General features: G+C 32.1%; 5 protein-coding genes across 28 annotated transcripts; 4 read left to right on the top strand and 1 right to left on the bottom strand.

Moving 5' to 3' along the window:
* Positions 1-436: 436 nt before the first annotated feature.
* On the top strand, positions 437-16,939 carry LOC143240738 (neuropilin and tolloid-like protein 2). Of its 13 annotated transcripts, none has more exons than XM_076483675.1 (7): positions 437-540; positions 686-872; positions 4,330-4,553; positions 8,605-8,749; positions 9,729-9,848; positions 10,457-10,657; positions 12,557-16,939. In XM_076483675.1, exons 2-7 carry the CDS (start codon positions 767-769, stop codon positions 12,772-12,774), a joined length of 1,014 nt encoding a protein of 337 aa, XP_076339790.1. In that variant the 5' UTR covers positions 437-540; positions 686-766; the 3' UTR covers positions 12,775-16,939. The 13 variants fall into 13 exon arrangements, 10 of the variants coding, with proteins under 10 accessions (XP_076339790.1, XP_076339796.1, XP_076339792.1 ...); XM_076483681.1 differs by having other exon boundaries at positions 12,622-16,939; XR_013021913.1 differs by lacking the exon at positions 437-540 and having other exon boundaries at positions 549-872; positions 12,622-12,822; positions 13,500-16,939.
* Positions 16,940-23,064: 6,125 nt separating this feature from the next.
* On the bottom strand, positions 23,065-33,284 carry LOC143240739 (protein FAM210A). The gene is made up of 4 exons (XM_076483685.1): positions 32,975-33,284; positions 31,894-32,233; positions 30,238-30,544; positions 23,065-23,522 (listed from the first exon to the last, which is right to left on the bottom strand). Exons 1-3 carry the CDS (start codon positions 33,216-33,218, stop codon positions 30,256-30,258), a joined length of 873 nt encoding a protein of 290 aa, XP_076339800.1. The 5' UTR covers positions 33,219-33,284; the 3' UTR covers positions 23,065-23,522; positions 30,238-30,255.
* Positions 33,285-46,500: 13,216 nt separating this feature from the next.
* LOC143236641 (casein kinase II subunit alpha) lies at positions 46,501-80,992 on the top strand. Of its 5 annotated transcripts, none has more exons than XM_076475015.1 (13): positions 46,501-46,616; positions 50,764-50,978; positions 52,255-52,366; positions 57,227-57,328; positions 61,424-61,474; positions 68,999-69,058; positions 70,725-70,808; positions 73,964-74,074; positions 74,360-74,461; positions 75,177-75,277; positions 75,540-75,688; positions 78,525-78,608; positions 80,313-80,992. In XM_076475015.1, the coding sequence occupies exons 2-13, from the start codon at positions 50,884-50,886 to the stop codon at positions 80,411-80,413; spliced, it is 1,152 nt and encodes a 383-aa protein (XP_076331130.1). In that variant the 5' UTR covers positions 46,501-46,616; positions 50,764-50,883; the 3' UTR covers positions 80,414-80,992. The 5 variants fall into 5 exon arrangements, with proteins under 5 accessions (XP_076331130.1, XP_076331132.1, XP_076331128.1 ...); XM_076475017.1 differs by having other exon boundaries at positions 46,508-46,616; positions 80,316-80,992; XM_076475013.1 differs by lacking the exon at positions 46,501-46,616 and adding an exon at positions 46,813-46,869.
* Positions 80,993-87,719: 6,727 nt separating this feature from the next.
* Positions 87,720-90,596, top strand: LOC143240452 (gamma-aminobutyric acid receptor-associated protein-like 2). Of its 3 annotated transcripts, none has more exons than XM_076482888.1 (4): positions 87,720-88,114; positions 88,578-88,750; positions 89,560-89,760; positions 90,176-90,596. In XM_076482888.1, the coding sequence occupies exons 1-3, from the start codon at positions 88,078-88,080 to the stop codon at positions 89,734-89,736; spliced, it is 387 nt and encodes a 128-aa protein (XP_076339003.1). In that variant the 5' UTR covers positions 87,720-88,077; the 3' UTR covers positions 89,737-89,760; positions 90,176-90,596. The 3 variants fall into 3 exon arrangements, with proteins under 3 accessions (XP_076339003.1, XP_076339002.1, XP_076339004.1); XM_076482887.1 differs by having other exon boundaries at positions 89,560-89,732; XM_076482889.1 differs by having other exon boundaries at positions 87,757-88,114; positions 88,578-88,633; positions 89,560-89,732.
* Positions 90,597-94,863: 4,267 nt separating this feature from the next.
* On the top strand, positions 94,864-111,802 carry tamo (PUB and ZnF_RBZ domain-containing protein tamozhennic). 6 transcript variants are annotated; one of them, XR_013021766.1, is made up of 7 exons: positions 94,864-94,962; positions 100,036-100,084; positions 100,727-101,071; positions 102,257-102,436; positions 103,757-105,490; positions 106,553-106,716; positions 110,677-111,802. XR_013021766.1 is itself a non-coding variant. In XM_076482893.1 (7 exons), the coding sequence occupies exons 4-6, from the start codon at positions 100,739-100,741 to the stop codon at positions 105,461-105,463; spliced, it is 2,220 nt and encodes a 739-aa protein (XP_076339008.1). In that variant the 5' UTR covers positions 94,927-94,962; positions 98,553-98,661; positions 100,036-100,084; positions 100,727-100,738; the 3' UTR covers positions 105,464-105,490; positions 110,677-111,802. The 6 variants fall into 6 exon arrangements, 5 of the variants coding, with proteins under 5 accessions (XP_076339005.1, XP_076339009.1, XP_076339006.1 ...); XM_076482893.1 differs by lacking the exon at positions 106,553-106,716 and adding an exon at positions 98,553-98,661 and having other exon boundaries at positions 94,927-94,962; XM_076482890.1 differs by lacking the exon at positions 106,553-106,716.
* The last annotated feature ends 32,377 nt before the right edge of the window (positions 111,803-144,179 follow it).

Consider the following 144,179-nt stretch of genomic DNA (forward strand, 5'->3'; position numbering starts at 1 on the left):
GTCTATGAATTAGCAGATAATCAGACAGTAGAGTTAAGAAGCCTGGGTAAAACCAGAATACATGAAACATACTACGTTTTATTATCTTCTATTCTACTTTAGTTGTGTTTTTTTTTCAAATAACACTTCAGTTGCAAATAATGAGACTATGGCATCCTACCCTGTATTGTTAACTGGACCTCTGATGAAACACTTTTTCACTCACTTCCTAACTTATAAAAATTAAAAGCTATCCTGTTCTTGTGATGTGTAGCATTTTTCAATTAAATACGTAATTGTGACATACAAAAATTCGACATTTATAGTACTAATAAAACAAATTTCACTTATTTTGCCGTATAAATTATTTATTACCAACTGATTTTTCTTTTATCGAAAGCCAATGGATAAAACATCCGGTAAATTTCACCGTTAAAAACTAACCGAAAGCGCATGTTCGGCAAGTAAATAGTGAGCCTTTCGACGAGCTATCGACTAGAATGACATCATTTCTATTACGTTATTTACTAGTAGCGCCCCTTCAGTTGTTTTCTCAGCTTTGTAAGTAAGAAGGCGTTGGTGTCTTGAACGTAGGCCGAAATGTTGGCGTTAGTCGACCTTAAATTTCGTGTTTCATGGACTTTTTAATAGTGATCGTAGATTGAAGAGACTGATTAACGTAGATAATTCTCTTTATTTTATTCAGATAAAATGGATAGCTGGCAGATGTACTTGGCGTGTACCAGAGAGTGAAGTAACTTGAGGAAACCAAGCGATCAATGTGAAGATGGTGAACGTACAGCGCGCCCATTGGTCTTACGTTGTACTTCAGTGTTTGTTACTTAGTTTGCTTCTCTGTAGAAACGGTGATTTTGCTGAGAGAAATAAGTACTGTGAGTCTTGTATTGTTCTTGTTAAGTTTAAGTAAAATAAAATTAAAAACTTATTCAGGAAATTATTTTAATGTATGATAACATTGTAACTGAAAAGCTATACTTAAACTGTATAGAGTTAGAAGTCATTTGCACACTAATAGTTGTATATATTTGTAATAATTAACGTTCGGTAATTAATATAATTTTATAATCATAAAAGAAATTCAGAAAAGTAAAATGAGATTGAATTTACATACTTGTAGCTTAAATTTAAAAACGTAAAAAATCACATAAATAAACATAATGTCCAGGAAGAATAAATTAGGACTGAGGATAAAGGTTATGTAGGAGGCTTTCAGTTATACGTTTCTGGAGACAGCTGTGAATTATATTATGTAGCAGGCTTTCAGTTATACATTTCTGGAAACAGCTGTTAATTATATTACACTGCACGACAATTTTTTTGAAATGTTTTGCTTCCTGAAAAGTTTTTGCTGATTGTGACAAGTACCTGGTGGGTATGCACAAATATAGTTTTGGTTTTGCTTCATCACATAGGAACTCTGAGAAATAGACAGTTAACTGTTTACTGGCAATAACGTATATAATTGTGTTTATGTTTTTAATACGCTATTAAGTTCAACATAATTAAAAGTGTTTTGCTTCTGATTTTCATTTGTATTCAATGTCTGGTGCATCACGGTGCAGTGTCCAACAGTAGTCAGCAAGCATTGACAGATTCCAGTTGCCCTGATATAGTTTTTCCATTGTAGCAATGTCCTGGTGAAACCAAGATTTCAATGAAACAGTACGTGATGGGCAAATTTGGATGTAATTTTTGTGATCAGCAGCCAAAAATCTATAAGGAACTCCCAACAGTGTTCAAGAAGCAAAAACTTTGTTGTGCAGTGTTATGTAGCAAGGTTTTCATTGTAAAGTTTTCATATATATTTTGCATATCCTACAGAACTTCCAAAATTAATATCAAAAGTATTTTCTTTAGAGAAATTGTTGATCAATTGTGAAATAAAGAGTTAAGAAATATGAAATGAAATCAGTAATGTCTTGCTTTATTCTTCAGTGACAACAATAATAAAATAAAAGGTTCCAAATTACTTAACTTACAAAGGTGGGTAAAGTGGCTCCCCTGAAAATGTTGTTAATTTATTACATCTTTTGTTAGATAACAGAAAAGTGTGTAAAAACTGTATGTTTTTACAATGCACTCAATGAGATTTGTTCAGATATGATCTTGATTCCTAATTTTAACGCTGGCTTTTGTAGATATCTGAACTTTTCATAATTTTAGTTACATTTCCTCATAAAAACTGTTGTGCATCTGCCATTGTTTCTTTCATCTTTTTCCAATTAGTCTTCAAGGATTTTGAAGGAAGTTAAGGATTAGATAAGTAAGTTACTTACTACTATTTTTTGTCAGTCCTTAAATAATGGGCAGATGTTAAAGGATTGGAAGTTAACTAATGTAACTCCTCTTTTCAATGGAAGTAATAAAAATTGTCCAGTAATTACAAACCCATTAATTTTATATTATTTGTAGGAAGAGTTTTGAAAAGTCTGTAAAAAAAATACCTTGCAAAGTCATTTAACAAACTTTAGAATTTTATTGGTTGGTCAACACCATTTTACTAAGGAAAAATCTTGCCTTACAAATCTTTAGACATTCTTTAAAAAGTTTGCTGAACAGTTAGGTTAGGGTGAGGGTGTAGATTTGGTGTATTTGGATTTTCTGAAAGCATTTCACAAGATGCCACATAAAATAGCTGTTAAAATTTATCACTGTAGGTTAGCAGATAGGATAGATAATTGTTGGATGGAAGAAAGCTGACGGTTATTACAAATGGAGTTCAGTAAAACTGGATTGATTTCACACATAGGTATCTCACGATTTAGTCTTAGAACCTTTGGTCTTTGATTTACGTCATTGGCATAGATGGAGGAATGGTCAATAAATTACTCATATTTGTATATGATATCAAGGCCTTTGGTGTTGCTGTCTGTGAAGAGGATGCCACTACTTTACAAAAGGATTTAGATCATTTATTGAGTTGGGCAAATAAATGGCAGATGAATTTTAATTGTAATAAATGTAAGATAATGCATGTGGATTATCATGATTTGAATTATAAGTTTTATTTGGATTGGAATAACCTTAACAGTGTTATGAAGGAAAGGGATCTTGGTGTAATAGTGTGCTGTTGTTAGTGGTAGGGCAAATAGGAATTTAGGTTGTATATACATAAATACTGAATACAAGTCTAAGATGTTATAATTTCACTGTATAGATCACTGCTTACACCATATTTGGAATACTGTGTTCTAAGTCATGGGCTCCTTATCTTGGGAAAGACATTAAATTGTTAGTTACTAGAATGAAGAGGTTCTCATATGAGGTGAAAGTGAATGTAATTTTATTTTGTTATTTTTGTCCTTGAAGTTTAAGAAAAAGTTTATGTATATGAGGGATAAGGACTATCATTAAGTTATATTTATTTTTACAATTTACTTCTGACAGTTTTAGTTTAGTTTAAAAGATAGAACAGCTGAAATATACCAGCAGGTCCTCTGTTGTTCCTAAAAATTATGTAATATTAAATAGGTTAAGAAACTTCCGTTAGACTCCCAGAGCAGGAATACATGTTTTCACCCATAGAAACTGTCAAACTGATATTCTGTAGGTTATTAAACCAAATATCTCTAATAATCCCTAACTAAAAGATATTCTAAATTTCCTATTGGTTATAAACATGTTTATCTGCTATTTAAAATTGATCAATAAGACAGTACTTAAAGTGAAGGTTGTTGGGGGCTTGTCAGGTGGGTTTGAAACATTTATTGATATCTTAGAAAAAAAAATTGTTTATTGTAATTATGTGTAGTTTGTGTTTCTTGTTGGTTTAAAACTGTAGTAACCAATTTTTAATTTTTTGATAATCATGAACGGCTGAAATTATAGTTCTAAAGCATTACGTGATAGAAAAATGGAAATTTAGAACTGGTAATGTTTTTTATTTAATAAATTAGATCTTGGTTAATATAAAGTTTTAAATAATAAAGCACATATTCATGTCATGTTTATTGATACACATTTATTGTAGAATGTTTTATATAATTTTGGATTGTAACAATAGAAGATCATAATATGTACTTTGATCCACCTGAAGTGAAGGTCATACCAAAAGAGCTAATATTTTGGAAATTTGTTTGGTAAGTTATCTTTATGTAGGTAATTATTATATATTTTAAACAAGACTCAACTGTGTATTTTGTATGTGTTTTTTTTAATATTTATCTGAACCAAATAAGGTTTATCCATATATCTGGTAATGAATGAAACCACTAACCAGTTGAGTCTGTCAAAAATTTCACATTCAACTAATTTAAAATATACTATTAACATTCTTCAAGAGACCTCTACCTTTAATATAATTATTTACATAACATTTGTTGTTTGCAGATCACATGTCCACATTATGTGTCCAGGATCGCTTTGTTCCACTGTACAAGATGATTGATGGGGCTGTTTTAACATCTGAGAGTGAGAATGAACTGAAATGTGTTGTAACATTCCAAACAGACTCAATATTACAAAGGTTTATGTTGCGTTTTGAGCGACTTGCACTGGACTGTAATGACCACCTGTATGTTTTTGATGGAGACCATGCTTATGCTAATTATAAGGTGAAAGCATGTAGAGAGAGATTTTGTTATTTGTGACATAGGATAGGTACCATAAAAGTTAAGATTCTATTTATAAGTAAGATTATATTAAATGTTTAAGAGTAGTTCAAGGTTTTATGGTTGCTTTTCTTTATTGCCAGTTAAGATTTTTAGAAAAGTCATGTTGCTTGTTAGATTTACAGTTGAAATAGATAAGAACATCAGAATTCAAATTGTGTGTATTAATGTCTTAACGTCAATATGTTTTCTTTAATATCTTTCATTGGATAGGTTCTACTTGTATTGCATCATTTATTGTTATAATCACATTTCTGTTTAAAGATGTGACATTAAACATTCAGTACCACAATACATATTACACAGTTACTATCAGGATTCTGTTTTAAAGATGTGACATTAAACATTCAGTACCACAATACATATTACACAGTTACTATCAGGATTCTGTTTTAAAGATGTCGCAGTAAACATTCAGTACCACAATACATATTACACAGTTACTATCAGGATTCTGTTTTAAAGATGTCGCAGTAAACATTCAGTACCACAATACATATTACACAGTTACTATCGGGATTCTGTTTTAAAGATGTCGCAGTAAACATTCAGTACCACAATACATATTACACAGTTACTATCGGGATTCTGTTTTAAAGATGTCGCAGTAAACATTCAGTACCACAATACATATTACACAGTTATTATCGGGATTCTGTTTTAAAGATGTCGCAGTAAACGTTCAGTACCACAATACATATTACAGTTACTATCAGGATTCTGTTTTAAAGATGTCGCAGTAGACGTTCAGTACCACAATACATATTACAGTTACTATCGGGATTGTGTTTTAAAGATGTCGCAGTAAACGTTCAGTACCACAATACATATTACACAGTTATTATCGGGATTCTGTTTTAAAGATGTCGCAGTAAACATTCAGTACCACAATACATATTACACAGTTATTAGCGGGATTCTGTTTTAAAGATGTCGCAGTAAACATTCAGTACCACAATACATATTACACAGTTACTATCAGGATTCTGTTTTAAAGATGTCGCAGTAAACATTTAGTACCACAATACATATTACACAGTTACTATCAGGATTCTGTTTTAAAGATGTCGCAGTAAACATTTAGTACCACAATACATATTACACAGTTACTATCAGGATTCTCTTTCAAGTTGTAACAAACATTGAGTTACCACTACATACAGTTACAATCACATTTCTGTTTATTTAAAGTTGCTGCAGTAAATGTTTTAGAACCATTGTTTACATTATGTGTTTAAAGTTATTCCAGTTTTTCTACTTTTCATGTCATTTATTACACTCATAATAAGAATTCTGTTTGCAGTTGTCTCAGTAAATATTTTAGTACAAACACATGGTTACAGTTACAAGTATTTTCTTGAGAATGTAATTCTTCAACTTTCATATTGTGTGGGTATTATAATACTGTCAGTTGTTATTTATTTCATCTCAAACGTTATGTTGTAACTAATGTTTTTATAATACTGAAATTTGGAAAGTATATTTTTATGTAAATTGTTTTCTAGAGTATTGCACTTAAATTTTTGTTGAGTGTTACTTTAATTTTGTAATTATGATATTCATTAGATGTGAAAATTAACCTGTTGTATTTTGTTTATGAAAAACAAATATTATAATACAAAATATTTTCCTTGATTACTGATGATGATGGTACTCTTGCTTCAGATTGGTTACCATTGAAAGTATTGGTTAGATATAGTGTTTTATCTAGTTAATTCTAGATTAATGTTCATGCTAAAGGTCAAATACCTGTTCTCCTGTTTGTATAACAAATATCCTAATTTTTCATTTTAATTCTTCAGCAAATGAGAGAAACCTACAAACAGAAGAAACTGAAACTGCTTAGTAAATAATCTTATTTCTAATTATTGGATACTATGACCTGATGGGCTAAAAAAAACTACTTTTTTGTTCTATACACTAAGTTTGTCAGGTATATATGTAACAATGATGCTGCCAACAGGCAGTTTGAAATGTATCCAGTGATCAGATACTTATTTCCTTTCTCTGAGTCTATCATAACTGATTTTCAAAATCAGTCTGTCTGAGAAGGTTATCAGTGCTATATTTCAATGTTTTTCATTCATTTATAAACCTGCTCCGTTCTTGTTGTAATAACAGAGTGAAAAGAAGATAAAAAACTAAACGTTGGTTTTGTATATATCTAACAATTTATTAGACAATGCATGTTCCATATTATTTATCACAAATGTGTGTGTTTTCTTATATCAAAGCCACATTGGGCTATCTGCTGAGCCCACTGAGGGGAATCGAACCCCTGATTTTAGCATTTTAAATCCATAGACTTACCGCTGTACTAGCAGGGGGAGGGGCATTTATTACAAATAATCAATTACAGTTGTTAGTGATATTAGGATAACTTGCATTTATTAAAATAAGGTAGTACAAGATCAGATAATAAAACATAAATAATAGCTAAATAATAAGTTGTTATTATTTGTAATTAAGTACAAAGCTACACAAAGGGCTATCTGTGCTTTGCCCACCATGGGTATTGAAACCTGGGTTTTAGTGTTGTGAGTCTGTAGACACACTGCTGTACCACTGGGGTGCTAAATAGTAGGTAATCAGTTTCAGTAACTGATACAAGAGTGGCTTGCTTTTATCAGAGTAAGGTAGTACAAGATAAGATTACAAAACATATATAATCAGCTAGATTGTAAGTAGTCAGTATACAGTCACCACTTATCTGGGTAAGACTCACATAAGATAATTGCAATAAAATCAATAATCAAATGTTATCACCCAAAGTGTAAATACAGTACTGTGTAAAAAGTGTAAGGACAAAAAAATATTTTGTTATTCTTCCATACCATTACAGAATGTAAATTTCAACACTAAGGTAACGCTTCACTAATTCCTGTTGACAGTCGAATGAACCAAGGTGAGAATACTTATCTTCTTTAGTATTCCCATATACTTGTCATGAGGGTTCTGTTTGAAGGAACATAGTGATCAAATTTAGTGTTTGAAATAACTGTCATGATACCCCATGCAGTGTCTTAACTAGATAGAAAGAAGCTAGTAAGGAGCTAGCCTATGGTATCAGTATATATCAGTTGAATACCACTCCAGAAATAAACTTTGGATAAAAACAGTATTTAACACTATATATTGCATTTTGTTGTCATACCACACCCCTAAACGTGAAGAATTGTCAGTAGAGCAGAGATACATAAAAGCTCTTTGCGATGGTGGTTGGACAACTCAGAGTAAAGTCCAAATAAACTTTTTAGGAGTGTATTAGAGACAGATGGTGTAAAATCTCACATGACACTTTGATTAAATATGTTGCAACAATGACTGAAAGACTGTCTGCAGTTTTGAAGCAAAAGTGAGACACACAAAATATTAACAGTTTGAAGTCAGGCACTCCCACTGAGTTTCTATTGTACTAAATATGAAAATTAATGACATTTTAATGTTTCACCTGTGATTTACCTTCAATTGTGCTTTGAAAGTAGCCTGAAATCTAATTTGTGACTTTGTAATAACACTTTTTGCATAGTACTGTATATAGAAAACAGTCACTACTAATCTTGGGATTATTTTGTATTTGTGATATTTATGATACATTTTTTAGCTGTTAAACATCACACGGACAGAGTTTCTCAGTGATCAGTGAATACCACCAGTAGAAAACTGCATACATCAGAAAACTCTTTATAATTACTCTTCAGTTCTTATTTTAGTTGTCAGTTGCATTATCCACTTTTTGTGTTAAACGTACAGCACGTCATATATTAGTCTAATAGTGTTATTTTTAGGTAGGTGTACTTTTTATCCAGCAAATCAATATTCCTTAATCTTATATGAATTTATAAACCCAATAAAAGATAAAATTTGTAAAGTCATTCCTTCAAAAAAACACACTTGGGACAAATATCTTTAACTCATCATAAAACCAAATTGTAGCCATTTATTTTGTTGTTCCAATATATTGTATAATTTAGTAAACAACCTAACAATGTAGGCTGACCTGTCATGCCGCAGTACAAGAGCAGATGTAGGAACCATCTTCACCCAGAGTAATTTTGTTACACTGAAATATGTCACTGATGAATGGAGCCAGAGTGGAAATGGTTTCAAGTTGATTATTACTGCTTTTAAGGATTCAGGTATGGAATGTAACCCTAGAAATTATTTTCAATGGCTCAGTGTTAAATTCCTTACCATTGACATAAAATTCTTAGTGAGAAAATATATGCAGTCACCACTAATTTACATTTTAATTTCATCAAACATAAAATCTAATTTACTGTATTCAAGTTATCATCCATTTTTAATGTTACATTTTATTAACAATATTGGCTAAAGTGTTGAATATGGCAATATTCTATTATTTTTACTATATTGATCATGTGACATATTATGGACATTGTAGACACAAGTGTTGCTAAAGGTGAGGGTACCCAACAGATGAACTACTGCATTCTAATCATCAGAAGAAAGTAAACTATGTTTAGTTAGTTATATGCATTACTGAGTTCATTTTTAGTTATGACTCAAGTTAACTTGCTTTATTCAGAATATGTATTAACTGATTATAATTAAGATACTTTGATTAACCTCTTGAGGTTCAGCTATGAAATTTTAGTTTCATCATAATTAAAATTAAGCCTTTCATGGTGTAATAGATCTTTTATATTTATGGTCTGAAGTGCGTGAGTTTAGATTGGTCATGTATATTAGTTTAAATAACAAAGATCAAAATTTAAAAATTTTTTTCAAGAGTTTGTAGAATAATTTCACATGGAAACACCAGTTGTCATCTAAAATATTTTGAATTGTATTGCTAAATCAGTGACACATAGCATATGTTTTCATAACTAATTAAATACAGATCTTTAAAATTCAAAATTAATGTGTGGTAAATGTGTGAAATAAACATGGTAACTACTGTTTCAAAACTTTTAAAAAATCCATGGTAAATATTTCTAAAGGTCTCTGTGAACCACATTAAAGAACAGGTGAAAAGAGTGGGCTCATATAACAATTAGTGAAAATAGGCAAAGAAACATAAAAATTATATTTGTGATATGTATTCAGATAAATTATGTGGAGTGTATAAAAATGAAAATAAAACATTTATTTCAGCTATTGGATGTCGAGATTTCCGTTGTCTAAACAACTTCTGTATATCACAGGAGTTAATGTGTGATGGTGTGAACCACTGTGGTGACAACAGTGATGAAACAAGCCATGCTGATTGTGTAGGTATGTGTGAAACAAAACTTGGTTCTGATCATGTTTGTTTGCTGTTCAAGTTGGAACAGAAGAAACTTGTTATTTCACTTGGTAAGATCAGTGATTACAGTAATATTACCATTAATGTCCCCATATAATAACATTCTTGTATTTATTTTACTAATGTATAAAATGTCTGCAGTAACAGTATCAAAAATACATTTGTCAGTAACTTAACACTGGAAAATTTTTAAAGTAATAATTTTAAAACATGTTGCTTTTGTCATTAACTGTCATCTGGTAGTGTTACTGTTAAGATGTTTTGTAGTAGAAATCTTCTTTTGTGTGATAATACACCAAGCACTAAGAACATCTTACATACATTAGTTAATTACTTGTGTTGGTGGTGCAACTTACCACTGTGACATTGTATATAGCAGTAAGATGTTCCTTTGTTTGTCAGGTAACCATGTAAAGTATTTCTTACCTTATGATATTCCATCTCATTTTGTAACTCTGCAACACACAGTACTCTCCCAAGTCTCATTTCAATCATTAGAAAATGCTCTGAATATAAAGAATTCACTTCTGCACTTTCCCAACCAGTATGAGTAATGGGAAAATTTTTTTCTTTTCAGATAAAACTACAAGTGGTCAGATCATGGGATTAGGTGTGAGCATCTTTGTTGCCATTATAGTTAGCATAATAATCGTCTGTTTCATCTGCGTAGTAGGCATTGCAATTTGCTTGTGTCGCCGACAAGGGCAGCACCAACAGGGTGCTCTTCAACGCCAACATGCTCCACTTCATCCACTTGGAAGTCACCCTCATTACCCTAGTAAGTACAATGATTAAATTATTGTGTCATTAGAGAAGTACTTAAAAACTTGTTTGGACCAATTCATATTAAGGTTTCTTAGCTTATTCACACTGAATGTTATTTTTAGTAATTATACCCTCAAACTTGTGAACAAAAACAGGATGAGGGAAAGAATTAATTTTAAGTCTGGTGCTACCCCTAAACTAATTTAACTTTTATAACTAGAACCACAAGTAGGTGATCATACCAACCTTTGTTTCTGACACAGCTAAAGACACATCCTCGAAGCTGGTCATGAGGTAGAAATATACAGTATGACACTATTTATTAATACGCTTGATAAATTAAGCAAGATGTACAATTCAAATACATTCACATCTTTCAGCTACAAAACTAATACTATATTAGATTCCATCTATATCTTTATTATTTTCATTATGCATTCCATACATTTATTAGGTTTGTAAATGGACATCAATATGACTGTTTTTACTAATTATATTCTGGATTTTATAGGTTTATTAACTGTTTTTAACACTTACACAAAGACATCAACACTGCTGTTTTTACTAATTATATTCTGGATTCTGTAGATTTATTAACTGTTTTTAACACTTACGCAAAGACATCAACACCACTGTTTTTACTAATTACATACTGAATTTTATAGGTTTATTAACTGTTTTTAACACTTACAAAAAGACATCAACATCACTGTTTTTACTAATGATATAGTGGAATATGTAAATTTATTAACAGTTTTAACACTTACAACATCGACACCGCTGTTTTTACTAATTATATTCTGGATTATGTAGATTTATTAACTGTTTTTAACACTTGCACAAAGACATCAACACTGCTGTTTTTACTAATTATATTCTGGATTTTGTAGGTTAATTAACTGTTTTTAACACTTATGCAAAGACATCAACACTGCTGTTTTTACTAATTATATTCTGGATTTTGTAGGTTAATTAACTGTTTTTAACACTTACAAAAAGACATCAACACCACTGTTTTTACTAATGATATACTGGAATATGTAAATTTATTAACAGTTTTAATACTTACCACATCAACACCACTGTTTTCACTAATTATATTCTGGAGTATGTAGATTTATTAACTGTTTTTAACACTTACACAAAGACATCAACACTGCTGTTTTTACTAATTATATACTGGAATATGTAAATTTATTAACAGTTTTAATACTTACCACATCAACACCACTGTTTTCACTAATTATATTCTGGAGTATGTAGATTTATTAACTGTTTTTAACACTTACACAAAGACATCAACACTGCTGTTTTTACTAATTATATTCTGGATTTTGTAGGTTTATTAACTGTTTTTAACACTTATGCAAAGACATCAACACCACTGTTTTTACTAATTATATTCTGGATTCTGTAGGTTTACCTGCCTGTTTTTATAACTTATAGAAATACATCAAACTATTGTTTTTATTCATAATCTACTAAGCTTTATGTCTATACATTAATATAATAATAATAATATCAATATCATGAAGTTAAATTTCTTCAATAATTAGTTTTTAATAACCTTCGCATCTGTTTTGGATATATTAGAAAAAAAATATCCATTATCTAGATACTTTAGGAATTTTTTGAGCATGGGAACAAGTAACTATAATATTTACTGACCAAGATGGAAGTATTTCAGAATAGATACTGGTAATTTACCGTCGTATAGATACTTGAAAACTGTAAACATCGTGATTCTGCTTGCCCTGTAAACTGTGTAGAAATGTCACAGATTATGTGTGAAGACAAGTTTAATATTTTATAGTAGTTAGTGTCATACTACTACTCAGCTAGTGGAGTACTTGCGATAAGGTATTTGTTAGTGATTACTGTTATTTTGTGGTTAAAAATGCCCCTCTCATAGTGGGGAGAAGTTTCAGTCTGACACCAGTAGATGGCTCTATTGTCTCTCCCGTGCCTGCCCCTCAGCAGCCCAGACCCGCTACAGTACCCCGCCCGAGAGACTTGGAGAGAAACCACCACCATACCCAGGAAACGTGTATTCCCCTGCCACAGGGATCGGCTATGACGTGCCCCATGAAAGCCTCTACTATCCCACAAAGTGAGAACTGGCTTGTATAGGAAATGGGAACAACTGCAGCACCATCAAGCTTATCAGGAATGGTTTGTGTAAGTGTATTTTCATTGTGTGAGATGTTACAGAAAGAACAACATTGAAGTTCAGCCAACAATGTTCAGTTGATGTTTTATAAGCCCACTAAATTATTAAGACAAACTAAGAATTCAAGAAAGAACTACACCACCATCTATATATCCCAATAACTGTTTCTTTTGTTTTCCAAATAACACAAACATTAACCTGTTATGATTGTGTGTAAAAAGAAATTGCTATATTTTGAGCCAGATAAGAACAATTACAAAACATGCATTCCTCTTAACTACAGTTACCAGCAACATTAAAGTAAAGTGTGTTGTATGTTCATTAAATTACCTTATTTACTTACCATTCCAAAATATATTTCAATTTTTGTTTTTATTACACTAATATGTGATGAGAAAATTACCAAATAAATTGTGTGTACTCACAATGGGTTTGTGGTAAAAACATCACAAGTTGTTTCATAAAATTGTTTTTTTAGTAAAAAGATGTTTCAAAGATATATTTTTAAAAAGACTTAGAAACTCTTTTATAGGTTATCTTATACAGAAAATTATTAAAATGTTTTCATTAGCTTTTATTTTTCTTCAAAGCAGGTTTATTAAAAAATCAAATCTCAGGTTTTACCAAACATTCTTCAAACTGTCATAAGTTTAAGCACTCTCTTTCATGGTGGTGATTTTTAAAGATTATTTTCAGAATTTTCTCATGTTCCAGCTGACTAAAGGATGTTTTTAATACTGGCTCATGTAGTTTCACATGAGTAGAATTCAGTAAAGAGACAACGTTGAATATATTAGTAGATGACTATTTGTTAGGAAGTCACTTCAAACAATGATAAGTCATACTTTGTTGACCTGACCATCTAAAGAAGACTCAAGGATGTTAAGAAAATAACAGAATGAACATTTCTGTGGAATAAACTAGATAATTAACCAGTAGCTGTCTCTCTGATAAGTTGTAGAAATTACAGTATTTTGTTTTCAACCATTTGCTTAGACAGTTAAGAATAACATTAAACTTGCTTTTTATCTAACTTAAAGTATATATTATCCAGTTGCTTTGATCCACATTGTTATAATCTTATGTTCTTTCTAAACATTAAAATGTAAATTGTGAAGAAGACAAATGTTAGTGTGAAATAGAGACTGCAATTATGACATATACCAAAATTTCATACAAGTTCAAACTATATAATACATTGTCAAACTTACTGATACTTAAGACTAGCATTTATAGTTTTGAAACATAAGGTAAATGTTTATTTTTTCCTTTAAAACTAAGAAAGGTAAAAACTGTTAAAACATATGATTGACAGTCTGGAATCATTCATGCAACACATAATTTGACAGTTAGAGGAATAACTTTGACATTTCAAGTAAGAAAGAAATTCTTACCAACAATTTCCATTTAAACTTTTTCTGGCTATCAAAATAATATAATGAAAACTTGCTTAAACATAAAACAAAAGAAAGAATCTTAATTATCTTTTAATTCTATGACAAGGATAGAGAGCAAGAATTAGATCAAAATAGTAAATACATTAGTTACCTTACTGAACTGTATGACATTAAAACTGTTTCAATACATATATATATATATATATACTACTTCTCTTTATGAAACATGTTTTTATATCAATAACAATCCTATAAATGTTTAAATATACACCAGTTCTTTTTTATAAGAAGAAAGCAATAACTGCTCTTAAAAAGCAATACATTAAATAATTTGCTTGGAATAGTAGAGAGTAAATATTATACTATAGCTGATCAACTGCTTACAATTTAACCATGTTATATGATAGTGTATTTTTAAAGTGGAATATGGAAATGCTTGAATTTGTGTATGATTCATAAAGCAGCATACTGGAGCTTAAACACCAACAAAATATTTTCTCAGTTTGTTGTATTAGCTTAGAAGTTTAAGTTGAAAATACTGTTAGTCATTAGTTTGCATTTTATTATTAATTAGTTGTTTCATGTGTTCTTCAAATATTTAAAAAGATGTTATCAATGCTCAGTTTAAAAATGTGTTCATAAAATTAATTTCAGCTCTCTCTCATGATAGGTTTAATAAGAATTGTGTAAAACAGTGTTTTGCCCTGATTTTAAAGGTGCTTAAAATTAATTTCGTAGATGTTGATAAATTTATAGCTTTATATTTTTTAGTTTATTTATTATGCCCTTGAATGATATTTTACAAATACTTAATTTTAAAACGTGTGTAATGAAAGATTTCATTATATTTGTGTTTAAGTGTGGAAAATCTAACAGTGACTGTGAAGTCAGTAAATCAATAAAACCTAGATAAAAATAAATTTAAAAGCTAAAGTTCCTAAGTGTTCTTTATAGTTCTAATCAATAAAACTGTAATCTGTTTCAATTTATAAACCTTGATTAAAACAATATTTTCACTTGACTTTCTCCTTAAAAATAGAAAACAACACACCCAGTTTTTAATTAGATTGTTAGTTACAAGTTTATCAGATAGGTCAGGCAATCAGATCTAAGTGTCAATTTCCATAAGATAAGTGTCTCTACAAAATTAATAATCTCAAATATATCAATAATAGAGTAACAATATCTAATTACTGATTTCTGGTTCCATGAAAGATTCATATCTATGTAAGATCTGAACCTGGTGTCAAAACTATCCAGACCAGTTCTTTACTCAGTGACCATTCTTTGATTATTGACTTCTTGTTCCCTGGGATAGTATTATATCTAGGTAAGATCTGAAATTGGCCTCCAAGATGTCCAAACCAGTTTTTTACTAACTGACCATTGTTTAATTGCTGTTTCCTGGTTCCATGATAGTATTATATCAAATGTCGTATCTGAACTCATCCTCCAAACTGTCCAGCCCAGTCTCATTGAACCTGGAGACAGTAATATATCAATGTAAGGTCTGAAATTATCCAAACCAGTTCTTTACTGACTTACCATTGTTTAAGTACTAACTACTGATTGTATGAGAGTATTATATCTGTCTATGATCTTAGCCTCCAAGCTGCCCAAACAAATTCTTTACTCAGTGACTGCTGTTTAATTATCAACTTCTGGTTCCATGAGATGATAGTATTAATATCTGTGTAAGATCTGACTTGCTTTTCAAACTGTACTAACTACAGTCTACTGACTGGCCACTGTTTTATTATCAAGTCTTTGTTCCATGAAGGATTTAAACATAGTCTCCAAGCTGTTCAGACCAACTAAAATTCATGTGTTGTTGTTGCAGATTTGTTTTTATTTTCACATATTTTATATATGTAAAAAACGGCTGGTATGGATAGAAAAAGCACAATGTAGAGGAGCAAACAATGTTTCGATGTACCTGACGATGACCGAAGAAGGTCGAAACGTTGTTCACTCCTCTACATAGTGCTTTCTCTATCCATACCAGCCGTTTTTTACATATAATTTTCTCTACAAGTGGGTTTTCTCATCATCACGGATTGTTATTTCACATATTTTATTTACTGGATAATGTTAATATTAGAATCATTTTCTTAACTCCTGATTTGATTAGCATTTTTTTTAGTAACTGTACTCAGGTATTTTGTGGTGTTATAAATTTAATAAAATGGTTGTCCTAGGAATTACAAGTAACACTTTTAGTGCTGGAGTAGTTTGTTTAATCTCTCACCAGAATATAAGTTAACATGACATCTTTCATAACCTTGTGAAAAATAACATATTGAAGAAATGTGAAAGTTCTCTTTGAAATATCAGTGACATTTATTGGCAATGTATAGAGTAAAAGTTGCATTTGAATTATCAAAATCACTTAGTGGGCACATAATAGAATACAGTTTGTTTTAGAATGTTAATAGAATAGTTTCATTTGTGCAGTGGATTTACAATAAGAGTTCCCTCCACCAAGCAGTATATACATGTCAAACTACATTTGCAGATGTTTTTGTGCATTTAGATCTAGTACATATCAGTTCTTTAGATGTAAATTCTGTTTAATAATGTTTTATGTAGGCTTATTCAGACACTTTCTTTCTAGACTGGAATGTGATGTGAAAATGAAAATACAATAATATACCTATGTAAGAGCACCACTTTTGTAAGTGCACCTAAACCAGTACTCTAATTAATAAAACAAACTCTTTTATATAAATTTTTTGTGCTTTCCGTAATATTGAGTTTCAGTTCCACAGATCATTTTTCATGTATTCAGTGACCAGTTCCAGTAATATTTTATACTACAACCATAACACATATCCAGGAAACAAACCACTACACTATGTCTTATTTGAAGATTAAACATCTTAGTACAGGTACAATATAAAGATGCTATTATTAGGTGCTAGAAAAAAACAACTTAATACTTTCTTTGAATTCTCAATAATAGTTCACATTTGAATTTACCAGACACTTCTACTTTAATGTAAATATTGCTAAAATGTATTTATTGTTGTTGTTGTTGATTTGTACTAATTTATAACACATTTTCATTCAGAGTTCCTTAATCACAATGACGTACCATTACCAGCAAGGAATTTAGTTATCAAATTCCTTTTGTTACCTTAATGGATTAAAATTCTTAACTAAACATCAGCAGGTGTACACAATGGTTCAAATTGTATATTAAACATCAACAGATGTACACAGTGAATTAAAGTTTACCAAACACCAGCAGGTGTACATGTGTTTGCTAACCATTGACAGATGTAACAGAATGGTTCAAGGTATTTCTAAACTAAATTTTGGCAGATGTAACAGTGGTTCAAGGTGTTTGCTAAATATCGACAGGTGTAATGGAGTGGTTCAAGGTGTTTACCAAATTTAACAGAGGCTTAATGAAAATGTCCTAATAACATACTTAACACTGTAGAAACAAAAAAAATCCAAAATTATATCTTTGACTTGTTCTCACATAAATCTGTAATAATTCTAGTTTTTTCTTTTATTTAACTGTACTTTTAATGCCAAACTAATATACTAAGGAATAATGTCTTTCCTGAGGAATCAAAGCTTTTGTATTACCACAACAGAACTCTTAATTTGTATAAACATTTGTGATTCTCTGATTTATTATAATATTAAACAGTCTTCACTGTTGGTACTTTCTCACAGTTAAATATGCACTCAGTTTTCTAAGATTAGTGATATAATGTATTAACATATCATATAATAGGACAAAAAAGAAATGAATAGTAAGTCTTCAGTATTTTTGTTAAACCTGTCCTAGAAAAGTGGTAAAAAAATAAGTACATTTTGTATTCACATCACAGAGAAACAATATCACCTGAATTAAAGAAAAACATCAATATTGTAAGAGTATTGTGGCTTCACAATGGATATGGATGGTTTAATGGTAAATCTTAAAGTGACTTTATCTAGCACTAATTAATAGTAATAATAAAAATGATACTTTTATTATCAAAATAGACCCATTATTCTTCCAGTGGTACTTTTTTTCTCTTAATTTATCTTCTATGAGCAGGAATGGCTTTTGTAGCTCCAGAGGTGGCCTTGTTTTTGGTGGATGTAGTTGAGTATGTCCATTTGATTGATGTAATTCCAAGGCATGTGGCTGGAACATTCCATGACAAACTAATTTCTGTGGCTCCACAAGTAAATGTCACAATAATAGGTGTCATTTGATAAATACAGTAATAAATAGTTACAGTTTTGTGGCTGTACATGTAAATGTAACAATAACATTTTTGAACAGCACAGGACCTGTTGGTCTTTCTCAGTTGTTCCATCCTCTGAACTAAATCAAATTTTTAAAAAATCATAAAGCCAACCCTTATCATTCATACATTTATAAAGCTTTTTCTGAAACTCAAATTTACTATCTTTAAACTGTCAAAAGGCAAACCACCCTGTTAAAAAAAAATGAAACTGTCTTAACTGAAGGCAACTACTAATTCCCTTTACAATCAGATCACCTCTAACTCTTCTGTTTTCAAGAGAAAACAATGCAAGAGATTTCAGCCTCTCCTCAAAGGACAACCCCTCCATCCAAGTCACCATTCTAGTAACCCTTCCCTGAACCTTTTCCAACAATTTCATGTCTCCAAAACTTAACACTATATTCCAGATGTGGCATAAACAGTGACCTGTGGAATGAAATTATAACCTCTATACTTGTGGTGAATATTTCTGTATATACAACCTTAAATCCTATTTGGCCTACCACTAGCAACAGCACACTACTTGTATGGTTTAATTAACTATTACACCAAGATCCTTTTCTATCATTATACAGTTAAGATTATTCCCACCCAAATTATTATAACCAAGATGCATTACCTTACAGTCATTATGTTGAAAAACCCATCTGCCATTTATTTGTCCAACTCATAAGTCATATAAATCCTTTTGTAAAGCAGCAGTATTCTCTTCACTGGGAGCAACACCCAAGACCTTGAAATTGTCTGTAAATTTAAGTAATTGATTGACTATTCCTTCAACTATGTCATTGATGTAAATCAAAGAGCAAAAGATCTTTAGACTGAGCCCTGAGGTAGTCTACTTGCAACATTAATCCTCTTTGACTGAACTCCATTTGTAACAAGTCTTTGCTTATAGAAGCCTTTTATGTGGCACCTTATAAATGTTTTCTGAAAATCTAGATTTTGTTTATCTAGTCATTTATTTTTAATAGACCTTTTAAAACTGTTCTCACAACTGATGTACGATTAATAGGTCTATAATTACTAGGACAATTTTTATAACCTTCCTTGAAAAAAGTTCTGTACCTTCCAATCATCCGATACTTGTTGACAATAAATAGTAATAAGTGGCTCACATATTCAATCTTTAACCTAATTCAAAACCTTTGGGAAAATATTATCTGGCCCAGAAGCCCTGTTTCCTAAACTTTTCAATTTTTCTTAACCAACTCAGCATTAATGCAATCATCTTGGTTCCATTTATCAACTGTTCAAGATGTGGAATACTGCTTAAAGCTTTAGTGAAAACCAAAGAATAGGCAAAATTTAATAGCCCAACCATTTAATAATAATCAGATACTAGCCTTCCTTTATCACCCCTCAAGGGTCCTACCTCCATTCTGACATTTTGTTTTGTCTTAATATATTTAAAAAAAGTTCTTACTGCTAATTCTGACATTTTCAGCAACCTTTTCTCAAACATCCTTTTTGAAGTCCTAATCTCCTGTTTAACAAATTTTCTTTATTTTCTAAAACTCCTGTCATACCAGTCAATTTAATTTCTTAAATTCATGATAGGTACAATTACAATTTTGTGACTCTGGAAGTGAATGCAACAATAATGGGTGTAACTTTGCGATAAGTACAGTTTCAGGACATGTAGCTGGAGTATTCCATAAGAAGATTTTTTTCTGGTTGTATTTAATTATCTATTTTCATACTTTTACAGAGTAAAGAATGTTTAATTTTTAACTTCACTGATCAGTGAAGACATCATATAACCATCACTTAAATTATTTTACTCTATAAAATAGTAGAAGTTATTGTAATTCTTTTATTTAATAATTATGAAATTAACTTAATGGTTTGAGTAAGTACTTCCTGTAAAATGAGCATGAATTTTTAACAATTAGTGTTTGTGTGTTCTGGAATCTTACTCATGGAAAAGTTCACGTTTATGAACCCTGCTTAAGGATTACTTTGAACTTGGTTATGGAGAATAAATTTTCATCAAACTTGTAAAATTATTGATTTAACTTTTATGTTAACTTAACTGTAAAAGTTGGGTTAATTTTTTAATGGCAGAACTTATTTCTAGAACTTGCTTACATGCATTTTTACAAGTGTGATGTTTAGATCTCCTTGAAATCATTTTAACTTACTGGACCCAGTTAGCCAAAAAGCAACAATGGGATATAGTATTTGTTAATGTCATGTTTGGTAAAAACTACAGTTACGACATAAAGTGTTCGTACCCCTGCATCGTGGGTAATTTTTTCCTCATAACTTAAGTATCATGATTAGGATAATGAAAGTATTATAAATATTATATTAACACACATCTACATAAATTTTTATATAAATCGAATGACAAATAAACTATTTAAATAAATAAACAAACATAGGAGGGGCAGAAAGTGTTCATGCATCTACTTTAATGGTCAGTTGTGTAGCCTTTCAGGTGAATTACTTGGCACAGTCTCTCCTCGTAGCTCTCCATGATCGTTTGACAGTACTCGACTGGTATTTGCTTCCATTCTTCTTTACAGAAAGCCTCCAACTCTTGCAAGTTTTTCAGATGATGCTGATGAACCCTGGTCTTCAACTCATGCCAAATGTTTTCAATTGGGTTGAGATCCAGAACGCTTATATGGTTCCTCTGCAACCAGGATTGCACATATGGAGGTTATGTGTGCTTAGGGTCATTGTCGTGCTGTAAGATCCAACGACGCTCAAGCTCCAAGCATCATTCTTGATATAAGTGCCTAATATATCAATATACTCTTCTTTTTTCATGATTCCGTTGATGCGGTGAAGGCTGCCTACACCAGAAGAGCTGAAGGAACCCCAGAGCATGATCGAGCCACCTCCGTGTTTAACTGTAGGGACGGTGTTCTTTGGAAGATTTCCTTCCCCCTTCTTACGGAAAATATTGCAAACATCATTGTGGCCGGAAAGCTCGATTTTAGTCTCGATTATACTCTTCCAATAGGTAAAGGGTTTATCTACATGCTTTCTTGCATACCTCAATTGGGCTCCTAAATGAACAGGCTTTAAATATGGAGTTCTACAAGGACAGCATGCTTTGAACCCAGAAGAGCATAACATGTTCGTAACTGTAGAGGTGCTTACTTCAACCCCAGTTTCCTATACCAGTTTTTGTATGTCATTATAGGTTAAACAAGGGTTCCTACTATCTTCTCTGAGAACCTTCCCCTTGGTTCTCTCTGGAATTTTGGTGGGGTGTCCAGAACAAGGGAGGTTAGCAGTTGATCCTGTTACTTGAACTTGGCAATTATGCTTTGAACAGTAGAGTTTGGCACATTAAGTTGTGTAGCAATACTGGAAAGAAACACACAAGACTTGTATTTTACAATAATTTGGTTTTTTAAATCACTGGATAGTTGTTTCCTGTTTGCCATGATGACCAAGCACATAATGACGGAGACAGCACTAAATTGACGGAAGTACATTTTTTGCTGGCTAAATTTCAATAATTATGAACCCAGTGTCTAGTTCTGAAATGGCATAATGTAGTTTATTCGCCAAACTAAGCAAAATTTTTCCGGGAATATCCGTTTTTTCACACATTCCGAAATGTACAAACTTTCTGCTCCTCCTATATTTGGTTATTTGTTTATAAACAGTTTATTTGTCGTTTAATTCACATAAAAAGATATGTGGATGTGTGTTAGTATAATATTTATATTACATGTCTATTAGCCTAATCATGATACATTTTAAGTTATGAGCAAAAGATTACTTGGGATGCAGGGGTACAAACACTTTGTCATAACTGTACAAGCAGTTCTGTAACTTAACCTTAACTGGATCACACCTTTCAGAAAGCAAGTGCATATCAAATTTCAGGCATTAAATAAAAGTAATACTTCTAACTCTGTTTCAATAAGTTTTAAAGCAAAAATATTTTGGAAGTGATATTTTGTCAACATTTACTTAATGTAATTCACAAATACTCCAGCTTTGAAAAATCTTTTTGTAAACACTATAATTTCTGTTCATCCCAAAGCACAAATTTATAAAAAAACACCAGTTCTTGAGAACATTGTGTCTTGTTTGTCATGTAATTCTCTTTCTTTTAATGATTTTATTATTACAACCTTTTATTCCATGCTTGTGAACAATTACTAATGAATAACAGCTTTAAAAATAGCCACAGTTGGATAGAGCAGATGTAATTTAAGTCACTGTAAAATAAATGAAGTGTATTTTACGATTTTGTGACTACCTCAATCTTCTGTAGATATAAACCTTGTGGGAAGTTCTAGACTTTGGAACAAACCAGAGGTGTGAGAATTTTTAGTTTAGATATTTTCATTTTTAGAAATTGTTAAATTGTATGTGTTTGGAGCTGAGAAATTGTACTGTTATGACATCAGATAAAATACATTAGGTTTAGAAAGTACAGCAGAAATCAAAATGTTGAGATGGTTCATATTCTTATTTCTTGAATATTGCACGCGCGCGTGTTCAAACAATACAAATAAATAACTTATTGTTTATTGAAAAACTACTAAATTTGATCTCAACCAAGAATATTTTCACTGAGCTTAACATGAGTAATGATGTTACCATTTTCAGAGGTCAAGTCCTAGGTCATTAACAAATCTTTCAGTTTTTTTTATTTATAGTTAAAAAGAAGGTAACCACGCCAGTTGACGAATTAGTGTATAAAAAGAAAATGTTAATAAATATCAATTAGCTTGAGACTTACTGGATGAAAGAAATTGAAATTCCTGATCAATAAAATATAAATACATGACAAAAGGAGCATTTCAATGTCCTTCAAAACAAGTTAGGAAATCAACCTAAAAAATTATAGGAAAACTAAATTACATGAACTTCAGGTACTAATTAGTAAGTTTATACTGTTTCATGAAAATTGACTTGTGAGAAGGAATTAAGGGACATCTGTGCCAACCCTCCAGTCCAGCAAGAATTCAGCAGCATTGGAATATACTCACTTCCTAGTATGTACTGCAAGCAGAGCTGTCTTCCCAAAGCTGCTGCTACATCTAAGTGGAGAAGATGAGCTTTCCTGTAGATTTGATGAAGCTAAGGTGTTTGCAAGCAAAAAAAAAAAGAAAAAAGTATGAAACGTAAGAAAGATAAAGTGTTAAATCTTCATAAACAAGTTCTGCTAACATTTACCCTGATGAAAGTCTCACACCTATGAGGATCAGAACTGCTTTAAAATAAATAGTTGTTTGTGGGTGAAAACAAAATCAATGTAACAGTACCATCTGCATATAAAAAGGTTTTTATATTTTTTACTTTCAAAACTTCTATATTATTTACTCTGAGAAATGTTCAAGCTTAAAAACACACTGAACATGTTAGTGTTTTATCATAATTTCATTATTTTGGAGAACTTCTTACATCAATTTATTTAATTTTGTTGTTGCTCAATATTCAATTTTTTTTCCTGATATTGAAATAAATACAAATGTCACATTCACTACACTGCAGCTTATTTGTATTATCAAAAACTTTTATACACAGAAGTTGAAACAGACTAGCTTGCCAAATTTTGTTAACTTCAATATGAACGTCTAGTCTTCACCACACAAAACCATTTATTTCCTTTCTTTTCATTACAATATTCACAAAGAATTCTCTTTCTCTCCTAAAATTTTGCATCATGAAAGAAAACTTCTACCTTCTTAAGTAGTTCAAGTTAAAAATATACTTAACAAAAGATGTCAAAATGATAAATGTATAACTATAAAGTATCTTGGTATCCTATTACAAATACTAATAAATAATGAAACAAAGATATTGCAGAAAATTAATTAAATAATAATTCTATGAAATCTGACAAATGAAAAAAAAAATGTGGTCATCACAGTCTTCCAAGTTTCTGTGATAACAAGTAAAATGTATATTAAATTATGAGAGGTATTTTAAGGCTTATTATAAACAAATATTTTGATTAAATTTTATTCATCACATTTACAAGCAAAAAGATAATTTACCAAATTTTTTTTTCAGTTGACAGCACAGAAATATAATGTACTTAAACACAAGTTTCTATCACTGAAGGATGATGTTTAGAAATATAATGTACTTAAACACAAGTTTCTATCACTGAAGGATGATGTTTAGAAATATAATGTACTTAAACACAAGTTTCTATCACTGAAGGATGATGTTTCGCAAACTCTCATTCAAACTAGTTAGTTTCAACCTTTTACTGGACCATTTATCCCTCCAAGTAGTAAAGTCGAACATTATTATGCCTCTGGTATTATAAATAAAAATATACAAAAAAAGTTTCAAATGCACATGCCACTACAATGAAGTTGTAAGTCAAGTAAAATGGCTTTGTTAGCTCTGTCCTGCCCACCTAACTCCAGGATTGACCTTACACAGGAATCTCAAGCAGAATCAATGTGCCAGGCTTCTAAAATGGCACAAAAATATTATTTTATCAGAGTTAACATTAAGAAAATTTCAACACAAATCATGCTGTGGTCATGGATGATTCATCATATATTCTCAAATTAACATCCACACTGTCAAGCTTAGACACTACTGATATCCATTCATATAATGTACCAGATACTGAATACCAAATTTGCTGGGTTCCCAAATTTAATCAACTGCCACCTATCTAGCAGGTTTGTGAAGTTTTCTCTACTTGGCTTAGGCTTAGTATTAAAGAAGAACAGTACAGTAAGTGTAAGTGGCCTATATACTGGGCTTTATTACTTTTTTCATTCAGATTATTGTTTGGAAGAGTAAAACCTAAAGGTCAAACAATACTGATTTGTTCATACTGTAATATCAAAGAGCCAACATAATATAACCAACACAAACTTCTAAACTTTTGTCTAAAGAAATTTCAGTAACAATTCTATAAAGTACACACACACACACACACATATATATATATATATCAACATTTAAATTATAATCCCATTATTTTAAATGATACTGATAAATTCAACAATTTAACTAAAAGTTAACTTTGTTACCTGAAAATTTATTTCTGATAACAAAAAGCTATCTGCCTTACAGAGTTGTATGTCACTGGACTTAAGGCAACTACCATCTAAACTCACAAGATTTCTCTTGATTTGCAAAACAGCATAATGTTACCATGGAGGAAAATGCCCTCCACCAAAGGGGCAACACAACCTCCCTGCACATCTTAGCTCCCTCTATGCTCTTGGAATTGTGAGTTTTATACTACAACAAGACAAAGAATACTAAGTTGTGCCAGACATGAGAAGTGAATTACAAGATATCTATTGCAAATACATATTCAGGTAAGAAAAATATTAAATTCAAAAGACAGTACAGATCTCTACACAAAGAGCTAAAACCTCATGTTAATATGGTGGAGTAACTGGTGCAAAAATTACCAAAACAAGCTTCCTTCAAAATATACTCGAAAAAAATTCATGGAGTGTTACACACCCACTGATAAGGGCACACTCATGTGATATAGCATCTTATCTCTTCCAGCTACACTCTACATTCTTTGTTCAGATTTCAAAGGAAAAAAGACACAAACTCCATGTTTTGTGGACAGAATAAGAACATGGTTGTCCAAATACTTGCACAAAAGAAGTCACAGAGCCAATATGTGTATCATGGTTGGAGCATATTCAAACCATACTGAATACTCACCTCAACTCTACCGTCAGCATTTATTAGAAAGCTCACTTCAGATCAACTGAACAGGAAGTGATTGATGGCAGGTATTCAGTGGTTTAACTCCAGTCCAAAACCAGGTGGCACCAGGCATGTGTCTGCAATAGGAGGCCCCAACTGCATCCACCTCATGACCAAGAAGCAGAATGGAAAAGCAACTTCTGTTCCAACAAACCCAGAAAGGAAACGTGTTCATACCCAGTACACATCCAATACCAGGCTACCTGGGAATATGACATCTGAGCAATAGCAGGAAGGAAGGAATACAAATGTGTCGTGTGAACTCTGGTAAAAAGTGAGACTGAGGCAAGAATTTTTCTGTCTGGTCCAACCATGGGTGAGGGACTATTTTGACTGCTCCTATGCTAATCCAACACCAGACCACTCAGGAACAGACATCTGGGCTGTAGTATGATGAAGGACACTGGCATGTTACAAGCATAATTAAAAAAGGGATTATCTGTGCTACACTGACAGTGTCAAGACTGCCCCTCTTCCCACATACTGGCACTATTTCTTCAGCCCCTACCAATTAGGTCCAAATCTGTAAGAGTTCTCCATGGTCCATCAACCCAGTGACTAGGAAATGGTATGTAGGTGAGGGTCTCCCTTGATCCACTCAGTGAAAAATGGGGAAGGAATTTACAAAAGAACAACCCATAAAAAAAAAAAGCCCAAATCCCTATTAGACTTCTACAAGAAAGGTTTTTCTTTCACTGGGGACACTGCAACAGGTATCTACATAAATGTATTTTGAAAAACCACTATGTGATAGCCAGGAAAGCAAGAAGAGCACCTCCTGGTGCTGATTTTTTCCATGATAGTCCACAGCATAGGTACAATGAATTATACAGTAGACAGATATCAGAATATAACATGAGGTTATCTCAACTGGTCTTGTAGATAACACCCCTATGTCAACAGTAGGCATTTATGTAACCACAGCAGATTGAAGGAGTGCTTTTTTGTTATCCTGGCCTGATGCAAAACTTTGCAAAATAAGAGTATCCTAGGAAGCACCACCTGGCAGGATTCTGGAAACAGACATTATAAACCAAAGAGGAATGTATACGCATGTCTAAGAACAGTGGCAAATGGAGGCAGGCAGTAATCTCTGGGAGACAAAACAGCCAAATGATAAAGCATGTTGGTCATTAAGTTATTTAGGTAGTCCAAACACCAGCAATGTTCTTGTCCAGTGGCCATAGGAAATAAGCACAGAAAGAATGAGAAAAGTGAGTTGAATCTGATAGAATGAAATGCAGACCAGCTGTAAGCTTACACCTATAAAGAGAGAAGGAAACCAAACAACAAACTTAGCAGACAATACTAAAAGGCAGAAGGAGATCTATCTCTGGAGGAAGAGGACTCTCAAGCAATGAAAAGTGGAAGATGGAAACCTTGAAAGTGAGAGGTACAATATTAGGAGCAACAAATAGAATAAATGGGGCAGTAAAGTATGTCAGGTCCTTACGAGCATAGAAAGAAGAGTGAATTAGAAGGACAGAAGAGAGGAAAAAAACAGCGTTTTCCTTCCCAAGCAGCTGAAGACAAAAGGAGAGAAAACTGGACAGGAGATAAACGAATAAGAGGATGATGGAAAGGATATGGGACGAGTAAGTAGCATAAAGAGAAAAACAACTGCAACCACAAGCAAGAAGGCAGTAGAAGTTGTAGGTTGTCAACAGTATCAATGGAGGTGGCATCAAGGTCCCAGTCAACCAAAGAAAAAAGGCAAGTGTATGTATGGAGAAGAACAGATCTAAACATGGTGTAAAAAAAACAGGGAGAAAACACCTTGCAATACTGAGCAGACAAAATAGTGAAAGAAAAAAATCACCAAACAACAGGCAAAGGTAGAAACAGCTGAACCTCCTATTAGTGGAAGGCTTCTGCTGCATAACATTCTTACACAGTAGCTCAAATCATGATAAATCTTGTGAGTTTAGTTGGGAGTTGCAACTCTAAAACAGATATATTTGAGTAAACAGGCGTGTATTGCCTCAAAAAAAGTACATTCCAAGTTTTCTACAGACCAGCTCACATACTGTAGCATACTGGTATAGTTTCTGTCTATATTTCATTGCTATAAAAACTATTATTCTTACAGGTTGGCTATGACTCGTTGTGAAATAAAATGAATTCTACTCTACAAGTAATATTTCTATTGTGTGGACAGAAACAATGTAGTCTACAATTTACTGACAAGAATACATACAAACAGTAAAATAGTAGATCATGTTAAACAATTCCAAGTGGTTTGTCTTTTCTTGTGAAATTCACATCATAAAATATAAACAACATTAAACTAACTTCCATAAAAAAATTCATCATATTCCCAATCTTTAGAAGATTGCAAACTAAAATTCCTATCTTAATATACTGGGAATAAAAGTTTATAACTTTCTTTATGTTCAAAATAAAAACAGTCTTACGTGGTTTTCTTTCTCAATCTGAGAACTGAAGTACTTGAGCTTACCACTTACACTAAGAATATCTTGGCAGTACAACTAATTTACTTTTACAGCACTTCATTTTAGCCTGGAAACACAGCATGATTTCAGCTTCAATGTAAGCAAGCTTATTATTTCCATTAGTTTTAAATGTAATAGGAAAATTACTATTGTGGGGCAAGTTGCCTATAGAGCTGGGTGATCAGTGGAGCTTTCAACTGCTTAATTTACAGGTTATCATTCAATTACATTTGAATAATTTATTACTACATCACTGATGAAGAAAAACTAATACCAACAATGAGGCTTTGATAACCTGTAGTACACAGAACATAGCCAATTGTGCAGTTTTGTCATTATCAAACGAACATAATGACAATTTTTAATTACTTAGATAAAGTATTTATAATAATCAAAATTTTAGTTGATTATTATAATTTAAACTGAAGAGACTCCTGAAATAATCAAACAATCATGAGAAGTCTAAGTTAGCAGTAGTTTTATTTCTCAGAATACTGAAAATTAGTGAAAATCAACCCATCTACTTCAATTAATCGATTTGTAGAAAAATCATAAACAGTAATAATTAAAAACACTAATTCATATCAGTTGATTATTTTCATGGCATTAATCCATTTAATTGTAATTTTTAGTAACTAACTGTTTAAATAAAAACAATGTAATTGTATTACTTATGTGACACCAATTGATGTAATTGCTGATCCTGGGAAATTTATTACAATTTCTTTAAATCGCTTAGACCTCATAACATGGTATTAACATTAACATAAAAACATCAGTGAACATCAGTGGATTTCTTAGAATCCACATATTTAAACCCAGCAAATGTATAAATTTTTTAGTCTTGTGCTCCTAACATTTCCAAATTTCATTTTGCCAGTGTTAATATCTACCATTTTTCCACTAATTTTATGTACCATAAAAAAAAAAGGCCAACAGAAAATACTTAAGGAAATTTAACAAACTATAACTCCGTAATACATGTAGCCTTACCTCTAAATGTTAACAAACTATAACTCCATAATACATGTAGCCTTACCTCTGAATGTTAACAAACTATTACTCCATGATATGTAATATTACTTCAGCACAAGAGGAAGCATTAACCATAACAGATTTAACACAAGTAAGAGCAGTCATTAACTAAGACCCATATGAATATGTCTAAAAAGGTTGATTCAAATTTTCTCACTTTTTATGAAGGTAAGTTACTTTATGCAAGAGTTTTCTGTAGCTATCATAATAAACTATAGAGTTATTAAAAATTACCTTAAAGCAAGGTAATAAATAAATATATATATTTATTAGATTACCACCATAGATATACTTTTTAGTATTCAAGATATTTTGGTATTTGTAATTTTAAACAAGCTTTAAAAAGCATTTAACATAATCAAATTTACAAAGTGTTTTTTTTTTTGTTTTTTTACATTTTTGGCACACAAAGTACAAATGTATTGAAAACAGAAATCCATTTTACAACCACAACCTCCACTAGAACATTTAGCTAAATAATTCTGACATCAATACAACTTAGATTGATGCTCACCATCTATTGATGAAGATAGATATTACTCAAACATTGTTCTGTAGTGATGAGTCACACAAATTAACATTCTATTTTTCTTAACACTTACCATATACTAATACTAATGTCACTTTTTATCTTGTTTACTTGTATGTTTGTCTCTGTAATTATCTCGCTTTGTTTTGATCATTGCCTTGATTTGCTGACTGGATGGCATAGGTCTTAGGTATCCTTTCATAGAAAGGTACTTAATGGACAAGGTTGTTCCTGCAAGAGTTACTGTGTACCTTGCAGGGGTAGCAATTTTGTACATCACAGAAGCAACAGCTAGATGACCAAGACCTTTGTCTCGAACTGGCTCCAGAATAGATTCTGGAACATTCCAAGCTTCCATATATGGAACAATGTCAAAACCACTAGGAGAGTAATAAAAAATAAATATGTAAATAAAGTTTCACTAGGTTTCATAAAAACAGTTTAGTTTACATATCTCTCCATTCATCAAATATAACAAAATTGCACATAATTATTAGAAGCTTTGGATTTATCACTTGAAGCTTATTACACAACTTTTTCAACTTTAAAAGGATGATTCAAAAGGTTACTGTAGAGTTGATGTGCAAAATTACTATATACAAGAAACTGTCACTACAGCTGTGACGGATTTACTACCATGTGCCCGTTTTAACGTCACTACAGCTGTGACGGATTTACTACCATGTGCCCGTTTTAACGTCACTACAGCTGTGACGGATTTACTACCATGTGCCCGTTTTAACGTCACTACAGCTGTGACGGATTTACTACCATGTGCCCGTTTTAAAGTCACTACAGCTGTGACAGATTTACTACCATGTGCCCATTTTAACGTCACTACAGCTGTGACGGATTTACTACCATGTGCCCGTTTTAACGTCACTACAGCTGTGACAGATTTACTGCCATATTCATATACCTATTTGAATATCATTACAGCATATTCATTCTAACATAAAACAGAATATGTCATAACAAACTGTGCAACTGAGACTTATAAAGGCCACATCAAACAAGTGTAGTGGTTTAATAAAAACCAACAGAAAAACCCTACTGACCATTAACCAATGGGAAATATTCATCTTAATTATGTTTAATTTACAACCTAAAAATTTAGATGTCTTATATACAGCAACAAGTATATAACAAATATATATGTATAAAATAGCAACACAAAAATTAACACCCAACCTCAAATTACTCTGATTAATCTTCAAATCACCATCCATTTTTGTCACTTATACTAAATAAAATACAAAACTAGTTGTAGCTTTACCAAACTAGCCAGCTACTGTTATTACAATTCACCTAAACTAGAAGATTATCAAAAGTTTATTAAACTGTTACTGAATGACTACTGTGATGTGTAACCATTACCTACACTAGAGAATTATCACAAGCTTATTAACTGTTACTGAATGACTACTGTGGTATATTTTGTCGTATCTAGAGGACTATCAAAATTAACTCTTACATAAAGGTACCTGTGGTATGTAAAAGTGTGCCAGAATTACTCCTTTAGTTACCTGAATCCTGAAATTAAATCACATTCCATAGTTATATATAATTAAAGATCAACAGAGTACAGATGATAACAATTGGTATTTAGACTTTACAGAACCTCCTTCAACAAGTGGTTCATATAAAGTACCTGTAATTCTAAAGAATGTAAATCAACCTCTTGGTGATAACACAATGTACTTATAAAGAATATTTAAATATAACTTACCATTTGGCAGCATAGTAAAAGCTAGTAATCCAAACCAAGGACGTTACACAGTGGACAGGTATCAGAACATACCAATATTCCTTCAGCATTTTCTTATATCTCTGAATAAGAGATAGCTTCTTCATGTTATCTTCCATTACTTTTTGTTCATCTCCAGGTTCTTTTGAGATACATTCATCAGCTGCCACCGATTCATTTGTTTTTTTGGTGCCATATGAACATACATGAATTAGCTCTAGGAAAGCTGTTTCTTTCATAGGAACAAACGTAGATCGTGTAATGAAATTTAACAGGCAAGATTTCTGGGTTGTTCCATGTCTTTTTTGTGAAACTGACAATCCTATTAAAAACCTACTATTACAAATTATTTATGTGCAAAATAATCATAATTCTGAATTACAATGTATATTTTTAACAGTTCTAGTGTATCATACATTCCATAAAGAAAATTATTTCATATATGCGCAGTTATTTCTGAAATTCAATTTCCACATTCAACCACTGCAAGGCGCTCATACATTGGTTGCATTACTTCTCTAACAAAGTCCTTTTGTGTATAGCTGAACATGCCCAGTACAAGTACTATTTAGTTTTACAATCCCAACTGAAATTTGATAACTGATATGAAAAAGACAATATTCAGAGTGATACTTATCACCTCCAAGTAACTATAATAACAAGTTTTATCTATGCTAATTTCTTTCTACATATACAGACATTTGGTACCGCTTAAATGATTTTTTTTTGTTTCAAATGGGAGTAAATGACAAGAAGAGTATCTTGGAGTAGGAAACTGTCGTGATAGATAGACATTTTTACAAATGGGAGCATACACGACTGGATGATAATCTTGGAGTACGAAATTGTGGCGATTAGACATTTTTACAAATGGGAGTATACATAACCAGAGGAATACCTAAGTCCTAAGAGAAGGAAACTATTTTTTTTTTCCTTTTAATTATAACTAGGCAACTTCCTATAACCCATTATTAATTACTTATGAAAAAAAGAATATTAGTCATAACTAAATACAGTTGTAACATTAGTCAGCATAATAAAAAAAATAATTCCGATGACTTACCCATTCTGATTTTTTTGTTAAATTTCGCTCGTAAATCTCGTAATGTAACTCTATCACGTTCACTTTTATATGTATCACGTGTAGCCGGTAAATTAGTCCTAACTGTAATATACGGTTTTAAGTGGCATTCGTAATATTTATCGGTTTCTACTCCTATTCTTAAAACTGGCCTAATTCGACGTACATAAGGTCCACACAATTCCTTTTGAATGTTCCAAAAAATAGGAAAACAAATAACTGACATTTTAATAACAAAATTTATGTTATATCTACATACAAACGATTTAAGAACCCTAGTGAGAAAACACGAAATTCATATATACATATACACCCATATGATTACCAAAAAATAAAATATAAAATTTAACAATTAATTGCATTTCAAAAAATATTAAACAATGTATTCGTCTTGATTATGGAATATTTCTTTTACCCATTTATTGTAATTTTTTAAATCAATTAATATTTAATTTGCATTTAAATGGTTTCTCTTCGTGAGATCATGGGCTTAAAATTTAATAATTTATGCAAAACTAATATTACATCAAAGCCTTTTCGATCGTTGTTCTTCATATCAGTGATACTAACGTCAAACATTGTTGTCTTTATCAAGTGAGGCTACAATATTGGTTGTCTGCGCTCCAGCCATCTCAGGCAATCGACGCCCGGATTTCGACTTCTGACGAACGTAAATTTACCGGGAAACTGTTGAATATGAAAGAATTGTTTGTTTTGTTTTTTAATTTCGCGTAAAGCCACTCGAGGGCTATCTGTGCTAGCCGTCCCTAATTTTGCAGTGTAAGACTAGAGGGAAGGCAGCTAGTCATCACCATTTACCGCCAACTCTTGGGCTACTCTGTTACCAAAAAATAGTGGGATTGACCGTCACATTATAACGCCCCACTGCTGAAAAGGCAAGCATGTTTGGCGAGATGGGGATGCGAGCCCGCGACCCTCAGATTACGAATCACACGCCTTAACCCACCTGGCCATGCCGGGCCACGAATATGAAAGAAGCCGTTTAAAACTTCACGAAAGTTTTTATCAGTTGTACCTAACAAAGCTTTAACCTGGCATCATTAGATGAGATACAAGAACTGAGGCTAACCTGATAATACTAGGTAAGTCTAATGAAACGATGTCAATAAAATAAATGAAAGTTTGACTACGAACAACCGATTAAAATTTGTGTGAATTTGAAAAACATAGTCCTTTCTAACATTTAAAATTTATTGTGTTAAACTCTTAACTTCAGAATTAGCTATTAGCTTTTAAATAATATTTTCTCGGCTATTTGTGCTTGTGCACAAATTGTTTGTGGATCTATACATCACTATTTTAATTAGAGTCATATAAGTCGTACAAAAAAACTTAAACAAAAATGCCATCCATAGTGCAATAACACCTAATAATTAATGTTGATGTCCTCTGTGAATTTTCCATATAAAATGAGCGCTTTCATCCAGTGTTGGTTTTTATTTGTTTTTAACATTGAGCATTACCACAGGTAACAAACATAAAATGACTTAACATGATGGACCTTACGGTAGTGAATGATATGGAAAGAAGTCGGTAACTTGATTGGTAAACAGTTCTCTGATCAGTTTCACACTGTATTATGAAATTTCAAATTAGCATGTACATATTTATATCATAATAATAATACGAAAAACACATAAACTCACACTTTGACCAGTGAAGAACTGTTGTACCAAGCAGTTTTGGCTAGGCCGTAAAAACCCAAACTGAAATTGTCAGAACCCTATATTTCCAGCTCTGTTGGTTTTAAAATAACAAGATTAAACTCCCCTGAATCATGGCTGACAATTGGTTTTTTAAACAAAAAGAAAAGAAAATACTTCCGGGGTCGTAGCCTTATAATAAATACATACCTAGCAATTAGTACTGTCTCCCGGTGGGATAACGATAAAGAATTACAACGCTAAAATCGGGGTTTGGTACCTGGTGATGGGCATAACAGAGAGCCAAATGTGACTTTTCACTATAGAAAAAAAGGCCACTTAATACTCTGTAATAATTAAATGTTACATGTAAAGTTGTGAAAACAGTCATATATTACGATAAACACAAAAAGTGTTTAGAATTATGCATTCGTAATTTGGTGTATGAAGACCATTATGAAGGATGGTGTGTTGAACCGGTTGTAAACATTTTCTAAAATATTAAATTTTAAATGAAGAAAAGTAAACGTGCAGAAAAGTACACGTTTGTCTAAAAATCTTCAAAATTTATTTCGTAATAGTTGTTTGACTTCAATCTCAAGATGTTGTTGTTGGTTTTTTTCACCAAATAATATTAAAATTGTGGCCATTCAGCTAAAAGCTTAGACCATACTGTAGTATGTTACATTTAATTCTGCTGTTTTCAAGCATTGATAATTCTGGCAAGTGTATTATACACAGATATCACCAAAATGTGAAAACAAAAAGTAAAATATAAGTAAAGTATATATGGTTTTTAAAAGAACACTAAACAATATAGCGAAAAATGTTGTCTCAGTAACTAAGTCTAAGTCTAAATACAATAGAAAGTTCTTTTTCCTCCCGTAGAGTCTGTGTGTTTTTCTTATAACAAAGCCACATCTGGCTACCTGCTGAGCCCACATAGGGGAATCTTACTCCTGAGTTTAGCGTTGTAAATTCGTAGACTTATCGCTGTACTAGCGGGGAGTCTCCCACAGATATGAGATTACAATATCATTTACAAGCGTTTCTTCTAGCATGGCAGACAATATTAAAATTCAGATCTCCTGCACAAAAATACAGGAACATTAACCTGAAAATGTATAAATAAGGATGTATTCTTTACCAGTTGTAACTTGTGAGAGAGAATGTATTCTTTACCAGTTGTAACTTGTGAGAGAGGATGTATTCTTTACCAGTTGTAACTTGTGAGAGTATAAAATTTGATGATATTTCCAATCATCACGCATTTGCAGAAATAAAGAAACAGAAGCTTAGCAACACAAATGCATATTCTTAGCAAAAAATGTGATAAATATTTCATGCATTACCGTAAGAAGCAATTTAGGAGCACTCAGTCCATTGCCGTTTATAGGAAAGTCTGGACATGCTCACCAAAAAATTTGAAACTTTAATATTATATGATTAAATCTTGAGTTATCTTTACTACAAATACAGTATACATACAATGTATTGTATCGAATTAAAAGAAGTAAGCTTTAATACATAAGTTGTAGCTGCTAACGCCATGAAAAAGTGGTCAAGCTATGGCCTGATTAACCCTATCTCTTCCTACGGCCCTGCGTCACGTTAAAACAATTTTAAAACCTCCTCATATTGTTACAGTCCGTTTCACCACGTCTGTTCATGCTCTGTTTTACGACAGTGCATTTCGTAAATAGTTCTGTGAGGTAGCTTCCATCGCAAATGTCTCATCACATGTTGAAATCATATTATTTCAACCTACTGGCTTTTATTATCCATCTAACGTAGAAAGATTATGATAGCCCATTGCCAATTTTAACAGTTTCCTTTAAGCCAGTGGTTCTCAACCTTTTCTGACTTGCGGCACACTACAACAATCTGAAAATTTTCTGGACACACCTGGAAAGCTTTAACGATTTTTTTAGGTACACGTTATACAGCAAGCGTTAAAAGCCTAAGAATGAAAATCACGACCAAAACAAGCGATAGTATTATCAATGTGCAGATGATATTAATCATCTGCACAGGGCTATCTGTGCTAGCCGTCCCTAATTTAGCAGTGTAAGACTAGAGGGAAGGCAGCTAGTCTTCACCCCCACCGCCAACTCTTGGGTTACTCTTTTACCAATTAATAGTGAGATTGACCGTAACATTATAACACCCCCACGGCTGAAAAGGCGAGCATGTTTGGCGCGACGGGAATGCGAACCCGCGACCCTCAGATTATGAGTCGCATGCCGGGCCATTGTGGTATAGCAGAAAAATCAAAACTTTTTATTTTTACATATGTTTTCAATGTGACGCTTGTGCCTGCTTCTGAGAGCAAATCAAATTGAAGCGAGACTCTAACGTAGACAAACAAGCTCACATTTCATCATCGACTGCAAGAAGTCTCTCTCTTTCTGGCTTTAATTTCAGTCAATGCTGAAAATCCAATTTTGTAAAACCACGAAGATGCTTGTTTGTTTTGGAATTTCGCACAAAGCTACTCAAGGACTATCTGTGCTAGCCGTCCCTAATTTAGCAGTATAAGACTAGAGGGAAGGCAGCTAGTCATCACCACCCACCGCCAACTCTTGGGCTACCTCTTTTACCAAAGAATAGTGGGATTGACCGTCACATTATAACGCCCCCACGGCTGGGAGGGCGAGCATGTTTGGCGCGACCGGGATTCGATCCCGCGACCCTCGGATTACGAGTCGAACGCCTTAACACGCTTGGCCATGCCGGGCCCCACGAAGATGCAAATGAAAGCAGAACTTCAACTGCTTTTGAACTGATTGCAGGATATGAATTTTTAATGGAGATCCAAAACTCATCCAAGCTATTTTCGGGAAAAAATGACTGATAAAATTTGTTGTTTCGTAAATCAATGAGCTGTTCTTCCTCCTTAGTTGTAAGATTTGTTGTCTCGTTGATTCCGAATGGATAGGCCACCCAGTTATATTCGTCGACAGCAAGTGACGCGAAGTAATGTTTTAGTGCGGACTGTAGGTCGCTTAATGTGTTCAAAATTTGAGGGACAAATTTCTTCATTGACGGACATTCGTTAACAGAAGGAAAACAATCAAGGACTCCTTTTGAGATCTTGTTCTTCCACAGCGTCACCTTTTCATCGAAGGCCTTCAGTTTGGACATAGAAATAGAACCTTCAGCCACCAGATCTCATCATGAAAAGAAAATTCAAAACCTGCTTCTTCAACCTCCAAGAAAGAAATTACTTCAGTTTTTTAGTTGGACATGACACTTTAAAACACCTTTCCTTTCGAAAGCCATCGAACTTCAGTGTGATACAGTAGCTTTTTGTAGTTTGAATCCTTCGCCTCACAGAGAAGAGAGAAAATTCGAAGTTGAAGTGGCCGAGACTTGATGAAATTCACCACTTTAATAACTTGATTCATAACAAATTGCAAATCTTTAGGCAAAGATTTGGAGGCGAGCATCTCTCTGTGCAATGAACAATTCTAATGTTTGGATTTTGTTGACGCACCAGAGTGACGAATATCTTCTTTTTTCCTTGCATTAAAGAACAGCCATAGGTGCAAACGCCGACGCAGTTATTCCAATGTAATTTGAAGACTAAAATATTTTCATTCACCAACTTGAAAATATCTTGGCCTTTCGCTGTACGTTTTAAATCTTTGCAAAATAAGTATTCGTTTACAATTTTTCCATCTTTTATGAATCGAACAAAAGCCAGAACTTGAGCTTTTCCACTAACGTCAGTAGATTCATCAACTTGAAGAGACCATAACAGAGACAATTCATCTTCAGGAGCTTCGAAGTGTTCGCAAACTTGATCCTTCAAATCCGACGACAAGTCTACAGTTCTGCGCGAAATTGTGTTATTGGACAGTGGAACTTACTTAACCTTTTTAGCGTCATCCGTTCCAAGCATAGTTTCAACGATGATTGCTAACGCTGCCGCAATGACGGATTCGGCCTCCGTATGCGCTTTCTTGCGTTTTGCCAACAATTGAGCAACCTTGTAACTTGCAATCAATCCTTTTTTGGGCAGCTTCATGTAGTTCACAAGCTTCCTTGATTGTTCATGTTGTTGAGCCACGAGATTCTCGAAGTATCCTTTTGGTTTATCCTTCACAACTAAATGTTTTGTTTCCAAGTGTCTCTTCAGTTTGCCAGGAACAAGCGCCTCGTTCGATAAAGCTGGATTGCAGAGTAAGCAGAATGGTAATTGAGAATGTTCCTATTCCAAAACGATAAAACCGTATTCGATGTATTCGTTTTTGTACTTTCGTTTGATTCCTTGCTTTTGATTCAACACATTCTCCTTTGCAGCACCAGATTTACTTAAATATTTTTCCGTGGATAAATGATAAAGCTAATTCATACACGATAAGCACGGACTTCTGCAGTTGATATAAAATTCCTACCTACAACGTAGTAGCTGTAGCTTACCGCAAAATGAGAACGTGTTCCAGAAAGCAGTTTGATTGTTTGATGCATCATTTATGACGTACGAAGCGCTTGTTGCGCCACAATTAAACCAACAGTCAAACCATGGCAGTCGAGAACGAAATTTAAGTGTGAACTTCTCAGTGTTCGAGTTCAATGAAAACCATCGAATATTTTGGAAGGTTTTAGAGTGTCTTTATAGTAGCTTTTATTAACTGAAGTGTTCAACTTGCTTGTAAAATCCCAAGAAAGTTGAATGTGTTTCAAAAACACCGCGCCACACCTGCCAATCTCTCGCAGCACACCAGTATTCCGCGGCACGCAGGTTAAGAATCATTGCTTTAAGCAGAGAAATCCATAGACACTGTATCCGACAACTTCTCTTTATTAGTAATAGTTTGAATACCTGTTTTCATTATACAACTATTTGAGGCATGAGATCATTAAACTGATACTTTGTGAAGCAACTTGTGTGCACGTGACTTTTCGCTTTTCCAGGTGACTATCCTACTGATTACGTCTTGACATATCCCTGTGACGTGTGGAATGCTTTAGTCATTCAATTCTGTGGTCGTGGATTTTCATTTTTATAAGATGCCGCACATTTGTTAACCTATTGAAATACAACTTGTTACATATTTCTTTCTGGATGGTTCTGGTTCAATGGAGATATAAATCCCAAGCTGAACACATCTTAAAAATCTAAGTATTTACGTATTTTTGTTGTTTTTGTTTATCATTAAGCACAAAGCTACACAAAGAGTTATTTTTGCTCTGCCCATCTCAAGTATTGAAACCCAGTTTCTAGTAGTATAAATCTGCAAACATACCACTGTGCCACTGGGGTTACTTTTTTGTCAAAAAGAGCTTGTTTGTTTTGTTTGTTTTTGAATTTCGCACAAAGCTACTCGAGGGCCATCTGTGCTAGCCGTTCCTAATTTAGCAGTGTAAGACTAGAGGGAAGACAGCTAGTCATCACCACCCACCGCCAACTCTTGGGCTACTATTTTACCAACGAATAGTGGGATTGACCGTCACGTTATAACGCCCCCACGGCTGAAAAGGAGAGCATGTTTGGTAGACCGGTGTTCAAACCCGAGATCTTCAGATTACCAGTCGAACGACTTAACCCACCTGGCCATGCCGGGCCCCGCAAAGAGCTATTACTTACCTATATCCAAACGCCATTAGTTTTCAGTAGCATCAAATTATCCATATAACTCAAAACAATGTAAAACAAAAATATTTCTGATATATGCTAACCAACCACAAAGTTATTTCGGTTGTGTTTGGATGTGATTCTCTGACTTGCATATTTAAAATCATCTTAATATATTGTACTTAGCCGTCTGTAGAGCTTAATTGGTGCGAATTATTTTTAAGTTTTGTTGGTTTTTTTCTGGTGCCTTACTACTCTGCTATGACAACGGTTATTCTTTTTTCTAGTTTCAATGTTATATGTTCACTTATATATGCTTATTTGTTTTCTTCTTATATTACTAAAACCAAAGATTCCATTCACTTTCAACCAGGCAATGTGTCCTAACTTTGTTGGTTTGGAATATTTTATTTTTGTTTTTATGTTGTTAGAGGGGTCTATCTGCGTATTTCACGCCATGCTCTTTTTCATGGTTACTTATTATAAATTGAGCGTTAGTTTAGTGATTAGTGAGGAACCTACTAAGCTAAATAATTAATTCAAAACTACAATAACAGAAACTTTTACAGTAGACAAGTCCTCATTTGATTACAACGTTTCAACCCATAACATTGTCAAATAAATGTTGCATTTGACATTCTATAACGTTTCACCTTCAAGTGCAGACTGTGAAGAATTTTGCAAAATCCAGAGATATCACCTGCCATATCACAACACTGCATTGTAAATCTACAGCTGCCTTCAAGGATTGTCAGGACTCTTTCGAGTTTTGAATGAGTAAATCTATCTTCTCACATAAATTGCAAATTTAGTGCATTTGTATGTGTGTAGCAAAAAACTTTCAAAGCAGTTGTAGATTTGCAATGCACTGTTGTAATATAGCTGAGTACATTTTGGCTTTTTCCTAGAGCCTTCTGAGTTTGTGTCAGATCCTCTCAAATCTATGTTTATACTTCAGAAGATTGTCTTCCTCGTGGTTATATAGCACCCAATTCCCCATTAATATGGATACCTGTTCTTAGTATCATCGTTTTAACACCATAATATTCTCCTTTCACATTTTCTGAGAGCTTCATGGTGAGCGTTACTTTCCCTGCCACTAGAAAAATTTGGCTCACTACTTCTTCAAACACTGCCTGGGAGATCAGTAGTCGTAACTAACTTCATACTTCCAAGCCTTAACATTCTGATCAAACAGTTGTATTCTCTTGATGACGAAAAATACACTTGAAATAAAAATGTATTCAGAACGGCTAGTATGGGTATTAACACTTATTGATAAGGAGAGAACAACGTTTCGACTTTCCCAAGAATCTTCAGGTTAAGAAGAGATTGTTTGAAAGTGACCGTTGCTCGACACGTCTTGGGGACGAGAGTATAAACGGGTACGGGATTGTAGGAGGCGCTGCAGATGGATGTTAGGTTATTAATTAGTATAGATATAAAAGTGTTCCTTTATATTGGTTTAATTTTTGTTTTAGCCTGCCTGGAAGACCTAGCTAGAAGACTGGTGATCCACTCTACACAAACTGAAGATACCAACAAAACAACGAAAAACAACTACCAGAAGAAATCAACAAAAAAAAACTACAGTTTATCAATATCAACAAATTTCTTCAAAAAACCGTGGAAAATATTATATACACACACCTACACAAACAACAAACAAACAATAATAAATTCCAAGATACAACAAACTACAAAACCTTATACTGCTGCATACCATATTTTTCCGACATCAGCGAAAAAATAACCATTTGGAAAAAACAACAAAACACAACATTCCAGGAAACACCAAATTTGTTCAAAAACCAGGTACAAAACTATAGTCCATACAACGTAAAAGCTACACTGACAAACACAACACCAACATAATTTATAAAATACAATGCAACAACTATCACGACTCTATATTGGAGAAACAAGCAGAAAAATGGAAACTAGATTAAAAGAATACAAAAAATGCTTTCATACGTTTTTGAACACTGCAAATTAAATAAACACAATATAACCATAAAAACATCCAGATATTAATCAGGAAAACAAATATAAACAAACCCAAAGTCAAAGAAGTCCTACTTATACAGCAACTAAAACCAAAATTAAACCAATATATAGGAACACCTTTGTACCCATACAAAGTAATAACCTAACATCCACCTGCAACGGACCCTACAATCCTGTACCCGTTTATACTCTCGTCCCTAAGACGTGTGTCCGGCAACGGTTACTTGAAAGCTCTCTCTTTCTTGATCTGAAGATGCTTTAGGAAGGTTGAAACGTTGTTCTCTCCTCATCAATAAATGTTAATACCCACACCAGCCGTTCTGAGATACAATTGTATTCTCTTTATAAGGTTGTGTTCTCAGTTACTAATTGATTTTGTGTTAGAAAAACTTATGAGCGACTTTGGGCAAAGTTTCTTATGTGTATGCAAAACTGTACTCCAATATAATCAGAAATGTATATTTATTTATTAACGCACAAGCTTCTAACTTCCACACATTTTCATACACACTAGTAGCGTTTGACATATCTCCTTAGACATGTGCCACTACTGTAAATTAATGGTTTGTTTGTTCTGAATTTCGCGCATAGCTACTCGAAGGCTATCTGTGCTAGCCGCCCCTAATTTAGCAGTGTAAGACTAGAGGAGAGGCAACTAGTCATCACCATCAACCACCAACTCTTGGGCTCCTCCTTTACTAATTCTTTGACCATAGCATTATAGCAATTCCAGAAATGAAAGGGCGAACATATTTAGTGTGTCGGGGATTCGAACCCGCAACCTTCAGATCACGAGTCCAGCGACCTAATAACCTGACCGTGCTGAGGCATAAAATCAGAAGCTATCAAACGTGGTTCGCGAACCCCAAAAGAGTTCGTGAAATGTTTCAGGAAGTTCTCGGAAAAAATTCCATAATGGCGAAAGTAAAAATGAGTACATTATAACTTCAAGACTCTTCGTGAGAAATGGAAGAGTGCTGCTGTTTTCATAATATAGTGAATTAATAATGTAATGGTAAATAATGTGTAATAAAAGCTTCAAAATAATCAAATTATATATTTTTCAAGATTACTATTTTTATAATATATTCTTATACAAAAGAGAAAAATCCCTGGAAAATATTTATTTTTAGGAGGGGGTTCGAAAGATTTGGCTTAAAGTTTAGGAACCACTGCTCCAAATAACCAACTCAAGCAAATTCAGAAAATCGTATTTTGACACGTTTCTGTTTGGTAATATGTTGCAACCTTTGAGACATTAAATTCAACGAATCTTTTTTTTTTCATTTTGTTTAAATGAATAGCCCTGCTAAATCATATAATGTTAATTAATTTTTGTTTATTCTTATTCCGTGTAGTCAGTTTTCAAAGTTTAATTATATTGTCAATTTTGAAATACACAATAAATAAAGTAAACTTTTTCTTCTTTTTTTTTCTAAATGCACTGTATCGTCAAAGAACCATTAGTGCCAATTAAATGGCAGCAGCTGAGACAAAAGTAACATTTGTGAATATAGTAGTTGAGAGGTGCATCAGTGCAAACATCGAAAAGACAAACATAAATGACTAGAGTAGAAATAAAAGTAGTCTAATGAAGAAAAAACCGAAATAAAGCATCTAAAGCAATCAAACGGACTAAAATTCTTCATTAGTATCATCTTCCTTTTGCTATATGTGTGCAACAATTTGTTTTTAATTCTCACATAATGACCACAGTGACCATAATGACCACATGTTTAAAAGGTTAACTATTCGCTTGCTGCTGCCCCCGTTGCTGACGATTTATAATTCTAAAAATTGGGTTTCGATACACGCACAGATAATCATTTGTATACCTTTGTGCTCAAAAGTAGAGAAACGAAATACTTCCTTTTGTCTCTCATATACATTTAATTGTTGTTTTTTAGGATTCATTTTCAATTAAAGTAATTTTTATCACTGTTTTCGTTGCATAATGTGGCACAGTGGTATGTCTGCAGATTACATTGCTAAAAACCGGGTTTCGATACCCATGGTGGGCAAAACACAGCTAACCCGTTGTGCAGCCTTGTGCTTAACAATAAATAAACAAAAATATCGCATGATGCGTAATTATTTTTCAAACATAACATATTTTTCCTGTACATTTTATACAAGAAATAGAAGTTCAGGAGTATAATCAAATATGTTTGTTTACACATAAGTCTCTGAATGAAGAAAATAGAAATGCAACACCTGTATCAGTAGAATAACTATAAATAAAGCAATGAGGATATCGGATAATAATTAGGAACAAAACCTAGTATCATAATGAGATAAATTTTGTATCAATACTCTCACACTCAATCATTTTAAAAAGTGTGACAGCGTGCAATAATGTCTTGTAAGTGATAAAGGCAGAGACCCCCCCAAAAAACTAATATTGAAAATGCAACTCAACATACTAATGTGATGTTTGAATAAAACTTTAACTGTGAGATTCTACACATTATGAAGACGTGTAGCTAAAAATAAACTATTTAGAAAAAACTAGAATATTAAATTAAAATGAATTGACATAACATACAAACAACACATGCACACCACCTTTGAGAAAAAGTAAACACTTAAATATATCTATTATTTTTCAAGGAACTATCGACTTCCCTTCCAAACTGTTTTAGAATGGCCTTCACGATAGCCTGTGAAAGTTCGTCGCATAAACTAAACCACTCTTTTATAAAAATAAACTTTTATTAATTGCAACCTAGTTCATCTTTTTCTTGTCTAACCTTCATATTGTGCTCAGAATATAACATAAAAATATCAGATACCTTTATCCTATTGGTTCCTTGGATAATCTTCGAATTTCAACGGTTATCTTTTTTTCCTCAAGAGAAAAATAAGATAAGAAATCTTAACCTATTCTACTCGTCTACTAATAATAATCCTAATAGCCCTTTACTGAACCTTTTCTGATAAGTCAATATTGTTTCTTAAATAAGAAAATCTAAACTGTGGACAGTGTTCAAACTATGTGTGTGCTTTCTTATAGCAAAGCCATATCGGGCTATCTGTTGTGTCCACCGATGGTAATCGAACCCCTGATTTTATGTTGTAAATCAAAAGACTTACTGCTGTCCAGGCAGAGGACGTTTAAAATGTGACCTAAATAATTATTTAAATAAAAAGATAGTGCTTTTTTAATTGTAATCAATATAATTTTAAATATACCATAAAATTCTGTTAAATTTACTTTTAACAATAGAGCACTCTCTCAGTTGTTTAAGTAAATTATGCACCAATATCACAAGATCCTTTTTTTAAGTCATGCTAGTGAATATGTTTCCATTTATATTTACTATATGGTCCAAATTATTTTAACTGAAATGCATTTTACTGAACTTACTATAATTAAAGGTTATTTGTCAAACATTTGGCAAACGAACAAGATAATCAAAGTCATTCTGTAGTTCCAAAAAAATTTTCAATACCGTTAAAAATGCCCTGGAATTACTATCAGTTTCAAAGTTTACTGATTTTCTAATTATGTCCCTGTCCATCTCATTAACGTAAATAAAAAAATCAAAGGCACCAAGCATTAATTCCTGAGACACACCACTAGTAATAAAGGTCCAGTTTTACTGGAATTTATTAGTAGCAACGATGAATACATAAGACTTTCCTAGAGAAATAATTACTTCTTCTATCCTAACGCACACACACATTCAAATTACTACTGGAACACAATTAATCCTCTACTTCTATTCTCGGCCCAGCATGGCCAAGCATGTTAATGTGTGCGACTCGTAATCTGGGGTTCGCGGGTTCGCATCCCAATTGCGCCAAACATGCTCGCCCTTTCAGCCGTGGGGGCATTATAATGGTCCGGTCAATCCCACTATTCGTTGGCAAAAGAGTAGTCCAAGAGTTGGCGGTGGGTGGTGATGACTAGCTGCCTTCTCTCTAGTCTTACACTGCTAAATTAGGGACGGCTAGCACAGATAGCTCTCGAGTAGCTTTGTGCGAAATTTAAAAACAAACAAATAAACTTGTATTCTCAAGACGGCTGGTATGGGTATTAGAACTTTAATTAAAATAAAGTTTTAATGCCCATATAGCAGTTTTGAGCACGTATTTACACTTCAAGTAGGTTTCTCGTCATCACGAATATTCCTTTACTTGTTTTAATACTTTTAACTAAGCGTTAAAAAACGAACAAACCCAATCAAACATTATGTTTTTAAATATTATTTGGTTCCCATGGTAACGTTAACTTTTTATTGAATATATTCTTCCAACAGAGGGATAAGTAATGTAACCTCGTATCGTCTCGTTCAGGAACGAGAAGGCCATTTTACAAGTGTGGTCTAGGCCTAGTTAGGACTAAGTTCGGTAGTTTTCTGAGAAATGAGTAAGTCATTATAAATTTTTATTACAAAAATATACATTTTGAGAGACTTTTATTACCATATGAATATGATAAAAATTTTCATAGAAGAATTTTTATGCTTTTCCGTAATTAACTTCTTTGTAACTTTGTCCAACTGCGAATTAGGTTTATACAACATTATTGTTGCCGGTTAATACTCGTACTTTGTAGTTATGTTGCATAAATCGTATGCATGAGCAGTGTTTTCTGGTCTTTTATAAGTTTAACATTTTACGTAAGTATAGGAATATTAGTAGTACTTCTAGGGCCAAATGATATGTTAAACCAATTTTAATTTTTAAGTATGCGTAAAATCTCGAACAGTTTTTTGACGTGTTCGACAATTGCAGAAGTGAAAGTTAAATTTTCGAGTTTGAATTTTAAGTTAATAAAATGGTATACATATTATTTTGTATAAAGTTAACTTTCCTGCTATTAAATTTTTGTCCTAAGAGTAAGATTAAACTATTATGATTGTCTGAAAGCGTTTTAAAGACTTAGCTTCGTTTGAGATAGAAATTTAGTTCCAGTACATATAAACTATAAAATTATCCTTGTGACAGAGTTATCTGTAATTTAGGTTGGACATTATTTGTTGAACTAGGTAGGTTTAATTAGCTGCAGTGATAAACGTAAAATGTTAAATAATTTTTAATAAAATTATATATAATGCCCAGTCAACAGCTAGTGTTTTAACTGTATAATAGTCAATTGTATTATTTGAGTTAATCATTTTGTGATGAATATTCATTGTTACAGAACTAGTTTTGAAATTACTGCACATGAGTGATATATTTTAAATAATCTTCTGTAGCTGTGTTAGCCACAAAACGTTAGCAATAAAGATTGTCTGTATCCAAATGAGTTATGAAACATCAGTAATGAAGATTGTTTGTTTATATCCACTGGAGTTACAAAGTAACTATAATGATTGTTTGTCTATATCCACTGGAGTTACAAAGTAACTATAATGATTGTTTGTCTATATCCACTGGAGTTACAAAGTGACTATAATGATGATTGTTTGTCTATATCCACTGGAGTTACAAAGTGACTATAATGATGATTGTTTGTCTGTATCCACTGGAGTTACAAAGTGACTACAATGAAGATTGTCTATATTTAACTGAGTTACAAATAACTATAATGATTGTTTGTCTATATCCACTGGAGTTACAAAGTGGCTGCGATGAAGATTGTCTATGTTCACTGGAGTTACAAAGTGGCTGCGATGAAGATTGTTTGTCTATGTTCACTGGAGTTACAAAGTGGCTGCGATGAAGATTGTTTGTCTATGTCCACTGGAGTTACAAAGTGGCTGCGATGAAGATTGTTTGTCTATGTCCACTGGAGTTACAAAGTGGCTGCGATGAAGATTGTTTGTCTATATCCGCTGGAGTTACAAAGTGGCTGTGATGAAGATTGTTTGTCTATATCCACTGGAGCTAGAAAGTGAATGTGATGAAGTTTGTCTGTGTTCACTTGAGTTACAATACTTCTGTAACAAAAGGTGTTTGTCTACGTCTAATTGAATAAGAAATGACTATTTGTAATGAAGATTTTGAGGTTAAAATATTACCAGTTTTTGTTCATAAACATTCATAGTAAAATGTCTGAGAAAGAAAATATTACCTTCAGGTCTGTTAGAGCTCCAACACAGAAGCTTTCATTATTATAGAATTTTATAAACAGTATTATTTTGTATTGTTGTGGAAATGAACATCATTGATTGTTGTTCAAGACAAATTACAGAAGCCTGCATAGCCTTTGAATTGGATTAAATTAATTTAAAGCATCTCTCAAATTTAAACAAGCTTGAGTTAGAAAATGTAAATTTTAATACATTGTAATCACAGTTCCTCCCCAAAATATCACATTCCATAAATAGCAATATTTGCTGTTCTTTTTCATCTGTTGTCCATTTATGTATGTACACAATCCTTTGCATTCCATTACCTCCAAACTTTCATCAAAACAATATTATTGTAAGTACTGCATCTGTCATACTACAGTTTCCACTAATTGATTATTCTCTTTTAGAGTTACCTGCATTATAACATGGTAGTCCTTTATCTGTTTGCATCAACTCCACAATGACCAGCTGTGTATTGTTTATACTTTGTCAATGTGTAATACACACAGTGAAAAAGATAGCTACCCCTTTTTACTTCTTCCCTTAAGCTTCCTCACCCTCTATCTCACAATTACAACAATGTCCTAACACTAATATCTGTCAACACCTAACTTGAACCAAGCAACAAATCATTCAACTATGGCAGAAAATGACTGTTTCAAAACAATAAATTGTCAACATGCCTAGTCACTAGTGCATAACATAAAAAAAAAAAAACATACATCAATTTTTCGCTTTAAAAACAGCTATCACAATGAGCAGAAACTCTGCAGCAAGTGGCATCAGATCCTCAAAAACACCTCCTTAGAACTCATAAATATCACTTTCAGTATTCTAGGTAAAACAATTTCCCACTAGTATCACCTCTACCATCCTTTGCTGTTAAAAACATTACAAATATTGAGAAAGAAAATTGATAGATTCCTTCTTAAAAGAATAACATCTTCCTACCACAGCATCAATTAATCTACCAGATGCTTTCAAAACCTATTTATCTCACAATGAACAGTTCAAAAAAGATGTTTAAAAACACTTCACACACTAATATTCATAAGCCTTTTCAACCTAACAAATCTGTTGAAAATGAGTAACTTCATAAATAATGCAGGTAATGAAAAACAGTCTCTACATATGTTTAATGTTAATCTTTCAGATGTAACTCTCTCTGAAGCATAACTCCGTCACTTTAGTAAAGGTCTCAACTTATACCCAAATAACAGCTATATTAAAGATCCTGAACATCTAACCTTAATGAATTCTGTAGAAAGCTAAGACTTTATTACAAATTTTTTCATAACAAACAACAACCTACTAAAAATCAGTATACACCAAACTTTCACATAATACACATCTTAAAATCTTCTGAGCAATGTCATAATAATATTAACCAAACTGAAGAACTGCTCTAAATAATCTTAAATCAAAAAATTATGTCATCATAAAGCCAACAGACATGGGTGGGGCTATTTGTTATTCTTAACAAAAATTATTATGTTACAGAACCTAACTGGCAAGTAGAAAACAATTTCTACAAAAAAAAACTTACATCATCCTACAATTCAGTTTATTAAGACCATAACCGATATATTTAATAATTTCTTCAAAACAACAATATAACAAAGAAACCTTTTAGTATTTGATACCCAGACAAACTTTTCCTGGTAGATTTTATCTCTTATCAAAAATGCACAAACCAAGCAATCCTGGCCAATTTCTGTCGTAAACATGGTTACTAAAAATTTGACTGCTTTTGTTAGCCAACACATAAAATATATTTTCTGTACCCTCCCCTCTTACAAAAAGGATGCTGCTCACTTTTATCATAGGATATATTAATACTAATGAACAGGAACCACCTAACAACCTTCATTGCATAATGGATGTTACCTATCTTTACACTACTATTTCACACAATAAAGGACTAAAGTCCACATTAAACCTTTTTAATCAATCAGAATTTCAAACAGTAACCAATCTGACGATCCTGGTTTTTACCCTGAACAACTTTGAATTCAATAATGAGCATTGCATTCAATTTAAGGTACTGCAGTGGGTACCAAAATGGCTTCCAATTAAGCCTACATTTGTCTGGGCAATATTACAAACCAACTTTTACAACTAAGCCCTGTAAAACATTGAAACATTACATAAGCAATGTAGTTTTCATTTGCACAACCAGTCTTGAATCACTTAAAGAATTTATCTTACATGCAAACCTCTTACAAATTATATTAATGACTTATAAATATTATTTTGAATGTCAGAAGATAATCTTTTTGAAAATAGATCATTGGATATTTATGAAAAAATATGTATTGTGTAAGAAAATACAAACATTGAACTATTTTCTCAAGTGTTCAACCCATCGTGGAGATTTTAATTATTGCCTTACTCATATATTTTCACCAGTTTTTTTTTATTGATAATTTAAAGGCATTGGTCACTTTTACAGACTGATGTGAGTACCACAAGTTTTTGTAATTTTATTTTTAACAGATTCTTCGTAGTGTTTTCAAGATAGTTTCAGTGTTAAAAAAATCCAGGAAGTGGATTCAACTGTATCACCTCACTTTGCGATCTCGTGTGTACATTTGTTTTCACTTCTCTGTGACAAATATGCCACTACCTAGCAGAGCTCGTGTCTATGCTGATGTGAATTCCCACAAACCAAGAGATTACTGGGACTATGAATCACATGTTGTGGAATGGGGGTAAGTAGTGTCGTAGTTATAACTTCAATTATTGTTTCATACATAATTATCAAAAATCATATTAAGACATTTATAATTTATTATAGTAATATCATAGACTATTTTACCACAGTTTGATATTTTGTACTAGCTAATAACCTACAACACGTTACCTTTACATATCTTACCTTTCAGGAAAATATTTTGATACTTAATTACTGGTTACAAATTTGTATGCTCAAATGTACATCCAGTAATGATGTAATTGTTATGCACACTAAGATACTGGAATTTTTACCATATTTTAATAGGTGTATTTATGTTTGTCTTTCAACTAATCAAAATCTTATTACTGAATTGATGCTTGAAACTTTGTTATTACAGAATTGAGGAAGGCAAAGTCAGTTTTACAAATATTTATCAGTAACGTAGTTGTGATAGAAGACTTTGAATCTGTACACTGAATAATTCAAAAATGTCATGAGAATTATATGTAAATAATTAAACTGAATCTTTCTTGTTCATTCAGTTATAAATAATAAAATAGTAAGCATTGGACATTTGTTGAAAGATAGAGTGAGAATAGGGCATTCTATGTGGGTCTGACATTCTGATATAAATGTGTGTGGGTTTGAAGACTGTACATGTATATGATGTTTAAGCAGTATATATAAATATATAAAACTTTATATGGCAACTCATGAGCTGGAATAAGACTAGAAGGAATGTTTAAGTAGGCTATTTAAGGTAAAATAAATATCATGTGATACATAAAGTGAAAATTAAGAACTTATTTAAATCCTAAATGTAACTCTAACCTGTTCAGTGCTGTTGACGAGATAACTCGTTCAAGCTGATCAGTAAAACAATGCCACGGACGAGTTAATTTGTCCTCAATAATACCTAACTTCAACCCTAGATTTCAGCACCATACATGCATTTGACCTACTTACAAATTGTTTCACTTTCGATCCAAAATGGTATCACGAAAAAAGTTACAAAATGAAGAAGCATTAGAGTTGTATTGTAGCAGCTGAAATACTTGGCAGTCAACAGGTTAAAGAAAAGTTATGGCATAATTATTTTTACCTTACCGTATTTAGAGTATTAAATAGTTGATATAGAAAACAAATATTTTACTTCAAAATAAGCCACACCATTGTGAAATGATCTTTTTTGTGTGTAAAAGTATATTCCCTTAAGGAAACAGTCTGGAATACTCTAAAGGTTAAGCACTACTCTGCTTTAACATCATTTATGTGTGTATATATATTTTTTTCTCTCTTTCTCTCTCCAGTAATCAAGATGACTATCAACTTGTAAGAAAATTAGGTAGGGGAAAATACAGTGAAGTGTTTGAAGCAGTTAACATAACAAATAATGAAAAATGTGTGGTAAAGATTCTGAAGGTAAGTTTTCATAATTGTGGCTTTTACAGTTGGTTACACCTTACAAGTTAGTAATCTCTGTTCTCTGATATGATATGCAGTTAGTTATTGCTTTCACATATGAAAAATAAAACCAGGTTTCTACCATCTGCCCTCTTTTCTTTTTTTGTATAACATCATTCTCTCTAAAGAGATGGTAAGAAAATAAAATATATAAGGGTACTAATATAGTAACATACACTAGTGAAGGTGATATACCTAGACAATGGGAATAGAAATGGAATATTTAGTGATACTAACCTGGGCTTGTAAACCATATATATAGTTATCACTAGATAGTTGGATTAGAAATAGAATGTTTAGTGATACTAACCTAGGCTTGTAAGCCATATATATAGTTATCACTAGATAGTTGGATTAGAAATAGAATGTTTAGTGATACTAACCTAGGCTTGTAAACCATATATATAGTTATCACTAGATAGTTGGATTAGAAATAGAATGTTTAGTGATACTAACCTAGGCTTGTAAACCATATATATAGTTATCACTAGATAGTTGGATTAGAAATAGAATGTTTAGTGATACTAACCTAGGCTTGTAAACCATATATATATTTATCACTAGATAGTTGGATTAGAAATAGAATGTTTAGTGATACTAACCTAGGCTTGTAAACCATATATATATAGTTATCACTAGATAGTTGGATTAGAAATAGAATGTTTAGTGATACTAACCTAGGCTTGTAAACCATATATATAGTTATCACTAGATAGTTGGATTAGAAATAGAATGTTTAGTGATACTAACCTAGGCTTGTAAACCATATATATAGTTATCACTAGATAGTTGGATTAGAAATAGAATGTTTAGTGATACTAACCTAGGCTTGTAAACCATATATATAGTTATCACTAGATAGTTGGATTAGAAATAGAATGTTTAGTGATACTAACCTAGGCTTGTAAACCATATATATAGTTATCACTAGATAGTTGGATTAGAAATAGAATGTTTAGTGATACTAACCTAGGCTTGTAAACCATATATATAGTTACCACTAGATAGTTGGATTAGAAATAGAATGTTTAGTGATACTAACCTAGGCTTGTAAACCATATATATAGTTATCACTAGATAGTTGGATTAGAAATAGAATGTTTAGTGATACTAACCTAGGCTTGTAAACCATATATATAGTTATCACTAGATAGTTGGATTAGAAATAGAATGTTTAGTGATACTAACCTAGGCTTGTAAGCCATATATATAGTTATCACTAGATAGTTGGATTAGAAATAGAATGTTTAGTGATACTAACCTAGGCTTGTAAACCATATATATAGTTATCACTAGATAGTTGGATTAGAAATAGAATGTTTAGTGATACTAACCTAGGCTTGTAAACCATATATATAGTTATCACTAGATAGTTGGATTAGAAATAGAATGTTTAGTGATACTAACCTAGGCTTGTAAACCATATATATAGTTATCACTAGATAGTTGGATTAGAAATAGAATGTTTAGTGATACTAACCTAGGCTTGTAAACCATATATATAGTTATCACTAGATAGTTGGATTAGAAATAGAATGTTTAGTGATACTAACCTAGGCTTGTAAACCATATATATAGTTATCACTAGATAGTTGGATTAGAAATAGAATGTTTAGTGATACTAACCTAGGCTTGTAAACCATATATATAGTTATCACTAGATAGTTGGATTAGAAATAGAATGTTTAGTGATACTAACCTAGGCTTGTAAACCATATATATAGTTACCACTAGATAGTTGGATTAGAAATAGAATGTTTAGTGATACTAACCTAGGCTTGTAAACCATATATATAGTTATCACTAGATTGTTGGATTAGAAATAGAATGTTTAGTGATACTAACCTAGGCTTGTAAACCATATATATAGTTATCACTAGATAGTTGGATTAGAAATAGAATGTTTAGTGATACTAACCTAGGCTTGTAAGCCATATATATAGTTATCACTAGATAGTTGGATTAGAAATAGAATGTTTAGTGATACTAACCTAGGCTTGTAAACCATATATATAGTTATCACTAGATAGTTGGATTAGAAATAGAATGTTTAGTGATACTAACCTAGGCTTGTAAACCATATATATAGTTATCACTAGATAGTTGGATTAGAAATAGAATGTTTAGTGATACTAACCTAGGCTTGTAAACCATATATATAGTTATCACTAGATAGTTGGATTAGAAATAGAATGTTTAGTGATACTAACCTAGGCTTGTAAACCATATATATAGTTACCACTAGATAGTTGGATTAGAAATAGAATGTTTAGTGATACTAACCTAGGCTTGTAAACCATATATATAGTTATCACTAGATAGTTGGATTAGAAATAGAATGTTTAGTGATACTAACCTAGGCTTGTAAACCATATATATAGTTATCACTAGATAGTTGGATTAGAAATAGAATGTTTAGTGATACTAACCTAGGCTTGTAAGCCATATATATAGTTACCACTAGATAGTTGGATTAGAAATAGAATGTTTAGTGATACTAACCTAGGCTTGTAAACCATATATATAGTTATCACCAGATAGTTGGATTAGAAATATAATGTTTAGTGATACTAACCTAGGCTTGTAAACCATATATATAGTTATCACTAGATAGTTGGATTAGAAATAGAATGTTTAGTGATACTAACCTAGGCTTGTAAACCATATATATAGTTATCACTAGATAGTTGGATTAGAAATATAATGTTTAGTGATACTAACCTAGGCATGTAAACCATATATATAGTTACCACTAGATAGTTGGATTAGAAATAGAATGTTTAGTGATACTAACCTAGGCTTGTAAACCATATATATAGTTATCACTAGATAGTTGGATTAGAAATATAATGTTTAGTGATACTAACCTAGGCTTGTAAACCATATATATAGTTACCACTAGATAGTTGGATTAGAAATAGAATGTTTAGTGATACTAACCTAGGCTTGTAAACCATATATATAGTTATCACTAGATAGTTGGATTAGAAATATAATGTTTAGTGATACTAACCTAGGCTTGTAAACCATATATATAGTTACCACTAGATAGTTGGATTAGAAATAGAATGTTTAGTGATACTAACCTAGGCTTGTAAACCATATATATAGTTACCACTAGATAGTTGGATTAGAAATAGAATGTTTAGTGATACTAACCTAGGCTTGTAAACCATGTATATAGTTACCACTAGATAGTTGGATTAGAAATAGAATGTTTAGTGATACTAACCTAGGCTTGTAAACCATATATATAGTTACCACTAGATAGTTGGATTAGAAATAGAATGTTTAGTGATACTAACCTAGGCTTGTAAACCATATATATAGTTACCACTAGATAGTTGGATTAGAAATAGAATATTTAGTGATACTAACCTAGGCTTGTAAACCATGTATATAGTTACCACTAGAACGTTGAAATAGAATATTGCTATTTTGCTATTTTTTGAATAAATTGAGTAATTGTGTATTTAGTGAAATTAAGCAACTACAAATGTGTCATCCTCTCACTGTGTTGGTCAAATTGTTTCAATTACTATTGTACCTTGACTTTAACAAACATTCTAGAACATGACTCAGTAGGTGTGAATCAAACATGTACACACATAAAAACTTGTTTGATGATGAGCATTTTTATGAAAACTTCTTTTTTTGCTAAGGTTATTTTCCCTTAAATTTCACAGACATGCAAGTTTAAAGTTCCTAAAAATTGTGGTTTTGGTAACATTTTCCATAATTCAGCTATGGAAATTTTGAATATAATGTTTACTTTTGTTTTGGCATAATGATTTTCTAAAAATCAGAAATTAATAAAGAAACTCTTACTTCAATCAAATTATTATTTCATTTACCACAATTGACATTTTCATTATCATGTTTGGATTCTAGAGCAATCAGAAAGACTCGTTGTGATTCATGTAGAGAAATGGTTGTCAACATTTTAAGCATAAAAATATGATCTGATTTTAATGAAAGTGATTCACTTGTATAAAAGTGCATGTGATGTTTTGTGAGAAATATGTACATGATGGAGAAAAATGAATATCATTTGTGGTTTTGGATTACAGGAATTACTGTAAAATGTAAACATTTCTAGGCAATAAAATCATCACAGGCCCATGTTGTTATTTTAGACGTTATCTGTGGATCCCAAACATTAACAATAGTTTTCATGCCCTTCACTTTAATTTTCCTTATTCAGTCATTTTGATGAACACCGTTTAAAGTGTGTATTCTTGTAGGAATTATGTGCTCGATTGATAAATTTATTCTGTCAAACAAATAAACTCGTGCAGATATGGTTTTATTTAATATAACTTTGTATAAAGTAATGGTATTTATACTAATGTTCAGAGTAAGAAACAGTTATGAGCACAAAGTGTATGATGTGGGTTTCTGAGTTGAAACATAGAAAGTAACAAAAAATAAAGAAAGAAGATAGTTAAAAGGTGTTTACAGTGGCCTGTGAAATGAATCAAAGATAATTTATTATAAAGTAAATGTAAAGTTGTAATAAAGGCAAACATAGCTGAATATACAGAAATGTCTGAATGGAAGTAATAATGTGTTGTATTTTAGGAAATTACATGCAGATTAAGTGTGTTTTTTCATGAAATACTTTGTAAATATAAAAAAAAAAAAGAGTTGAAATTAAGTCATAATATGATGATAATGACACTGTGTCATTGTGTAGCTATATTTATCTTTGGAAATATCTTGTATGTGTGCAGTTTAAGTTTTAGCAAGTTACCTTTGAAGGCTGTATTTGATTTTTTATTTAATATATATTGTTTCTTCATCTTTTTTTCATCTTAGCCTGTGAAGAAAAAGAAAATAAAGAGGGAGATTAAAATTTTGGAGAACCTGAGAGGTGGTCCAAACATCATTGCTCTGAATGCTGTTGTGAAAGATCCTGTGGTGAGCTTTATTTTTATGTTTAACCCTTTCATGATGGGCTTCTGTAATTTACACAACCTTGTAAGTAAGCTGTAACTATGAAGTATTTACAACTCTAAAAGTATGTAATGTAGGTTTACAAAATGTAGCAAGATTTTTAGTAAACATTGGTAGACAAAAACAAATCAAATTTTTAATTTAGTATTTTCACAAAAAAAATTTGTTTGTAAATGTATGGAATCAGATTGTTGACTGTTCCAAGTACATTTTCATGTTAAGTTTAAAAATACTTTTCTTCATCTGAAATTTTCCAAATATCATTTCTATAATGTCTAAAATCTTCTAAATAAATATATGTTTTTACTTTTTTTAGTTGTTATTTTTTACCATAATTATGTGGAGTCTGTTGATTGACCCACCTTGTAACCACCATAAAAAATTAGTAAATAAATCTACATTTCCCTTTCTTTTTCTAGAGTGAAATCACATTGTAACTGTATACATCTGTTTATACTTTTATGAATTTTATTATTTTAGGTACCTCTAAACCATGTGTAGCTTATATTCTGAATCAAATTATGTAATATGCCAAATTCTTTAATTACATTTATAATAACAGACAAGCTGAAGTATCCATCCTATGTCCGAGGACACGACAACTGATTATAAAGCTTGAACTACTAAATTAAATCAAGAACCTGTATTTATATTCCTAATTTAATTTACAACTGATTTATTTCATACTCGCTTTATCTATGCCTTCTGTATTCTTCATTACAGAAGTAGTGTTGCATTCATTTATTACTTTTACTGTTCCCTCTCCTCAGCCTCAGTGTTTGTTGTTACTGTGAGTGCTTCTTGATAAACTACATTAAAAGTTTTTCTGGGCCAAGATTTTTTGACGATCCTATTTTTGAACATCCAACATAGAACTGACCACATGAAAAACAAGGGATTGTTGATGAAACTTAAACCTACTTTTTACACTACTGCACTAAATACTCTTTTATTTAATTACATAATACACCTAAGAACACAGCATAATAACATGCAGAAAGCCAACAATGTCCTATAAGTATCATAATTTTACTGGTTTTTCTAACTAGAAACTAATAGCCTTTAAAAATTCGACTTAGCTTACCAACATGCTTTCCATGAGAATAAATTTGAAACTAAACAATGAAACAGACAATGTCTGCTACATAAAATAATGTAATATAATATGCCATTTAATAGAATAAAATTTGGCTTTCTACTGGTTATAAATTATATAGTATGAAATGTCGTCCAACAAAACTATTGACAATTTGTGAAATAGGATTTGACAGGTGAGTGTGGCATGTGGGTCTGATTTTATAGTTAATGGTTCTGTAAATAAACACTATGGAAACCTATAAAAATAATGCTTTAATTGAGTAATATCTGTATTATGATAAGTAATTTACATTAAATTCCAAACTTCTCAAACAGTAGCAAATAAATTACAGGAAAGGGGCAGACAGAGAGAGTAAATGTCCTAATTCTCATAGTAGTAGTATGAGCAGTAATAATACATACATGTGTGTATATATGTGTGTGTGGTTGGTATTATTATACTGTAGGTGTCTGTGACTTGTTGACAGTAAATTCAAAAACAATAAACAAACAACACTCACTTCACTTGTTTTCAGAATAATATATATGTATATTTCAACTAGTTAAATGTATGTACAACAAATTATTTGCACTATAAATCACCTTTGGCTAACCATAAACACTATATAGTTCTTTTCTTGTTAAAAGCTCACTTAGGCCTATTCAACTACTTTAGAACTTTCATAAGTGAAATAAACAATTCTTGTTATCTCTTTTTAACACTGTTAATCTCAAATATATATATATATGTGTATTATATATATCAACTGTTAGGCCTATATTAATCATTAGGCCTTCCTTTTCTGTCTAAATATCTTTCATGACCTTACTTTGTTTCTTGTGTGCAGTGTCCTTGTCTTGTGTCTTATCTGTCTACATTTCCCATTCATCATGTACTGTTTATGTGTTTATTACTGAATCATTTGCTTGCTATACCCTAGACATTAATAAATGTCATGCAATATTCAGTAATCTCAACATCAATGAATTGCAAACACAACATGCGACTCTTACCAATTTAGTAACTAAACTTGTGATAACATTTACTTTAAAATAGTTGCTTCTAATCTTGTTGTGAACAAAACTAAACAATAAGATATTTGCACACAAAATAAGTTACATAATAATGTATATACATAAGTCTTTTATATCATAAGTTTCCTTATAAGATTAAGAATTTAAACTTTTATAATATTAAACTTTCATTTATTAACTTAATTTTCATTCTAAACTTATTTGTATAGATTTATAATACAGTAGTTTAATTAAATTTTAAACTTAACTCTAAAAGGTTGTGACATGCCCACACTGATCTTCTTGTTGAGAAATGGTTAATATTCTTTTTTATTAAATATGAGATGCAGAGAAATTACAAGTTACTTATAAGACAAAACTTTTAAGTTAAGTGAAATATTATATCTTATACAGTAAAACCTGTCAAAGGTGGAATCACATGGAACCTAGTAAAATTTCTGGCTTAAGCAGGTTTTCTAGTTTAGACAGTGAACATCCATTTCCTTAATTATATTTAATTTTTTTAATGGAATGTTATACTTTCTTGGCTCAAGGGAAGTAAGATGTTTATGAATAAAGATGTTATACTGTTTATACTATATTTATTAGAATAAGAACAAAAACAGACATTCAAAACATAAGTACACAAAATCTTAATCAAACTTGTATGAAGAAAGTGTCCAATTTCAACTGTTTCATTTTTTTTTATTGGGCTTTCTCATGTGGTTAAAAGAGAACACCACAGCCTTTTCATGAAGTTCGTTTTCCCTCTTCATTTTTACATACAATTTGACAGTGTTTATATAACTGAACACTTGCAATGAAGTAGGAATTTTTATTTCCTCACTATCTTTTCCATTTTGTTCATCTTCTGAATCTCTCACACTGTTACAATCTTGTGATTCTATTATAGATTTTAAATCAGTTTCATCAGTTTCTGTTAAAACATTCTTGTCAACATTCACAAAACTTTCCACATTCACAGAATCATCACAACAAACAATGTTTCAACAATCTCTGCCATCATCAAGAATAAATCCACAGTTTCAAAAGCACTTTATTACGCATTCATCTTTTACGCATTTGATTGAATGACTTAAAAACATGTCAATTTTCATGGTCATTTCAGATGCTCTCTTAGAGTCGTCCATGTTTGCAATAATATGCTGAAGCATCAGTTTTCTGTATTTCAATTTTATACACTGTATAATTTCATTATCTAGTGGCTGTAGAACTGATGTTGTACATGGAGATAGAAAGACTAAACGAACATTTGAAAGTTGAACTTTTGATGACAAGTTGCTTTATCTAGAAATAGTAGAATATTCCTATTTTCTTGTTCCATTCTTTTGTTTAATTTGTTCAAAAATTCCTCGAATATAGCACTTGTCATCCATGTTATTAGTTGCTTTCCATTTTACAGGAAATTGATTCTTCCTTAAATTTTTGAAACAGTGCAGTGGTCTCTCTAGTTTTCCATCAGCAAATGCAACCAAAAGTACAGTCAGTCATTCTTTCAAATAGCGACCTCCAGAATAATGAAAGAACCCCCCCCAAAAAAAAACAAACAAAAAACAACAGAATATATTTAACTAATACTTACTGTAACAAAATGTCTGAGAATTTATTAATATTTAAAGAAATTATTAATTAAATAAGAAATTAATATTTAATCAAAAAACATTTTTTCCACCTTACTCAGGTTCTAATCCTCCTTGTTGATAGATGAGGTAGGTGAAAGATAGTTTTCCTTTCTCGTTACACAGGTTCTGCCATATAGAGGGCCTTTTATAAGAGAAATCATAAGATAATGCTGCAAAATGTTGATACTTTCAACTTGTACAGGTTTCCCCCTGTGCAGTTTCCAGCTTAGACAGGTTTTACTGTACTAAAATTTAACTAAAACAACTTTCAAGTAAACAGTATTTTTATAGTGTTAGTATTTATTTAAAGTTTTTTTGTTTTCAGTCAAGAACACCAGCTTTAATATTTGAACATGTGAATAATAAAGATTTCAAGGTAAGCTTCATTTTCAGATTGTCTTTAGGTGTTAACACAAGATTGTGTGAATTATGCATAAATGTGATTTAGTCCAGTTATTTTATTACAAACAAGTTAGATACCTAATGTGTATTGTTGTTTATAAAGGTTTAATGGGCATGTTGAAATGATCAATTACAACAACAAAAAACTGTCAGAAAGAATGTTGATATTAACTATAATACCTCAACGAACTCCTACTTAGATTGGACAATTAATAACTTGACCGACTACTTTTTGAATTGGTCAGTTAGAAGAATAACTTTATTTTTTATTTGATTTGCTAAAAAGTTTCAATATATTAATCTAGTACCATATGCATTATACATACACTATCTGGTGACCTGTTCTCTTCATTAGTTAACAATGGATTTTAGAAGAATAAATGTAATGAAACAATGGATGTCTTCTGGAAGAGTAAATATATTAAAAAAAAAAAGAATCTGTCTTATACATACAGATAAATGTCAAAGGAAAAATAGTAATTTTTATTTTTTCTAACCTAATGTATGCAGTGTCTTAAAATTTTATTTTTCAATTATCCCTTAGAATTTAGTTAACTTCCTTAGGTGATATTTGAATGCTTTGTTATGTATAATAAACAATATTCCAATTAGACGGTAGTGTCTTTAGGTGATTTATTATCCTTTCATCTGTCTAGTGTGAACTGCATCAGGTTTACCAGCATAGGTTATTATCTGTCAAGCGCCAACTGCATTAGGCTTACCATTATAGGTTATCATCTGTTATATTTGTCTTGTGCCAACTGTATCAGTCTTACCAGCATAGGTTATTATCTGTTATATCTGTCAAGTGCCAACTGTATCAGGGTTTATAAGCATTGTTTATTATTTCTAGGTGTTTGTATCCCTTTCTTTGTTCTAGTAATAACAATATCAGATTTTGTAATGTAACTTAGTATCTCAGGTTTAGAAGCATAGATTACTTTTTTTTAGTATTTTGTTTCCCTTTCATATGTTTAGTGGAAAATATATCAGATTTTACGATAACATGATTTCAAAACTTGTTTTATTAAGAAAAAAATTAATTTCTTGCATTATTTGCTTTGTGGTAGCTACTGGACAATATTTTATCTATTTAACAAGTTAAGTTATTAAATGTTATTCAATTGAAAACAACATAATATTGGAATGCTAAGTACATTGTTTAAAGTACTTGAAAATATAGCAAGAACATAAAAGAAATTTGAGATAATAAGTAGAAAAACAATTCATAGATTTTGTGAAAATACCAGAACCAAAGTCTGTAGGTATTCTATGAGTAATGTGCTTTAACATTCAAATTTCAAGATGTAACTTTTTATGTAGACTGCTTTGTAATTTACTGTACTTCTGAAGTTTTCTCTTTCAAATTCCATTTTCAATGATACGTTTCTTCTTTATCTTTCTGAGTAATTGAAGTTTTATGTCCTAATGTTGGTAGATTAAATTTTCATAGTACTTCTATTAAAGATATGTTTGAATTTATAGGAACCTTTTTTTGTGACAGAAAATTACCAAGTAAAATCAACCAAGTGTTTTTAAACTAAGCTTCCAGCTTTCAGCTGTGATTGTGTTTGTAACTGCATTTGTGCTTTCATCATGTTTGCATTGCAGCCTTATTTCATTTTTCACAGGTTGTTTATTTGTAACCTCAACTCTGTAGTTTGTTTTGTTTGTAAAGTCAACTTTTTTTAAGCTCTCATCATCATCTGGTTGTTTGTTTGTAACCTTAACTGTGGTATTTGTTTTGTTTGTAACCTTAACTATGGTATCCGTTTTGTTTGTGAAGTCAACATTTTTTTAAGCTCTCATCGTCATCTGGTTGTTTGTTTGTAACCTTAACTGTAATGTTTGTTTTGATTGTAAAAATTAACTTTTTTAAGCTCTCATCATCATCTGGTTGTTTGTTCGAAACCTTAACTGTGGTATTTGTTTTGTTTGTAACCTTAACTGTGGTGTTTGTTTTCTTTGTAAAAATCAACTTTTCTTTGAGCTTGCATCCTCGTCTGGTTTTTTGTTTGTAACCTTAACTGTGGTGTTTGTTTTGTTTGTAAAATCAACATTTTTTAAGCTCTTATTATCTGGTTGTTTGTTTATAATCTTAACTGTGGTATTTGTTTTGTTTGTAAAAATCAACTTTTTCTAAGTTTTCATCCTCATCTGGTTGTTTGTTTGTAGCCTTAACTGTAGTGTTTGTTTTGTTTGTAAAAATGAACTTTTTTTTAAGCTTGCATCCTTGTCTGGTTGTTTGTTTGTAACCTTAACTGTGGTGTTTATTTTGTTTGTAAAAATCAACTCTATATATTTTTTTAAGCTTTCATTCTCCTCTGGTTGTTTGTTTGTAGCCTTAACTGTAGTGTTTGTTTTGTTTGTAAAAATCAACTTTTTTTTAAGCTTGCATCTTTGTCTGGGTGTTTGTTTGTAACCTTAACTGTGGTGTTTGTTTTTTTTGTAAAAATCAACTTTTGTTTGAGCTTGCATCCTCATTTGGTTTTTTTGTTTGTAACCTTAGTTGTGGTGTTTGTTTTGTTTGTAAAGTCAACATTTATTTTAAGCTCTTATCATCTGGTTGTTTGTTTATAACCTTAACTGTGTTTATTTTTTTTGTAGAAATCAACTTTTTCTAAGCTTTCATCCTCATCTGGTTGTTTGTTTGTAGCCTTAACTTTAGTGTTTGATTTGTTTGTAAAAATGAACTTTTTTTCAAGCTTGCATTCTTGTCTGGTTGTTTGTTTGTAACCTTAACTGTGGTGTTTGTTTTTTTTGTAAAAATCAACTTTTCTTTGAGCTTGCATCCTCGTCTGGTTTTTTGTTTGTAACCTTAACTGTGGTGTTTGTTTTGTTTGTAAAATCAACATTTTTTAAGCTCTTATTATCTGGTTGTTTGTTTATAATCTTAACTGTGGTATTTGTTTTGTTTGTAAAAATCAACTTTTTCTAAGCTTTCATTCTCCTCTGGTTGTTTGTTTGTAACCTTAACTGTGTTTATTTTTTTTGTAAAAATCAACTTTTTGTTTAGCTTGCATCTTTGTCTGGGTGTTTGTTTGTAACCTTAACTGTGGTGTTTGTTTTCTTTGTAAAAATCAACTTTTCTTTGAGCTTGCATCCTCGTCTGGTTTTTTGTTTGTAACCTTAACTGTGGTGTTTGTTTTGTTTGTAAAATCAACATTTTTTAAGCTCTTATTATCTGGTTGTTTGTTTATAATCTTAACTGTGGTATTTGTTTTGTTTGTAAAAATCAACTTTTTCTAAGTTTTCATCCTCATCTGGTTGTTTGTTTGTAGCCTTAACTGTAGTGTTTGTTTTGTTTGTAAAAATGAACTTTTTTTTAAGCTTGCATCCTTGTCTGGTTGTTTGTTTGTAACCTTAACTGTGGTGTTTATTTTGTTGTAAAAATCAACTCTATATATTTTTTTAAGCTTTCATTCTCCTCTGGTTGTTTGTTTGTAACCTTAACTGTGTTTATTTTTTTTGTAAAAATCAACTTTTTGTTTAGCTTGCATCTTTGTCTGGGTGTTTGTTTGTGACCTTAACTGTGGTGTTTGTTTTTTTGTAAAAATCAACTTTTGTTTGAGCTTGCATCCTCATTTGGTTTTTTGTTTGTAACCTTAATTGTGGTGTTTGTTTTGTTTGTAAAGTCAACATTTATTTTAAGCTCTTATCATCTGGTTGTTTGTTTATAACCTTAACTGTGTTTATTTTTTTTGTAGAAATCAACTTTTTCTAAGCTTTCATCCTCATCTGGTTGTTTGTTTGTAGCCTTAACTTTAGTGTTTGATTTGTTTGTAAAAATGAACTTTTTCTAAGTTTTCATCCTCATCTGGTTGTTTGTTTGTAGCCTTAACTGTAGTGTTTGTTTTGTTTGTAAAAATGAACTTTTTTTTAAGCTTGCATCCTTGTCTGGTTGTTTGTTTGTAACCTTAACTGTGGTGTTTATTTTGTTTGTAAAAATCAACTCTATATATTTTTTTAAGCTTTCATTCTCCTCTGGTTGTTTGTTTGTAACCTTAACTGTGTTTATTTTTTTTGTAAAAATCAACTTTTTGTTTAGCTTGCATCTTTGTCTGGGTGTTTGTTTGTAACCTTAACTGTGGTGTTTGTTTTTTTGTAAAAATCAACTTTTGTTTGAGCTTGCATCCTCATTTGGTTTTTTGTTTGTAACCTTAATTGTGGTGTTTGTTTTGTTTGTAAAGTCAACATTTATTTTAAGCTCTTATCATCTGGTTGTTTGTTTATAACCTTAACTGTGTTTATTTTTTTTGTAGAAATCAACTTTTTCTAAGCTTTCATCCTCATCTGGTTGTTTGTTTGTAGCCTTAACTTTAGTGTTTGATTTGTTTGTAAAAATGAACTTTTTCTAAGTTTTCATCCTCATCTGGTTGTTTGTTTGTAGCCTTAACTGTAGTGTTTGTTTTGTTTGTAAAAATGAACTTTTTTTTAAGCTTGCATCCTTGTCTGGTTGTTTGTTTGTAACCTTAACTGTGGTGTTTATTTTGTTTGTAAAAATCAACTCTATATATTTTTTTAAGCTTTCATTCTCCTCTGGTTGTTTGTTTGTAACCTTAACTGTGTTTATTTTTTTTGTAAAAATCAACTTTTTGTTTAGCTTGCATCTTTGTCTGGGTGTTTGTTTGTAACCTTAACTGTGGTGTTTGTTTTTTTGTAAAAATCAACTTTTGTTTGAGCTTGCATCCTCATTTGGTTTTTTGTTTGTAACCTTAATTGTGGTGTTTGTTTTGTTTGTAAAGTCAACATTTATTTTAAGCTCTTATCATCTGGTTGTTTGTTTATAACCTTAACTGTGTTTATTTTTTTTGTAGAAATCAACTTTTTCTAAGCTTTCATCCTCATCTGGTTGTTTGTTTGTAGCCTTAACTTTAGTGTTTGATTTGTTTGTAAAAATGAACTTTTTTTCAAGCTTGCATTCTTGTCTGGTTGTTTGTTTGTAACCTTAACCGTGGTGTTTATTTTGTTTGTAAAAATCAACTGTATATATCTTTTAAGCTCTCATCCTCATCTGGTTGTTTGTTTGTAACCTCAGCTGTGGTGTTTATTTTATTACAGTTTTTTCTTGCTTTGTGACTTTCCATGTATTGTTGGGTAAAACGACTTGAAGAATTTTAGAAACTTCTTGTCTTCATTATTTCATCAGAAACTGTTCTGTAAAATCAGTTTATTTCTCAATATTCTTTGACATTGAAAAGGCTTATGATACAACATGGAGGTATGGCATTTTGCAAGACCTCCATATATAGGGGTTACATGGCTATTTGCCCATTTTTATTAACAAAAATGGACAGGAGATTCCAAGTTCGTGTGGGTTTGACAATTTCCCATTCTTCCCACAGGAACTTGGAGTCCCTCAGGGCTGTGTTTTGAGTGTCACACTTTTCAGTAAAAAAATTAATGTCATGACTGAACAACTCCCTCTCATTGTTGCAAACGGGCTCTATGTTGACAACTTTCACATCTCATGTTGGTCATCAAACATGAGGTATATTGAGCAGCAGCTACAGACTGCCCTCAGTCATTTACTGAAGTAGACCACGGCAAACAGCTTTAACTTCTCTCTCTCTCTCTAAAACTGTTTGCATGCACTTTTGCTGCCAACGGGGTATTCATCCTGATCCTGAACTCTGTTTTGGTGAAGTTGTGCTGCAGTCCTGAGACAAAGTTCTTTGGGCTTAACTTTGACTGTAAGTTGACCTTTAAACTACATATCAAGCAGCTATGGGTCAAATGTACATCAGCACTGAACGTCATTCATGTCCTCTCTTTCACCATTTGGGGAATAGATCGATGTTCTATGCTGAAGATGTATCGTGCTCTTATTCGATCGAAACTCAACTATGGATCACTGGTATATAACTCTGCCAGATCCTCAGGCTTAAGATGCTGGACCCCATTCATCGTCAAGGACTTTGGCTCTGCACTGGGGCTTTCTGCACTTCACCAGTTCAGAGCTGAAACATAGGATCTCATGGACTTTCTTTGCACCTCTGCTGTTTACAACTGTCTTTACTATATGTTTTGAAACTTTGTTCCTTACCAAAGCATCCCACCTGGTGTTGTGTTTTTCTTCCTCGGTGGGCCATACGTTTTCAGAACAGGCAATTTGTCATTGCTCCTTTTGGCCTTCGTATCCAGGTGCAGTTGGATGAATTGGGTCTGTCCTTGGATAACATTGCTGTATCCGCTGGTCAGCCCATCCCACCATGGCTTCTTACAGTCCCAAAATGTGACCTATCTTTAAGTCATCTGAGAAAAGCAGACACTCACGATTAGAAATACTGTCTGTTGTTTGCTGAATATCTTTCAAACCATCTTTCCATTCCAATTTATACAGATGGTTCGAAATCAGGTGACTATGTGGGCTCTGCCGTGGTTTGTTATGGTTCAGTGGTTGTGCACAAAATCCTCTCTACAGCTTCTGTGTTCAATGCTGAACTGTATGCCATTTCTGTTGCTCTGGATTACATAGAAGCTAAGCAGTACTCAAACTGCACTATTTATACTGACTTGCTTAGTTCTCTACTGCCCCTGGAATTGCTCCCCATTAGTTCACACCCTGTTTTTCCTGATATTCAAAACTAACTGGCCCATTTCTCTTTAACATCTACTTCTTATCCAGTTTTTCTGGATACCGGGCCACGTTGGTATTCGTGGGAACAAGCTCCCAGACACCACAGCTAAATCTGTCTGCTCTGGCACTATCACTGCTGTGCCTGTTCCTTTCATGTATTCAAGGCTCAATTCCCGGCCAGGTGGCAGTCGACTTGGAGTAAGGAATGTAGAAACAAGCTTTTCCAAATAAAACTCTATATTGGACTTTGGCCATCTTGCTTCCTTAAGGATCAGAAAGAGGAAGTTGTTCTAACTAGACTATGCATTGGTCACAGTTTTTTAACTCATCGTTTTCTTTTATTTGGAACTGCTTTACTAACGTATAGTATGTGTAACATTGAGGTCACAATAAGCCACATTTTACTTTCTTGCTGTTGTTATGACTTTCAACGATGGCACCATTTTAAACATGTTCTGGAACCAGGACTGGAAAGGCCAACTTCAGGTGACTGATGGTGGTTTTTGTGCTTACCTGTTAGTCTTCCTGGTGAGTTATGATAATTACAGTTATGCTACAGAAAGTCCTTTACAACTCGTATTACTGTAGTTTTTCTCTTAACGTTGTAAACTAGATGTAAACATTGGTTTTAATGCTAGTTATGTATTTTAAAATTTGTTTTGTTTTACCTTAATTTCCTTTTATGAATTTTACTAAAATTACTTTGATTTTAACTTTTTACCAGATGTTTGGCACAAATGAATAGCTGCTTTGTGCCATAAAACACTAAATCAACCAACCAGTTTATCTTGCTCTTTATACTGGCATCAGTGTTTTTAGGTAAATTTATTTTTCTCTTTAAATATTCAAAGAATTCAGTGCAGCACTTAGTATGGTAAAGCCGTGCTATATTTGTCTATTTATCTTATTGTCTTACAGCAGTTGTACCAGACGCTGACAGACTACGACATCAGATTTTACTTGTATGAGCTTCTGAAGGTATGTGTATTTCGTTGATAGTTTCTGTAGAACCTTGAAACTTTTACTGGATTTAGTGGAGTTATTTTAGTTTTGAGTGTTTTTGTCATACAGAGAAAGTAATCTGTATGGGAAATTCTTAAAGTTGATAAGTTACAAAAGTATTCTCTAGGTTTTTGAAGTCTCTGATGTAATATTTTATAGTTTTAGTAATGAGATTCAAAATATTGAATTTCTCCATTTAGAACATTAGCTGCATAATTTAAATAGCAGTGACAGCATTTTTAGTGCTTTGTGAAATACAAACTTTCCTTATAACTTTGCATTTGGATCATAAGATTGAAATTATAGATACAATTCATTTTATTTTCATGGCTCCTTTTAACATTGTATGCATAGGATTGGTGCATTGCGTCAAACATTTATTCAATAATTAATGTTTATTTTAAATTATCTAGTTCCAAAGTTAATTTGTGTATCTTCTTGACAGCTGGTAAACTTTTATTAAATATTCAATACATAAAAAAAGAAGTTTGAAAAATGGAAAATATTTCTACTATACAAAGACATGTCTAAATTTACTCTGGTCACTGTGACTCAGATTCTGACTAGTCTGAGTGCAAGGTGATTTCCATCTTAGTCTTCAGATTTCGTTTGCATAACATCCAGAACATCCTGAATGAAGATGAGTTTGTTTTAATAAAACTATATTTAATCCCTACACTATATAGGCTTGACCTATTTGACCAGTCTAGTAACCACTTAAAAAGAAATCTAAATTTTCCTTTGTTCATTCTATAATGTCTGAAAATTGTAACAGCAAATTAAAACTATTGATCGTAAACTGCCTCAGGTCATAAACAACTTGCACTTCTTTTCATTTAACCTTGTCTTACAGCTTTTTCAACAATATGCAAATATCCCAAATAGAAATAAATCACCCAATTTGAGTGCAAAGAACTTAGAATAAACAAAATGTCAGGTTACATCATGTAACTTTTAATTATATAGGTTTGTTGAGATAAGGAAATGTATTTATTTATTTATTATGAGAACTTATGACTTGTAAAGTGGGCCTGTAAAGGATCATACTTGGCTAAAATGATACCTTGTCCAGTACTAATCTGTTTAGACTAAAGATAAAGCATGCTGAAGTGTATTTAATATGAAGTACCACCCAACTCTTAACTAATTTTATGTTCATGTATGGTTATCACTAAATGCCAGTGAGTAATAACCAATGAGAAAAAAGCTTTGAATTTATTTTTGGCAATTGTTAGCCAAATTAGATTAGTTTATCCTAACAGTGAGTTGAGTGTCGTCCTTTAATGACTGACCTCAGAAACCGAGAGTTGTTCTTTTAAAATAGCATATATATGTGTGTGTGTTTCAATCAAAGGAAAAAATATATATTGCTATATGTATCCATTACTTTTATAATTAAGGATTTATTTTGTGTGAAATTAATAAATCATAAGCATTCCATTTATGGCATATTCCATCAATAATAAAAAATATGTTTTGCTCTTAAGACTTAGTCTGTAATTCAAAGAGACTTGTTTGATGGTTTGATTCTCAAACAAAACTTTCCAGTTAAAACATAGAGCATCAGATTAATTATACCTCTCATAGATTTCTGTTGTTATAAAGTAATTTTTATAAAATCTTCAACTTTTCTCATGTTTAGGCCTTGGACTATTGTCATAGCATGGGGGTGATGCATCGAGATGTGAAACCTCACAACGTTATGATTGACCATGAGACAAGACGTGTAAGTTTTCAGATTTTACTTTAGTTTCAAGTTATTATATCCTAAATAGATCATGGTTAGAGTTTTTATACTTGATAGGATATGTTAAGAAATACAAGCTTATAAACTAGACAATCTATCATTATCACTTGTTTTGTTTTTTAAAGTCTTCTTCTGCCCTAAGATGAAACTAATTTGCTAAATAAATTGGGTAAATATGTCTTTCTCATTTTGGTTTTTGTTTCACACATATTCCAAAGAGTCTCACATAAAGCATAAAATATAATGTATGTTAGGTTTATTTCACCCTTTCATTATAGGCTCAGTGTAATATACTCAAGTTCATCTACCCATTTTCACTATAACTTTTGATACAGCATGTGTATCTTCACAAAATTTAGCAGACTTTTAATAAAGATTACAAGTATTTTGTGTACAAAAATCAGGTTTTTTAATGAAATATTTTTACAAAAGATTTGGTTGTGAAGAGAGTCATTTTCATTACTAATCTGAGTGCAGTAATTTCATGATAAAAAAACAAACTATTCATTGATTCAGAAATCTCAGATATTATGTATGTAATCTTTAGAACCTCCTAAATACATTTCAAATGTTTGTTTTCAATAAGTATTTATATTTTATTTTCTGTACTCTAATGTAGGGTCTATTACTTGACCAACCTTGCAACCATCATAAAAAAAATTAGGAAAGAAATATAAGTTATGCTTTTTTGTGCAAGAATGACCATATATTATATCACAAAAATACAAATGCTTAGTCTAATTACCTTAAGCCTCATAATGCTATATATTTGCATATATATTTATCATATTGACCTTCCAGTAATAAATAAGTAAATACCTAGCTAACATTACTTAACTTGCACTGACTTAGTGCATATGCACTCATGTTACATATCCAGCAATATGAAACTGACATTTACTCCTCCCTGTCTTGGCTGTGTTTTAGTGGACTAGTATTTTGTAATATACAGTTACATTTCAACTATTATACATTATATGGATGAGTAGAGATTATTACGATTTAGAAATAAATTATTAAACTTGTTTTTCTTGAAATATAGAACAATAAAACAAGAAGTGAAGCAAACAATTCTCTTCTCACTACAACCCTTGTACTAAGTTGCTACTGGACATGGGTTGCTGAGCCTTTTAAAATTTTACATGTGGAGGATATCAAACAAAATTTGTTTAGGTTTTATATACACAGTTGAATAACCAAAAAAACCATAAATAACTATACTGATATCATAGAATTACACTATAATTTATTAAACTTAGTAACTGAGAAGTATTTAGATATAAAAAATATGTATCTTCGAGTAGACTAAAGGCATAACCTACTTCCTTGAAATCTTGGAGCAGAAGAATGTGGTAGCCTTTTCAGAGATTAATATGGCTGAGAAAACCACTCTGGGGACATTCTAAGCTGTTGATTGGTTATTTACATGTCATATATTGAAGTAAATGTATATAAGGGACTATCTCCAAAAATAGAAATAGATGAACTGGACCAGGTGTTTGGTACTGTACATAAGTCATATCTCAGCAAAAATAAAAAGATATGAGGTTCTTATATTTTATCTTGTCAATATTAGTAATTTCAGTTTCTTATTTGTTCGAAATTATAGACTTGGTATTTTGACATCACAAACATCTAATTTTAAACGGTGCTGCATTCAGCATACCATATAGCTCACTAAAATCTATATTTAGATGTTTTATTTTATTATTTATGTTTAAATTAAGAAATTAACTTGCATATAATATTAAATGTTGAATTATAATCTATAATTTCATTCCAAACCTTGTTGACATAAATTTGTAAAATAGTGGCTCAATAACATTTTGAATGCAAGTTAACACGTGGTAACGTGACTTTTGACACATTATACTTTAATATTGTAAAAGGTTTTGTGTACATCTCAGATTAGTTATATATTTATCAATGTTGTACATGTTCCCATTGCTATTATACATTTCTTTAATGTTACTCAATACTTCTCTGTTTTTGTTCTATGTTAATTTGTAAAGTATAGTTATAGTATTTTCTTCATAATAACTATCACATAATTTATGTTGTGATATTAAACAGTACTAAAATATTAACAACTAATAAAAAAAAATTTGTAAGCATTAAATAATGTATGGATGGCAGTACCAAAAATATTAGAAAGAAGAATGTTGTGACTACACACCTATGCATAGATCGTCCATACGTGACTTTCCATATTATCATTTAATGCATGCTTGACTTTAATATCACTACATTTATACATTTCTTTATTATAATATCATTGTCATGTCAGTGTAGTGAACTTAAGAGCCTAGGGCTTCTATCCAAGGAAAATCAAGTTGAGTCAATACATGTCTTGAGTCTTACAAACTCTTGCTGCCAGGTCAGTCAATAGTTGTACACTTTACTGTGTACCATTAAATTTTAATAGTGAAAGTCATGTAGGGATAATATGTAGCTGTATCATCCCAAATTGTTGTTTGTGATGTTTTTTCTCTTGAATGAAAGTTAGTGTGTTCTGTAAATGTTTGTAATAAAATTTAATGTTATGTGTGTTGATTATCTTCACATCATATGTAATATTGTGGTTGGCTCACTGAAAACACTGTATACTGAACAAAGCATTCAGTATCCTACATGTTACAGTTATCTAATATTGATTTATTATTGGCTATTCTTGAGCTTTTTAAAGGGTTTGTTTTTGAATTTTGTTCAAAGTTATGAGAGTGCTTTCTGTACTAGCCATCCCTAATTTAGCAGTGTAATACTAGAGGAAAGGCAGCCATCTAGTCATCACCACTCACCACCAACTCTTGGGCAATTCTTTACCAATGAATAGTGGGATTGATTGTCATGTTATAATACTCCCCAGCTGAAAGATCGAGCATGTTTAGTGTGATGGGGATTTAAACCCGTGGCCCTCAAATTACGAGTCGAGTGCTTTAACCACCTGGCCATGCTGGGCCCATTTTTAAAGGGACACCATGTTTCTGTACAAAAGCTTACTTCTAGTATTAATGACAACATTATTCACATTAAAATTTTAATTTTTGTGTATTTTTTTAATTACTGCTAGTTATTACATCTAAGCAATGACATTGATATCACTGTGTCTAATAAAATGGTTACTTTTCTTGTAGCTTCGGCTAATAGATTGGGGCTTAGCAGAATTTTATCACTCGGGTCAGGAATACAATGTCCGTGTAGCATCTAGGTATTTCAAAGGTCCAGAACTTTTAGTGGATTATCAGGTATTATTTTTTCTTCTTTAGTGCATATTAACAATTGTAATTGAGTTAGTTAACTGCTACAATTAGAAAACAGCAATCATTATATTGGATAAATTTTTTTTATATATATCTCCACCATGTATGTTATTTTACTTCAGTAATAAATAAAATAAATTTTTATTAACATTTTATATTAAATTATAATTGTTTTAATAATTTTGTCATACAAATGCAATAAGTCCTTATTTTGTGAGTATCTCGGAGTGTATCTAGATTGACATGATTAGTGTAATTTGTTTCCTTCAGATGTATGACTACTCCTTGGACATGTGGAGCCTAGGTTGTATGTTAGCAAGTATGATATTTAGGAAGGAACCATTTTTTCATGGGCATGATAATTATGACCAGGTGAGAATCTACTATCATCCTAGCTGTTTTAACAAGAATAGTAATGACCTAAATTCTTATGATCTGATGATGTGTTCAAAATATTTTATAAACTTAAGTTATTTCTTGAATACAAGCAGGTGAACATGTTACAGTATTTCATTAAGAACTAGAATCACTTAATGATATAACACGTTTTCATGAATGTGACTCGTGAGGTGACAGTCTTGTGCATTGTTTTTTATTGGTATTTGACACTTGTAGTTTCCATCGGTGAACCCTCTCATCACATATTTGACTGATCACAGGATGGTCTTGCATTGCTTTGTAAACATTTCTAGAATCAGTTGAAGACAAGACAGTCTTGATGCATACTTTTGAAGTCATTCTTTCCTAAACATATAGCTTAAATTCACAGTTAGTACTTTAAGCTAGTTTATTTGTTAAGAAGTCTTCCATAATTCTGACTGAGACTGAAAAATATAATTTTCAAGAATAAAACATTATTTCAAGAGCTTGAACAAATGAGAACCTGAGTGTTCTGACTTTGTGTGAAGCACATATAATTTTCTAGAAGAACTTTTTTTATTTGTCTTTGTTTTAAGTGTGTGTTATGTTCTGTAAATACATGTTGATTCATACCTGATTACGAATAACTAGGTCTTTCTGTGCTTTGTTGATTGTATGTAATGTTTTTCTGGTGATGGGTGAGTTTCCAAAGATCTTTCATTTACAGCTTGTACGGATAGCAAAGGTATTAGGAACTGAGGAATTGTATGAATATCTGGATAAGTACCAAATTGAACTAGACCCAAAATTTAATGACATTCTGGGAAGGTAAGTTGTTTTTTATCTTTCATATTAAGTGTAGATATTGTTAAAATCTATTGAAAAAATGTTTGTCCTTTTCACAGAAGATCATTGTGGTTGATAAATCAGTGATAGTATTTTTCTGTGTTGTAATTTCTGTTTCTGTAAAGTTATGGATATGTTAATGTTACAGTTTATTTAGATGTAACTAGTTCCTATCAAGCTGTTGTTGTTTTGCAGTCAGTCAAAACAAAGTGGTTTATTTCATGATTCACCTTTGATTTTCTAGACACTCTCGTAAACGATGGGAAAGATTTGTTCACAGTGAAAACCAACACTTAGTAAGCCCAGAAGCACTGGACTTCTTGGACAAACTATTGAGATATGACCACCAGGAAAGACTAACAGCTCGTGAAGCTATGGAACATCCTTATTTTTGTAAGTGTTATAACCTGATTTATGAAATTTCTGCTTCTTTTAAAATATTTTCAATGAGGTTCTGGTTATCAGATATAAATTATTACCAGGATTGATTTCCTATATGATCATCTTTGTAAACTTTGTTTGTAGTTTATAATTCATTACCATTTTTAATTGTTATCCTTTATACCAGTATGGGCTCTTACAAATAGATTTGTATTATTGAGTCTTAAGATAGCATAATGCTCCTGAGTTCTGTTGATATGTTTGTATGTATTGGTCTACTTCTTATCACTGAATGTTGTCTGTTCAAGAGGTTTACGAATCCTGTTTGTAATGTGTGACCATCTAATGGATGTATCATTGTTATGTTTGAGCCAGGTTCTGAGTCGTAGAGTGACCACTTTGAGAGTGCTATCCCCAAAATGTCTAATAGACCTTTTTATTGTTGTTGTAGTATTTATTTTCACATTTGAAGTGTTAATACAAAATCTACTTTGTTACTTAGTTAATATTAGAAACAGTTCACTTCGTGTTGATTGTTTCTTTAAATTTCTGCATGTCTACATATGTCATCATAAAAGTAACATATATCTTTTACTTTTTACATTGCTTAATGTGCAAATCCTATTTGAAATTTTATTTTTGTGATACAGTCCTCAATAAGTAAATAATAGTATTATATAAGTTTTATTTAATAAAACAGTCTCACCTGATGTCCTTGTGCACAGTGAGGATCATTTCAAAACTTGGTACGGTCTGATACACCCAGACATCTTTTTTCATTTTTGAAGATATTTATGGGATCAAAGGTCAAACAGTCTAAAAGTGTATATTTTTGTCTCCTGTACAAACATACTTAAAGCAACCAGTATGAAAACTGGCACAAGTATATATCTTCATCTACCCAACATGTTAACTTAGATTTGGCCATTTTAAGTCTTCTGTTGGTGGTGGTGTGTGTGTTTTATATTGCTGTTTTTTCGGGGGATGGAGGGGTAGAATTAAAAAAATGTAGAATTTTATGGGTTTTTGTCATTTTAGGAGGGGTAAGAAGGTTAAAGAAGCCTATAATTTAAGGTGCTCTGATCAAGTGCTAAGCCTTGTTTCAATCATTTTACATGGAATTTGATACAAACATACTTTTCTATGAAGTAAAAACAAATGTTACACTTGCCAATTTTTAATAACTATGTGTGTCAAGATGTCACAAAAAACATAATTTTAGAGGGTTTTCTTTTTTACAATTTATCTGCCATCTTTTGGCCAGTATACTTTTATATCAGCCCCAAACATAGATATTGACAATTTTTATATTTTATATTTTCCTCAATTTTTCTATTTGAGTTTTTCGAGAACTATTCGAGTGTTATGTATATCAGTGAACTTACATGAGATTTAGCATAAAGATGTTTTTCTGTGGGTACCAAGCAGTGATATAAGACAGTTTTCAATTTCTTCAGCATCAAAGTTGGCTACATCGGGATTATGTGGTGTAGAAATGTTGGCTTCTTTAATTAATAACATGTTTGTATTAGAGATTGAAATATTAATATTTTTTAAAATTACTATATAACACATTGTAGTATTTTTAATTATATTCTATTTTTAATGTTCTGTTAGATATATAGATTACTTGTGATTCAGGCTAATTTTCTATTAGATATGCAGATTTCTTGTGATTCAGGCTAATGTTCTGTCAAATATGTAGGTTATTTTTTAATCAAACTGATATTATTTTTGGTGTATAGTTAATATCATATTATGTGTGTGAAAGATATCTTCATAATTTAACATTTGATTAGGTATATAGATTATTTTTAATATAGTAACCCAAGTTATGTTGTTAATTAATAACATATCTTATAAGTTAAAGGTAAATTTCAAATAAAATGTGAGCTATACTGAGATTTTTTTTTTTGTCACGAAAATTACAAACATTGCCATACACAAATTACAACATTATAAAAGACCAAGATCCTAAAAATCTATATCATAATGTTAACAAATTGGGTCTTGAATTATGTTTGTGATTTTTAAAGATATACCTTACTTTAACAAACATAAAAGCTGTTGATACAGTCTTCTAGAACTTAATCTTAAAATATCCAGCAGTTCATGTACTTAATAAATCATTCCTTGTGTAACATTGTAAATGATGAGTGTAGTGTAACACACCATTACTTTGTCCCTTGTTCTGTATATGTTGGTATTTTCTAAATATGTTCTATATACTCTATATGTACTGTCTCAAATTCTCTAACTTATTCACTGATTGCTAAAGTTTAAAATGTGTCAGTTTCTTTTTTTTTTCTTTAATGTCTGTCTGTCTGTCTTTTTAGTTTGTAGAGTAGGCTAAAAAGTATGTAATGATATTCAAGCATCACGTATCAATATGTTGTTAATGGTATTAAGAAAACATGGAAAAAATATTATCATAATCATTAGGCAATGAACAGATCTTTATTATTTTTATCTGTCTTGTAAACAACAAAAAATCCAAAATTACAACTACAATATTACACCTGCCTTTTCTCTGACACTTATAAAAACAAGTCTATAGAAACAGTTTAATGTAAGCTGAGAACATAAGCAAGTATAAAGAAACAAAACTCACAGAATCAAACTAATGTAGACTGCAAATATATAAGAACATAAGAGGAGACAGACTAGCATGTTGTGAGAAAGTATTGAGTAAAGGTAAAGAGGAGACAGACTAATGTATTATGAGAATGTACAATAACAATTAAAGTGTACTTGAGAGTACAGAACAACTTTAGAAAATAAACTTTGTAAGTTGTTTCATTAAACTCTTGTAACAGACTTGTATTTTGAACTAAAATATCTATTTCAGACCCAATAGTCAAAGAACAGCAGGTGAGGTACATGGATTCAAGGCTTACTAACTCACCTCCTCCTGTAACAGCCTCAAATCCATGTAAGTACATATATTTAAACCACTGAGCTTTTTATGTCAAAGTAAATCAAACATGGGAAAAGTTTGTTCTTTACAATAAAATAGGAATTTGTTTGTTTTATCCAATACAAATGTAACTTAAACTTATTTTAAACTTTTTAGAGTGTATAAACAAAGTTCTTTAATAGTAAGGGATACATCTTCTTTAAATTTTAACACCTTTATAATTAACAAAGTGACATTTATCCATAATTAACTCTTTACTGCACTTCTGTTAATTGGAAATAAACAGCACAAACAATAAAAACCTTTAATTACATTGCTAAAATGTAACTTAATTATATGGCTTCAGTTCATACGAGTTTGATTTTTTATAAATTATAAATACATAAAATAATCTTAAGGAATTAATTAAATTGTATTGCTAAAGAAAGTTTAAAAATTTCATTAATTTGATTAAACATGAAAGTACATAACTGTGATTTATACATGTTTATTCAAAGTTGGTGAAATGTTTTACATATTTGAATATGTTATATTGAAATGATTTTGAATATGAAAATCATCAAGTAACATGGCAACCAAGGCCAGTATAAAGTTGATATGGAATGAAATGTATTAGAACTACATTTTTACCTTGTCATTATATAAGTATTTTAGTGCCACTGAAAATTTGGAGGAAGGTACGTAACAGTCCTTTATGATGCCCAGATCATAAAACTGTTTTCACATTGGAGATATAATTTTCAGGAAGAGAGATGTCTCTTACTTAACCTTTTATGCATGGGTGAAGAGTCAAAGCACACATTCCATGACCATTTATAGAGTGCCACTCAACACAGTATTACTTCTTAATTGTATTTAACATTCCTTCTAAAGTACACGATTAGTTCTTTGAACTGACCTCTTTCAGTTAAAGCTAATGGTAAACAAAATGAATATGTATCAGTTTGGGGTACCAGAACAGTCCAGAAAGAGGTGTGCAGTAAATTGTACCCCAGCTTTGGTGAAAAGAGTATGTCAGGTGAGAATTCACAAAAGCAAAGAAAGGTGACAAAGGTGTTAACATACCTCAGATAACAGCACACAACAAAATCAAGAATAATCTATCTGTAAAAGTGGTGCAAGTCATATGATACACAGGATTTTTCATTTACATGTCATTTCAACTGTTGCTTAGCTCAAGAAGCCAGAGAATGAAATAAGTTTTCATGCTAATCCATATGAAAACAAACTGATTGTCTTTCCCAGTTATTGAGAGAAATATGGTTACAGTGTACAGTAATTGTGATTTCTATATGGTCTTTCCCAGTTGGTGAGAGAAATATGGTTACAATGTGCAGTAACTGTGATTTCTACATAGTCTTTCTCAGTTGGTGAGAGAAATATGGTTACAGTGTACAGTAATTGTGATTTCTACATAGTCTTTCCCAGTTGGTGAGAGAAATATGGTTACAGTGTACAGTAATTGTGATTTCTACATAGTCTTTCCCAGTTGGTGAGAGAAATATGGTTACAATGTACAGTAATCATGATTTCTGTCAATTGAATTTAAAAAGATAAAAAATGAAACTCCTACTGTTAGTTTTTGAAATAAGCTTCTCATCATAGCTGATATTACTTGTGTGTTTAGTTTTTGAAATAAGTAAGCTTCTCATTGTAGCTGATAATATTACTTGTGTGTTTAATGGAAATATTAAAGTATTTTAATTTGCTCATTTTCAGCAGCTAGTGGTATTAACTGTGGCTCAATTGTTGGAGTTCAGGGGTCACCTCTTTCACCACCAATTGTAGCTTTGGCCAACAACACATCAGCGCAGTCTTAAGTGTCCGGATGTCTCTCCTGGTGCCACGACTTTCATCCGGAGGGTTCTTGAGAACAGCTGAGAGGGGTGGGCAACTGTGCAGTTGTGGACTGGTGAGACACGGGACTTGGAACCTTCACTCTACTGGAGTTGATACATCCATCAGACAACATCAGTGTTTTGTTCCATGTAGCCCTACTGACAGTGGGGACTATTTATCTAGTAAAATGAAATCAAATAACAACAGTTGCTCGGGACGCCAGTGGAGCTGGGACTTGTCTCAATTATCATTTAGGTTATGTAATGTATCTTGCTTGTCCATTTTGTTTTATTTCCACTGTTTCTACCATTCCATAATTATTTGTACTTGTCATTTGATGGTTCAGAGTGGAACTTAGTTGGAAGATTGATTGTGAGCAGAGAGATAAAAAAGGGTTCATATGGCTACTGGTTTTCTTCTTTTGCATATGTTAACGGGTGGAGTGTTTCTGTTCTGTGTACACCAGTAGTTGTGTGTATAATATTATTACCACCACTGTATACATGTTTGACACTATGGTAATTAGATAAGTAAAATAAAAAAACATTCTTCTCCAATAACTTAGTACTTATCTTGATTTACATCTTTTGTGTATTTATCCAACATTTCATTTAAATTATAGTAATAAATGGTCCAACCTATTCGTTTCTTTAGAAAAACTGTTTCGTCATCAATTACATACATTACTCATCACAAAAATCTGGTTTTTCTAATAAAGTTATTGTCATTAATATCTGTATAATTTTCTAAAGTTAGCTGTAATTTTCTACTTCATTACATTGCTTGTGGAAGGTAAGAGGAAATGCCTTGTTTTGTGTATGTCTGAGGAAGTTTTTTTGTTTCTGAAAACAACATTAGAACATTCTAAAATTATAGTTTGTCTTTGAATGGCAGCATACGTTTACTCACGTTGATCAAGAAGATAAAATTGGTTTGTGTGAAATGTTTCACTTTCTTTGATTCCCTGTTACTGTCATAAATAAAAAAGCAGTGAAATATTTAACATATTTGTGGTTATGAATATTTAATATCCAGAGTAGTTTTAACTTTGAAAGCACTCTTTATGGCATAATGGAGAAACTGCAGAAATAACTATGTAGAAATATGTTTAAAAAAAGTTCTTGTTGTTAAATGTTGAACATGCTTTAGTGGCTGAGTACTGCTGCAAAACTCAAATAAAATGTGAAGCTAAGATAGACTTGTTTGTTTTTCAAGATGAGGAATGATCTCCCACAGTCATCGTTGTATTATGTAAGGCAGAAAATTGTTAGGGTTGATACCTACCTTAGGCTTTTTGTCTTTTAACCTAATGAAATTCTTAAGTACCAGTGCCAACCTTAAAAAGGTAAAATATGTTTTGTTTTAAGGTTTAAAAAAGAGTACTAATTTTAAGCAAGGTGGGCATCTAAGTTCAGATGATAAAACACACAACAAAGAAGATACTGTAAAATGAACCGATGAGCTAATGTATTGTTGAACGAAAATCACATCAATTTGTTTGATGACAGAAAATTAAATAGTAACTCAGATTGGCTGGTTGAAGTTCTTATTCTGATGTACACAAGTTTTAAAGTGGGCTCACAACAATATAATATTTCCTAATATAAGCATCTTTAGATCTCATGCAACACACACAAAAGTGGTATGGGAAGTTTACAGCTTAATAAGTATGATTTAAACCAATTCATTTATTACACAAGTAACACCAAATAGTGATCTTTGTTACTTGGTAACTGAAATATAAATTATATGCATTTCCATAATTGTAAACCATGTGCATGAAATGTAAAATCAATAAAATAAATTGTAATTTAAATGTTTCTTATCACAAAACATAAATATAGTATAAGTTCTAAACTGTGTTTGTTTTATGTCTTTTAATCTTACCTAGCTCTCAACACTGTTAATAATTTTGTGGAACAAATTGACCCATTTACTGTGTTGGTATTTCTGAGGAGTAGTTCAGTTGATTTTATATTTCACAGCAGAATTGTCAAGTGTTGGAAAAATAGTTACTTGAAATGCTGGTTGTTTGTCTTACTAAGTCTATCAATGATTATTATGGAAGGTCCATGTTTTGAGCATATGCTATACATCACTTTCAGCTATGGACATGTTATAAGAGCAACAATATGTTTCTGTTCTGTTAAGATCACCCATATTTATATTTTGTGGCATTCTTGCCAACTAGTTACCCTCTTTATGGTCAGTAATTCTAAATTACTCTGTTTACCTGAACGTTTGGTCTTGAAATCTGCCCATGTATCACATGTATCATATAAGATACCATTTGTGCTGAAAATTGCACATTTTATGATAGTTGCTTGCTAAATGGTTCACTGCAGCAAGTATAAACTGAAATGTTTTAAATAAACAGTTTGTGTGTTTTTGTTTTTGTTTTAGAATGCATTACTTATAGCTGAATGTATTAATATTCCAATATTTGTAATGTTATGTTTAAAGTAATACTTGTATATTTTGTTATCAGCATTGTAACGTTCACTACTGTTGTTGGTTCATTATAAACAATTTCTGAAGGGACTAGATATTGCCTAGTGGTTAAAGTGCTAGTCTGTGAATCCAAAGGCTTATGAATCTTTTGTTGCTTCAGAATAGCATTTTTCACTTTTGGGCTGTGATAGTTATAAGAGTGACAATTTCACCATTCAATTTGAATAACTCAATAATTGATGGTGGGCTCTTTTGATTAGCTACCTTTTCAACATCTGGTCAGTTTCTTTTGGCCTTCTGTAACATTGTGCAAATATCTAAAACAAATTCCCTTAATTTTTGAAAACTTGTATCAACCTTTTAACCAAACCAGTAAAAGCTATTTTTGCTCAAGTAATAAACTCGTGTTGAAAAAGTGTACATATACATAAAAGCTTCAAGATCGCAGGGGGGGAACACAGTAAAAGATGACTAAGTTTTCAAAATATATAGTAAATAATAAATAGTCTACAATAGCTGTATTTAAATTGTTTCTTCTCAAACATAACTGTACCAAACATACAACACTTGTGAGAAGTTCCCATTCCTCAAAACGGAACATTTTAAATTTTCGTTAACTGTTTAGAAAGCAAAGTAGCTGACTGTGTTCACTATAAGTAGTGAACACTAATTGTACTTTCTACCTGTTTCTTTTTATCCTCTGGATATTAACGTGTAAATGTAGTATATTTATCCATAATCATGTCTTCCAACTTGTGAAGAGTTGCTTGCTGAACATCTAAAACCAAAACAATGTACTGGAGATAGTTATACATTTTATTGGGTGCATGGCTTAAGGTTAATTGGACACCAGTCTCCATCTGATGGATTTTTGTATTGTAAATTGGTGTAACTCAATACAACACTCACATAGGTTTGTTCGTTTCATAAGGCCAATATGAGGATCCATAATATTCCAACATCACTGGTATGACCTGTAAAATTGGGTTCAACATCATTTGACTTGAACAATCCAATTTAAGAGCATACTTTTACTTTTCATGTATGAATCCAGGTTTTGACTTCAGACCATCATGTCATGTGTGGAAACAATGCCAATATAATTGTACATGGTTACTATGGTCTTAAGTCTATTATAGTCTGCTCTTAAATTGGATTGTTCAAGTCAAATGATGTTGAACCCAATTTTACAGGTCATACCAGTGATGTTGGAATATTATGGATCCTCATATTGGCCTTACGAAACGAACAAACCTATGTGAGTGTTGTATTGAGTTACACCAATTTTCAATAAAATAGTGAAAAGTTTCAACCAAAATTAACCTCAGAATTGTTAGGCAGAAATTAAACTGAATTTGGATAGCAAATGAGCACAAACAAATCTGTATTCACATTATCTGAAGTATTACCAAATTACTGTCTGGCTGTTGTGGTTAATAATAAAACAAGAAAGAGGGTAGACCTGGTCGTTGTTCCAGGTGTGATATTGTTATGGACATTTAGAGTCAATATGAAAATTTTTAAATGCAGTTCAAGGGTCGTAAAGAATCCACATCTTATAAAGATGGATTTTAACTAATGAAACATGTTGGTACAATATTGTTTAATACAATGTTCCTACGTTTTGCTAACATGTTGACTGTACTTTTGCTCTTAGAACAGAAATATAAATATATATTTGGTCATTTCAAGACTATGAAACAATAATAATGCTGCGTGGAACCCCCATGGCACATATACACATTTCTCACTGTATATTTCTTTGCATTCAGTTAACACTGTTTCACAAGTTTATAAATGCCGTCAAAATACGAACACTGGCCTGATCTATATATAGACTTTCTCAATTCAATATACATTAGTATCTAGTTTACCCTATATAATTCGAATGACAACAGGAGTATAGATATTTCTGATGTTGACCAGATGGAAAGGGCGCTCGACTTGCACTCTGGGGGTCGTGGGTTCAAATCCACGTCACACCAAACGTGCTTGACCTTTCAGTCGTGTGAGCTTTGTATTGTTACAGTCAATCCCGCTATTTATTGATAAAAGAGTTGGCAGTGAGTGGTGATGACTAGTCTTACACTCCTAAATTAGGAACGACTAGCACAGAGAAACAAACTTTCTGATGTTTTATTGATAATACCAACAATATACTTTTTTTTTTTTTCATAAACAGTAACAAAAACGTGAACTTTCGTCACCCAAAAGATACAATTATTATAAAATTAAAATGAAACGACTACAGTTGTCATCTTCAGTAGCACAGCGACATGTCTGTGAATTTACATCGCCAGAAACCGGGTTACGATACACTTGGTGAGCAGAGCACAGATACTCCATTCTATAGCTTTGTGCTGAACAACAAACAAGCAAATTGACCACAATTACAGTGAGAAAATTGCATATTGAACTACAATCATTCATTTTGAACAACGATTATTCACTTTTCCAGGCCTGGCATGGCCAAGCGCGTAAGGAGTGCGACTCGTAATCTGAGGGTCGCGGTTTCGCATCCCCGTCGCGCTAAACATGCTCGCCCTCCCAGCCGTGGGGGCGTATAATGTGACGGTCAATCCCACTATTCGTTGGGAAAAGAGTAGCCCAAGAGTTGGCGGTGGGTGGTGATGACTAGCTGCCTTCCCTCTAGTCTTACACTGCTAAATTAGGGAGGGCTAGCACAGATAGCCCTCGAGTAGCTTTGTGCGAAATTCCAAAAAACAAACAATCCACTTTTCCAAATCGAACAAATCTTTGAAAATTATGATGAATAAAAATTAACATCACACACATGAACAAAACATAAACCAAGAAGAATGAAAAACATATCATAAGTTACTTTATACCTCTTTTTGACGCTACTATCTGAAAGAAAACAATCGAGAAATGTGAGCTGCCGGTTGAAGTTACAGAATCAACCATTCTAGTTTTCAGAATATCAGTATACCTACCAAGCGCGAATGTAATAAGCCGGCTGTCCTATAAAGACCTGTTTGCAATCTAAATGCTGTTTACCAATTTTCATGCAACATCTACTATCACATATACAATTATCGGCTTAATGTTTGATGTTATAATTCATTTGATAGGTAGAGAAAGCTGTGAGATTATTTCGGTGATTTAAAGTGATGGTTAACCTCGTGTGTGTGTGTGTTCTCATAGCAAAGCCACATCGGATTATCTGCTGAGCTCACGGAGGGGAATCGAACCCCTAATTTTAGCGTTGTAAATCCGGAGACATAACGCTGTACTAGCGAGGGGCGGCAATTCTACAAACATCTACAACAAAATAGTTTATAAAACAATGTTACCTGAAGTGCTAAGCTATTTGTGCGTTGAGATGAAAGAGTATTATCACAACACTTTGGACTGATTGAAAATTAGACGCAGCGTTGTCGTTAGATGGGTACGTTTATATATTTAACGTCATTTGTAGAGCTAAACAATTTACAACTTGTTACGGTAGTGATCAATTAAAAGGTTGAAGAGAAAAACAAACAAATTTCATCTAATTATATGAACTGGATTTCAAATCATTTTCATCTGATAATGTAAAAGATTATTAACAATACATTTGTGAAACCAATAGATCCTTACAACAATAGGAAAACACGTAGCCTCACTTTGTAAACAACATAAAATATCACTTTTACCTAATCATGCAGTGAATCATTCATTTTCAATATAAATCCTTATCAAAGACACGAACTATACTAATAAAAAATTAGAAGCTCTCCTCATTGAAGAACCACGACATCGGATGAACAGAGACAAAACCTGGCACTTTTTTATTATTTTTAGCGTTTGTTATATATATAGTAAATATATTTACTATAGATAAATTGTATTTTCAACAATATAGTTGTTTTAATAATTAGCTTTGTCATTTGGAATGTCAAGAACATTGTGCAAAAATACATACTGTATAATCGATTAGAATATGTTATTTAAACCAACTGCAGCTCATGTCTTACTTTTAGGCCCGGCATGGCCAAGCGTGTTGAGGCGTGCGACTCGTAATCTGAAGGTCGCGGGTTCGCATCCCCGTCGCGCCAAAGATGCTCGCCCTTTCAGCCGTGAGGGCGTTATAATGTGACGGTCAATCCCACTATTCGTTGGTAAAAGAGTAGCCCAAGAGTTGGCGGTGGGTGGTGATGACTAGCTGTCTTCCGTCTAGTCTTACACTGCTAAATTAGGAACGGCTAGCACAGATGGCCCTCGAGTGCGAAATTGTGTGCGAAATTCTAAAGCAAACAAACAAGTCTTACTTTTAGAGACAAAACGTTGTACAGAAGTAAATCTACTGTCCCACAAATAGCTATCTCAAAACTTCATATTTTCCGTAAGTGGGGACCTCTTACAATTTAAGCAAAAGGAAGCATTGTTCTATCAATTGCAGTTTTAATTTTTATGGAATGATCCTCTAGAAGATGTAGGGGAAATCGTTGATTGACCCTTTAAACAAAAATTGAAGATTGATATCATAAGCAGTAGCGCCGTTTTAGCAAAATCTTGGCGATAGGGGCAAAGTTGGCTTCTAATTCCTAAAGAATTCGATAATAAATACATTGAAACCAAAGGGTTATGAAGAACCCATAAAACATGAAATTTTGACTTTGCATATATATTAACATTAGTAATATCCTATAGATATAATCGATTATCCGAACGTTTAATACTTTAAAAATATTAAAAATTAAGGCTTGGGTAGAACAGCTTCCTTCCATCCTTCCTCTCCAAATTGGCGCCATAAATTATAAGAAAGGCTCACCAATAAAATTTGTGTGTACCAGGGCAGAGTAGTTAATGGTGGACGTTTCATTTTCCACCGATTGCTGGCGGGCTTGTTATAAGATCGTTTATTACTATACTAAAATGTCTTTTATTCTTCAGTATATACTATAGAAATTAAATAATATACAGTATCTTCAACACATTGTGGTAGCGCTCGAGTACTAAATTGCGAAGTTGCCTTCACGTGATTAGGTTCAAATAAACTAATAAACGTGAAATAGGTAGAAGTTGACCAATAGAAATAAATTTAATAAAATAAAATGTACATCAAGGAATAAACTTATTTTTATATAGTCCTAGGTCATGCGTCAGGTACTATTAATGAGAAAGTAATTTGTTGATTTTACATTTAAGAAAAAATCTGAAAGTACTGTACTGAATCTATGTTGGAGAAGATATGGTGAAGCGTAAATTTAAAGAAAAGTACTCTTTTGGTAAGTAGTTAATCCTAACTTGCTCATGACAGCTGTTAATTTTGTATAATAAGTTGCCTGTAAGTTGAAAACGACTGAAGGATAAGTGTAATACTGCAATCTAACCTATTGGTTATTAGGTTTAACGATTGTTAGTGTTATTAAGTTTTCTTTAAGTTTGTTTTGTTTGTTTTTATTTTTTACCTGATGACTAACGTAGCCTTGTAGTTGTACTGTTGCAGTTTGTATAAGTTATATACATGTCTGTAATACTATGATCACTTTTAATAATGATGTACTGCCAACAATTTCGAAGTTCAGCATGGCTTTTGTGCTTATACGAATCAAATGTTTAAACTGAAGTACATGGAAAGGAAAGTCAGAACTCTTCAGAAGACATTTATGTTAAAATATAAATTAAAGTATAATTAAGTGGTTGAAAGTAATGAAAGGAGGTCTTAACAAATGTGACACTAATTTTCAGAGCAGAGGAAAAAAGAAGCAGCAAACGTTCGAACCAAGTATCCTGACCGTATCCCTGTGAGTGGACGTTTTTTATTACGTAAACCAATTTTCCAGAACAACATTGTTCAACCTTCTTTTATACCAGAAACCATCTCACTGCCTTCCAAAGCTGTTAAAACCACCAAAGTGCAAGTACAATAAAAACCCTTATAATATTTCCTTATGAGTATTCTTTCAATTTTTGTTAAATCCCACAGACGACGTGGTTGAAAAACTCTTCTACACCTACGTTTATGTATATTTGATTTCATTACTTAAACATGGCAGGCAGTGTTAGTTTTACTATTTAACTTATCTAGGCAGTAATAAAATAGTTTGCATGCAATGCTCATAGCCTGGCAGGAAAATCCAGTCCAAACACATGGATAAAGTTCCTATGCCTCAACTTTATAATTTAGAACATATTCTACAAACTTACAAAATGTTTCAGCTATGTGGATCACAGTTGTCTAACTCAACTGTAGCTTAGTTTTTGAAGATTGTCAGTGAAAGTGATACTAAGCTAAAAATCTAGACTTGATAAGTTTAAACCACACATTCAAATCCTATTATTGTAAGCGTGGTTTAGTATAAATCGGATTACAGTTCTGTACAGTAGGATATCTCTGATTCTGAAGAGGTGAGTGCAGTCAACTGTTGGCCACCGTGTAATTTCATTATACATCATTTAAGTTGATGTAGCCAGATAATACATAAAACTTAAATTTATAATATTGTAAATTACTGGCCTGTAGTGAGTAGAGGCAAGAAATGAAATCCATTATTAAATTATTTATTATTAAAAGGGGTATACTTGAGAACGTAAGGGCATGAAATTATAAAAGGGAGTTATACACACACACTCCAATCTGAGTGTCTCTCTGAGTTTGAAGTTATAATGTCATATCTTGGTTATGTTAGATATTTCTCATAATGTACGTAAAAATCTATTCTGTATTCAGGTTGTGGTTGAACGAGACCCTGGTTCAACTATTCCAACTGTAGATAAACATAGATTCCTTGTTCCAGATGATATTTCTGTAGCCCATTTTATGTGGATTATCAGAAAAAGGATTCAACTTGCTCCAGAGAAGGCAATATTTTTATTCATTGATAGAATGCTACCCCAATCAAGGTAGTTTGCCATAAAGATTCTACTTCCAGTAAGGATAGTTTGATTCTTTTTCCAGTTTAAGCAGTTTCATATAATTTTTATGTAACAGAGGTTCTATGTTAGAGTAGCTTATTTCAACAGTTTTGGAGATTGTAGCTTGTTGGAAGAATTCCTTTTCAGTAGTTATATTTGACTGGGAATTATGCCACTGTTTAATTTGGAGATAAGTCTTTTTTTTCTTCTTTAAAATTTATAATAAATAATATCACAACTTAAGTAAAATAATAATTAGAATTACATTCTTTTTAATTTTTTTAGGATCTTGGTAACCTCTGAATTTAAAACATTTTGAAGTAGTAAAATTTGTTTAGATAAGACTAAACTTTAATAATAAGGAACCAGACATAAATAATATATAGGAAATTTGAGGCTTCACTGATAAATTTTATAATTATTTATTTCAGTGCAACTATGGGCGAAATATATCGAGAACATTCTGAAGAAGATGGATTTCTCTACATCATATATAGTGGAGAGAGCACGTTTGGTTTTAATGATCAGTAAATGTAAACTGTATTATGATTGTTGAAGGTATCTTTCTACATTTCATATTCGTGAATAAGTTGTATAAATGTACAAGAGATGAGATTTGTTATGTAATTTGAATATGAATCTTTGTAACTACATTTCCATATTTTTTTATTATTACATTGTATTCCACCAATAGGAATGAAGCATATTATACAATTAGCCTTACATTTTTGTAATTATGATTGGCTATCAGCCAAAAAAGGTTACACAAGTTAGACTGTATATGATGATGACAGCTCTTTCCATTGAAGAAGTTGAAATGTTAATTAAAAATTAAAATATTTTTACTGAAAAGTTGAGTATTACACTTGATTTATCTGTCACAACTTTCATTTCAAAATTATGAAAACTACAGATATTAGTTTAACATTAGATGTATTTAAGAGTAGTATAGTCTTACCCAATATGGCAATACTGGCTGGGGAAGATCTTTATGTTTGCACAGGACAAAGATAGAATTCTGATATACTTGGCTTTTATAGTTACACACAATCCATGTGTGTTTGTCATAATCTCAAGCTACATACACAATCAAATAGTGTAACTATCTCTCCTTGAGATGGGCTACCCTCCCCTAAGAGAGAATAGGCATAAACATTTGGCCAAAGTGATACTAGCTTTCAGATCACATTTATTTAGAGATGATCAAAGCAGTCAATAGCTTTGTAATTGCACATACAAAAACTGTTGCTCTGATCTTCTGTAGGTTAACAAAGCCAGTAAATGCTAATTTCATAGTTGTCTTCTCCAAAGAGGAAGCATACTGGTAATTGTTGCACATTGTGAGAAACCACTTCATCAACAAGAACAGAGTATAACCCAGCCTCAGGATGATACAAGTGAGCACTCATTACTTCATTGTGTTCCTGCATAATATCTCAGCAAGGCCAGAAAATTACCAAAGTTTTTTGAAAAATTTATATTTTTGGCATTGCCATGAAATTCCAAGCCTTGTTTTTCAAAAACAAAATGGCAGGAAAAATTTGATCATATATATGCTTGTTCTGTGGTATTCGTGATTGAAGGATACTGTTGGTAATAACATCAATTTTACTAGGTGATGGATGTTCAGTGAAGGCCTTCAAATCATCAGCACCCTGTATGGTATCATGATGATAAATATGAATGGTTGCTTAAAGCATCACTAAATTTTACCCAGTTGTTAAAGTATTTGTTAACAAGTACTACTTTATTACACTGACTATGCATTAGAAGAAGAGTACTGCAATAACTACAAAGATGCCACCAACATTTAGGCATTATAATTACTGTGGGTATTTTTCAAGCTCAGATATGTTTAAAATTGTGGTTATACCCATAGAATACTAATTGCCTGTCATTTTTCATCAAATGAATTTGTTGGTGTAAGTAAATTGTCAGTTTCAAAGCATGCTTAGTGATTCCAAAAATATCTGATAAACCCAAGATTGCTGTAACTTAGAGCAATGGTGATGATGGTCCAGGAAGATTTTTTGTTTTTTGAATTTCAGGGTAAAGCTACATAAAAGTTATCTGCACAGGCCGGCCCTAATTTAGCAGTGCTACTCTTGGGCTACTCTTTTGCCAACACATAGTGGGATTGACTGTCACATTAAATGCCCCCATGGCTGAAAGGGTGAGCATGTTTGGTGTAACAGGGATTCGAATCTGCGACCCTCAGATTATAAGCCGAAAGCCTTAATCCACCTGGCCATGCCTGGCCAGTCCAGGAAGAATGGAGTTGTCAGTGCTTGAAGCAGTTTAAGACTCAAATAAACCATCAATGTTATCACCACAAGAATATAGTCAGTAGGGTCAAGCTTCACATTCCTTGCTGGCACCAGAGAAAGACTTTACTGAAGCTGTCTCTTGCTTCTTGATCCAATGCTTCCTTATTTGATTCATCATGAACACTGAAGAATTTATTTGTCCATTACAACTATATATTTATATTTATCTTGACTCTGGCATCTATTATAAATAGATATATCCAAGGTTTTCTTTCTCACGTGTTATTTAACATAATGAATATCTTCATGAAAGCTGTATTGAGATGATTTTATAACAACATACCAAGTTTGTTGGACAGTAATTAATAAATCTTAGCATAAAAACAATATAGAACTAATGGCTAATCATGATTGAGTAGGAAACATTTAGTCTATTTGCATTATTGTACAAAAAATATAGTCCTTTGGTGATCGGTGATATATAGTTTCTGAAAATGTTGGTAGGAGAAGTTCTTAAAGTTGATTCTCATTAAATTTAAAACTTAGAAAAACGCTACAAATGGAATTTTCTGCAGCGTAGTTTTACCGTATTTTAATTTATAATAAAATTTGTGTTATATCGTGTATTTTAAGACTAAAGAAATATTTTTATATTAGAGGACTATCACTTACGTCTTACTGTTTCAGCATATAAAGTTTGCAGTTACAACCTAGGAACATTTCTCATGCAGATGTTTTCTAAAAATGTTACTTTCGTTTCCTCTTTCATTAAAATCCGTGAAATGTTTATGAAACAAAACTCTTAGAATTTAGTCACTTTCTTCAATTAGGTATATTTGGAGTAACAAATCTGTTCGCTCGAGTCTCCGTCCCTGAAACGATAAATGCTACTCTGGAATGTTACTAAACCATTATAATCCTCGTTTTTTGTTTAAACATCAATACTGCAAGAAAGTTCTTCTACTGCTATATCCTTCACTTTCCAGTTTGAAAATATGAATTATATTTAAATTAAGAGCCTAATAATGGGAAATCTTGTAGCTCCAGTACTTGCTAATATAGAGTACTGTGCAAATGTGTTAGGACAAAGTCAACATTTAAGTTTCAAAGAACAATAGAAGGTGAAACATCAAAATTTTATTAATCTTTGTATTTGATGCAACAATTATTGTGTGGAAACGTTTTAGTTCACCAAACAGTTTATATGTGTGCAGTTAATATTTTGCATATTTAATCAAAGTTTCCTTTGGGATTTTACTCCAAATGTCTCTAATACACTCCTACAAAGTTCTTTTTTTTTAATCAACTTGATTTGTAAAATTTTTTATTTATCAGATCCCAGATCTGCTGAATTTGTTTGAGATTGGGGCTCTCTGGCAGCCATTACATCATTTGAATGACTACATCAGCTTGTTTCTAAGTTAAGTGATTAAAACATGCGTTGTATGAGTGTTTATGGTCATTATCTTCTTGGTAATAGAATCCTTTACCAATAATATCTAAACCACTGTTTATACCATGACAGATCAGTATCTGATGGTATCTACTCTGGTTCGTTATTCCATCTATTTTGCAAATCTTTCCTGTTACCTCAGCAGAAACGAAAAAAACAAAACAAACACCCCTAAGTCATCACACTGCTTTCCCTATATTTCATAGTAGGTGTTAGGCATTGAGGTAACTATCTTTCTTGTGACGGACATACAACCTACACTTTGAACCAAACATTTTACATTTGAACTTATCCGTCCATAACATCCTTTTACTTTTTAGTAAATTTCAGTCTCATGACTGCCGCACGACCAAATATTTTATTCCCGTTGAGTCCTCTTGACACTGTGAATCTGGACACTTTTCTGTCATTTGGTTCATGGCTGTTTATCTCATGCTTGAGATCAGTGGCAGTCTTTCTTCTGTCCCGAAGGCTACTACTACCAAAGCCTTACTAGTTTCTTTCTATATAGTTAATACACTGAATGGAGCACCATGGCGGTTATTTCATACCCTCAATTTGATCAGTATGTTAATTCAAGCAGAGCCCTTACGACGTACCCTTGGTACAAGTATATGGAAGTTTTAAAGAATAACAAGTATTTTCATCCTGACTTATTCATTTGCCCTTGTTTATGTGGGTTTTTCTTACAGCAAAGCCACACCAGGATATCTGCTGTGTCCACCGAGGGGAATTGAATCCCTGATTTTAACGTTGTAAATCTGAAAACTTACCGCTCTCCCAGCGGGGGATGTTCAATTGTCAACAGGGATCAGTGAAGCATTACTATAATGTTGAAATTTACATTCTGTAATGGCATGGAAAAATTAGCCCCATAAAATGGAGAGTATGACAAAATATTCTCTTGTCGTAACACTTCTGCACAGCACTGTGTGCTTATGTGTATATATATATATATACATATATAACTGCATGCATCTGTAACAACAGATACGCGTACTTCGACTACCGAACAAAGGTCTTTTCAGGGTTTCTTGACGAAATTGGGTCGACATATCATAACATCTAACTCGATGTGTTTCAACAAATTTAATCCTAGAAACTTTATACAAGTTCGTGTGGCTTTTAACTCTTTCATTATGAAGAGGAAAATGTTTCTGACCATCCCGCGTTTTCTTTCAGGCTACAGATTACCTTTAATGTTTGAAAGATGTTTTAAACATATGTTCCTGCCACGAAGTTTAATTTGATTTATGTATATAGTTTTAATGTGCAATTTTGTAGTTTAAAGATAAATGCCGTACACTTCTTTACCACTTATGTATGAAATAAATTTCTCTTAGTCTTAAATATTAGCGAAATTTAAAACAAGCCTCCCTGATCCAATGAATAGTATACAATCTTACCCTGGTGGTGAACTACGTTTATTTCTCTTCCTACCTTATTTGGTTGAAGAATCGTAGAAGTAGTGTTTTGAGAAAGGATTGATTCACTGAAGGTTAGGATTATGTACTTTAATTTAAGTTTGAGACTGACAAATTAAAACTCATTTATTTCCTATGATGATTTCTCACGAATACAAATGTATAAACTATAATATGATGTCGTAAGGTTAACAGTCTAATTTTAAAGTTTAAAGCCTTAAGTTATGGAAATTAACTGTTTACTTACCAAGATATTTTTGTGTTTCGTAATTTGGTGAAATGAAATCACTGAAATACATATTATAACAAGCGAAATTTGTGTTTCGGAGTGAAAAGTTAGTCGTTCAGGATTTTCTAATTTTCACTGTCAATTACTTAGAGCAGGTGAAATTTTATCCTGTATTGTATAGTACAGAAACCACAAGTAGTTGTACTAGTAGAATAACGTAGGCCTATTTATTGACATGGTCAACAAATTTGGGTAATGTTCGTGAATCATAGTCACGCTTAATACTCGGAATTCATATTAGAAATAAAGATAATATAATTTATTGAAATTTTGTTTATATTTCGAAAATATATGGATAATAATAATATGTTTCATAAGATTTTGATAGTAAATGCAATATTTGAAAGAGTGGGTGGGGTACCGTTGTATACGGGATGAGCTGCCTATTATTGAGTTTATTATTCTTTGTGTTGTGTTCTTCAGATTTATGTCGGAGAGTAAATTTTAATTAGAGTTAAGATTATTCATCTTTTATAGTTCTAATTTTGATTTACCATTCAGAAATATGAAAGTGAGAAAACACTGCATCATGTTTGTCAGCTGTGGCTAGGATTCTAATGTTCCTTAATTTACAGAAAGTGTAATGCTTTAAATTGTGAGGAGTGTAATGAACTAGGTTGATAGTTATTCACTTGGGCTTAGTGAGTTTTAAAAGTTCTACCATAGTGGTAGTTCAGTTGATAGAGTATTTATTTTTAAGGAGCTGTATGAATGGAAAATCACATTTTTTTCTCTATTTTAGGTGATTATAAATCATATTCTTGAAATAAAAACATCTTTGAATATTGAGATATAAAATGATTCAATGAATGTATATTGTGATAAGATACAGTATGAAGTATAGAACATTTGTGAGGTTAGACCAGACTTTTTGTTGGTCCACATGTATCATGACAACAACAGAAAAAGCATCTTTAGTCCTTACTTTGATCCTTTTATGATTATCATATTATACGATTTATGGGTTGAAAAGGAATGTTACCTTTTAATAATGTACTTATTCTGAAGCTCCTCCTATGATTTATTTTTTAGTTTAATATGAATTTGTCTGCAAAATTTTATTAGAATGAAATTCTGTTAATAAAGACCATCAAGTCTTTGAAAGGTACAATGCAAACCAAACTCTAATTAATTGTGAATTTGTAATGTTTATAGTTTTGTAGTGTTATACATTCAGTTCGCACACACATACACGTTCTCTCTGCACTAGATTAACATTTTTCTGAATTCTGATCCAGTTAACTATATAGACAAAAATGATTTTTTACTTCTCCATTAGAGATGTTTTAGGAACCAGTGAAATGCTTTTTCTGATGTTATTAATTAAGAGGAGCAGAAAATGATGTGGTAGTTAATTTAGTGACAAGATTTGTTTAGAGTGAATTGTTTTCTAATGTGAGATTACATTGTTTTTGAAATAAGTTTGTGTAAAGTAAGGCATGCCTTTCTGGCTTAATCATTTTATTTTTTGTGTATTAGCCTTATAAAAGGGACAACAGTATGTATAAGTGTTTTTTTCTTATACTCTACTATAGTTTTTCAAATTTTTTATACGGTATTTGCATACAAAATAGTACACATATAAATACATGGTAAGTACAAAAGTTAGCTTATTTTTATTACAGATGTCAGAATTATTTATATCCCATTATACATAGTAACAGCAAGTACATGAATATTGTTTTTGGTTTTAACAATTTTTCTTGTTACAAAAATTGATGATAATTTTATACCATAGCCATTTCTAGTTTTATTATAGGCAAACTTGACAGTGTTTATAATTTTTTTTTTGTTCTTTTTATTATTATGGTTAAGTTTGTGATGGCTGTTTATAATTTAATTTTTATTATGGATAAGCCTGTGGTGAATTTACAGTTTTCATTGTGGATAAGCTTGTGATGGCTTTTGTTACTAATTTTATTATGGATAAGCTTGTTATGGCTTTTGTAACTAATTTTATTGTGGATAACCTGGGGTGACTGTTCATAACTAAATGTTATTATGGATAAGCTTATAATGGCTGTTTATAGTTTTAGTTTTTATTATGGCTAAACCTTTCATGGTTGTTTACAGCTTTAGTTTTTATTTTAGAAAAGCCTGGAATGACTGTTTCTAACTGTAAGTTTTGTTACGCATAAGATTGTGATGGGTGTTTATAACTGTGTTTATGAATACAATATAGGTAAGTATAATGTATTAATATGAATACAGTATAGACAAGTATATTAATAATGAAAAAAGTAATGTGATGTAGCAAACAGAAAATAAGATATTAAATACAGTTTTCAGAATGTGCATGAGAAATAATTATACATCTAACAGTAACGATGAAAATGTTAGCACTAACCAAATAAACCTCTCCAGGTCTTTTTACAAATTTTAATGCAAGTGAAGATGAATGTGTTATTTAAATTAAAACAACAGTTTTATGATAAGGTTATATGACAACAAAAATATTTTGTCTTAGAAATATGTTGGAGGTAAAAGTGTGATTACTGGAAGACACTATTGAAATACTCAAGCAAGGTCTCAAAATGTGCTACAAAATTTGTGACTTGTTCCCATATATAACCTGCAAAAGCTTGTATATAAAGTACTATTAAGTTACAGAGTATTTGGAATTTTTAAAGAACAATTACATTATTTTGTTGATCTCTGATAAAATAAGTTCTATAGCAAGTATAGCAGTCAAAACCAATGAAAGAACAAAACATTAACTCAAAAGTTGTAGTGAACCTGTCCATAATTGTGATGGAAAATAAACCTAGAAACTAAAACAATCAAATTGGTGAGTAATAATTCTATATCTGTTTCAGTCATTTTTATGTATGCTGAAGAATGGAACTTATGTTTAGTATCCTTGTGCCATAGAACATGTTGAAATCAAAGAAGTACTCGTTTACTTCATACGTCACAGTTAAGGTTTATTACACATCTGATAAAGAAACATTTCATAATTCTTATCCTTCTTTGAGACTTTTTACTGGTTTAAAAAAGACAAGAAGTGAAGCATACATTTTTAGAAATGACTAAGAACAGCTTACAATTTAACATCCAGAGAATTTTATCAAGTCTAAGCTACCAACACTTTATGTTGAATAGTAGTGTTTCATTAGGAAGTAAATACATCTTAAATGTGAGAAGAAATATCTATACTAATTGGAACTCGTAAAACTTAAATTTATCATTGTGGAATTCCAGTGTCTTTCATTATATATTGTTATATACATTATCTAAGGATTGAAGAACGAGTAAAAAGTGTGATATATTTCAAATTAATCGTTATGCTTGTTTAATAAGAATTACAGGTGTAATGTACACTGTACTTGTAGGTTTTATGCTTTGATATTTGGTAACCATTTCTTTCTATTCCAGAAAAGTTTTGGGTAGAGGAAGAAACTAGAATGTGGTGCCATCTGTTGTGTACATATACAATCACATCATAGTGCATTGTTAGTTTTATGTGTGGGAGGCAAGCTTTGATGTAAAGGAGCATTGAATATAATAATCTAATTTAGCATTAGGTCTTACATTAACTGGAACTGGATTACAATATTTACAGTGATATAGGTTTGAAGTTTGTTGTTTAATATAATTCTTAACCAATCTACTGTAATGTATTTAAAGTAATTACTGTGATTCCACTTCTCAAAGCTGCTACAAGAAATTTGCTTCTTTTAGTGTGTTTTCAAAAATGATCTCATATATTGGTATATTACAAGTCATTTACTGAATGTAGCTATTAGTAACTTGGACATTTTAAAGACAACATTAGGAGGAATAAACCTTAGAATAGTTATGTGTTCCTTTTGACATTTTTACAAAAACTAAAATGTAGAAAATTAATTTGTACTTTAAATTATTAAGTCATGAATTATGATAATTTATTTGTCCTACAATGGTAATTTTGATGGCTGTAATGAATTTAAACACTGTCGTTTTTGGACGTTTCTAACACATTGTCTTTCACGGGATCCAGTGATGAGTCATGCTCTATAAAAAACATTCTGTCACATCACTTTGATTGGAACTCATATTTCAACATATGAAAAAATATTAAAAATATCCTAAAAAGAGAAAAACTAATTATTACATATAGATTCATATGCTAACTTTTATGCATCTGAAATTCTAGCACAAACTATGGGTTGATATTTGTATGTGTGCCTACATGTCAGTTGATATTTGATATATTACTGTAGTCTGTATGTTTGTACCTACAGGTCAGTTGATATTTGATATATTACTGAAGTATGTATGTGTACCTACAGGTCAGTTGATATTTGATATATTGCTGAAGTATGTTTGTGTACCTACAGGTCAGTTGATATTTGACATATTACTGAAGTCTGTATGTGTGTCCCTACGGGTCAGTTGATATTTGATATATTACTGAAGTATGTATGTGTACCTACAGGTCAGTTGATATTTGACATATTACTGAAGTCTGTATGTGTGTCCCTACGGGTCAGTTGATATTTGATATATTACTGAAGTATGTATGTGTGTCCCTAAAGGTCAGTTGATATTTGATATATTACTGAAGTATGTACGTGTACCTACATGTTAGTTGATATTTGATATATTACTGAAGTCTGTATGTGTGTACCTACATGCTAGTTGATACTTGATATTACTGAAGTATGTATGTGTACCTACATGCTAGTTGATACTTGATATTACTGAAGTATGTATGTGTACCTACATGTTAGTTGATATCTGATATATTGCTGAAGTATGTTTGTGTACCTACAGGTCAGTTGATATTTGGTATATTACTTAAGTCTCTGTATATACCTACATTAGTACTTATGTATTTAATATTGCTGAGTTATTATTATTGTTGTTTTCTTGATAGGTCTGGGAAAGTGAGTTTACAACACTGACTTGCTTCTACAACTCCTAAAGTAAGTTTACTGCTGAAAACAAACATAGCCTTTTGTATATTGAACAAACCCCGAACACAACAATACTTTTGTTCACTCTTAACGTTGTAGTTCAAGGTTAAATTCCGTGAGTTTAGTTTGAGGGATTAGTGAGGGTTTGTTAATAGTTTATTGGTTTTGTACAGTACTGTGAACAGTTTGTAAAAACATATTTACTTTTGTGGTTGATTTATAACAAAATTGCTTTTTATTTGTGATTAAAGAAAGAAATGTTTATTTTATTAATTACAATTGTATGTATTTTGATCATGTAGAATGTTGCTATTCTTAATTATTACTGAAAGATTGACATACTAGTGTTTTACAGTAGTGTCTATCAATATAAAAGTCTGACATACTGGTGTTCTACGATAGTATCTCAGTGTACAAGTACTGACATACTGGTGTTTTATAGTAGTGTCTATCAGTATACAAGTACTGACATGCTTACAATACATCAAATAGTAGCTTCAGTGTGTGAGAAACGGTTGTAGAGATAATGCTGCTTTCTTAACTAACTCGTAGAAGTTTGAGACTGATGTAATTAATATTTATGAATAATTTGTAAGATTGATAATGTGTATCTTTTGTATACTATTGATGTGCTACTTAAAATATTTGTAGCAATGTTGGAGGATGTCACATCCAAATCTGTATATAACATCATCCAAGCATCAGTCTTTAAAACAACAAATAGCCCAAACTCACCTAGCATACTTGAATCAAGAGGAGACACCTGATAAACTAGAGAAAAGGAGAAATCTTGAAGCTGCAATTGCAGAGTTTTTGTCCCTAGCACCTTATGATGAGAAGTTCACATTTCCAGAGTTTGATAAAGTTTTCCACCACAGTGTGATATCAAACCCTAACTTTAGTGGCTATAAGGCTGCCTTAGCTTTCCAGGCCTTGGAAAAATATGCCACTAATTTGTTGATCCATCCATGGAGACGAGAGTACAAAGTTATTAAGGTATGTAAATTTCTACACATGCATGACGTTACCTCTCTGGTTACCAAATAGTCTACAGTTCAAAGCTAGTGATTAGTACAGTGTCACAAGACCATTTGATTTTTTTTCTTTATTTTTTACTTTCCCGGGTTTCATGGGTAGCTTATTGCTTTTGTTCAATATTTCTTTAACAAATGATTACAAATGCACTATTTATTGTACAACAAAGAAGGTAATAATTCACAGATACCTCTACAGTAAACTCACTCTTGTTAAACATAGATTCACCATGTAAGTAATATCTACACTTTCTTTAGCCTTACATTTTTTTGTAAATCAGGAAAATTCTTTTTAATCCATAAATCACAAATGAATCATTTAACTATACAGGTTAAGTGACTGTAAATTGTAAGTATCATATAACAAACTAAAATAATTGAAACATACAGTAATTTAAGACGTAGTAAAAATATGAATATTGTTTGTGATTCAGGCTTGTTTTAAGATTTCTCAATGAGAAAATTATGAAGGCAGCAATAAAAAATTTGAAGTTTACTTCTTAATATATTGCTTTAAGTTGAATCAAATATTCACTATAATAATCTTTTATAATGGTAGACATACATGGAACAATAATAGTTTTGTGGCTTGTTGATCTGAAATGAACATAAGCTGAAACAAACATGTCAAACAACAACAGTTCAGTGTTTATTGGTATACTGTTTGTCTGACTTGTAGATCTGAAATGAACATAAGCTGAAACAAACATACCTATACATATGTTTAAAATTTTTTTTGCTAAGTTTTCTTTAATTTCTTTATTTTTTATGTACTCTTCTCTCTAACAAATTAAAAATAAAGTTTATATTTTGAGGATGAGATTCATTTTTATTTCAAGTGTGTTTCTTGTCATCGTAAAATACAAACTTTCTTTAAATTGATATTTGTTATAGATAAATTGTGTTATCAGTTTTTGCTCTATGTGAATAAGAATGTTGAAATGTTATTACCAATGAGTTAGAATGTTTAATTGGGGGGTGTTTCCACGGTTAATTAAAGAATTTAGTATTATAATTGCATATTGTGTGTATTCACTAATTTGTTTTTTTTTAGAGAACTAAGTTAGTGTATATCATACAAGTAAATAAAGTTAATCTATGGAGGTTTTGAACTGTGCAAAATTAGTTAATTTATGTAATTTATCAGTTATTTAGTGGGTTCTACCGTCACTTAGTACAAAGGCAATTGCCGGGTGCTGAGGTTTTTTTCTTGCTGATGGGTTACAGTCAAGCAGAAGACGGTGTTCTGTTTCTACAGGGACCTGTCGACCCAGACCAGCTTAGTCACATTGCTCTCGATTGTTTGATTGCTTTCGTTGAGTGCCAGGTAAGCAAGTTAAAGTGATCTAAAAATGTAACCAAAGGAAATATATTTTACTGTGCTAGCATTTGTAAATAATGAGAAATCTTAAACATTAAAAGTTACATCGCTATAAAGCCTTCAGTGAAGTAAAAGGATTCTTTTGATTTGTAATTAGAAATCGTGTTCTTGTAATGTTAAACATACTCTGTGGAGCTGCTAAATCAATAAAGTATTGTTTAAAAATGTTTCATGTTTTATGAACTAACATTTGGGATTTATGCATGCTTCAGTAATAGTAAATTACAACAAATCTTTCATTTAAAAATAAGATTTTGGAAAGGCCAGTCTTATTTTCAAGCAAAGTTTTATTCAGTGTATTGACAGTTACATGTGGACAAACCCTGCCATCGTTCTGTTTTTGGTGGTGGTTTTTAGATTGTGCTGAGTCATTCTGTTTTTGGTGGATGTGTTTCAGATTGTGCTGAGTTCATTCTGTTTTTGGTGGTTGTGTTTCAGATTGTGCTGAGTTCATTCTGTTTTTGGTGGTTGTGTTTCACGTTGTGTTGAGTTCATTCTGTTTTTGGTGGTTGTGTTTCACATTGTGTTGACTAAGAAGATAGGTTCAGATTCACATGCTAAATATTAAATATTGGTTAAACACTGTGAAATTCAGTTGCCCTGTTAAAATTATTTCAATTCACTTTACGTTTAATACGCAGTTTTTGTCACTAGAAAGCTTTGGAAATGTGCAAATTAAAGGACTTGTGTACACAAACACAAAAATAGTATTGACAACTAAGTGGAACGATTTTTGTAACCTATGTAAAAATATCCTATTTATGATTTTCTGTACTATTTCACATTAATATTGTTATTAATTAATCTGCTTTTAGTGTGTTTCTTTGTTTTTTTAACTTAATGCCTACTAGTACCTGTAGTATTTTTTACATCATACCATTCATGGAAAGTATAAAAAATTCTAACTAATTGGCTGTCAAATAGATATTAATATCCAATATAATGAATGAATGAGCTAGATACCAGATACACAACTCTCTGTTGAAACCAATTTTCTGTAATGAATGTTTTGTTGTTATATGTGTGTGTGGGTGTGTGTATAATTTATGAGCTGTTTTAAGGAAAGAATTATTGTGGTAATTTTTATATTCAGAATTTTTTTTGTGCTGAAAATAAATCTGAAAATAAATTCTCCTTGAAGTTTTGTCATGTTAATGGTAAAAATTAAAGTATTAAACTCTGAAATAGGCAGGCCTGTCTATCAAGAGATGTTTCAGATTAATTGAACAGTGATTATTAGTAAAGTACCATTTCTTTTAAAACCAGATCATGGTTGAAGTTTACGAGAGTCTGAGGATGGCTGAATGTACATGGAACGAGATATACAAGATTAGAGAGAACTATGTAGCTGGAGTTGCAGAGTGTGTGCGTATCTTGCAACAGTTAAAACTGTCCAGTCAAAGAAGCAGCAAGAACCATCATCAGTTATCTAGTTTGGATCATGTAAGGAAAAGAGGCACTAAAACTTGTGATTCTGAGTCATCCCCACAAACTGGAATACTTGTAGATATAGGCAACTCTCAGGCATATGAAAAACCTGATACACTTTTATCTAAAAGTACTTCTCTGAAAACTCATTCACGGTCATGGTCAGATGGCCCACAGGATAATTTCTTATGTGTTGATGGACATGTAGCACGAAGTCCTGGAAGACAAACTTTGGGAAGTTTCAATGACTGTAGTGTAAGTAACTTTTACCCACGTGTAAGTCGGGCTACTCAAGTACCACAAAACCAAGTGTGTGGCTATTCTCATAATATTTCTCTTGAGCAAAACCATGATTCTTGGGATTTGCTTTCCACGCCTGGACACTGGAATTCAGGCCCCGTAATTTATCCTACGTCTCATTTTCCGGGTCTTCATCCTGGTGTTAGCTATCCTTATGGTCCTGTTCATCATTGTTCCTGTCACCTCTGTTACCTCCCTACACCTGTTCCTAGCCATAGATTGATCCTAGAGAGACCGTTTTATGAAGATCTAGGACAGAATGGATCCTCACAACTTAGACAAGGGCAAGATCAACATAAAAGTATATTTACAACTGCTAATACACCACATACAGTCAATAGATCAGAAAATATATATACTGACTATGACAGACCATCTGTTCCCACATCAGAGCTTCTAGATTCATTGATGGATCTGACAGTTGAGCCACAAGAAAGTCAAGAACCTCTCCAACTGAATGACGCCTCGGATGCACAAGTTCTCTTGCCTTATAAAAAAGATTTCCACAATTCTGAAAATTTTCCAGGTCGGAAAGTTGATAAATTGTGGGATAAAGACAAACAAACTATTGTTGACACATCTAGTGAGAAAATTGAGAACTTACCTAAAGGTGAGAATCAGATGTTACAACAGATTTTTAGTATTCCCCATCAAAATTATGGTAATGTGTCTAACCAAAAGATTCCTAAGGATAGTAGTTCTAGAAATGGAGAAAACACAGTATGTGGTAATGTTTCTATGAGAGATGGGCAGAAAGATGACTATCGTTCAGGAAGAGAAATCAAAAGAAGGGAAGGTAACATATCTGGTAGTAATTCCTCACGTGGTCAAGACAGATGTATGGATCAACAGAAGAGAAACAGCTTGTATGACAATGTACAGCCAGATAACCCTATACAAACTACTACTGAAACTGGTGACCAGTTGTTGCATCCTGCTGGGTTGGTGGTTCCATCAGGAGTTAAAATGGAAGAAAATGAAATTATATATTTGAAGAAAACAGCCAGTAACAAAGAAACTTCCATTAAGACCAAAAAGTGGTCATGTCAAGCTTGTACATATCTCAACCCGTCTGAAAAAGATATCTGTGAAATCTGTAGCCGTAGCAAGTTTCGAGGGGCTGAATCCACTCCTTTGGTAAGTGGAGGACGAGAATGCCCTCTCTGCACTCTTGTAAACGAAATGAATGCAGAATACTGTTCTGTTTGTGATACTTACCTCGAAGATTGTCCTACTTACATTTAAATTACTTCTACAGTTCAGTCACCAGAGGTTAGTTAATCTTCTTCCTACTTGTAACTGCAGTTAGTTTCTTTGATATATTTTAGTATTGTAGATACTGTACTAGCTCACAGACTGTTGTTTCTATTTGACATATTAAAGAGAAGTGTACATGAACCTCATAAAGAAATGATTTTTCAGTGACTCAATTCCATCATATCACAAATAAGAATTGAACAAGTATTGAAATTTAAAGGCTATTTACAATAAGTTTAAAAGTAATTTGAGAATTGGTATTAATGTCAATTTTTAAATATTGAAATAAATATCTGATGTTACTTGTGTATTATCTTTCAAAAAGTGAAAGTGTTCACTATTATGATATTTTTCTAATCCAACTAATCTTGAAGGATACTTATGAAACCATATTATACAAACAAAATTGACTAGATTAAAAACTAAAGTTTCTTTTGGTTTAGTATGTATGTAAAGATTATAAATCCACAGCTGATTTCTCCAAGCTCGTTCCCTTGGCTGTGGTTTCTGGATTTGAAAACTTGCATGTTCTCTTTATAATGGATTTAAATTTCAAATGTGTAACTTGTAACATAATAAACATGACTTAATCCAGTCAAAGCTTTTGTTTTCTTAAGAAAACTCAATATTTAAACAGCATTATCAATATGGTTAAGGAATATCCAAACAATAAATATGTTGGTGTGTGATATTCAAACGATGTATTGAATATTTAAGTATTGTAGTTATATGACAACCAGATTAGTATGTGCAAGTCTGTAGATAAATACAATACAAACTCTGTGAATAAAAACATAACAATAACCTGTGTTAGTTTGTATAAGTATCATTCAGATCATACATGTCTCAACTTCTGAGTTAGTTGTTAACAGTAAACAAATAAATTTTCCATCATGAAGAAAACAGTGTGTGTCATCTAGAAATCAATAGTTGAATTGTTTTCTGATACTTAACTATCAAACAGATAAGTCTGTTTCATATTCTAACATGTTTCTATTGACTTTCATCAAACTGAATTTAATTAAGTGGTCTTTGTTTAACTGTTAATCTACCGTCATGCTTTTTCTCTTAATCTAGAGTTTTATGCATCATGCCAGAAGATTGTTAAAGTAAATGGTGTGTGTTCAGAAGACAATGATAGGGTATCATAGTATTGGGAGTTAACATTCAAGGCCTGTGTAGTTGTATATCTACATAAATATACTTGTTACCACCAACTCCAAGGGAAAAATTCATACAAGGTGATCAGAATATCCACCACCAATTTCACATGCTTTCATACGGTTGTTAAACTAGCCATTTTGTTTTGTTAATCTTGTTATAACCATTTATACTCCAGCTGAAGATGATTCATGTTTTCAACGTCAGTCCCAGAAACTCATCAAGAAATAACGCAGTATTTGAGTTAAACTGTAATATCCTGGAGCTGATCTGCATATACACGATTCTTATGCACAAAGCCATTCAAGAATTTTGTATAATATTATCAGGCAGTATAAACCATGTTAAAAATAGTGATTTAAACTAACTGATAAAGGGCATCTGCCCCAAATATTGCAAATAATTATAAAGCTTTTGTTAGATGTATACTTTACCAATTGTAAACACTATTTGACACTGTTCATGTATGGATTAATCTTTACATAGCTGTCTTCTGACGTTATGCATGTGGTTCATCTGTTATTATGTTTCTAGTCTTTCAATCTCTGAGCTTGTGTAACATTAACCTTTTGATCGTAATCAGCATGTTTTGTAAGATAATCTGCATGTCTTGTGTTATTTTATTTCATTTTTCAGTTACAATTATTCTTTTTCCTTATGTTTACTCAGGATTATTTACATTTCACTGATATTTTGTCATTAAGATTTATATGATGCATGTGGTGTTTCATGTGCCAGTCAGTCTGTTTTTGACAACATCCTTTTTTTCTAATAATCTTAATTTGTTTTATTTGTCAGAAGTATCTGTTTTTATTACCACATCTTTTTCTAATAATCTTAATTTGTTTTATTTGTCAGAAGTAATCTGGTTTCATTGCCACATCTTTTCCTAATAATCTTAATTTACTTTATTTATCAGAAGTAATCTGTTTTTATTACCACGTCTTTTTCTAATAATCTTAATTTGTTTTATTTGTCAGAAGTGGTTTTTATTACCATGTCTTTTTCTAATAATCTTAATTTGTTTTACTTGTCAGAAGTAATCTGTTCTTATTACCATGTTCTTTTCCTAATAATCTTAATTTACTTTATTTATCAGAAGTAATCTGTTCTTATTACCATGTTCTTTTCCTAATAATCTTAATTTACTTTATTTATCAGAAGTAATCTGTTCTTATTACCATGCCTTTTTCTAATAATCTTAATTTAATTTGTTTTATTTGTCAGAAGTGATGTTTTTATTACCATGTCTTTTACTAATAATCTTAATTTGTTTTACTTGTCAGAAGTAATTGTTTTTGTTACCATGCCCTTTTCCTAATAATCTTAATTTGTTTTATTTGTCAGAAGTAATCTGTTCTTATTACCATGTTCTTTTCCTAATAATCTTAATTTACTTTATTTATCAGAAGTAATCTGTTCTTATTACCATGTTCACCACAACCTTTTTACTTTATTTAATAATCTTTTTTTACTTTATTTATCAGAATCTAATCTGTTTTTTATCAGAACCAATGTTTTTTTTAATAATCTTAATTTGTTTTGTTTGTCAGAAGTAATCTGTTCTTATTACCGTGTCCTTTTCCTAATAATCTTACTTTACTTTATATATCAGAAGTAATCTGTTTTTATCATTTTTCTAATAATCTTAATTTGTTTTATTTATCAGAAGTAATCTGTTTTTGTCACCACACCTTTTTCTAATAATCTTAATTTACTTTATCAGAAGTAATCTGTTTTTGTCAAAAGTAATCTGTTTTTATTACATCCTTTTTTAATAATTTTAATTTACTTTATTTATCAGAAGTAATCTGTTTTTATTACCACCTCCTGTTTCTAATAATCTTAATTTACTTTATTTATCAGAAGTAATCTGTTTTTATTACCACATCCCTTTTCTAATAATCTTAATTTGTTTTATTTATCAGAAGTAATCTGTTTTGTCACCACACCTTTTTCTAATAATCTTAATGTGCCTTATTTTTCAGAAGTAATCTGTTTTTGTTACCATGTCAAAACTTAAATGTCTTTTGTTGTGGTTTTATTGTTTAATTATATTTCATTCACTTGCATCAACTACCATCAGGCTGTTATTATTTTTTGTGACACAGTTTTTATGAGAATTATTTTAGGTGAACTATTTTGTACTGTTTCAAAATTAGAATAGCAGTATTCTAACAATCCAAAAGCTAATCTAAACAGCTATATGCAATAAATGGTAAAGTATTTCAACTCCACATCATTATAAACAATATCCATGTATAGTTCATGATATATATATAAAATAGTCTGTATTTTGTCAAAATAATTTAACTTTTTTTTTAATAAAGGTAGTTTTATTTTTCAGTTGATAAGGTTTTTGTTGTCTTTGTGCAATTTTTGTTTTCATTTTTGACAAACCTTGATTAACTAGTGTATTCTGTTGGTTGGAAACTCCCCAAGTTATTTTATTTTGACAAAACATGATTAATTAGTGTATTCTTTAGCTTATCTATAAGCTTGTGTATAATGGCTATGAATATGCCTTCATCTCCAAAACAACATTTCACAAATTGTCAAACATTTTTCTGTGACTTTTTAGTATGTCTTTCTAGAAATGAATCAAAATTATTTATCTTTAGCCCCAGCACCATCATCACTCAATGTAACACTTCTTATATTCCAATGATTGTCATCTTTTCTGTTTTGTCAGGTCTTCAGAATACTAAAGTGATGAGAGCTTTCTAGCAAATAAATAAACATTTATAGTGGCATTTTAAAAAATTTTTGCTTTTGTTGAAAAGTTTTGCTGGAACCACTGCAAAAGAGCTCAATACATTTAACTAAATTTGTAGTTTTGAAATAATTTTGTCTTAATAGTATATGTTAAAGTACTGTTAAAGTGGCTGGCCATTATTGCATTTTTCTTATTTCACAAGAGAAAGAAAAATAATTCATTTACAAATAAGGCTTTGAGTGCTATAATCTTTAGAAAAGAGGCAATATGGATTGATTGAAATACTTAGCTTTGAACATGTATATTTTTGTACTTAATTCATAAATACTGCTGTGTGCATTGTACTTTAGTCATAATAAAAGTAACATGTTAAAGGTCTGGGTAAGATATTCACTTTGCATGATTAGAATTAACAAGTTGTTAAGAATCAGGTTTCTTATCTGTGCCTTTGATGTTCAAGGGTAGGAAGTTTCCAGTTGCTTGAAAGACTAAATCTATCCAGCAGTTTTCATTGCATTCTGTGATATTAACTACTAAAACTCATATTTCTTACTAAAATATCCCTTCCTTACTTAGTGTCCCTTGAGTAAGTCTATAAATCTTATTGCTTTATTGAAGTTGAGAGTCAATCTCACATTACTTGCAATACCAGTTCTTCACATATTGTTTTTACTTAAATTGTTATTAGGTGTTTGAGTTTAAAGATGATTTTAATAAAGATGAGACAGTTTGTGTAGTTAAAGTTGTTGATAACATGCATTATAGTTTCGTACTTGTATGTATCATGTAATGTGCATTTTAAATTGCTTCTTTATGAGATTAACTGAAGGTTTAATGGTCTTACATTACACACTTTTACACCTCAAGTTAATGATAGTTTTAGTGATAGGATCAAAGAATATTATTCGATTTCTTGTGGTTGTCACTGTGTGTTTTAAGACTGATTTACAGGATTGTTAACATTACTTGTAAACTGTCTAAGCTTTAGCTAGCTGATGTACATCAGTAACCAAAATAAAAGTCCAGTACTGACATGTTGTCTTGTATTCTGATTCATGCAGAAACATGCATTTATATTTTACTTCTAATTGTGACTGTGATAACCTGTACTTCTTGAACATAGTTTTTACACTTGAAGATCTTTTTTTGTCAGTTTTCTTCGAGTTATTATTAAAATAGAAGGAAAGAGAAAAATATCTTGTTACAAAAAATGTTATTTTAAGAAAACCTTTGTAAATGCATTTATGAAGTCAAGAGGTTTGGAAATTTGAAGTGTACCCTGTAAATTATTTCATTGTAATAATTTAACTGTTGCTTGATATAGAACTGGGAAGGGAACCACATCACTGACCAGTTGAAACAAGTTGTGAATGTAGTCTGATTTCTGATTCAGAGACTGATGTTAGCTGTGGAACTGAAGAGAGGAACCACTCGCATGCAAACAGTTTCATATAAATTACTAATATGATGGTGACTTGGGAAACCTGTGTTACCTCACACAGTTGATATTATGGTGTTTTTTTACAGTTTTGTTGTGTATATCCTAGTTTAATAAAAAATCTTATGTAAATATACATATATAAAACTTGTAGTTAAATTTAAGCTGTCAAGAAGAGTACATCATACTATACTGTTTGAAAATGTATTTATAAATGATGAGTGAAATGTGATTTGTTTAAATTTTTTACTTTGCTGTTTGGATATTGTTTTCCTTCAAGTATCTATGTTTATTATATTGGAAGTCCCAAAGTTATTAAAACACAGTACTGAAAAACTCTGAAGTCTAAATCTTTAATGCAACTTTCCAGAAATAACACTGGAGCAACCATCACTTGGTTGGACAGATAAATAACTTTAAGGGAATCACAGCTAAGACTAACATTCTAAATATGAATATTAACCAACTCTCAGTGTTTAGTATTTACTGCATGAATGGGAAAAGTCTTGGCCACAAATGTTGTTTTTCAGTATGCATTATTATTAATTAGCTTATGAAGAGTGAAGAATAAAAGATGTTATTGTATTCCAGAGTTATTGATGATGTTTTACTTCCTGGTGGAGTTGTTTGAGTGGTAAATTGTAAATTTTTGTAGAATAAAATATTCATAATCTATACCAAATTCACAGCACAAGTCTTATGATTTACAGAATAACATTCCCCTGATATTGTACAGTGAAACTCATCTAGGGAAATGTCAAGAACAGGTCATACATTGATCAAAGTGATTCTCTTTGCAAGGTCCTCTAATGATAAACCTATAGTTTGGTTACTTTTTTGTAGGGTAGGTGTGCATGCTGTAAACGTGGTACTTTATTTCTGTTGTTCAAGTCTTGCTAGATTATAATGAATGTTGACTTTCTTTTATTTGAATATTTAAAATCTGTAAAGAATCTTGTGGATTGTTTATAAATACTTGTTTAATATTCAATAAACATTCATTTTATTACAATTATCCATTTTTTTAATATAAAATCAGAAATGGAGCATTAATAGCCCTGGCACTTTCACACTATATGAAGGGAAAATGCATTCTTTTTATTGGGCCTGGCATGGCCAAGCGTGTTAAGGCGTGCGGCTTGTAATCTGAGGGTCGCTGGTTCGCATCCCAGTCGCGCCAAACATGCTCGCCCTTTCAGCCATGGGGCGTTATAATGTGTCGGTCAATCCCACTCTTCATTGGTAAAAGAGTAGCCCAAGAGTGGGTGGTGATTAGCTGCCTTCCCTCTAGTCTTACACTGCTAAATTAGGGACGGCTAGCACAGATAGCCCTCGAGTAGCTTTGTGCAAAATTTCAAAACAAACAAACAAACATTCTTTTTATCTGATAATTTTCGATGAATATATCTTGAGGTATAAGTACCACACGTTCACTTAACACTTCACAACTTAATGATATATTGTGTATTTTAATAGAGGTATTCAATATAAAGTATAATTCTTTGTGAACAAAGGAAACAGTGTAAGTTAGGTATGAATAACTAGAACTACTAAGATATCATTCATATAATAAAGGAAAATTAGTTTGTGATGGTATTCTGTTTTAAGGACTGTAGCAGCCATGTAGTTTGATATTAATAATTTAACCAATTTACCAAAGGGAAACTAGTTTGTGATGGTATTCTATTTTAAGGACTGTAGCAACAGAAACTGTCAAAATGTGTTCCCAACTGTGTAAAAGTTTCTATGAATTTATTAAGATGGACCACATGGTTGATTCTTCCAAGGTAAGCCACAGGGGTCTTTAAGTAACATTCAACACAGGTGTAAATCTTATTCAAAAATTTAAAAAAATGTTAAAAGATATATGCATAGATGTTAGAGAATGGTGAAACTTCACTTAGACATCATCTTTAAAATGAGGTATGTATTAAAAATTGACATTGTAAATGATGTTTTATATTTTAGTTTAGAGGAGTTGTGTGAAGTAGAAGTCACTTATCTACATATCATAACTTAAGTATGAGTTGGAAGTAAATTCTATCCATAAAATAAAGAATTAGAAGTAGTTTAATCATATCTGTTTTTGACCTAGAATATGAAAATGCTTGATTAAAGCCATGAGGATATCTACAGTTTATCACATAATTATAAAGAAAATACCTTGTTCATGAAAGTAATCAAACCTTGTCTTGTCTCAGATGAACAAAATACTGAAAGTTTAACTTAAACTAAAGAACTTACAGAAATTCCCTGTGAACAAACTAGTTTAATGTAAATGATGACTTCAGAAAGTTCCATACACTTTAAAACCACTAACAGGTTAGGACACTAATAGTCCCTGACAGGTCAGGGACTAGAAAGTTGGGGTAAGATAAAAAATTATACAAATATCATTAACCCGACTTCAGAAATAGAAAATGTGAGTTACCAGTCCTGCCTGTGTAGACCTGGTGAATATTATAACATTGACCTTTTTATGTGAAAGTGAAAGAGTGATCATGATGCTCTGTTTAAGATTCTAAGCAGTATTGATGTCTCAGATCCTTGTAACGTGAATACAGTGATAGATCCCATAAAAAATATTACTCTTCTAAGATGAAAACACTGATGGATCCCATACAGATATTACCCTTGTGGGATGAAAATGCTGATGGATCCTACAAAAACAACAATGGCTTTGTAGTGATGTATTCTATAAAGTCATTGCACTTGTAATGTTAAAACATGGAAGACAATGACAGATTTCTTGAAATCAGGGGATCTGTTACATAAAAAAACAGTTTATCAGTTCTGAATTTTTGTACTTTTGTAGTAACTGTAGAAGGTGTAAATTTCATCCTTCAGTTTTCTTAAAGTTATTTTAACGAACAGTACAGTTTTAGATACAATTAAACATTTCCAATAGCTCATAAAACCAAAGCTGTCAGTAGTAACATACTTTAAAATTGTAATCATTTATATTTTTGTAATTAAGATTTGCACATGTAAATAACTAGATTAAGCTTACCTTGGGTAAGGAAATCTAAATAAGTAAAATAACTAGGTAAGCCAGATGGCCTCTGTACAGAAGACAGATGTCATACAACCAGCTGTATAATATTTTAGTTGGAAATGACAGGCTTGGGTAATGGATGATGTAGGAAGACAACTGAACAGAAAGAGCAAAACATACTTGGATGTATTAAACTTGTGATAAGAAGTTTACTATTAAGAATTAAAAGACTAATTATCAGAACATGTCACTGCTGATAAAGATGGAACGAATACCAATATATACTGAGTGAAGTTTTGGGGGCATGTGATTTTGGAGTGCAAGAAAATATTAAGTCAAAGCCAAAGAAAAATTGAAAACCTTTTTTACTGTCAAAATGATTCAAGGGTGGCAAAAAGTGTATCCATGAAATTAATGAGAAAAATTGTGTTAATATTATTTTCAAACACTGATGTTAAAATATATTATGGTATTCTGCATATGAACACTAGCCACACAGTGGTATGTCTTAGGACTTACAATGTTAGAATCCAAGTTTTCATATCTGTGGTGGGCATAGCATAGGTAGCCCATTGTGTTGCTTTGTGCTTAACTTCTAAACAAATAAATGAACAAACTACTGTAGTAATTGTTATTGCTGCAACCAAAGTGTTAGTACTTAAAAACCTACAAAGAAAAGTCAGTATTGTTAAATACAGTTTTTTTTTCTTTATATAAAACCACTGTAAGTCCATTTACTTATTTTATAAAAGTAGCTAAGTGACAAATTGTTTTAAAAACTATACACGTTAAGAATGAATGGAACTTGCATGTGTTCATGTAACTAATGATGATACACAACAAAAACAGTAAGAAACGTAGGATATTCGGTAGGTGAAAAGACATGATTGGTGTAGTTTGAAAGAATGTGCAACAAAAACAGTAAGAAATGTAGAATGTTAAGTAGGTGAAAAGACATGATTGGAGTAGTTCGAAAGATCGTACAACAAAACAGTAAGAAATGTATGATGTTGGGTAGGTCAAAATACAAGATAAGTGTAGTTTGAAAGAACGTACAACAAAAACAGCAAGAAATGTAAGATGTTGGTTAGGTCAAAAGACAACAGTGTAGTTGAAAGAACGTACAACAAAAACAGTAAGAAATGTATCATGTTGGGTAAGTGAAAAAACAAGATTGGTGAACTTTGAAAGAACGTCCAAGAAAAACAGTAAGAAATGTAAGTTTTTGGGTAGGTGAAAAGACAAGACTGGTGTAGTTTGAAAAAACGTACAACAAAAACAGTAAAATATGTAAAATATTGTGTAAGTGAGAAGACAATACTGCTGTAGTTTGAAAGAACGTACAACAAAAATAGTAAGAAATGTAGGATGATGGGTAGGTGCAAAGACAACATTGGTGTACTTTAAAAGAATGTACAACAAAAACAGTAAGAAATGTAGGATGTTGTGTAGCTCAAAAGACGACAGTGTAGTTTGAAAGAACGTACAACAAACACAGTAAGAAATGTAAGATGTTGGGCATGTGAAAAGTCAAGATTGGTGTAGTTTGAAAGAATGTGCAACAAAAACAGTAAGAAATGTAAGATGTTGGGTAGGTGAAAAGACAAGATTTGTGTAGTTTGGAAAAATGTGCAACAAAAACATTAAGAAATGTAGGATGTTGGGTACTTCAAAAGACAACAGTGTAGTTTGAAAGAACGTACAAAAAAACAGAAAGAAATATAACATGTTGTGTAGGTGAAAAGACAACATTGGTGTAGTTTGAAAAATTGTGCAACAAAAACAGTAAAAAATGTAAGATGTTGGGTAGGTCAAAAGACAACAGTGTAGTTTGAAAGAACGTACAACAAAAACAGTAAGAAATGTAAGATGTTGGGTAGGTCAAAAGAAAACAGTGTAGTTTGAAAGAACGTACAAAGAAAAAATAAGAAATGTAAGATGTTGGGTAGGTGAAAAGACAAGATTGGTGTAGTTTGAAAGAATGTGCAACAAAAACAGTAAGAAGTGTAAGATGTTGGGTATGTGACAAGACAAGATTGGTGTTGCTCGAAAGAACATACAACAAAAAGAGTAAGAAATGTAAGATATTGGGACGGTCAAAAGACAGCAGTGTAGCTTGAAACAACGTAAAACACAAACAGTTAGAAATGTAGGACGTTTGGAAGGTGAAAAGACAATATTGGTGTAGTTTGAAAGAACGTATAACAAAAAGAGTAAAAAATGTAAGATGTTGGGTAGGTCAAAAGAAAACAGTGTAGTTTGAAAGAACGTACAACAAAAACAGTAAGAAAAGTATCATGTTGGGTAGGTGAAAAGACAAGATTGGTGTAGTTTGAGAGACCGTACAACAAAAACAGTAAAAAATGTAAGATGTTGGGTAAGTGAAAAGACAAGATTGGTGTAGTTTGAAAGAACATACAACAAAAAGAGTAAGAAATGTAAGATATTGGGTAGGTCAAAAGGCAACAGTGTAGCTTGAAAGAACGTAAAACACAAACAGTAAGAAATGTAGGATGTTGGGTAGGTGAAAAGACAAGATAGGTGTAGTTCGAAAGAACGTACAACAAAAAGAGTAAGAAATGTAAGATATGGGGTAGGTCAAAAGACAATACTGTTGTTTGAAAGAACGTACAAAACAAACAGTAAGAAATGTAGGATGTTTGGAAGGTGAAAAGACTATATTGGTGTAGTTTGAAAGAACGTATAACAAAAAGAGTAAGAAATGTAAGATGTTGGGTAGGTGAAAAACAAGATTGGTGTAGTTTGAGAGACCGTACAAGAAAAACAGTAAAAATTTAAGACGTTGCGTAGGTGAAAAGACAAAATTGGTGTAGTTTGAAAGTACTTGCAACAAAAACAGTAAGAAATGTACGATGTTGGGTAGGTCAAAAGACAACAGTGTAGTTTGAAAGAACGTACAACAAAAACAGTTAGAAATGTAAGATGTTGGGTAGGTGAAAAGACAAGATTGGTGTAGTTTGAAAGAACATACAACAAAAAGAGTAAGAAATGTAAGATATTGGGTAGGTCAAAAGACAACAGTGTAGGTTGAAAGAACGTACAACAAAAACAGTAAGAAATGTAAGTTGTTGGGTAGGTGAAAAGACAAGATTTGTGAGTTTGAAAGAATGTGCAACAAAAACAGTAAGAAATGTAAGATGTTGGGTAAGTGAAAAGACAAGATTGGTGTAGTTTGAAAGAACATACAACAAAAAGAGTAAGAAATGTAAGATATTGGGTAGGTCAAAAGGCAACAGTGTAGCTTGAAAGAACGTAAAACACAAACAGTAAGAAATGTAGGATGTTGGGTAGGTGAAAAGACAAGATAGGTGTAGTTTGAAAGAACGTGCAACAAAAACAGTAAGAAATGTAGGATGTTGGGTAGGTCAAAAGACAACAGTGTAGTTTGAAAGAACGTACAACAAAACAGTTAGAAATGTAAGATGTTGGGTAGGTCAAAAGACAAGATTGGTGTAGTTTGAAAGAATGTGCAACAAAAACAGTAAGAAATGTAAGTTGTTGGGAGGGTGAAAAGACAAGACTGGTGTAGTTTGAAAGAACGTACAACAAAACAGTGAGAAATGTAAGATGTTGGGTAGGTCAAAAGACAACAGTGTAGTTTGAAAGAACGTACAACAAAAACAGTAAGAAATATAACATGTTGGGTAGGTGAAAAGACAAGATTGGTGTAGTTTGAAAAATTGTGCAACAAAAACAGTAAAAAAATGTAGGATGTTGGGTCGGTGCAAAGACAACATTGGTGTACTTTAAAAATTGTACAACAAAAACAGTAAAATATGTAAAATGTTGTGTAAGTGAGAAGACAAGACTTCTGTAGTTTGAAAGAACGTACAACAAAAGCAGTAAGAATTGTAAGATTTTGGGTAGGTGATAAGACAAGATTGGTGTAGTTCGAAAGAACGTACAACAAAAAGAGTAAGAAATGTAAGATATGGGGTAGGTCAAAAGACAATACTGTTGTTTGAAAGAACGTACAAAACAAACAGTAAGAAATGTAGGATGTTTGGAAGGTGAAAAGACTATATTGGTGTAGTTTGAAAGAACGTATAACAAAAAGAGTAAGAAATGTAAGATGTTGGGTAGGTGAAAAACAAGATTGGTGTAATTTGAAAGAATGTGCAACAAAAACAGTAAGAAATGAAACATGTTGGGTAGTTCAAAAGACAACAGTGTAGTTTGAAAGAACGTACAACAAAAACAGTAAGAAATGTATCATGTTGAGTAGTTGAAAAGACAAGATTGGTGTAGTTTGAGAGACCGTACAAGAAAAACAGTAAAAAATTTAAGACGTTGCGTAGGTGAAAAGACAAGATTGGTGTAGTTTGAAGGAACTTGCAACAAAAACAGTAAGAAATGTACGATGTTGGGTAGGTCAAAAGACAACAGTGTAGTTTGAAAGAACGTACAACAAAAACAGTTAGAAATGTAAGATGTTGGGTAGGTCAAAAGACAACAGTGTAGGTTGAAAGAACGTACAACAAAAACAGTAAGAAATGTAAGTTGTTGGGAAGGTGAAAAGACAAGATTTGTGAGTTTGAAAGAATGTGCAACAAAAACAGTAAGAAGTGTAAGATGTTGTTTATGTGATAAGACAAGATTGGTGTTGTTCGAAAGAACATACAACACAAAGAGTAAGAAATGTAAGATATTGGGTAGGTCAAAAGACAGCAGTGTAGCTTGAAAGAACGTAAAACCCAAACAGTAAGAAATGTAGGATGTTTGGAAGGTGAAAAGACAATATTGGTGTAGTTTGAAAGAACGTATAACAAAAAAAGTAAGAAATGTAAGATGTTGGGTAGGTGAAAATACAAGATTCGTGTGGTTTGAAATAATGTACAATAAAAAAGTAAGAAATGTAGGATTTTGGGTAAGTGAAAAGACAACAGTGTCGTTTGAAAAAACGTACAACAAAACCAGTAAGAAATGTAAGATGTTGGGTAGGTGAAAAGACAAGATTGGTGTAATTTGAAAGAATGTGCAACAAAAACAGTAAGAAATGTAAGATGTTGGGTAGATCAAAAGACAACAGTGTAGTATGAAAGAACGTACAACAAAAACAGTAAGAAATGTAAGATGATGGGTAGGTGCAAAGACAACATTGGTGTACTTTAAAAGAATGTACAACAAAAACAGTAAGAAATGTAGGATGTTGTGTAGCTCAAAAGACGACAGTGTAGTTTGAAAGAACGTACAACAAACACAGTAAGAAATGTAAGATGTTGGGCATGTGAAAAGTCAAGATTGGTGTAGTTTGAAAGAATGTGCAACAAAAACAGTAAGAAATGTAAGATGTTGGGTAGGTGAAAAGACAAGATTTGTGTAGTTTGGAAAAATGTGCAACAAAAACATTAAGAAATGTAGGATGTTGGGTACTTCAAAAGACAACAGTGTAGTTTGAAAGAACGTACAAAAAAACAGAAAGAAATATAACATGTTGTGTAGGTGAAAAGACAACATTGGTGTAGTTTGAAAAATTGTGCAACAAAAACAGTAAAAAATGTAAGATGTTGGGTAGGTCAAAAGACAACAGTGTAGTTTGAAAGAACGTACAACAAAAACAGTAAGAAATGTAAGATGTTGGGTAGGTCAAAAGAAAACAGTGTAGTTTGAAAGAACGTACAAAGAAAAAATAAGAAATGTAAGATGTTGGGTAGGTGAAAAGACAAGATTGGTGTAGTTTGAAAGAATGTGCAACAAAAACAGTAAGAAATGTAAGATGTTGGGTATGTGACAAGACAAGATTGGTGTTGCTCGAAAGAACATACAACAAAAAGAGTAAGAAATGTAAGATATTGGGACGGTCAAAAGACAGCAGTGTAGCTTGAAACAACGTAAAACACAAACAGTTAGAAATGTAGGACGTTTGGAAGGTGAAAAGACAATATTGGTGTAGTTTGAAAGAACGTATAACAAAAAGAGTAAAAAATGTAAGATGTTGGGTAGGTCAAAAGAAAACAGTGTAGTTTGAAAGAACGTACAACAAAAACAGTAAGAAAAGTATCATGTTGGGTAGGTGAAAAGACAAGATTGGTGTAGTTTGAGAGACCGTACAACAAAAACAGTAAAAAATGTAAGATGCTGCGTAGGTGAAAAGACAAGATTGGTGTAGTTTGAAAGAACGTGCAACAAAAACAGTAAGAAATGTAAGATGTTGGGTAAGTGAAAAGACAAGATTGGTGTAGTTTGAAAGAACATACAACAAAAAGAGTAAGAAATGTAAGATATTGGGTAGGTCAAAAGACAACAGTGTAGTTTGAAAGAACGTAAAACACAAACAGTAAGAAATGTAGGATGTTGGGTAGGTGAAAAGACAAGATAGGTGTAGTTCGAAAGAACGTACAACAAAAAGAGTAAGAAATGTAAGATATGGGGTAGGTCAAAAGACAATACTGTTGTTTGAAAGAACGTACAAAACAAACAGTAAGAAATGTAGGATGTTTGGAAGGTGAAAAGACTATATTGGTGTAGTTTGAAAGAACGTATAACAAAAAGAGTAAGAAATGTAAGATGTTGGGTAGGTGAAAAACAAGATTGGTGTAGTTTGAGAGACCGTACAAGAAAAACAGTAAAAAATTTAAGACGTTGCGTAGGTGAAAAGACAAGATTGGTGTAGTTTGAAGGAACTTACAACAAAAACAGTAAGAAATGTAAGATGTTGGGTAGGTCAAAAGACAACAGTGTAGTTTGAAAGAACGTACAACAAAAACAGTTAGAAATGTAAGATGTTGGGTAGGTGAAAAGACAAGATTGGTGTAGTTTGAAAGAACATACAACAAAAAGAGTAAGAAATGTAAGATATTGGGTAGGTCAAAAGACAACAGTGTAGGTTGAAAGAACGTACAACAAAAAAAACAGTAAGAAATGTAAGTTGTTGGGTAGGTGAAAAGACAAGATTTGTGAGTTTGAAAGAATGTGCAACAAAAACAGTAAGAAATGTAAGATGTTGGGTAAGTGAAAAGACAAGATTGGTGTAGTTTGAAAGAACATACAACAAAAAGAGTAAGAAATGTAAGATATTGGGTAGGTCAAAAGACAACAGTGTAGCTTGAAAGAACGTAAAACACAAACAGTAAGAAATGTAGGATGTTGGGTAGGTGAAAAGACAAGATAGGTGTAGTTTGAAAGAACGTGCAACAAAAACAGTAAGAAATGTAGGATGTTGGGTAGGTCAAAAGACAACAGTGTAGTTTGAAAGAACGTACAACAAAACAGTTAGAAATGTAAGATGTTGGGTAGGTGAAAAGACAAGATTGGTGTAGTTTGAAAGAATGTGCAACAAAAACAGTAAGAAATGTAAGTTGTTGGGAGGGTGAAAAGACAAGACTGGTGTAGTTTGAAAGAACGTACAACAAAACAGTGAGAAATGTAAGATGTTGGGTAGGTCAAAAGACAACAGTGTAGTTTGAAAGAACGTACAACAAAAACAGTAAGAAATATAACATGTTGGGTAGGTGAAAAGACAAGATTGGTGTAGTTTGAAAAATTGTGCAACAAAAACAGTAAAAAAATGTAGGATGTTGGGTCGGTGCAAAGACAACATTGGTGTAGTTTAAAAATTGTACAACAAAAACAGTAAAATATGTAAAATGTTGTGTAAGTGAGAAGACAAGACTTCTGTAGTTTGAAAGAACGTACAACAAAAACAGTAAGAATTGTAAGATTTTGGGTAGGTGATAAGACAAGATTGGTGTAGTTCGAAAGAACGTACAACAAAAAAAGTAAGAAATGTAAGATATGGGGTAGGTCAAAAGACAATACTGTTGTTTGAAAGAACGTACAAAACAAACAGTAAGAAATGTAGGATGTTTGGAAGGTGAAAAGACAATATTGGTGTAGTTTGAAAGAACGTATAACAAAAAGACAGTAAGAAATGTAAGATGTTGGGTAGGTGAAAAACAAGATTGGTGTAATTTGAAAGAATGTGCAACAAAAACAGTAAGAAATGAAAGATGTTGGGTAGTTCAAAAGACAACAGTGTAGTTTGAAAGAACGTACAACAAAAACAGTAAGAAATGTATCATGTTGAGTAGTTGAAAAGACAAGATTGGTGTAGTTTGAGAGACCGTACAAGAAAAACAGTAAAAATTTAAGACGTTGCGTAGGTGAAAAGACAAGATTGGTGTAGTTCGAAAGAACATACAACAAAAAGAGTAAGAAATGTAAGATGTTGGGTAGGTCAAAAGACAACAGTGTAGTTTGAAAGAACGTACAACAAAAACAGTAAGAAATGTAAGATGTTGGGTAGGTGAAAAGACAAGATTGGTGTAGTTTGAAAGAATGTGCAACAAAACAGTAAGAAATGTAAGATGTTGGGTAGGTCAAAAGACAACAGTGTAGTTTGAAAGAACGTACAACAAAAACAGTAAGAAATGTAAGATGTTGGGTAGGTGAAAAGACAAGATTGGTGTAGTTTGAAAGAACGTAAAACAAAAACAGTAAGAAATGTAAGATGTTGGGTAGGTGAAAAGACAAGATTGGTGTAGTTTGAAAGAACGTACAACAAAAAGAGTAAAAAATGTAAGATGTTGGGTAGGTGAAAAGACAAGATTGTGTAGTTTGAAAGAACGTACAACAAAAAAAGTAAGAAATGTAAGATGTTGGGTAGGTGAAAAGACAACATTGGTGTAGTTTGAAAGAACGTACAACAAAAAAAAAAGTAAGAAATGTAAGATATTGGGTAGGTCAAAAGACAACAGTGTAGTTTGACAGAACGTACAACAAAACAGTAAGAAATGTAAGATGTTGGGTAGGTGAAAAGACAAGATTGGTGTAGTTTGAAAGAACGTACAACAAAAACAGTAAGAAATGTAAGATGTTGGGTAGGTGAAAAGACAAGATTGGTGTAGTTTGAAAGAATGTGCAACAAAAAACAGTAAGAAATGTAAGATGTTGGGTAGGTCAAAAGACAACAGTGTAGTTTGAAAGAACGTACAACAAAAACAGTAAGAAATGTAAGATGTTGGGTAGGTGAAAAGACAAGATTGGTGTAGTTTGAAAGAACGTACAACAAAACAGTAAGAAATGTAAGATGTTGGGTAGGTCAAAAGACAACAGTGTAGTTTGAAAGAACGTACAACAAAAACAGTAAGAAATGTAAGATGTTGGGTAGGTGAAAAGACAAGATTGGTGTAGTTTGAAAGAATGTGCAACAAAAACAGTAAGAAATGTAAGATGTTGGGTAGGTCAAAAGACAACAGTGTAGTTTGAAAGAACGTACAACAAAAACAGTAAGAAATGTAAGATGTTGGGTAGGTGAAAAGACAAGATTGGTGTAGTTTGAAAGAACGTACAACAAAAAAACAGTAAGAAATGTAAGATGTTGGGTAGGTGAAAAGACAAGATTGGTGTAGTTTGAAAGAACGTACAACAAAAACAGTAAAAATGTAAGATGTTGGGTAGGTGAAAAGACAAGATTGGTGTAGTTTGAAAGAACGTACAACAAAACAGTAAGAAATGTAAGATGTTGGGTAGGTCAAAAGACAACAGTGTAGTTTGAAAGAACGTACAACAAAACAGTAAGAAATGTATCATGTTGGGTAGGTGAAAAGACAAGATTGGTGTAGTTCGAAAGAACATACAACAAAAAAAGTAAGAAATGTAAGATGTTGGGAGGTCAAAAGACAACAGTGTAGTTTGAAAGAACGTACAACAAAAAAACAGTAAGAAATGTAAGATGTTGGGTAGGTGAAAAGACAAGATTGTGTAGTTTGAAAGAACGTACAACAAAACAGTAAGAAATGTAAGATGTTGGGTAGGTGAAAAGACAAGATTGGTGTAGTTTGAAAGAACATACAACAAAAAAGTAAGAAATGTAAGATGTTGGGTAGGTCAAAAGACAACAGTGTAGTTTGAAAGAACGTAAACAAAAAAACAGTAAGAAATGTAAGATGTTGGGTAGGTGAAAAGACAAGATTGGTGTAGTTTGAAAGAACGTACAACAAAAAAGTAAGAAATGTAAGATGTTGGGTAGGTGAAAAGACAAGATTGGTGTAGTTTGAAAGAACGTACAACAAAAAAAACAGTAAGAAATGTAAGATGTTGGGTAGGTGAAAAGACAACAGTGTAGTTTGAAAGAACGTACAACAAAAAAACAGTAAGAAATGTAAGATGTTGGGTAGGTGAAAAGACAAGATTGTGTAGTTTGAAAGAACGTACAACAAAAAACAGTAAGAAATGTAAGATGATGGGTAGGTGAAAAGACAAGATTGGTGTAGTTTGAAAGAACGTACAACAAAACAGTAAGAAATGTAAGATGTTGGGTAGGTCAAAAGACAACAGTGTAGTTTGAAAGAACGTACAACAAAAACAGTAAGAAATGTAAGATGTTGGGTAGGTGAAAAGACAAGATTGGTGTAGTTTGAAAGAACGTACAACAAAAACAGTAAGAAATGTAAGATGTTGGGTAGGTCAAAAGACAACAGTGTAGTTTGAAAGAACGTACAACAAAAACAGTAAGAAATGTAAGATGTTGGGTAGGTGAAAAGACAAGATTGGTGTAGTTTGAAAGAACATACAACAAAAAGAGTAAGAAATGTAAGATATTGGGTAGGTCAAAAGACAACAGTGTAGTTTGAAAGAACGTACAACAAAAAAAACAGTAAGAAATGTAAGATGTTGGGTAGGTGAAAAGACAAGATTGGTGTAGTTTGAAAGAACGTACAACAAAAACAGTAAGAAATGTAAGATGTTGGGTAGGTGAAAAGACAAGATTGGTGTAGTTTGAAAGAACGTACAACAAAACAGTAAGAAATTTAAGATGTTGGGTAGGTCAAAAGACAACAGTGTAGTTTGAAAGAACGTGCAACAAAAAACAGTAAGAAATGTAAGATGTTGGGTAGGTGAAAAGACAAGATTGGTGTAGTTTGAAAGAACGTACAACAAAAAAAGTAAGAAATGTAAGATGTTGGGTAGGTGAAAAGACAAGATTGGTGTAGTTTGAAAGAACGTACAACAAAAAAGTAAGAAATGTAAGATGTTGGGTAGGTGAAAAGACAACAGTGTAGTTTGAAAGAACGTACAACAAAACAGTAAGAAATGTAAGATGTTGGGTAGGTGAAAAGACAAGATTGGTGTAGTTTGAAAGAACGCACAACAAAAAAAACAGTAAGAAATGTAAGATGTTGGGTAGGTCAAAAGACAACATTGGTGTAGTTTGAAAGAACGTACAACAAAAACAGTAAGAAATGTAAGATGTTGGGTAGGTGAAAAGACATGATTGGTGTAGTTCGAAAGAACGTACAACAAAACAGTAAGAAATGTAAGATGTTGGGTAGGTCAAAAGACAACAGTGTAGTTTGAAAGAACGTACAACAAAAAAACAGTAAGAAATGTAAGATGTTGGGTAGGTGAAAAGACAAGATTGGTGTAGTTTGAAAGAACGTACAACAAAAACAGTAAGAAATGTAAGATGTTGGGTAGGTCAAAAGACAACAGTGTAGTTTGAAAGAACGTACAACAAAAAAAACAGTAAGAAATGTAAGATGTTGGGTAGGTGAAAAGACAAGATTGGTGTAGTTTGAAAGAACGTGCAACAAAACAGTAAGAAATGTAAGATGTTGGGTAGGTGAAAAGACAAGATTGGTGTAGTTTGAAAGAACGTACAACAAAACAGTAAGAAATGTAAGATGTTGGGTAGGTCAAAAGACAACAGTGTAGTTTGAAAGAACGTACAACAAAACAGTAAGAAATGTAAGATGTTGGGTAGGTGAAAAGACAAGATTGGTGTAGTTTGAAAGAACGTACAACAAAAAAAGAGTAAGAAATGTAAGATGTTGGGTAGGTGAAAAGACAAGATTGGTGTAGTTTGAAAGAACGTACAACAAAAAAGTAAGAAATGTAAGATGTTGGGTAGGTGAAAAGACAACAGTGTAGTTTGAAAGAACGTACAACAAAAAAACAGTAAAGAAATGTAAGATGTTGGGTAGGTGAAAAGACAAGATTGGTGTAGTTTGAAAGAATGTACAACAAAACAGTAAGAAATGTAAGATGTTGGGTAGGTCAAAAGACAACAGTGTAGTTTGAAAGAACGTACAACAAAACAGTAAGAAATGTAAGATGTTGGGTAGGTGAAAAGACAAGATTGGTGTAGTTTGAAAGAACGTACAACAAAAACAGTAAGAAATGTAAGATGTTGGGTAGGTGAAAAGACAAGATTGGTGTAGTTTGAAAGAACGTACAACAAAAAAACAGTAAGAAATGTAAGATGTTGGGTAGGTGAAAAGACAAGATTGGTGTAGTTTGAAAGAACGTACAACAAAAACAGTAAGAAATGTAAGATGTTGGGTAGGTCAAAAGACAACAGTGTAGTTTGAAAGAACGTACAACAAAACAGTAAGAAATGTAAGATGTTGGGTAGGTGAAAAGACAAGATTGGTGTAGTTTGAAAGAACGTACAACAAAAAAGTAAGAAATGTAAGATGTTGGGTAGGTCAAAAGACAACAGTGTAGTTTGAAAGAACGTACAACAAAAAACAGTAAGAAATGTAAGATGTTGGGTAGGTGAAAAGACAAGATTGGTGTAGTTTGAAAGAACGTACAACAAAAAACAGTAAGAAATGTAAGATGTTGGGTAGGTGAAAAGACAAGATTGGTGTAGTTTGAAAGAACGTACAACAAAAAACAGTAAGAAATGTAAGATGTTGGGTAGGTGAAAAGACAAGATTGGTGTAGTTTGAAAGAACGTACAACAAAAAAAACAGTAAGAAATGTAAGATGTTGGGTAGGTCAAAAGACAACAGTGTAGTTTGAAAGAACGTACAACAAAACAGTAAGAAATGTAAGATGTTGGGTAGGTGAAAAGACAAGATTGGTGTAGTTTGAAAGAACGTACAACAAAAACAGTAAGAAATGTAAGATGTTGGGTAGGTCAAAAGACAACAGTGTAGTTTGAAAGAACGTACAACAAAAACAGTAAGAAATGTAAGATGTTGGGTAGGTCAAAAGACAACAGTGTAGTTTGAAAGAACGTACAACAAAAACAGTAAGAAATGTAAGATGTTGGGTAGGTGAAAAGACAAGATTGGTGTAGTTTGAAAGAACGTACAACAAAAACAGTAAGAAATGTAAGATGTTGGGTAGGTGAAAAGACAAGATTGGTGTAGTTTGAAAGAACGTATAACAAAAAGAGTAAGAAATGTAAGATGTTGTGTAGGTGAAAAGAAAACAGTGTAGTTTGAAAGAACGTACAACAAAAACAGTAAGAAATGTAAGATGTTGGGTAGGTGAAAAGACAAGATTGGTGTAGTTTGAAAGAACGTACAACAAAACAGTAAGAAATGTAAGATGTTGGGTAGGTGAAAAGACAACATTGTGTAGTTTGAAAGAACGTACAACAAAAAAACAGTAAGAAATGTAAGATGTTGGGTAGGTCAAAAGACAACAGTGTAGTTTGAAAGAACGTACAACAAAAAAACAGTAAGAAATGTAAGATGTTGGGTAGGTGAAAAGACAAGATTGGTGTAGTTTGAAAGAATGTGCAAAAAAAAAGTAAGAAATGTAAGATGTTGGGTAGGTCAAAAGACAACAGTGTAGTTTGAAAGAACGTACAACAAAAACAGTAAGAAATGTAAGATGTTGGGTAGGTGAAAAGACAAGATTGGTGTAGTTTGAAAGAACGTACAACAAAAAAGTAAGAAATGTAAGATGTTGGGTAGGTGAAAAGACAAGATTGGTGTAGTTTGAAAGAACGTACAACAAAAAAACAGTAAGAAATGTAAGATGTTGGGTAGGTGAAAAGACAACAGTGTAGTTTGAAAGAACGTACAACAAAAAACAGTAAGAAATGTAAGATGTTGGGTAGGTGAAAAGACAAGATTGGTGTAGTTTGAAAGAACGTACAACAAAAACAGTAAGAAATGTAAGATGTTGGGTAGGTGAAAAGACAAGATTGGTGTAGTTTGAAAGAACGTACAACAAAAACAGTAAGAAATGTAAGATGTTGGGTAGGTGAAAAGACAAGATTGGTGTAGTTTGAAAGAACGTACAACAAAAACAGTAAGAAATGTAAGATGTTGGGTAGGTCAAAAGACAACATTGTGTAGTTTGAAAGAACGTACAACAAAACAGTAAGAAATGTAAGATGTTGGGTAGGTGAAAAGACAAGATTGGTGTAGTTTGAAAGAACGTACAACAAAACAGTAAGAAATGTAAGATGTTTGGAAGGTGTAAAGACAATATTGGTGTAGTTTGAAAGAACGTACAACAAAAAAAACAGTAAGAAATGTAAGATGTTGGGTAGGTGAAAAGAAAACAGTGTAGTTTGAAAGAACGTACAACAAAAAAAACAGTAAGAAATGTAAGATGTTGGGTAGGTGAAAAGACAAGATTGGTGTAGTTTGAAAGAACATACAACAAAAAGAGTAAGAAATGTAAGATGTTGGGTAGGTCAAAAGACAACAGTGTAGTTTGAAAGAACGTACAACAAAAACAGTAAGAAATGTAAGATGTTGGGTAGGTGAAAAGACAAGATTGGTGTAGTTTGAAAGAACGTACAACAAAAACAGTAAGAAATGTAAGATGTTGGGTAGGTGAAAAGACAAGATTGGTGTAGTTCGAAAGAACGTACAACAAAAAAACAGTAAGAAATGTAAGATGTTGGGTAGGTCAAAAGACAACAGTGTAGTTTGAAAGAACGTAAACAAAAAACAGTAAGAAATGTAAGATGTTGGGTAGGTGAAAAGACAAGATTGGTGTAGTTTGAAAGAACGTACAACAAAAAGTAAGAAATGTAAGATGTTGGGTAGGTGAAAAGACAAGATTGTGTAGTTTGAAAGAACGTACAACAAAAAACAGTAAGAAATGTAAGATGTTGGGTAGGTGAAAAGACAAGATTGGTGTAGTTTGAAAGAACGTACAACAAAAACAGTAAGAAATGTAAGATGTTGGGTAGGTGAAAAGACAAGATTGGTGTAGTTTGAAAGAACACAACAAAAAAACAGTAAGAAATGTAAGATGTTGGGTAGGTCAAAAGACAACAGTGTAGTTTGAAAGAACGTACAACAAAAAAACAGTAAGAAATGTAAGATGTTGGGTAGGTGAAAAGACAAGATTGGTGTAGTTTGAAAGAACGTACAACAAAAAAACAGTAAGAAATGTAAGATGTTGGGTAGGTCAAAAGACAACAGTGTAGTTTGAAAGAACGTACAACAAAAAAACAGTAAGAAATGTAAGATGTTGGGTAGGTGAAAAGACAAGATTGGTGTAGTTTGAAAGAACGTACAACAAAAAACAGTAAGAAATGTAAGATGTTGGGTAGGTGAAAAGACAAGATTGGTGTAGTTTGAAAGAACGTACAACAAAAAAGTAAGAAATGTAAGATGTTGGGTAGGTCAAAAGACAACAGTGTAGTTTGAAAGAACGTACAACAAAAAAACAGTAAGAAATGTAAGATGTTGGGTAGGTGAAAAGACAAGATTGGTGTAGTTTGAAAGAACGTACAACAAAAACAGTAAGAAATGTAAGATGTTGGGTAGGTGAAAAGACAAGATTGGTGTAGTTTGAAAGAACGTACAACAAAACAGTAAGAAATGTAAGATGTTGGGTAGGTGAAAAGACAAGATTGTGTAGTTTGAAAGAACGTACAACAAAACAGTAAGAAATGTAAGATGTTGGGTAGGTGAAAAGACAAGATTGGTGTAGTTTGAAAGAACGTACAACAAAAAACAGTAAGAAATGTAAGATGTTGGGTAGGTCAAAAGACAAGATTGGTGTAGTTTGAAAGAACGTACAACAAAAAACAGTAAGAAATGTAAGATGTTGGGTAGGTGAAAAGACAAGATTGGTGTAGTTTGAAAGAACGTACAACAAAAAAGTAAGAAATGTAAGAAATGTAAGATGTTGGGTAGGTGAAAAGACAAGATTGGTGTAGTTTGAAAGAACGTACAACAAAAAAACAGTAAGAAATGTAAGATGTTGGGTAGGTCAAAAGACAACAGTGTAGTTTGAAAGAACGTACAACAAAAAACAGTAAGAAATGTAAGATGTTGGGTAGGTGAAAAGACAAGATTGGTGTAGTTTGAAAGAACGTACAACAAAAAAACAGTAAGAAATGTAAGATGAAAAAAAGACAAGATTGGTGTAGTTTGAAAAGACAAGATTGGTGTAGTTTGAAAGAACGTGTAAAAGAACAAAAAAACAGTAAGAAATGTAAGATGTTGGGTAGGTGAAAAGACAAGATTGGTGTAGTTTGAAAGAACGTACAACAAAAAAAGTAAGAAATGTAAGATGTTGGGTAGGTCAAAAGACAACAGTGTAGTTTGAAAGAACGTACAACAAAAAACAGTAAGAAATGTAAGATGTTGGGTAGGTGAAAAGACAAGATTGGTGTAGTTTGAAAGAACGTACAACAAAAAAACAGTAAGAAATGTAAGATGTTGGGTAGGTGAAAAGACAAGATTGGTGTAGTTTGAAAGAACGTACAACAAAAAAAACAGTAAGAAATGTAAGATGTTGGGTAGGTCAAAAGACAACAGTGTAGTTTGAAAGAACGTACAACAAAAAAACAGTAAGAAATGTAAGATGTTGGGTAGGTGAAAAGACAAGATTGGTGTAGTTTGAAAGAACGTACAACAAAAAAACAGTAAGAAATGTAAGATGTTGGGTAGGTGAAAAGACAAGATTGGTGTAGTTTGAAAGAACGTACAACAAAAAAACAGTAAGAAATGTAAGATGTTGGGTAGGTGAAAAGACAACATTGTGTAGTTTGAAAGAACGTACAACAAAAAACAGTAAGAAATGTAAGATGTTGGGTAGGTGAAAAGACAAGATTGGTGTAGTTTGAAAGAACGTACAACAAAACAGTAAGAAATGTAAGATGTTGGGTAGGTCAAAAGACAACAGTGTAGTTTGAAAGAACGTACAACAAAAAAGTAAGAAATGTAAGATGTTGGGTAGGTGAAAAGACAAGATTGGTGTAGTTTGAAAGAATGTGCAACAAAACAGTAAGAAATGTAAGATGTTGGGTAGGTCAAAAGACAACAGTGTAGTTTGAAAGAACGTACAACAAAAACAATAAGAAATGTAAGATGTTGGGTAGGTGAAAAGACAAGATTGGTGTAGTTTGAAAGAACGTACAACAAAAAACAGTAAGAAATGTAAGATGTTGGGTAGGTCAAAAGACAACAGTGTAGTTTGAAAGAACGTACAACAAAAAAAACAGTAAGAAATGTAAGATGTTGGGTAGGTGAAAAGACAAGATTGGTGTAGTTTGAAAGAACGTACAACAAAAAAACAGTAAGAAATGTAAGATGTTGGGTAGGTGAAAAGACAAGATTGGTGTAGTTTGAAAGAACGTACAACAAAAAACAGTAAGAAATGTAAGATGTTGGGTAGGTCAAAAGACAACAGTGTAGTTTGAAAGAACGTACAACAAAAAAACAGTAAGAAATGTAACATGTTGGGTAGGTGAAAAGACAAGATTGGTGTAGTTTGAAAGAACGTACAACAAAAACAGTAAGAAATGTAAGATGTTGGGTAGGTGAAAAGACAAGATTGGTGTAGTTTGAAAGAACAACAACAAAAAAAACAGTAAGAAATGTAAGATGTTGGGTAGGTGAAAAGACAACAGTGTAGTTTGAAAGAACGTACAACAAAAACAGTAAGAAATGTAAGATGTTGGGTAGGTGAAAAGACAAGACTGGTGTAGTTTGAAAGAACGTACAACAAAAAACAGTAAGAAATGTAAGATGTTGGGTAGGTCAAAAGACAACAGTGTAGTTTGAAAGAACAAAACAAAAACAGTAAGAAATGTAAGATGTTGGGTAGGTGAAAAGACAAGATTGGTGTAGTTTGAAAGAACGTACAACAAAAAACAGTAAGAAATGTAAGATGTTGGGTAGGTGAAAAGACAAGATTGGTGTAGTTTGAAAGAACGTACAACAAAAAAACAGTAAGAAATGTAAGATGTTGGGTAGGTCAAAAGACAACAGTGTAGTTTGAAAGAACGTACAACAAAAAACAGTAAGAAATGTAAGATGTTGGGTAGGTGAAAAGACAAGATTGGTGTAGTTTGAAAGAACGTGTAAGAAATGTAAGATGTTGGGTAGGTGAAAAGACAAGATTGGTGTAGTTTGAAAGAACGTACAACAAAAAACAGTAAGAAATGTAAGATGTTGGGTAGGTGAAAAGACAACAGTGTAGTTTGAAAGAACGTACAACAAAACAGTAAGAAATGTAAGATGTTGGGTAGGTGAAAAGACAAGATTGGTGTAGTTTGAAAGAACGTACAACAAAACAGTAAGAAATGTAAGATGTTGGGTAGGTCAAAAGACAACAGTGTAGTTTGAAAGAACGTACAACAAAAAACAGTAAGAAATGTAAGATGTTGGGTAGGTGAAAAGACAAGATTGGTGTAGTTTGAAAGAACGTACAACAAAAAACAGTAAGAAATGTAAGATGTTGGGTAGGTGAAAAGACAAGATTGGTGTAGTTTGAAAGAACGTACAACAAAAAAAACAGTAAGAAATGTAAGATGTTGGGTAGGTGAAAAGACAAGATTGGTGTAGTTTGAAAGAACGTGCAACAAAAACAGTAAGAAATGTAAGATGTTGGGTAGGTCAAAAGACAACAGTGTAGTTTGAAAGAACGTACAACAAAAAACAGTAAGAAATGTAAGATGTTGGGTAGGTGAAAAGACAAGATTGGTGTAGTTTGAAAGAACGTACAACAAAAAAACAGTAAGAAATGTAAGATGTTGGGTAGGTGAAAAGACAAGATTGGTGTAGTTTGAAAGAACGTACAACAAAAAAGTAAGAAATGTAAGATGTTGGGTAGGTGAAAAGACAAGATTGGTGTAGTTTGAAAGAACGTACAACAAAAAACAGTAAGAAATGTAAGATGTTGGGTAGGTGAAAAGACAAGATTGGTGTAGTTTGAAAGAACGTACAACAAAAAAGTAAGAAATGTAAGATGTTGGGTAGGTGAAAAGACAAGATTGTGTAGTTTGAAAGAACGTACAACAAAAAAACAGTAAGAAATGTAAGATGTTGGGTAGGTGAAAAGACAAGATTGGTGTAGTTTGAAAGAACGTACAACAAAAAAAACAGTAAGAAATGTAAGATGTTGGGTAGGTCAAAAGACAACAGTGTAGTTTGAAAGAACGTACAACAAAAACAGTAAGAAATGTAAGATGTTGGGTAGGTGAAAAGACAAGATTGGTGTAGTTTGAAAGAACGTACAACAAAAACAGTAAGAAATGTAAGATGTTGGGTAGGTGAAAAGACAAGATTGGTGTAGTTCGAAAGAACGTACAACAAAACAGTAAGAAATGTAAGATGTTGGGTAGGTCAAAAGACAACAGTGTAGTTTGAAAGAACGTACAACAAAAAAAGTAAGAAATGTAAGATGTTGGGTAGGTGAAAAGACAAGATTGGTGTAGTTTGAAAGAGAATACAACAAAAAAGTAAGAAATGTAAGATGTTGGGTAGGTGAAAAGACAAGATTGGTGTAGTTTGAAAGAACAAAAACAAAACAGTAAGAAATGTAAGATGTTGGGTAGGTGAAAAGACAAGATTGGTGTAGTTTGAAAGAACGTACAACAAAAAAAAGTAAGAAATGTAAGATGTTGGGTAGGTGAAAAGACAACATTGGTGTAGTTTGAAAGAACGTACAACAAAAAACAGTAAGAAATGTAAGATGTTGGGTAGGTGAAAAGACAAGATTGGTGTAGTTTGAAAGAACGTACAACAAAAAACAGTAAGAAATGTAAGATGTTGGGTAGGTCAAAAGACAACAGTGTAGTTTGAAAGAACGTACAACAAAAAAACAGTAAGAAATGTAAGATGTTGGGTAGGTGAAAAGACAAGATTGGTGTAGTTTGAAAGAACGTACAACAAAAAACAGTAAGAAATGTAAGATGTTGGGTAGGTGAAAAGACAAGATTGGTGTAGTTTGAAAGAACGTACAACAAAAAAACAGTAAGAAATGTAAGATGTTGGGTAGGTGAAAAGACAAGATTGGTGTAGTTTGAAAGAACGTACAACAAAAAACAGTAAGAAATGTAAGATGTTGGGTAGGTGAAAAGACAAGATTGGTGTAGTTTGAAAGAACGTACAACAAAAAAAACAGTAAGAAATGTAAGATGTTGGGTAGGTGAAAAGACAAGATTGGTGTAGTTTGAAAGAACGTACAACAAAACAGTAAGAAATGTAAGATGTTGGGTAGGTGAAAAGACAAGATTGGTGTAGTTTGAAAGAACGTACAACAAAAAAACAGTAAGAAATGTAAGATGTTGGGTAGGTCAAAAGACAACAGTGTAGTTTGAAAGAACGTACAACAAAAAAACAGTAAGAAATGTAAGATGTTGGGTAGGTGAAAAGACAAGATTGGTGTAGTTTGAAAGAACGTACAACAAAAAACAGTAAGAAATGTAAGATGTTGGGTAGGTGAAAAGACAAGATTGGTGTAGTTTGAAAGAACGTACAACAAAACAGTAAGAAATGTAAGATGTTGGGTAGGTGAAAAGACAACAGTGTAGTTTGAAAGAACGTACAACAAAAAAACAGTAAGAAATGTAAGATGTTGGGTAGGTGAAAAGACAAGATTGGTGTAGTTTGAAAGAACGTACAACAAAAACAGTAAGAAATGTAAGATGTTGGGTAGGTCAAAAGACAACAGTGTAGTTTGAAAGAACGTACAACAAAAAAAAACAGTAAGAAATGTAAGATGTTGGGTAGGTGAAAAGACAAGATTGGTGTAGTTTGAAAGAACGTACAACAAAAACAGTAAGAAATGTAAGATGTTGGGTAGGTGAAAAGACAAGATTGGTGTAGTTTGAAAGAACGTACAACAAAACAGTAAGAAATGTAAGATGTTGGGTAGGTGAAAAGACAAGATTGGTGTAGTTTGAAAGAACGTACAACAAAAACAGTAAGAAATGTAAGATGTTGGGTAGGTGAAAAGACAAGATTGGTGTAGTTTGAAAGAACGTACAACAAAACAGTAAGAAATTTAAGATGTTGGGTAGGTGAAAAGACAAGATTGTGTAGTTTGAAAGAACGTACAACAAAAAAACAGTAAGAAATGTAAGATGTTGGGTAGGTGAAAAGACAAGATTGGTGTAGTTTGAAAGAACGTACAACAAAAACAGTAAGAAATGTAAGATGTTGGGTAGGTGAAAAGACAAGATTGGTGTAGTTTGAAAGAACGTACAACAAAAACAGTAAGAAATGTAAGATGTTGGGTAGGTCAAAAGACAACAGTGTAGTTTGAAAGAACGTACAACAAAAAAAACAGTAAGAAATGTAAGATGTTGGGTAGGTGAAAAGACATGATTGGTGTAGTTTGAAAGAACGTACAACAAAAAAGTAAGAAATGTAAGATGTTGGGTAGGTCAAAAGACAACAGTGTAGTTTGAAAGAACGTACAACAAAAAAAGTAAGAAATGTAAGATGTTGGGTAGGTGAAAAGACAAGATTGGTGTAGTTTGAAAGAACGTACAACAAAAACAGTAAGAAATGTAAGATGTTGGGTAGGTGAAAAGACAAGATTGGTGTAGTTTGAAAGAACGTACAACAAAAAAACAGTAAGAAATGTAAGATGTTGGGTAGGTCAAAAGACAACAGTGTAGTTTGAAAGAACGTACAACAAAAAAAACAGTAAGAAATGTAAGATGTTGGGTAGGTGAAAAGACAAGATTGGTGTAGTTTGAAAGAACGTACAACAAAAAAGTAAGAAATGTAAGATGTTGGGTAGGTGAAAAGACAAGATTGGTGTAGTTTGAAAGAACGTACAACAAAACAGTAAGAAATGTAAGATGTTGGGTAGGTCAAAAGACAACAGTGTAGTTTGAAAGAACGTACAACAAAACAAACAGTAAGAAATGTAAGATGTTGGGTAGGTGAAAAGACAAGATTGGTGTAGTTTGAAAGAACGTACAACAAAAAAACAGTAAGAAATGTAAGATGTTGGGTAGGTCAAAAGACAACAGTGTAGTTTGAAAGAACGTACAACAAAAAAAAACAGTAAGAAATGTAAGATGTTGGGTAGGTGAAAAGACAAGATTGGTGTAGTTTGAAAGAACGTACAACAAAAAACAGTAAGAAATGTAAGATGTTGGGTAGGTGAAAAGACAACATTGTGTAGTTTGAAAGAACGTACAACAAAAACAGTAAGAAATGTAAGATGTTGGGTAGGTGAAAAGACAAGATTGGTGTAGTTTGAAAGAACGTACAACAAAAAAAAACAGTAAGAAATGTAAGATGTTGGGTAGGTCAAAAGACAACAGTGTAGTTTGAAAGAACGTACAACAAAAAAAAGTAAGAAATGTAAGATGTTGGGTAGGTGAAAAGACAAGATTGGTGTAGTTTGAAAGAACGTACAACAAAAAAACAGTAAGAAATGTAAGATGTTGGGTAGGTGAAAAGACAAGATTGTGTAGTTTGAAAGAACGTACAACAAAAACAGTAAGAAATGTAAGATGTTGGGTAGGTCAAAAGACAACAGTGTAGTTTGAAAGAACGTACAACAAAAAAGTAAGAGTAAGAAATGTAAGATGTTGGGTAGGTGAAAAGACAAGATTGGTGTAGTTTGAAAGAACAAGATTGTACAACAAAACAGTAAGAAATGTAAGATGTTGGGTAGGTGAAAAGACAAGATTGGTGTAGTTTGAAAGAACGTACAACAAAACAGTAAGAAATGTAAGATGTTGGGTAGGTGAAAAGACAACAGTGTAGTTTGAAAGAACGTACAACAAAAAAACAGTAAGAAATGTAAGATGTTGGGTAGGTGAAAAGACAAGATTGGTGTAGTTCGAAAGAACGTACAACAAAACACTAAGAAATTTAAGATGTTGGGTAGGTCAAAAGACAACAGTATAGTTTGAAAGAACGTACAACAAAAAAACAGTAAGAAATGTAAGATGTTGGGTAGGTGAAAAGACAAGATTGGTGTAGTTTGAAAGAACGTACAACAAAAAAACAGTAGTAAGAAATGTAAGATGTTGGGTAGGTGAAAAGACAAGATTGGTGTAGTTTGAAAGAACGTACAACAAAAAAACAGTAAGAAATGTAAGATGTTGGGTAGGTCAAAAGACAACAGTGTAGTTTGAAAGAACGTACAACAAAAAAACAGTAAGAAATGTAAGATGTTGGGTAGGTGAAAAGACAAGATTGGTGTAGTTTGAAAGAATGTACAACAAAAACAGTAAGAAATGTAAGATGTTGGGTAGGTGAAAAGACAAGATTGGTGTAGTTTGAAAGAACGTACAACAAAACAGTAAGAAATGTAAGATGTTGGGTAGGTGAAAAGACAACATTGTAGTTTGAAAGAACGTACAACAAAAACAGTAAGAAATGTAAGATGTTGGGTAGGTGAAAAGACAAGATTGGTGTAGTTTGAAAGAACGTACAACAAAAAAACAGTAAGAAATGTAAGATGTTGGGTAGGTCAAAAGACAACAGTGTAGTTTGAAAGAACGTACAACAAAAAACAGTAAGAAATGTAAGATGTTGGGTAGGTGAAAAGACAAGATTGGTGTAGTTTGAAAGAACGTACAACAAAAAAACAGTAAGAAATGTAAGATGTTGGGTAGGTGAAAAGACAAGATTGGTGTAGTTTGAAAGAACGTACAACAAAAAAACAGTAAGAAATGTAAGATGTTGGGTAGGTCAAAAGACAAGAGTGTAGTTTGAAAGAACGTACAACAAAAAAACAGTAAGAAATGTAAGATGTTGGGTAGGTGAAAAGACAAGATTGGTGTAGTTTGAAAGAACGTACAACAAAAAACAGTAAGAAATGTAAGATGTTGGGTAGGTGAAAAGACAAGATTGGTGTAGTTTGAAAGAACGTACAACAAAAAAAACAGTAAGAAATGTAAGATGTTGGGTAGGTGAAAAGACAAGATTGTGTAGTTTGAAAGAACGTACAAAAAAAACAGTAAGAAATGTAAGATGTTGGGTAGGTGAAAAGACAAGATTGGTGTAGTTTGAAAGAACGTACAACAAAAAACAGTAAGAAATGTAAGATGTTGGGTAGGTGAAAAGACAAGATTGGTGTAGTTTGAAAGAACGTACAACAAAAAAACAGTAAGAAATGTAAGATGTTGGGTAGGTGAAAAGACAAGATTGGTGTAGTTTGAAAGAACGTACAACAAAAAAACAGTAAGAAATGTAAGATGTTGGGTAGGTGAAAAGACAAGATTGTGTAGTTTGAAAGAACGTACAACAAAAAACAGTAAGAAATGTAAGATGTTGGGTAGGTGAAAAGACAAGATTGGTGTAGTTTGAAAGAACGTACAACAAAACAGTAAGAAATGTAAGATGTTGGGTAGGTGAAAAGACAAGATTGGTGTAGTTTGAAAGAACGTACAACAAAAAAGTAAGAAATGTAAGATGTTGGGTAGGTCAAAAGACAACAGTGTAGTTTGAAAGAACGTACAACAAAAAAACAGTAAGAAATGTAAGATGTTGGGTAGGTGAAAAGACAAGATTGGTGTAGTTTGAAAGAACGTACAACAAAACAGTAAGAAATGTAAGATGTTGGGTAGGTCAAAAGACAACATTGGTGTAGTTTGAAAGAACGTGTAAGAAATGTAAGATGTTGGGTAGGTGAAAAGACAAGATTGGTGTAGTTTGAAAGAACGTACAACAAAAACAGTAAGAAATGTAAGATGTTGGGTAGGTGAAAAGACAAGATTGTGTAGTTTGAAAGAACGTACAACAAAAAACAAAAAATGTAAGATGTTGGGTAGGTGAAAAGACAAGTAAGAAATGTAAGATGTTGGGTAGGTGAAAAGACAAATTGGTGTAGTTTGAAAGAACGTACAACAAAAAACAGTAAGAAATGTAAGATGTTGGGTAGGTGAAAAGACAAGATTGGTGTAGTTTGAAAGAACGTACAACAAAAAAGTAAGAAATGTAAGATGTTGGGTAGGTCAAAAGACAACAGTGTAGTTTGAAAGAACGTACAACAAAAAACAGTAAGAAATGTAAGATGTTGGGTAGGTGAAAAGACAAGATTGGTGTAGTTTGAAAGAACGTACAACAAAAACAGTAAGAAATGTAAGATGTTGGGTAGGTGAAAAGACAAGATTGGTGTAGTTTGAAAGAACGTACAACAAAACAGTAAGAAATGTAAGATGTTGGGTAGGTGAAAAGACAAGATTGGTGTAGTTTGAAAGAACGTACAACAAAAACAGTAAGAAATGTAAGATGTTGGGTAGGTGAAAAGACAAGATTGGTGTAGTTTGAAAGAACGTACAACAAAAAAACAGTAAGAAATGTAAGATGTTGGGTAGGTCAAAAGACAACAGTGTAGTTTGAAAGAACGTACAACAAAAAACAGTAAGAAATGTAAGATGTTGGGTAGGTGAAAAGACAAGATTGGTGTAGTTTGAAAGAACGTACAACAAAAAAGTAAGAAATGTAAGATGTTGGGTAGGTCAAAAGACAACAGTGTAGTTTGAAAGAACGTACAACAAAAAAACAGTAAGAAATGTAAGATGTTGGGTAGGTGAAAAGACAAGATTGGTGTAGTTTGAAAGAACGTACAACAAAACAGTAAGAAATGTAAGATGTTGGGTAGGTCAAAAGACAACAGTGTAGTTTGAAAGAACGTACAACAAAAAAAACAGTAAGAAATGTAAGATGTTGGGTAGGTGAAAAGACAAGATTGGTGTAGTTTGAAAGAACGTACAACAAAACAGTAAGAAATGTAAGATGTTGGGTAGGTGAAAAGACAAGATTGGTGTAGTTTGAAAGAACATACAACAAAAAAACAGTAAGAAATGTAAGATGTTGGGTAGGTCAAAAGACAACAGTGTAGTTTGAAAGAACGTACAACAAAAAACAGTAAGAAATGTAAGATGTTGGGTAGGTGAAAAGACAAGATTGGTGTAGTTTGAAAGAACGTACAACAAAAACAGTAAGAAATGTAAGATGTTGGGTAGGTGAAAAGACAAGATTGGTGTAGTTTGAAAGAACGTACAACAAAACAGTAAGAAATGTAAGATGTTGGGTAGGTGAAAAGACAAGATTGGTGTAGTTTGAAAGAACGTACAACAAAAAAAACAGTAAGAAATGTAAGATGTTGGGTAGGTGAAAAGACAAGATTGGTGTAGTTTGAAAGAACGTACAACAAAAACAGTAAGAAATGTAAGATGTTGGGTAGGTGAAAAGACAAGATTGTGTAGTTTGAAAGAACGTACAACAAAACAGTAAGAAATGTAAGATGTTGGGTAGGTAAAAAGACAAGATTGGTGTAGTTTGAAAGAACGTACAACAAAAACAGTAAGAAATGTATGATGTTGGGTAGGTGAAAAGACAAGATTGGTGTAGTTTGAAAGAACGTACAACAAAACAGTAAGAAATGTAAGATGTTGGGTAGGTGAAAAGACAAGATTGTGTAGTTTGAAAGAACGTACAACAAAAAACAGTAAGAAATGTAAGATGTTGGGTAGGTGAAAAGACAAGATTGGTGTAGTTTGAAAGAACGTACAACAACAAAACAGTAAGAAATGTAAGATGTTGGGTAGGTCAAAAGACAACAGTGTAGTTTGAAAGAACGTACAACAAAAAAACAGTAAGAAATGTAAGATGTTGGGTAGGTGAAAAGACAAGATTGGTGTAGTTTGAAAGAACGTACAACAAAAAACAGTAAGAAATGTAAGATGTTGGGTAGGTGAAAAGACAAGATTGGTGTAGTTTGAAAGAACGTACAACAAAAAAACAGTAAGAAATGTAAGATGTTGGGTAGGTGAAAAGACAACAGTGTAGTTTGAAAGAACGTACAACAAAAAACAGTAAGAAATGTAAGATGTTGGGTAGGTGAAAAGACAAGATTGGTGTAGTTTGAAAGAACGTACAACAAAAAAACAGTAAGAAATGTAAGATGTTGGGTAGGTCAAAAGACAACATTGTGTAGTTTGAAAGAACGTACAACAAAACAGTAAGAAATGTAAGATGTTGGGTAGGTGAAAAGACAAGATTGTGTAGTTTGAAAGAACGTAAACAAAAAAAACAGTAAGAAATGTAAGATGTTGGGTAGGTGAAAAGACAAGATTGGTGTAGTTTGAAAGAACGTACAACAAAAAGAGTAAGAAATGTAAGATGTTGGGTAGGTCAAAAGACAACAGTGTAGTTTGAAAGAACGTACAACAAAAACAGTAAGAAATGTAAGATGTTGGGTAGGTGAAAAGACAAGATTGGTGTAGTTTGAAAGAACGTACAACAAAAACAGTAAGAAATGTAAGATGTTGGGTAGGTGAAAAGACAAGATTGGTGTAGTTTGAAAGAACGTACAACAAAAAACAGTAAGAAATGTAAGATGTTGGGTAGGTCAAAAGACAACAGTGTAGTTTGAAAGAACAACAACAAAACAGTAAGAAATGTAAGATGTTGGGTAGGTGAAAAGACAAGATTGGTGTAGTTTGAAAGAACGTACAACAAAAAAGTAAGAAATGTAAGATGTTGGGTAGGTGAAAAGACAAGATTGGTGTAGTTTGAAAGAACGTACAACAAAAACAGTAAGAAATGTAAGATGTTGGGTAGGTGAAAAGACAAGATTGGTGTAGTTTGAAAGAACGTACAACAAAAACAGTAAGAAATGTAAGATGTTGGGTAGGTGAAAAGACAAGATTGGTGTAGTTTGAAAGAACGTACAACAAAACAGTAAGAAATGTAAGATGTTGGGTAGGTGAAAAGACAAGATTGGTGTAGTTTGAAAGAACGTACAACAAAAAAACAGTAAGAAATGTAAGATGTTGGGTAGGTGAAAAGACAAGATTGGTGTAGTTTGAAAGAACGTACAACAAAAACAGTAAGAAATGTAAGATGTTGGGTAGGTGAAAAGACAAGATTGGTGTAGTTTGAAAGAACGTACAACAAAAAAGTAAGAAATGTAAGATGTTGGGTAGGTGAAAAGACAAGATTGGTGTAGTTTGAAAGAACGTACAACAAAAAAACAGTAAGAAATGTAAGATGTTGGGTAGGTGAAAAGACAAGATTGTGTAGTTTGAAAGAACAACAAAAAAACAGTAAGAAATGTAAGATGTTGGGTAGGTGAAAAGACAAGATTGGTGTAGTTTGAAAGAACGTACAAAAAAAAAACAGTAAGAAATGTAAGACGTTGGGTAGGTGAAAAGAGAAGATTGGTGTAGTTTGATAGAATGTACAACAAAAACAGTAAGCAATTTAAAATGTTGGGTAGGTCAAAAGACAACATTGTGTAGTTTGAAAGAACGTACAACAAAAAAACAGTAAGAAATGTAAGATGTTGGGTAGGTGAAAAGACAAGATTGGTGTAGTTTGAAAGAACGTACAAAAAAACAGTAAGAAATGTAAGATGTTGGGTAGGTGAAAAGACAAGATTGTGTAGTTTGAAAGAACGTACAACAAAAACAGTAAGAAATGTAAGATGTTGGGTAGGTGAAAAGACAAGATTGTGTAGTTTGAAAGAACGTACAACAAAAACAGTAAGAAGTGTAAGATGTTGGGTAGGTGAAAAGACAAGATTGGTGTAGTTTGAAAGAACGTACAACAAAAAAACAGTAAGAAATGTAAGATGTTGGGTAGGTGAAAAGACAAGATTGGTGTAGTTTGAAAGAACGTACAACAAAACAGTAAGAAATGTAAGATGTTGGGTAGGTGAAAAGACAAGATTGGTGTAGTTTGAAAGAACGTACAACAAAACAGTAAGAAATGTAAGATGTTGGGTAGGTGAAAAGACAAGATTGGTGTAGTTTGAAAGAACGTACAACAAAACACTAAGAAATGTAAGATGTTGGGTAGGTCAAAAGACAACAGTGTAGTTTGAAAGAACGTACAACAAAAACAGTAAGAAATGTAAGATGTTGGGTAGGTGAAAAGACAAGATTGGTGTAGTTTGAAAGAACGTACAACAAAAAGTAAGAAATGTAAGAAATGTAAGATGTTGGGTAGGTGAAAAGACAAGATTGGTGTAGTTTGAAAGAACGTACAACAAAAAGAGTAAGAAATGTAAGATGTTGGGTAGGTCAAAAGACAACAGTGTAGTTTGAAAGAACGTACAACAAAAAAACAGTAAGAAATGTAAGATGTTGGGTAGGTGAAAAGACAAGATTGGTGTAGTTTGAAAGAACGTACAACAAAAAAACAGTAAGAAATGTAAGATGTTGGGTAGGTGAAAAGACAACAGTGTAGTTTGAAAGAACGTACAACAAAAAAAAGTAAGAAATGTAAGATGTTGGGTAGGTGAAAAGACAAGATTGGTGTAGTTTGAAAGAACGTACAACAAAAAAAAAGAGTAAGAAATGTAAGATGTTGGGTAGGTGAAAAGACAAGATTGGTGTAGTTTGAAAGAACGTACAACAAAACAGTAAGAAATGTAAGATGTTGGGTAGGTGAAAAGACAAGATTGGTGTAGTTTGAAAGAACGTACAACAAAACAGTAAGAAATGTAAGATGTTGGGTAGGTGAAAAGACAAGATTGGTGTAGTTTGAAAGAACGTACAACAAAAAAACAGTAAGAAATGTAAGATGTTGGGTAGGTGAAAAGACAAGATTGTGTAGTTTGAAAGAACGTACAACAAAACAGTAAGAAATGTAAGATGTTGGGTAGGTGAAAAGACAAGATTGGTGTAGTTTGAAAGAACGTACAACAAAAAAAAACAGTAAGAAATGTAAGATGTTGGGTAGGTGAAAAGACAAGATTGGTGTAGTTTGAAAGAACGTACAACAAAAAAAAACAGTAAGAAATGTAAGATGTTGGGTAGGTCAAAAGACAACAGTGTAGTTTGAAAGAACGTACAACAAAAAAACAGTAAGAAATGTAAGATGTTGGGTAGGTGAAAAGACAAGATTGGTGTAGTTTGAAAGAACGTACAACAAAACAGTAAGAAATGTAAGATGTTGGGTAGGTGAAAAGACAAGATTGGTGTAGTTTGAAAGAACGTGCAACAAAAACAGTAAGAAATGTAAGATGTTGGGTAGGTGAAAAGACAAGAGTGTAGTTTGAAAGAACGTACAACAAAAACAGTAAGAAATGTAAGATGTTGGGTAGGTGAAAAGACAAGATTGGTGTAGTTTGAAAGAACGTACAACAAAAACAGTAAGAAATGTAAGATGTTGGGTAGGTGAAAAGACAAGATTGGTGTAGTTTGAAAGAACGTACAACAAAACAGTAAGAAATGTAAGATGTTGGGTAGGTGAAAAGACAAGATTGTAGTAGTTTGAAAGAACGTACAACAAAAAAAAACAGTAAGAAATGTAAGATGTTGGGTAGGTGAAAAGACAAGATTGGTGTAGTTTGAAAGAACGTACAACACAAACAGTAAGAAATGTAAGATGTTGGGTAGGTGAAAAGACAAGATTGGTGTAGTTTGAAAGAACGTACAACAAAAACAGTAAGAAGTGTATAATGTTAAGTAGGTGAAAAGACATGATTGGTGTAGTTCGAAAGAACGTAC

The sequence above is a fragment of the Tachypleus tridentatus genome, chromosome 13 (genome assembly GCF_004210375.1).
Source record: "Tachypleus tridentatus isolate NWPU-2018 chromosome 13, ASM421037v1, whole genome shotgun sequence".
Classification (NCBI taxonomy): Eukaryota; Metazoa; Arthropoda; class Merostomata; order Xiphosura; family Limulidae; genus Tachypleus; species Tachypleus tridentatus.

Bases quoted from the DNA above. Each gene is read 5' to 3' on its own strand.
- LOC143240738 (XM_076483675.1), top strand. From the start codon at position 767: ATGGTGAACGTACAGCGCGCCCATTGGTCTTACGTTGTACTTCAGTGT. The intron at 9,849-10,456 runs GTATGTGTGAAA...TTTTCTTTTCAG, and splicing joins AAGCCATGCTGATTGTGTAG to ATAAAACTACAAGTGGTCAG. The intron at 10,658-12,556 runs GTAAGTACAATG...CCCCTCTCATAG, and splicing joins AAGTCACCCTCATTACCCTA to TGGGGAGAAGTTTCAGTCTG.
- LOC143240739 (XM_076483685.1), bottom strand. From the start codon at position 33,218: ATGTCAGTTATTTGTTTTCCTATTTTTTGGAACATTCAAAAGGAATTG. The intron at 32,234-32,974 runs GTAAGTCATCGG...GGTTTTTAATAG, and splicing joins TAACAAAAAAATCAGAATGG to GATTGTCAGTTTCACAAAAA. The intron at 30,545-31,893 runs GTAAGTTATATT...TTACTCTCCTAG, and splicing joins TTTTACTATGCTGCCAAATG to TGGTTTTGACATTGTTCCAT.
- LOC143236641 (XM_076475013.1), top strand. From the start codon at position 46,828: ATGAGCAGTGTTTTCTGGTCTTTTATAAGTTTAACATTTTAC. The intron at 74,462-75,176 runs GTGAGAATCTAC...TTTCATTTACAG, and splicing joins GGCATGATAATTATGACCAG to CTTGTACGGATAGCAAAGGT. The intron at 75,278-75,539 runs GTAAGTTGTTTT...TTGATTTTCTAG, and splicing joins TTTAATGACATTCTGGGAAG to ACACTCTCGTAAACGATGGG.
- LOC143240452 (XM_076482887.1), top strand. From the start codon at position 88,078: ATGGTGAAGCGTAAATTTAAAGAAAAGTACTCTTTTG. The intron at 88,751-89,559 runs GTACAATAAAAA...TTCTGTATTCAG, and splicing joins TTAAAACCACCAAAGTGCAA to GTTGTGGTTGAACGAGACCC. The intron at 89,733-90,175 runs GTAGTTTGCCAT...TATTTATTTCAG, and splicing joins AGAATGCTACCCCAATCAAG to TGCAACTATGGGCGAAATAT.
- tamo (XM_076482890.1), top strand. From the start codon at position 100,739: ATGTCACATCCAAATCTGTATATAACATCATCCAAGCATCAGTCTTTA. The intron at 101,072-102,256 runs GTATGTAAATTT...GTAATTTATCAG, and splicing joins GAGAGTACAAAGTTATTAAG to TTATTTAGTGGGTTCTACCG. The intron at 102,437-103,756 runs GTAAGCAAGTTA...TTTTAAAACCAG, and splicing joins TTGCTTTCGTTGAGTGCCAG to ATCATGGTTGAAGTTTACGA.